At 44.1% G+C, this 117653-nt stretch overlaps 4 protein-coding genes across 14 annotated transcripts; 2 read left to right on the top strand and 2 right to left on the bottom strand.

Moving 5' to 3' along the window:
• Positions 1-15756: 15756 nt before the first annotated feature.
• atp2b1a (ATPase plasma membrane Ca2+ transporting 1a) lies at positions 15757-76601 on the top strand. Of its 7 annotated transcripts, none has more exons than XM_071332163.1 (23): positions 15757-16099; positions 30229-30679; positions 45663-45860; positions 47376-47633; positions 48280-48405; positions 50411-50578; positions 50721-50765; positions 52626-52658; positions 54714-54869; positions 55119-55333; positions 59167-59409; positions 59815-60056; positions 60801-61038; positions 61603-61782; positions 62118-62205; positions 62323-62429; positions 63063-63254; positions 65292-65505; positions 66457-66668; positions 67307-67414; positions 70831-71019; positions 71697-71789; positions 73933-76601. In XM_071332163.1, the coding sequence occupies exons 2-23, from the start codon at positions 30493-30495 to the stop codon at positions 74302-74304; spliced, it is 3864 nt and encodes a 1287-aa protein (XP_071188264.1). In that variant the 5' UTR covers positions 15757-16099; positions 30229-30492; the 3' UTR covers positions 74305-76601. The 7 variants fall into 7 exon arrangements, with proteins under 7 accessions (XP_071188264.1, XP_071188270.1, XP_071188266.1 ...); XM_071332169.1 differs by having other exon boundaries at positions 71697-71871; positions 73933-74117; XM_071332164.1 differs by having other exon boundaries at positions 16047-16185.
• A 979-nt stretch (positions 76602-77580) lies between these two features.
• Positions 77581-93269, top strand: mest (mesoderm specific transcript). Of its 5 annotated transcripts, none has more exons than XM_071332159.1 (12): positions 77581-77713; positions 78047-78252; positions 79767-79846; positions 80120-80197; positions 80496-80632; positions 80896-80954; positions 85203-85243; positions 85352-85422; positions 87172-87273; positions 87847-87923; positions 90327-90390; positions 92529-93269. In XM_071332159.1, exons 1-12 carry the CDS (start codon positions 77688-77690, stop codon positions 92644-92646), a joined length of 1059 nt encoding a protein of 352 aa, XP_071188260.1. In that variant the 5' UTR covers positions 77581-77687; the 3' UTR covers positions 92647-93269. The 5 variants fall into 5 exon arrangements, with proteins under 5 accessions (XP_071188260.1, XP_071188262.1, XP_071188261.1 ...); XM_071332161.1 differs by having other exon boundaries at positions 77585-77713; positions 78060-78252; XM_071332160.1 differs by having other exon boundaries at positions 77697-77935; positions 78060-78252.
• copg2 (COPI coat complex subunit gamma 2) lies at positions 93266-106450 on the bottom strand. The gene is made up of 21 exons (XM_071332156.1): positions 106295-106450; positions 105497-105630; positions 105337-105408; positions 104922-105077; positions 104585-104677; positions 104389-104475; positions 104035-104192; positions 101647-101780; positions 101416-101483; positions 101127-101315; positions 100755-100850; positions 100275-100518; positions 99876-99951; positions 99677-99780; positions 99265-99459; positions 97799-97980; positions 97341-97470; positions 96963-97060; positions 96665-96803; positions 93980-94078; positions 93266-93759 (listed from the first exon to the last, which is right to left on the bottom strand). The coding sequence occupies exons 1-21, from the start codon at positions 106329-106331 to the stop codon at positions 93629-93631; spliced, it is 2622 nt and encodes an 873-aa protein (XP_071188257.1). The 5' UTR covers positions 106332-106450; the 3' UTR covers positions 93266-93628.
• Positions 106451-113642: 7192 nt separating this feature from the next.
• Positions 113643-114101, bottom strand: ucn3l (urocortin 3, like). Its single transcript, XM_071331351.1, has one exon. It carries the CDS (start codon positions 114099-114101, stop codon positions 113643-113645), a length of 459 nt encoding a protein of 152 aa, XP_071187452.1.
• Between the last annotated feature and the right edge of the window lie 3552 nt (positions 114102-117653).

The following is a 117653-nucleotide window of genomic DNA, read 5'->3' as shown; positions in this document are numbered from 1 at the left end:
CTTGCTTGCTTAGTACCACTTCCTCCAGATTCAGCTCATACCGAGACATGAACTCAGGACCTCTGCCTCGCAAACACACGTGACCGCTTTCCTGAAGCGTTCCAACCCATGCGCTATTATAAAAGACCTTCTTCAACGGAGCAAGGGGCGACAATTCTACACTAGTATCCACACATTGTGACGGCCCTCCTAAAATATGTTATGAATAGCAGGAAAGGCACCAATAAACAAGTTCTCATACTATTCACGACACTCCCTCCTCTAAAACCTACTAAACTGAAGTGTCTAACCTGGACAAAGAAACTCTGTAGGCTGAATACGGGAAATAGAGGGTTTATTTGAAAGCTGCGCTAATGAATTATGAGCAGTGGAAAATCATCTTAACTGTCATACCTTTTTATCAATATAAATGTTTTTTTTTAAATCCACTCAGCACCAATGCCAAATGTGTGTATATTCTCTCAGTCTAACTTGGTCCAGGGTATATTATCGCTGTCTAACTTGGTCCAGGGTATATTCTCTCTGTCTAACTTGGTCCAGGGTATATTCTCTCTGTCTATCCTGGTCCAGGGTATATTCTCTTTGCTAACTTGGTCCAGGGTATATTCTCTATGTCTAACTTGGTCCAGGTTATATTCCCTCTGCTATCCTGGTCCAGGGTATATTTTCTCTGCTAACTTGGTCCAGGGTATATACTCTCTGTCTAACTTGGTCAAGGGTGTATTCTCTCTGTCTAACTTGGTCCAGGGTGTATTCTCTCTGTCTAACTTGGTCCAGGGTATATTCTCTCTGTCTAACTTGGTCAAGGGTATATTCTCTCTGTCTAACTTGGTCCAGGGTATATACTCTCTGTCTAACTTGGTCCAGGGTATATACTCTCAGTCTAACTTGGTCCAGGGTATATTCTCTCTGTCTAATTTGGTCCAGGGTATATACTCTCAGTCTAACTTGGTCCAGGGTGTATTCTCTCTGTCTAACTTGGTCCAGGGTGTATTCTCTCTGTCTAACTTGGTCCAGGGTATATTCTCTCTGTCTAACTTGGTCAAGGGTATATTCTCTCAGTCTAACTTGGTCCAGAGTATATTCACTCTAACTCGGTCAAGGGTATATTCTCTCTGTCTATCTTGGTCCTGGGTATATTATCTCTGTCTAACTTGGTCCAGGGTATATTATCTCTGTATAACTTGGTCAAGGGTATATTCTCTCTGTCTAACTTGGTCCAGGGTATATTATCTCTGTCTAACTTGGTCCAGGTCTTTTTTTTATAGCGCTGTATTTCTCATATAATGGGCATGTGGTACCACTGGCAGGACACTTTCCTCCTCTTGTGAAACAAAAACCAGATTGTTTCTTTGGTTTCACACATACTGGAGATCCGGGTGGAATTTTACATGGTCAAGGCTAATGGCTAGCCTGTCTTTATGGACATTTACAAAAACTCTGTACTGGAACTGAAAATCAAGAAAAGTAGCCTGTTCTTCGCAATAGACAATTCAGAGGTATCTGTATATGTCGGTATATATTTTTTTTACACAATTCCTTGTGTGTCATCGTATTTGTCACCACCAAAACAAATAATTGTCTAGATGACAAATCTCTAGTGACACGGAGAAGGACTCTGTACCATCCCAGAATGCCTTTTCTCTTATGCATTACAAGAGAGCCCCTGCAAGGCAGAGAGGTTTAGTTTCCTGGTGGACAACGGTGCAAGGCAGGGGGGTTTAGTTTCCTGGTGGACAACGGTGCAAGGCATGGGGGTTTAGTTTCCTGGTGGACAACGGTGCAAGGCATGGGGGTTTAGTTTCCTGGTGGACAACGGTGCAAGGCATGGGGGTTTAGTTTCCTGGTGGACAACGGTGCAAGGGAGGGGGGTTTAGTTTCCTGGTGGACAACGGTGCACGGCAGGGGGGTTTAGTTTCCTGGTGGACAACGGTGCAAGGCAGGGTGATTTACTTTCCTGGTGGACAACGGTGCAAAGCAGGGGGGTTTAGTTTCCTGGTGGACAACGGTGCAAGGCATGGGGGTTTAGTTTCCTGGTGGACAACGGTGCAAGGCAGGGGGGTTTAGTTTCCTGGTGGACAACGGTGCAAGGGAGGGGGGTTTAGTTTCCTGGTGGACAACGGTGCAAGGCAGGGGGGGTTTAGTTTCCTGGTGGACAACGGTGCAAGGCAGGGGGGTTTAGTTTCCTGGTGGACAACGGTGCAAGGGAGGGGGGTTTAGTTTCCTGGTGGACAACGGTGCAAGGCAGGGGGGTTTAGTTTCCTGGTGGACAACGTTGTAAGGCAGGGGGGGTTTAGTTTCCTGGTGGACAACGGTGCAAGGCATGGGGGTTTAGTTTCCTGGTGGACAACGGTGCAAGGCATGGGGGTTTAGTTTCCTAGTGGACAACGGTGCAAGGCATGGGGGTTTAGTTTCCTGGTGGACAATGGTGCAAGGCAGGGAGGTTTAGTTTCCTGGTAGACAACGGTGCAAGGGAGGGGGGTTTAGTTTCCTGGTGGACAACGGTGCAAGGCAGGGGGGTTTAGTTTCCTGGTGGACAACGGTGCAAGGCAGGGGGGTTTAGTTTCCGGATGGACAACGGTGCAATGCAGGGGGGTTTAGTTTCCTGGTGGACAACGGTGCAAGGCAGGGGGGTTTAGTTTCCTGGTAGACAACGGTGCAAGGCATGGGGGTTTAGTTTCCTGGTGGACAACGGTGCAAGGCAGGGGGGTTTAGTTTCCTGGTGGACAACGGTGCAATGCAGCGGGGTTTAGTTTCCGGATGGACAACGGTGCAATGCAGGGGGGTTTAGTTTCCTGGTGGACAACGGTGCAAGGCAGGGGGGTTTAGTTTCCTGGTGGACAACGGTGCAAGGCATGGGGGTTTAGTTTCCTGGTGGACAACGGTGCAAGGCAGGGGGGTTTAGTTTCCTGGTGGACAACGGTGTAAGGCAGGGGGGTTTAGTTTCCTGGTGGACAACGGTGCAAGGCAGGGGGGTTTAGTTTCCTGGTGGACAACGGTGTAAGGCAGGGGGGTTTAGTTTCCTGGTGGACAACGGTGCAAGGCAGGGGGGTTTAGTTTCCTGGTGGACAACGGTGCAAGGCAGGGGCGTTTAGTTTCCTGGTGGACAACGGTGCAAGGCAGGGGGGTTTAGTTTCCTGGTGGACAACGGTGTAAGGCAGGGGGGTTTAGTTTCCTGGTGGACAACGGTGTAAGGCAGGGTGGTTTTACTGTCGCTGGCGGAATGCTGGAAACACCTACCCTGCCCTTGAAGTGACATGCTGAGGGAGAGGAAAGTTTCCATTAACCGTTAGACACCACAGAGGATGGCAGGCATTAGAGAGAAAGGGGGGAGAGGGACAGAGAGAGAAGAAGAGAGGGAGATATGCCAGTGCTAAAAAGCAAAGAAACTAAATCTGACATGTTGAAAGATATGCCAATGCCCTGTACTTGTCTTGCCCATTGACAATATCCCTAGATTCCTATAACCAGTAACCTGTAAACATCAGGTCTGGATCAATGTGTGGTGATCCTTTTAACCCAACCCATATTATCAAATTAACCTAACCCAGATTATCAGGTTAAACCTAAACCATATTATCAGGTAAACCTAATCCAGATTAGTTAAACCACAACCAGTGAGAAGATCCTCCTTGTCCGTAATCCATGCACCAGTTTAGACCTGGTTGGGAATTAGAAATACATTCACAGTATATATGCTGCAGTAGTTTATGTGTCGGGGGGCTAGGGTCAGTCTGTTATATCTGGAGTATTTCTCTTGTCTTTTCCGGTCCTGTGTGAATTTAAGTATGCTCTCTCTAACTCTCTCTCTTTCTCTCTTTCTCTCTTTCTTTCTTTCTTTCTTTCTTTCTTTCTTTCTTTCTTTCTTTCTTTCTCTCTCTCTCTCTCTCTCTCTCGGAGGACCTGAGCCCTAGGACCATGCCTTAGGACTACCTGGCCTGATGACTCCTTGCTGTCTCCAGTACACCTGGCCATGCTGCTGCTCCAGTTTCAACTGTTCTGCCTGCGACTATGGAACCCTGACCTGTTCACCGGACATGCTACCTGTCCCAGACCTGCTGTTTTCAACTCTCTAGAAACAGCAGGAGCGGAGGAGATACTCTGAATGATCGGCTATGAAAAGCCAACTGACATTTACTCCTGAGGTGCTGACCTGTTGCACCCTCGACAACCACTGTGATTATTATTATTTGACCCTGCTGGTCATCTATGAACATTTGAACATCTTGGCCATGTTCTGTTATAATCTTCACCCGGCACAGCCAGAAGAGGATTGGCCACCCCTCATAGCCTGGTTCTTCTCTAGGTTTCTTCTTAGGTTCTGGCCTTTCTAGAGAGTTTTTCCTCTTAAAAGTCATCTTTTATTTTTTATTCCAGGAATAGTGGAAAGAAAGTGAAAGCATTGGAAAACAGTTCAACATTGGTCATCCTGGAAATTAGGTTTTTCAGTTTTCAGGCCTATTACCCTCCCTTATTTAGTGGCCTTTGGTTCAAGGCTTGGCATTTATCCTCTGAGCAAAAATACACTTGATCTGATTGTGTTCTGACTGTATCAGTGATTCAGTTAGTCGTTTATGGGACCATTTCATGATGTCACTAGTTAATTGCTCAAAGCAAAGCACCTTCGCCACCAATTAAATTGTGTCATTTCCTGTTTTCACCAATCAACTCCATTTATTCCATTTATCCTGACCAATCACTGAGGTCACTGACGGTCAACAGGAAGTGAATTGCATAACAGACATTTGGACTGTCATTTGATAACCTCTGTGTAACGGCAGCCTTCCTTCTCTTCAAGAGAAGAGGAGGTGTAGCAGGGATCGGACCAACACGCAGCGTAGCCAGTGCTCAACATGTTTAATTAAACGATAAACAGAGAACACTTACAAATACAAAATAACAAAAAGTGGCAAACCGATACAGTCCTAGCTGGTGCAGAGAAAACACAGAGACAGGAAACAACCAACCACAAACCCCAACACAAAACAAGCCACCTATATATGATTCCCAATCAGAGACAACACAAAACACCTGCCTCTGATTGGGAACCATATTAGGCCAAACACAGAAACAGACAAACTAGACACACAACATAGAATGCCCACCCAGCTCACGTCCTGACCAACACTAAAACAAGCAAAACGCACAAGAACTATGGTCAGAACGTGACACTCTGACTTGATGGAATTTGCATTTGCAGAGTTTCACAACTGAACAAACAAAGGTGAGGACAAGTCAGTAGCAGGAAAATACTTTCATAAACATTGGGGCGTCTGTGTCTATATTATTGTGTAATATTGGGTGACACTCCATGTCCTTATACACTCTTAGAAAAAAGGGTTCCAAAAGGGTTCTTTGGCTGTCCCCATAGGAGAACCCTTTTTGGTTTCAGGTAGAACTCTTTTGGGTTCCATGTAGAACAATCTGTGTAAAGGGTTCTACATGGAACTCAAAAGGGTTCTACCTGGAATCAAAAAGGGTTCTTTAAAGGGTTTTCCTATGGGGACAGCCAGATAACCATTTTAGGTTCTAGACAGCACTTTCTTTCCTAAGAGTGTATGCCCCTTTCATCTTCCCTAGGATTATTGTAAACAATAAACTAGTAATTGAGAGGAGGTCAACATTGAAACTATATTTGTTATGCTCCATAATCCCAGGAGATATAGCTACTGTATTGTATCAAAGCCAGGATCAGTCTCTATGACCAGGGAGTGGATTGACTCAGTAAGCCCCAACAATGTTGTTATAAAGGGCTACTGTGGGTCATAGCTAGTTTTGATTATTTCATTACAGTGAAGATTCACTGCTTCTTCTTAGCATATTTGATCAATTCCTTCCTCTTGTGATGGCTTGGTAATGGTTCTGTCCGTCCGTCCGTCTATTACGGGTGCATGGCTCTTGCTTATCCCCAGGCGGAGAAGACCAGAGAGAAGACCATAATTGGAGCACTGAGCAAAGGGGGGAGACTCACACAGGGGTCATTACCTCACCACTAAGCATTTGAGTAAGCCTGGCTGGGCATATCTGACATATCCATCTGTTATGGATCATGCAGACCGTATCTGCCTCTCTCGCTCTCGCTTTCTCTCAGCTGAGAATTTAATTTGCTCAACTGAGCAATTACCTGTATTTAGTGTTACCTTGGAGGATAACAAAAGTTGATCTGATGTTGGATGATGATAAGGGTTAGTTAAACCCACATTTTATATCTGGTATAACGTTACAGTCTCATTTGGCCATAGGATTGGTTGAATAGTATATTTGCTTAAGGCCACTGAAATGACAATGTATTATACTTACAGCTAAGGGGTAGATTATATGGACTGTCTACCCGTCACTTTCCCCCAACTAATTATTTTAACCCTTTTCCCTTCCTCTCTCTCTCTTTTTTTTACTGCTACTGTACTTTATTGTAAGGTCTGTGTTCATTGATACAGCGTGGTCAGGGCCATTACCTGTATGAGGGCGAGGTGTGTGTTGTGTGCATCAATGACCTCCCAGCCGGTTAGGAAGCAGGGCCCCAGGGCCTGGCAGTATTAGCCTGTTTCTCTTCCTCTCCATGCCATCCAGCCTCCAGCCCTCTCTCCGGGGGAATGACCCCTGTGTGAAAGGGAAGAGATGGGGGGGAAAGGCCACCTAGTTCCCACTGGATCTTCTCCTCTGTGCCCCATGCTGTGCCCCCCTACGTGTCTCTGTTCTGGGCAATAGAGCCAGGGCCTGTATTCATAAACCATCTGTCTGACTGCTGATCTAGGATCAGGTCCATGTAATCTTATTCATTATGATCCATGAGGCCAAACGGAGCTGAGATCAGCACTCCTACTCTGAGAAACTTTATGAATACAGGTCTAGATCAGACTGCTCTCATAATTAAGTAATTTTTTCTGTGATGTCCGCTCCACTGCTCGCTCACGCTGTGTGTCAAGTAAACATGGGATTTCGGTGGTTTTCGGCATATAATGAATTTGGAAGTCGTTAATTATTTTTCAGGGGCTGTGACGTTGCGCTGCCGAGGGGTTTAGTGGGCGGAGGCAGTGGGGGGCAGGTTTTTATTGGGCCAAGCTCCACGCCTAAATGAACAGCTAAACACATTGAAAATGATCTGTAATTACGCCACTTACTGCCAATGTATCCCAATGTCACCTCTGCCAGGAGCTGCCCAGCCGCCCCGACTCCTCCTTTAAATAATAAGTACACACAGTGATATCTGTGACGTTTGAGCATCTGAATAACTATGTCAGTGTAAACAACTATTTAATTTAATTGACACTGTGCATACTTGAATAGTGTACCTACTGTGTACCAAACCATGTTAGCTCATAGAGTGCAAAGAGGCTGTTCCTGGGTAAAAATAATCAAGTTGAGCTTATGGGAAATCATTTTGTGAAAGTCGGAATTTCGAAATCTCAGGTGGTTTCTTTTCTGCCTCGCTGCCCAGTTGGTAATCAAGTCAAGACTATTTATATGTCCTATATTTTATGGTACGTAAAAATGTTCACTGACCTGAATGAAATACACTTTCCAGACCCATCGCAGACTGGAGCCAGTGCAAATATAAATACGGAAGATATCAATGGAAAACAGATCGCGGAAAAAATGAGAAGTTCAGAGAAAGGCGGAGTCCAGAGTCAAATGTTGTCCCCTTCGGCTGACTAACCCCTCAACCATTGTTGAAGGCTGGGTCCCTAATAGCACCCTACTCCATAGGGAGTCCCCATAGGGCTCTGGTTAAAAAATGGTGCCCTAAGTAGGGAATAGGGTGCCATTTGGGAAGCTGACTTAATGTAACAGGCGGGGCTGTGCCGGTGTCCTTACTTACTCAGCCAGAGTGGGCACTTGAGGTGAATTATTGTTTGTGAGTGGAAACTTGGCCAGATAACCCTAGTGCTGCTGTCTCAGGACTGAGTAAGACCACTGTCCCCTCCCTCCCTCCCTCCCTCCCTCTCCAGTTCACATAGTTTCTTTGTGTGTCTCTTTCTATCTCTCTCTGTACGCCCCTTTCTCTCTCTCTCTCTGCTCTCTCTCTCTCTTTCCCTTTCTTTCTCTCTCCCCTCTCTCCACAGCTCCACTGCAGCTCAGGATCTAGCAGGGCTGTTCACATCTCTGTTGCTGTATTGCCCTGGTCAATGCCTGCTGCTGTAAATTCCAGGAGTAGTTGGAAACATAAACATAACCAGGACAGAAACCTCCCTCCCTTTCCCCCTCTCTATCCCTCTCTTTCTCTCTCTCTACCTCTCGTTTCACTTTTGTCTCCCCTAACCCTGTGCTCATGTAACCGGTGTGAAATGGCTAGCCAGTTAGCGGGGTGCGCGCTAATAGCGTTTCAATCGGTGACGTCAGTCGCTCTGAGACCTTGAAGTAGTTGTTCCCCTTGCTCTGCAAGGGCTGCGGCTTTTGTGGAGCGTTGGGTAATGATGCTTCGAGGGTGGCTGTTGTTGGTGTGTGCAGAGGGTCCCTGGTTCAAGCCCAGGTAGGGGCGAGGAGAGGGATGGAAGCTAAACTGTTACACTCACCCTTCTGTTAACACTACTGCCTCACACCGGCTCGGGTCGTGGTGTGTGTGAGCCTCGCGGGACAAGGTCGCCCTTGTGTGTGTGTACGTACATGTCTCTGTCTGTTTTGGCTACTGCTACTTCTCTTAATGGAAAATATGGGGGCTGTCGTTGCTCGTCTTTTGCCGTGTCAGCAGTGTATGTGTGTTTATTGTGGAGGTAATTGGGAGCTCTAGACCACACCATGTTTGCCCCTTCTCGGATTTTAGGAAAATGTGATTACGGTAATTATGGCAGGCTGATGATATGCTTGATGGAATGAGTGTTTCTCATTAAGATCTGTGGGCCCCAAACAACATGCCTTGACAGCACCCTAAACGGCACCCTATTCCCTACATATTACTCTAACTTATCTGTCAAATGTAGTGCACTATATAGGGAACAGCGTACATAGGGCTCTGGTGAAAAGAACTGCACTATGTAGGGAATAGGGAGCCATTTGGGACACAACCAACGTCTGATAATATAGACACTGTCTTAAGTACTGGCCGGGGCTGAGGCACAGTCAGTCCTACACTAATGACCACTATCCTCTTAATACCAAATCCTCTATGTCCTTTATTAGATAGGGGAGATGTAGGTGTGAAATGTAATTGCACCCACTCTGTTGTTGAACACAAATTTATTCTGCGATGAAATTCAACACATCAACTTGGATCTTATCAGTGCCATCTATGTTTATATCAATGGATGTTTTTACAAAAAACTAAATATCTGCTCCTCTTCTACATCAGATTTGCAACGTTTCTGTTTACACTATCCTTATATTAGCCTTGGGTGTGATGGGGCCAAAGCCACATTCATGCTTTGTGTTAATGCCAGTATATAAACACACAAAAGTAGGGTATCTATTCAAATGTTTGTGTCTATTTCATTTTTCACAAATGTTTCTTCTTTCCTCACACCGGATCCCCTCCCTCTCTCTCCCTCTCTCTCTCTCTCTCTCTCTCCAGCCACTCTAAAAGAAGGAAGTTGCCCTGCCAATGTGCTGAGCGAACGGAAACAAAGGTCTGTTTCAAGAAACAAAAGTCATGGAGAAAGATTGGTGACCACAGGAAGTCATAACACAGCATATCCTGACAGATAGGAACCCTGGCAATTTCCACGTTCACACTTTCCACTTTCTCAACATTGATCAAGGGTCACATGACTGGAGAGCGTTACTGTACATGAGTGGATGGGATAATGAGCCACTGTCATGTGTTTCGGTGAAACATGTTCAGCACAGCAAATGGGAGGTTGATCTAACTTTTATATGCTTCTACACCTGCATTGCTTGCTGTTTGGGGTTTTTGGCTGGGTTTCTGTACAGCACTTTGAGATATCAGCTGATGTATATAAATACATTTGATTTGATTTGATTTGATGGTAGTAGTCAAGCCTACATTTTCTTTCTCTCTCCCCGATTTGCTATCAGACTTTCACATTTCCCTAAGTGTATTGTTACCTGTGTAGTCCTACAGTAGATCCCAGTAGATCTCTGTTTCAGAGGGGTTGGGTTAACCTCTCTAGGGTACGTGGTACGGTAGCATCCCACCTCTTCAACAGCCAGTGAAACTGCAGGGCGCCAAATTCAAAACAACTGAAATCACATAATTTCGACGAAAGCAAACCAAACGATTATGTTAGGTGAGTGACTATTCACAGAATAACACAGCCATTTTTCCAACCAAAGAGAGGATTCACAAAAAGCAGAAATATAGATAGAATGAATCACTAACCTTTGATGATCTTCATCAGATGACACTCATAGGACTTCATGTTACACAATACATGTATGTTTTGTTCGGTAAAGTTCATATTTATATCCAAAAATCTGAGTTTACATTGGTGCGTTACGTTCAGTAGTTCCAAAACATCCGGTGATTTTGCAGAGAGCCACATCAATTTACAGAAATACTCATTATAAATGTTGATGAAAATACAAGTGTTATACATGGAATTTTAGATCCACTTTTCCTTAATGCAACCGCTGTGTCAGATTTCAAAAAAGATTTACGGAAAAAGCAAACCATGCAATAATCTGAGGTCGGCGCTCAGAGCCCAATCAAGACAAAAATATATCCGTCATATTGTGCAGTCAACAGAATTCAGAAATAACATTATAAACATTCACTTACCTTTGATGATCTTCATCAGAATGCACTCCCAGGAATCCCAGTTCCACAATAAATGTTTGTTTTGTTTGATAATGTCCATCATTTATGTCCAAATTCCTCCTTGTTGTTCTAGTGTTCAGTACACTTTCCAAACTCACGACGCGCGGGCAAGTCCAGCTGAAAGTACGGACGAAAAGTTAAAAAAGTTATATTACAGTCAGTAAAAACATGACAAACGAAGTATTGAATCAATCTTTAGGATGTTTTTAACATAATTCTTCAATAATGTTCCAACCGGAGAATTCCTTTGTCTTCAGAAGTGCGATGGAACAGAGCTCGCTCTCACATGAACGCGCATGGTCAGCGCATGTTCAGCTCATGGCAGACCTTACTCAACCCCCTCTCATTCGGCCCCACTTCACAGTAGAAGCATCAGACAAGGTTCTAAAGACTGTTGACATCTAGTGGAAGCCTTAGGAAGTGCAACATTACCAATATCCCACTGTATCTTCAATAGGAGCTGAGTTGAAAATCGACCAACCTCAGATTTCCCACTTCCTGGTTGGATTTTTTCTCAGGTTTTTGCCTGCCATATGAGTTCTGCTATACTCACAGACATCATTCAAACAGTTTTAGAAACTTCAGAGTGTTTTCTATCCAAATCCAAAACTAATAATATGCATATTCTAGCTTTTATGGCTGAGTAGCAGGCCGTTTACTCTGGGCACGCTTTTCATCCGGACGTGAAAATACTGCCCCCTACCCCAAAGAAGTTAAATGCGGAAGACACATTTTGGTTGAATGCATTCAGTTGTGCAACTGACTAGGTATCCCCTTTCCCCTTATCAACCCCCAGTAGTATCACAAAATGTGATAAGACACTAAGAGTTCTGCTACCAAGTTCATGTGCCTGGAACCAAAAACGCACAATGCCACCTGCTACACGTTGTTCTTTTTAACCCATAATTAGGCTATTCATCTGCTTTCTCACTCCAATGTCTGTCTGTGGAGCCCCATAATTACTGGTCTATGTTAGGATAAACCCTAGACGGCGGCCATCTTGGGTATATCTGCTTGGCTTCTCTGAAATATCAACCTTAGAGTAGATGACTCTCATATCTTTTGGTCTTTTGGGGATTATTCTCTCACTGCTAGATCATTTGATTATGTCAAACTTTATACAATGCGGAAATGTATCTTATAAGAATTTCCTCTTTTTATAGATTGGTGTGGTTTGTCACTATCTTTAGCCACAGGGTGTGAACACATTAACATGCACAGTAGTTTATAATGACACTTGACATTTAAAGTGTCATGCAAGGCAGAAAAACGTAAGAACTATTTCCACAGAGGGACTGAATCAACCAAACCGGGTTGATACAGCCTTCAGCTTTTGGGAAACGTTTGGTTTCCCCAAGATAAACCACAAGGATAGAATCACTAGAATGGACATTCTTATTTTTTTAATATATATATTTTATTTATTTCACCTTTATTTAACCAGGTAGGCCAGTTGAGAATAAGTTCTCATTTACAACTGCGACCTGGCCAAGATAAAGCAAAGCAGTGCGACAAAAACAACAACACAGAGTTACACATAAACAAACGTACCGTCAATAACACAAAAGAAAAATAGAAAAATCTATGTACAGTGTGTGCAAATGTAGAAGAGTAGGGAGGTAGGCAATAAATAGGCCCTAGAGGCGTAAATAATTACAATTTAGCATTAATACTGGAGTGATAGATGTGCAGATGATGATGTGCAAGTGGAGATACTGGGGTGCAAAGAGCAAGAGGGTAAGTAATAATATGGGGATGAGGTAGTCGGGTGTGCTATTTACAGATTGGCTGTGTACAGGTACAGTGATCGGTAAGCTGCTCAGACAGCTGATGCTTAAAGTTTGAGAGGGAGATATAAGACTCCAGCTTCAGAGATTTTTGCAATTCGTTCCAGTCATTGGCAGCAGAGAACTGGAAGGAAAGGCTAAAGGAAGTGTTGGCTTTGGGGATGACCAGCGCAATATACCTGCTGGAGCGTGTCCTGCTGGGTGGGTGTTGCTATGGTGACCAGTGAGCTGAGATAAGGCGGGGCCTTACCTAGCAGAAACTTATAGATGACCTGGAGCCAGTGGGTTTGGCAACGGATATGTAGTGTACAGGTCGCAGTGGTGGGTAGGATATATGGGGCTTTGGTGATAAAACGGATGGCACTGTGATAGACTACATCCAGTTTTCTGAGTAGAGTGTTGGGGGCTATTTTGTAAATGACATCGCCGAAGACAAGGATCGGTAGGATAGTCAGTTTTACGAGGGTATGTTTGGCGGGCATGAGTGAAGGAGGCTTTGTTGTGAAATAAGAAGCCGATTCTAGATGTAATTTTGGATTGGAGATGCTTAATGTGAGTCTGGAAGGAGAGTTTACAGTCTAACCAGACACCTTATAATTCAAGTCAATGTTCTGTGATGGTTAGATGGGTAATTGTATTTCTATGACTTGAAGTCCCAAAACCCCTTTGAAAATATCAACCCTGGTTTAAGGTTTTATTATTTTTATTTCAACAATGATTAAATAGTTGATTTAGTAATATATGTTGTATTGTAAGGAAATTCAGCCAAGGTATTTTAAAGTGCCCAAAGCATACACGGGCTGAAAGTGTCCCTTCATAAAGTAAATCATTTGTTGTCTTTATCCATTGCTATAATGACCAGACAATCTGGATTGTCTCAGAAAGCCCTGCTTGAAACAGTTAATGAGCTTCACTGCCTGTTGCGAAATGGGTTTTGTTCATTTCTGCACATTAAGACCATTCCCAAAGTCTTTAAATGGATTTAACCGCTGTTAAAGTGAGCTCAACTGAGCAAACATGCCGAATGTTAGCACAGAGCATAATTCAAATTCATTGGCTGTCATACTTAGATAAACAATAGCGACTACAAACATTGTTTAGCTTGCTAGTAATGGGAGAACAAATCATGTTACGGAAAGACGCTCAGAGAATGGATGGCATCCTCCACTGCAATAAATCATGCTCTTATTTGATTTACCCACCCAACTTTTAATGAACTATTCCTAATGACTTTCTCATAGTCCCAAAACACCTGTGTGTGTGTGTGTGTGTGTGTGTGTGTGAGGGCGGGCGGGCGGGCAAGCATGTGTGTGTGGGCATGCTTAATTTTGTCTCTGCAGTATCTGTGTGTGTGTGTGTGTGTGTGTGTGTGTGCACTCAACCTCATCAAATTTGAAGTGTGGATCTCTTTTTTCCATGGCAGCCAGCGACATCATCACCCATAGCGTGAAACAGCTAGGCCCTGCGGTGGAAAGGGAAGGTCTCTGTCCCAAATGGCACCCTATTCCATACATAGTGCACTGCTTTTGACTAGATCCTTATGGGCCCTGGACAAAAGTAGTGCACTATATAGGGAATAGGGTGCTATTTTGGACGTAACCAAGCAAAATTGCTCTGCTCTCCGTGTTAGAGGGACATCTGCTCGAGGGCCGGGCACAACGCTACAAGCCTCCAATCGGAGAGGCCCGAAATGAGAGCCTCTAAAGCTGAACTGTGTGTGTATGAGAGAGGGGGAGAGAGAACTGGAAACTGGCACACATAAAAATAGGATACGCGTTTTCCCACAGCTCCGCAAGATTTGGAAGGTCTGCAAGGAAACTTGTTTGCTTGCCTCATGTGGCTCATGAGGCCTACATATTACTTTTGAAAAGATATCAGCTGCATAACTCCTGTGGTGAAATGCTTCTGGTTTGAACTTCAAGTCAACAGTGGTCATTGACACCCAGTCCCAGAGACGGCTGAGAGGGACACTGAAAATGGAGGACTGGAGATATTTATGTTGTGTTCATTTCCTTCCCCTCTCTCTGTTCTGTTCCTCCCAAACACTGGTTTGTGATTCAGAGCTACCGATTGAACATTACCACATTTAGGTCCAAATTACACAACGTTTAAAAAACTAATTTCTCCTGTTTATAAATCCAGAGTGGTAAATTGAAGAAGTGCAGCAATGTTTTTTGTGTTAAAAAATTGGACCCGTTAAGTGAAGAGTAGCTAATATATGGCTATGGATCCCGGTCAAATAATATGTGCATTCTTTACACAGTTGAAGGTCTGCATGCATTGCTTTGACGTAATAATCATAGAGCCAGTCTGGCAGAGATTATGCAGCATTATGTATGCTCAGATCAATATGGGTCAGATAATGGGTTCAGAGAATACACAGATCAATGGTAGCCAGACGTCACACGCAGACACACACACACACTCCGAAACACACGCATGCCCACAATGACAAGCGCACACACTTGCACACACACACACATACACACACACACTCGTGCACCTACACACTCCCACACACACACAGAAGTGCATGTACTGTACACACACATTCAAGGGCAACCTTGTCCACCGAGGCTCACACACACAGCTCTCTTGCACCTCTCATGGCATCTCCTGTGTGCCTCTGGAAATGTGACATCAACCAGTTTACAACCTGATATCACACCCTCATTCCAGGAACAACCCCACTTTCTGAAGTTAACAACTATCAATGGATTGACTCAGAGGTAATGTAGAGCTTCATTGTTAAACTCAGATTAATGACACTTAAGCCTGGGGAGCCAGGGTGGGAAAATGTAATATGCTGAAGTTTAGTGCAAGATGTTATGTACTCTGTACTTTGAAATTTTAGCCTTATGTATAATATGAGTAAGTCCTGCAGTGTTGGAAGAGAACAAGGTGTCACTATTTCAGAACAGCTTTTGGTGTACAATGCAATACATGCTGTGTGTGTGTGTGTCAGTAGGCTATTCAGATAGTCAGTACTTGTGATTCAGACTTGATTTGTGCTATATATATATATTTTTTTACTGCAATATAATAGGCAGATTCTGTAGCCCATTTCAAACGAATGTGTCGCTCCTTCACCCTTTTGTGCTGAAGAATCAAACACTAAAGCATTGAATACATAGAAAAATCGCGACGTCATGGAAAGAATGACGTCAGGTTTGATTAGCCGCCGGGAAGGTGGGTGGAGCTACACAACCGACAGGGCCAGGGAGATGCACACACAAATAAACAGATGTCAGTGCTCATTTAATGCTGGTTAAATCATACGATGTAAGAACGGATCTTTGCATGCATCAGATTTTTATAAAGTAAGACCGGGCAAAGAGTGGGTGCGAGAGGATCTCCATCCGTGAACGGAATTGATGACGTAACCGTTTCCACGGGCGACTGATATGTTGGTTAAGCCAATGGGGATCTACATTGGAGTTATTGCCCATCCCCCTGACGTGAATCACATGTCCCTTGCGATGTTGTGACAGTGTAGTGGGCGGGATTTTTACTACAGATCGGGAAAGAGGGGCAGTCTGTAGTGAGATACTGAGGAGAGGGAAAGAGAGGAAGGTCTCAGAGGTAATATTCGGAAAACGGAGTAAGTACTTTGTTAGATTTTTTTTTTGCACACAAATATATATTTCCATAAGTAACAACATGGACACAAGCCAAGCGTTGATTCTGGTAAGCAATAGCGAACCGGTTTGTTTTTATCTCCTTACTACAGTTTTAGCTTAACGGTAAACGTTAGCTAGCTCAGTGCAGCTGCTCGTGAGTTCATGTCTAGCTTGCAAGCTAGCTTCTATTTGGGTAAGAAGATGGAACAACTGACATTGAGCTTCTTGTTCTTTACACCACAATTTGCTTCGTACATTAACCTACCTAACGTTTTCCAGAACAGGATCTTATTGACAAGTTAATGGAATTTCCAACGTATTGTAATGTGCGAAAATACTAACTCGCGGGTGACTTGGTGTTTGAAAAGTTGTGTAGCTAAATAACGTTAGCGGTGTAACGTTATTTTGAAATGGGTTCGACTGCACACACTAGCTTTGGAGGAGCTCGTGGACAGGAGGTGGAGGTTGACGCCTAAGCTCTACTGTACTAAGGAGTGAAGAAGAAGCAAAAGTCGTGGTGAAAACGACTTGAAATATGTGAACGTTATTTGAGTCCAGCCATGCTGCTCGACTCGGACTCATATTTAATTAATTCGGAATCTTAATTGCTGGGTTATTTTTATTCAGCCTAAACTTGTTATTAACGTAACGTTAGTTGGCTAATAGTTGACTTGACACATGCAGCGTGCTCACTCCATAATGAGTCTATAACCTGTAACCGTTAGGTTAGCGTAACTTTGGTTAGCTTTCTTGCCGCAAAAGGACTACTACGTCCGTTGCTTTATGGTACTGTTACATTTTATACATAAGTTACAATTTCTCAATTGAAAATGAACGTTAGTTGCCTTACATTTTGCCGGTTAGCTACCTAACGTTAAGCCTTGACTACGACGGATACTCCACTTGAAATTATTCCATTATTCCATGGTGTTATTTCACTGCACCGGTCGGTTCTAAAGTCAGGTGCCCAGTTGGTTAGCTAACTAACGTTAGCTAGCTAGAGAGTAGTAACCAGTGGTTGACTTGTGACATAGCTAACTTGCTAGCTAGGTAACAGTCCTGACTGACAGCTAACGCTATCCAGTTAAACGAAGGATATACTGTAGCTAGCTAGGTGAAGCGTTAGTGAACCAGCTGCTAACATTGGCCAACCTACCTTTAACGTTACATGTTTTGCAACGGTAGCTACGCCGCAACACATCGTTAAATTAGCCACTAGCACTTCTGTCTGAACTCCGTCTTTGAAACCTGTCATACTGATATGCACTCTGGATGCCAGCTGAGAGGCCGACATTTCAACTTAGTACAGCTAACGTTAACAAGTTACATTACCGCCGTTATATCTATTTAGTTGTAGCAGTGTCCATAGCTGATCCATCTAACTAGCTACGACAGATCCATTATCCTGTCATGCTTTCTTTTCGCTGTGTGCCACCATTAGCTACCAACCTCGAACGTGATTATTTGTTCACGTTATGACAAGGCAACGTAACCAATCATTTGACCTTGACTACAGATAGTGCAAATGCAATTTTCTACATCTTTTTCTATTGCAGAGCTTATGTACTGGTCCCAGTGTGATAGGCAACGAGCTATCACGTTTTAGTGTCTAACAGAAGGGATCAGTCCTTATCCTATTAAATGGCACCCGGCGTGCTGCACTTTGCCAGCAATGCATTCTAGTCTCTGCTGAATGCTGAGCTTCGACTGAACGCTGCTGGTTGACCATGTGGATTACGATCACTTATCGTTTGTGAATCTGTGTCATCAAATTGCAAACATTGGGGATTCCATTGATCTGTGCAACGCTTGTATTGAAGTCTAGTAATGTGCATTAATATGCATCCACAATACACATGGTATAATATTTGAAGAATTTACAATGCTGTAGTCATGTAAGAGAGGTATGGTGATCATTGGACAAGTTGTATAAAATAACGTTTTTAACCCATATCAGTGTAGGATATGATTTTAAGCTTTTTTGGTGTCAGGGTGTTCAGATATGTGAAATATCATTGTTCTCTCTGCTGACTGCTGTCAATTTGATCAAGATTTCGTTGCATTCTGAATGCATTCAATAGGAGTGAGATTTCTATCTTCTAGACATTTGCCTGTTATAGATCCACACATTTTGGCCATAAAAAAAACAACCTTTGACTGTGTCTGAGGCTGTAGTTTTAACCAAAACTGTCTATCACTCAAGAATGAAGCAGTGCAGCAGACTAAAACTGAGCATACATTAATATAAACCTTCTCACTTGCATGGTATTGGTCAGCTTTGGTCCCTGTTCAATTATTAAAACGGGTGTATGTTCTGTGTATTGCATAGGATTTCTATGCCAATGTTTCATGAGGAGTTTCACGATCGGCTGACTAATTATTAGTCTACTAGAACTGAATAGGATTTTAAGTACGTCTCTGGTGTCTCTGGTCTTATGTTGTTTTGGAAAGTAGGCCTTTGAGAGGTTGTGGTTCAGTCAGAGGTTTTAACCTAATTAAATCGGTAGGCCGACACTACCTCAGTACGATAGCTATAGGATTTCAGTCTTCTCGTCGTAACACATTTCTTTGTAAATTAGGATTATTGAGCAGCAGTAGACTTTGTAGTTAATATTGATGGCATTTAGAATAGACAGGTGTCAAAGTATAACACGTGTAAAATGCTTATTTATTAGCGAATAGGTACTATTAGGATTAGGTAGGTACTATGATGTGACATAATTATCCTGTTAAACAAAGTTCGGACAACGTGCTGTCTATTCCAGGTAATGATTTCGCCCTGTCGACACTGCATCCCAGACTCATCGTGGACATGGACCCTGGCGGGGTTGCCTGATGCGTGCTCACTCAACTGGCTAACTGCTAAACCGTATTTTCCACTCATGTTGAACATTGTCTATAATTGTCAGGAAATCTAACATGCTGCATCAAATCTAAGAAATTACCACTATAATCCTCCTTTTGTCTTACTATTGTAAGACCTACTATTGTAAGACCTACTATAGAAACTTACTGACGGAGACTCCTACTGCAAAAGGCACAATTGGTTATGTAAAAGGCAATGGAGCCGTTGTCACATTAATCTATGTAGGCTATCATGGGCAGCTCAATATAGTCTGCTGTACTATTAAGTAGGCCTACATTGTATAATGCTGCTTTTTACTCACTCTGGTGTGATGCGTATCTCCTCAATATTGTAAGTGCAAGGATATTCCACACTGTGGTTTAAAGGCAAGTTGAGTCTGACTCATGCTAGCTCAATTAGGCTCGAATCTAAACAGACACATAAGCTCATATTTCCTTCTCTATCGGCATTCTCAGGTGTTCTCTTTTTAATCAAATTGCCATAGGGCGATATTAAAGATAAACAGCGTTTTCTTAATTTAGGGTTTTACTATTTTTTACATTGTAGAATAATAGTTTTGATGTCTTCACTATGAAATAACACATGGAATCATGTAGTAACCAAAAAAAGTGTTAAACAAATGAAAATATATTAAATATATATTTCTTCAAAGTAGCCACCCTTTGCACACTCTTGCCATTCTCTCAACCAGCTTCATGAGGAATGATTTTCCAACAGTCTTGAAGGAGTTCCCACATATGCTGAGCGCTTGTTGGCTGCTTTTCCTTCACTCTGCGGTCCAACTCATCCCGAACCATCTCAACTGGGTGGAGGTTGGGTGATTGTGGAGGCCAGGTCATCTGGTCAAATAGCCCTTACACAGCCTGGAGGTGTGTTGGGTCATTGTCCTGTTGAAAAACAAATGATTGTCCCACAAAGCGCAAACCAGATGGGATGGCGTATCGCTGCAGAATGCTGTGGTAGCCATGCTGGTTTTGTGTGCTTTGAAAACGTCTATCGTTTCCTATTATCAATTGGACACGTGTGGAAGGAAATTTGCAACACAAACAAACATGGAGGAGAGTGAACGTGGCACAGAGATCGTACCTAAAAGAGGGGCTACTTTGGTCGCATTGTCATGGTTTGGGTATGAAATGTTTGACACGAACCAGAACCAAACCGTCCCCTGCAAAATATGCCGCAGGCCGGTCCCGACAACAGGCTCAAACACCACTAACCTCTCTTACCACCTACGCAAGAAGGTGGTAAGAGTGAAACCGTACGGATGGAGTCTACGGATAAGACCCCAAAAAGTACAGTCGGGTGCTCAAAACAAACCCCTGACTCAGACGTTGCAAGAGGCCTTTGTCCATGGCACACCATATGGCAAAGAATCACGAAGATGGAAGGAGGTAACAGCTGCCGTTACAACTTACATCTACAAAGACATGACCCCAATTTACACGGTCGAGAAACAGGGGTTTCATGAGTGAGTGCAAACACTCAACCCAAGGTTGCAAATAATAAAAATAAAATAAAAAAAGTGATAAAAAAATAGGCCTTTACATGTGGTCATTTTATATACACTATTTATTCATTGAATTTACAGAAAATGTGCTATATCGTGATGTGTCATTATCAGGATAGGAAATTACCTATATGGCCAAAATCTTATATCCTGATATCGCCCAGCCCTACTTTGAATTCTAAATAAATCACTGACAGTGTTACCAGCAAAGCGCCATCACACCTCCTCTATGCTTCACGGTGGGAACCACACGTGCAGAGATCACCTACTCTGCGTCTCACAAAGACATTTACAATTTCCGTCAGTCTAATGTCCATTGCTCGTGTTTCTTGGCCCAAGCAAGTGTCGTGTTTTTAGTAGTGGTTTCTTGCAGCAATCCGACCAGTGCCTTAGACCGCTCCCGAGTGGCGCAGCGGTCTAAGGCATTGCATCTCAGTGCAAGAGGCATCATTACAGTCCCTGGTTCGAATCTAGGCTGTATCACATCCGGCTGTGAGTGGGAGTTCCACAGGGCGGCCCACAATTTGCCCAGTGTCGTCTGGGTTTGGCCGGGGTAGGCCGTCATTGTAAATAAGAATTTGTTCTTAACTGACTTGCCTAGTTAAATAGGTTAATTTTAAAAATAAATAATAATACAATTAAATGAAGGCCTGATTCACACAGTCTCCTCTGAAAAGTTGATGTTGGAAGTCTTTCTTGAACTCTATGAAACACTTATTTGGGCTGCAATTTCTGAGGCTGGTAACTCTAATGAACTTATCCTGTTCAGCAGAGGTAACTCTGGGTCTTCTTTTCCTGTGGCGGTCCTCACGAGAGCCTGTTTCATCATAGCGCTTGATGGTTTTTGCGACTGCACTTTCAAAGTTCTTGAAATTTTCCGGATTGACTGACCTTCATGTCTTAAAGTAATGATGGACTGTCGTTTCCCTTTGCTTATTTGAGCTGTTCTTCACATATGGACATGGTCTTTTACCAAATAGGGCTATCTTCTGTATACCACCCCTACCTTGTCACAACACAACTGATTGGCTCAAATGCATTAAGAAGGAAAGAAATTCCACAAATGAACTTTTAACAACGCACACCTGTTAATTGAAATGCATTCCAGGTGACTACCTCAAGAAGCTAGTTAAAAGGTTGCAAGAGTGTGCAAGGTGAAGGGTGGCTACTTTGAAGAATCTTAAATATAAAATTGTCATTTGTTTAATACTTTTTTGGATACTACTTGATTCCATATGTGTTCATAGTTTTGATGTCTTCACTATTATTCTACAATGTAGAAAATAGTAAAATTAAAAAACCTGAAATGAGTAGGTGTGTCCAAACTTGACTGGTACCCTATGTATTTCTGTCATAGTTAGTAGCCCTGTGTCAGTCTGCATATAAGAAAACAGTCATGTTGGATAGCCGAGAGACACATGCATACAATCTTATTTTGTTTGAAATTAGCCTGGTCAATGCATTTTTAATCTGTAGGCTACAATCTCAATTGACCACCCAGCATATTTGTTTAAACCCATTCAAGGAGCACAACATTTTACCTAAGTAGGAGGAAACCCCATGATGAATCAGAAATAGTGGGGGCAGCAGGTCACACAATGGTAGTACATGTCAAGGCAGCATGACCTTAGTCTAGGGCTGGGCGATATGGCAAAATATGTTTTTTTTCCCCTCACATTTTTGACGGTATTTAATGTTTTAGAATTATACAAGTTCTGAATTTGCTTTATGAGTAGTGCGTGACCCTATGGTGGAAACAAACTTTCTAAGATATTTCAATAGCTCTTTCTCCATTCTGATTATTTTATACAGTTCAATTCAACAAAAATATTTTTGTTGCATTTCTTGCACCCATTTGAGATAATTTCTACACTGCCACGTAGGGCTGCACGACATGGGCAAAACATTTAGGCCTTATTTTTAACCATATGTTACAGTTGCGATTTCACTTGCTATTTAGAGTAAAACACTTCGGTGAACTGTTGGAATCATGGAAATATAATTCTATAGTTAGAATATAATAGTGGGCACTTTGAATACAGTGTTTAGTATGAAAATGCCAGGTAGGAGTTATTTAAATAAGGTTGGAACCAAGTGTTGATAAGTGTTTCCTAGGGGACCCTGTATTCTTTGGCTACATTGAATGATTTCTCTTAGCTTCTTCACGTAGCTAACATTCATGCTTCACGTATACCTCTTTGATTTAGAAGATACTGTTGCACAAACAACATGAGGATTTAGGTCTACACCATCACTTGTATTATCAGGCTGTAAAGCTTGTTACGTTTGCTTTGACCCAGTACATTTATTAGCTAGCCAGCTAACATGATTTAGGCCCAACTTGCTAAGAAAAGACAAACTAGCCGTTTGCAAATGTAAGACACACAAACTAAGTGTAATTATATGTTGCTAGTGTCTCTGGTCAAGCAACAACAAATGCGCTCCTTGAGTGACGGGGTGGTGCTATGTCTGTGTGGAAAGTGGTGCCGGAGAGAGATGACTCAAGTAGCGGAGAAACTATCAAAATGGACATTACACACGGCATATCACATTTACCAAATCAAACATTTAAATCCCGTTTATAGAACGTAAAGTAAAAACCCAAACTGGTCCATGCATCAATACCAGGATATCGTAAAATATGTTATATCCCCCCCCCCACCCCCCTACCTCAGGCCGTAGAGCTGCCCAGCAGAGTCAGTTAAAAAAAGGAGCGCAAAGGCTCTCAACTTCAAAGATGGCTTGCTCTTGAAAATGAAGGACATACAAGTTAAATACAACCATAGCCTCTATAAATCTACCTCAATTTATTCCATTTGCTTGTACAGAAGGGAAAGTGGCGACGCAAAGGACGATTTTTAAATGTCCCCCAAGAGACCATCACAAATCTCGATTAAATGAGCAGAAGAGCACTGGGAAGAGGAAGTGTGTTGTAGAGTTGACGCCGGGCGGGGACACCTCTGCATGGTGTCGTGAATTGGCAGGCTGGTCATGTAGAACACAGAGTAGAGAAGTGCCCAGTCTCTGGTGTGAAGTGGCCCGCTGATAGCACTGAGCCATGCTGCATGACATGAGTAAGGCTGGGTGCCTGCCTCTGCTTTGTACCCTCCACATTTACACGCCCTGACCCACTTCAGCAGGGGCCAGAGTGGGGAATGGGGACAGGGAGGGGTAGCCTGTAGGATGCTAAAAATACCCCCATCTGCACCAGCAAGACCATAGCAGAGGGATCCCTGGAATGGCTGTCCTTGACTCACAACGAGTAAGTTGGCATGTAGAGGGGTTCAAAGTGCCAACCATGACCAAGAGGGTTTCCTTAGTTTGGGGAGAATTGCTTGGAAGTCCATCAACAGATAACATTTGTACTGTTTAGCCATAGAGATCTGTTACATCTAATTTTCTGCTCCCTGGAAAGGAATAACTGCTGGGCTTTTTTATGACAAACATCTTCGTATACGGTTCTAAGTGAAACCCCAATAGATTTCTTTGGTCTTCTCATACTTAGTAAGGGTTTTGCTGGTGTTGTGCACAAAGGGTTAACCTGGCTCCTATCATTGTTCAACCATACCATGCCAGCTGTTAGCTCGGTGATCCAATCACAATGATTTTCCACTGTTGTGACATGTGATCTGTTCCGCAACCTGAAACTGTCACCGCTCAGCAAATGTTGGCACTTCCTTCATCTTGGTGGTGCAGCCGCTCGCAGGGGGACAGGCTCAGAGCATGAGATGTGAGGACAAGGGAAATGGAGCCTGGCCGCCTCCATTACTTTGGGGTTGAACATGTGTGTTCGCTGGGTGCTGAGGGCAACTCAAATATGCCAACCATTTTTAGAGGATCATTTAGGGGGGGGGGACACATTGAGCGAGTCACACACCGCAATAGGCAAGTTAACATGGTAAGTCATCTGGGCCACAGTCGAAATTCACTTGAATTTGTCTAAGTTGTGGAAAGATGCCGTTCCTGTCAGGCAGAATGCAAGTTGCCAGAGTTTCAATAAGGAACTGCAACACTCCTTGTCTAAATGGGCCACACTAAAATTTGAGCACAAATTCTACTTAGGCAATGGTAAAAAGTTTCACTTTGTGTTTTCGCACATCTCACAACTATAAAAAACACTACCACGTGAAATATTTTGGTGGAAACCTCTGTGTACGTTTCAACCTCACCCCAAACTTGTGGCCAGCAAAAGAGATATTTCCCTCTCAAATGAGATTTTATGTCACCTCAGAATTGCAACCAGCCCTGCAATTATGTTGTGTAAAGAATAATAAATCCTGTCCCTTTTCCATGGCAGATGGCTCCAAATAGAATTGACACGTGACCAAATAGTTTCTCAAAAACAAGTCTGAAAGTAGTGGGTTTGTTGGGTTGCTCTCATTTGTCCAGTTACTGAAATTACATTTTTCACTTGTGTGAATGTACCACATTCGCGCCCTCATTAAAGCACTATTTTCTGGGCATCTTAGAATACGCAGGGATTTTGGCCTGATGCAGTTATGAGTATTATGTTCCTGATCTGACTTGAAAAAGGGAAGCGTGCTCACTACTTTTTCTCTCATTCAGTTCATTGTTACACCCAGACACTAATGTAGACCGTGAATAAAACCGACTGCCCAGCTGGTGACCTCTTTGAGAGAGGGAGTAGGAAATGCGTCCCCCGCCTGCCCTAAAGTGGTAAATTCCTCTAGAGCAGGGATTCTAAAATCTCTCCTTTGGGACCCCCAGCCGTTCCATGTATTTGATCTATTCCAGAGCGAGCACACCTGATTCCAACTTGACAACTAATCAAGTCCTTGACTAGGTGAATCAGGTGTGCTAGTCCATGGCTATAACACATTTTTGAAAAGTTATTTTATTTTGCAGAGTAGACGTTTGAGAACCACTGCCCTAGGGGATTCACTGTCCTATTTTAACCTTGAGACAATATAGGTTGGGTCGTTTTCATCATTGCACATTTGAATGGTCTTTCCATACAAGCTGCCTTTTACATGTCATCTTTCCTGATGTTTTTTGACTTCCTAATTCTGCTGCATCCCTCTCCCCGCTTCGATCATGGCACCTTTCCTTGTGGTGATTCTAAGAAAAGTCCAAATGGAATCGTCCTTAAAACAGGCTGACGACTGCTGTACTTTATTCTTCACTTTGGTCAGCAGAGCAGAGACTGGATCTCCCAGATGATGCCAGAGATTGTCTAATTAGATTAAAAAGGAGCTTTTTCTGAGATGATCATTCAGTGAGCGCCAGCCCCATCTCCCAATGAATCGCCACTAGCCGTTGTGGGGACACGCCAGCCCCATCTCCCAATGAATCGCCACTAGCCAAAGTGGGGACACTGAATGTCAAATGTTTTTTAATTGCACAACTGAAATAAGTGTAGCAGGGACATTTTGATGATGGACTCTGGATATGGAGATTCCTCTGGAGGTAGGAAGGGTGTTCGCCTATATAGCTACTTCACATTAAGCACCAAACACTATGTGGGAGGAAGCTGGGCGTTTCATGAGTTATAATTCTTGCAGTAATTCCAGTTAGGCTAAGTGAAATGCTCTTATTTTGACTTGTATACCAGTTGAATGGACTATAGAACTCTACATGTGTGTTGGTACATAAATGATCATACATTAACTACAATACATTTTGTCTGGCTCTGGTTTTACTGTAGTGACTACCTACATCTGTTTGCCTGTGCTTCTCGTGGGGTTTATAGTAGAGGTCGACCGATTATGATTTTTCAACGCCGATACCGATTATTGGAGGACCAAAAAAAGCCGATACCGATTCATCGGACGATTTAAAAAAAAAATTTTTTTAATTTTTTTGTTGATTTAAAAAATAATAAAAATAAATAAATTGTAATGACAATTACAACAATACAGAATGAACACTTATTTTAACTTAATATAATACATCAATAAAATTAATTTACCCTCAAATAATGAAATATGTTCAATTTGGTTTAAATAATGCAAAAACAAAGTGTTGGAGAAGAAAGTAAAAGTGCAATATGTGCCATGTAAAAAAGCTAACGTTTAAGGTCCTTGCTCAGAACATGAGAACATATGAAAGCTGGTGGTTCCTTTTAACATGAGTCTTCAATATTCCCAAGTAAGAAGTTTTAGGTTGTAGTTATTATAGGAATTATAGGACTATTTCGCTCTATACCATTTGTATTTCATATACCTTTGATTATTGGATGTTCTTATAGGCACTTTAAGTATTGCCAGTGTAACAGTATAGCTTCCGCCCCTACCTGGGCTCGAACCAGGAACACATCGACAACAGCCACCCTCGAAGCATCGTTACCCATCGCTCCACAAGAGCCGCGGCCCTTGCAGAGCAAGGGGAACAACTACTCCCAAGTCTCAGAGCGAGTGACGTCACCGATTTGAAACGCTATTAGCGCGCACCCCGCTAACTAGCTAGCCATTTCACATCGGTTACACCAGCCTAATCTCGGGAGTTGATAGGCTTGAAGTCATAAACAGCTCAATGCTTGAAGCATTGCGAAGAGCTGCTGGCAAAACGCACGAAAGTGCTGTTTGAATGAAAGGCTTACGAGCCTGCTGCTCCCCACCGGTCAGTGAGACTGCTCTATCAAATCATAGACTTAATTATAACATAACACACAGAAATACGAGCCTTTGGTCATTATTATGGTCGAATTCGGAAACTATAATTTCGAAAACAAAACGTTTATTCTTTCAGTGAAATACGGAACCGTTCCGTATTTTATCTAACAGGTGGCATCCATAAGTCTAAATATTCATGTTACATTGCACAACCTTCAATGTTATGTCATAATTACGTACAATTCTGGCAAATTAGTTCGCAACGAGCCAGGCGGCCCAAACTGCTGCATATACCCTGAGTCTGCGTGCAATGAACGCAAGAGAAGTGACAATTTCACCTGGTTAATATTGCCTGCTAACCTGGATTTCTTTTAGCTAAATATGCAGGTTTAAAAAAAATATACTTCTGTTTATTGATTTTAAGAAAGGCATTGATGTTTATGGTTAGGTAGTCGTGCAACGATTTGTGCTTTTTTCGCAAATGCGCTTTTGTTAAATCATCCCCCGTTTGGCAAAGTTGGCTGTCTTTGTTAGGAACAAATAGTCTTCACACAGTTCGCAACGAGCCAGGCGGCCCAAACTGCTGCATATACCCTGACTCTGTTGCAAGAGAAGTGGCACAATTACCCTAGTTAAAAGAAATTCATGTTAGCAGGCAATATTAACTAAATATGCAGGTTTAAAAATATATACATGTGTATTGATTTTAAGAAAGGCATTGATGTTTATGGTTAGGTACACGTTGGAGCAAGGACAGTCCTTTTTCGCGAATGCGCACTGCATCGATTATATGCAACGCAGGACACGCTAGATAAACTAGTAATATCGTCAACCATATGTAGTTAACTAGTGATTATGATTGATTGATTGTTTTTTATAAGATAAGTTTAATGCTAGCTAGCAACTTACCTTGGCTTCTTACTGCATTCGTGTAACAGGCAGGCTCCTCGTGGAGTGCAATGTAAGGTAGGTGGTTAGAGCGTTGGACTAGTTAACCGTAAGGTTGCAAGATTGAATCCCCGAGCTGACAAGGTAAAAATCTGTCATTCTGCCCCTGAACAAGGCAGTTAACCCGCCGTCACTGAAAATAAGAATGTGTTCTTAACTGACTTGCTTAGTTAAATAAAGGTGTACAAAAATAAATGGTTTTTTTTTTTTTTTTTTTATCGCCCAAATCGGTGTCCAAAAATACCGATTTCCGACTTGAAATCGGCCCTAATTAATCGGCCATTCCGATTTAATCGGTCGACCTCTAGTTTATAGTATAGAGAGAAATATGCAGGAAGTAGGGATGTTAACTGTTAATCTAGCCCCTGAAAATACATTTGTTCGGTCATGCTTATCGGTCTATAGGTTAATTTGCATAACTGTGTGGAATTAAATTAGCACGTGTGTATTTTTGTTAGTCGTCATGCATCTTATTTATCAAACGTGTACAGCATAGTTTGAGGAGCGGAATATCTTACAACCTGTCAGAGAGCGCCAGAGTAGCTCCTCACTGGAGTGAAACGTGCTTTTGTAAGCCCAGTCAACAAAGCGCAACAAATACATATTCTACATGCAATCGCGTGTTTAAACTTTGATGGCCACGATTTAAAAATAACTTTTTATTTCTCAATTTCAACTCGTAATTAAAGTACGTCTCCCATTTGCCATTTGAGTGCATAGGCTATCGTCAACGGTAGGCAGGCTATCAGTGCGTCACCCACCACTTTGCAATGTGAACTTGAGGCAGTAATTATCTGAAAGTTTTTAACATTTTACTTCAAATAATGAGGCATGTCTTACCTTGCTTCAAAGTAGCCTTGCGAAAATCCATCCATAGAAACGTGGAGGCAATTAGTTTATAAAGACTTCCTGATGCCATTAACCAGCATTTCTCTCCTGTTCTATTGGTTTTCATATCGACTTTCTTTCATTGTCCGCAAGCCGAAGGCAAAATCGTAAAAGCAACTCATCCTTGTCGTTGTTATATATTGTCCCCTTCTTTCTAAGTTTCTGAGATGTTGATTTCTGTCACATATGGAACCTCTTGCATTAGGCGTGCTGTTTAGAACGCTGCTTTCCAGCTAATTGCATTTTGGCAAATGTTTTAAAATGACTTATTAGCTGCTTCATTACAGGAGTTGCATGTTCAAATAAAGGCTATAGCATTTTGACTGTAACACAATAGGCTTGCTATTGTTACATGTTTCCATTAAGCTCTTAATGAAAAATGTCCGGTCCTTGTATGCATGCATAGTATCAGAGAGGAAGAGGCTAAGTGAGAGGTTCAGCTCTCGCCAGAATCTTATCAAAACAAGCCCAATGCATTTCTGTCGCCTGCCTTCCAGCCTTGGGACGACTGCCTTTTTGTTAGGGCGCTGAAATAAGCATCTCGTCATTATATACAGATCTCTGATAGTATTTTCTGTCACATTTTACTATTTGTAAAAAATTTAACCGTTTGTTAACCGGTTAATGAGGGTCAGTTAGTCGGCAGCCAAATTGATCCCTAACAGTAAGGCAATTACTGAATAGCGGAGGTGCATAAAGATGGCGGCCCTCATGCACTTACGACAAATTACTCGTTTTGCTAAGTTTCCACTACATGTACATTGCTCAATAGTGCAAAGTCAGTATTTTTTGTCAGTTTTTTTAATGGATATTAGCAGAGTAGACATAATCCAAATTGTTGCTTCAAGTTGCTGGTAATTTGAAAAAAATTGAAAGGGGGTTTGTTCTGATTTATTAGCACTTTAACTACGGCGGGCGATATGGATCAAACTTAGTGGATAGTGCTAAAACGATGTCATATCTGAATTCTGCCGCCTTTATGCACATTTGTCATAGGGCTCAAAGAAAAGACTCATGTTGAATAACATGTCAACCCTGTCTATCCATGAGTTTAAATGGCTGACTGCTTCCCACGGCGGTGTGCCTCAAATAAGTATAATATTTTCTCTTCAAAAGGATAGCATATCAAGTTGAGTCTTTGCCAGTGACCTGTGGTTCCTACAGTCTATTTTCAGTGGTGCTGTGAACGACTACAAGTGTCTTTACCTGATAGTTTGGATTATATCATCAGTGTGACTTGTGACTTTTTCATAAGTGCTAGTATATTATTGAAATTAAACATGCCATTTGAATTCTGAATGACCAAATGTACATTTTCTCTCCTTTCAGATCCTCGAATGCTGTCTTCTCTCTGAGTCTGTGTGTGTGAACCTCGGTCAACATGAAAGAATAGGGCCACGGTCTGAGGGAAATGGCTTTTGATCTGTCCAAGTCCTTCTACCTGGAGTCTCCTCATTTCACCACCATCATCCTCTGAAGGACTTGTAGCTGTTTATGGGAACTACTGCTGGGCTCGCTCGCTGAGGATTTTAGCTCTCCCTTTGGGTTCGCCATTTTTCACCGTAGCCGACGGAGCGCACGCAGAGGGACATTATGGCAAACAACTCCTACAGCGGAGTGAAGAACTCCACGGCCAACCAACATGGGGACTTTGGCTGCTCGCTAAAGGACCTGCGGTCGCTCATGGAACTGCGGGGGGCAGAGGCAATAGGCAAAATCGGGGAAAGTTATGGGGACGTTCAAGGACTCTGCACCCGATTGAAAACGTCACCTGTAGACGGTAGATACCGCCTCATTCTATTTCTCAACCAATTCACCTTCATCACTCTTCATTTGGATTAGATCTGTTGTTCTTGAATGCTAGTTGTGAATGCTAGTTGTGAATGCTAGTGACACGTGTGGTTATGAAAGTGTTTCATTTTTTATTTTATTTTTTTATTTCACCTTTATTTAACCAGGTAGGCTAGTTGAGAACAAGTTCTCATTTGCAACTGCGACCTGGCCAAGATAAAGCATAGCAGTGTGAACAGACAACACAGAGTTACACATGGAGTAAACAATAAACAAGTCAATAACATGGTAGAAAAAAGAGAGAATCTATATACAATGTGTGCAAAAGGCATGAGGTAGGCAATAAATCGAATAATTACAATTTAGCAGATTAACACTGGAGTGATAAATCATCAGATGATCATGTGCAAGAAGAGATACTGGTGTGCAAAAGAGCAGAAAAGTAAATAAATAAAAGCAGTATGGGGGGTGAGGTAGGTAAATTGGGTGGGTAGTTTACAGATGGACTATGTACAGCTGCAGCGATCGGTTAGCTGCTCGGATAGCAGATTTTTAAAGTTGTTGAGGGAGATAAAAGTCTCCAACTTCAGAGATTTTTGCAATTCGTTCCAGTCGCAGGCAGCAGAGAACTGGAAGGAAAGGCGTCCAAATGAGGTTTTGGCTTTAGGGATGATCAGTGAGATACACCTGCTGGAGCGCGTGCTGCGGGTGGGTGTAGCCATCGTGACCAGTGAACTGAGATAAGGCGGCACTTTACCTAGCATAGCCTTGTAGATGACCTGGAGCCAGTGGGTCTGACGACGAACATGTAGCGAGGGCCAGCCGACTAGGGCATACAGGTCGCAGTGGTGGGTCGTATAAGGTGCTTTAGTAACAAAACGAATGGCACTGTGATAAACTGCATCCAGTTTGCTGAGTAGAGTATTGGAAGCTATTTTGTACATGACATCGCCGAAGTCGAGGATCGGTAGGATAGTCAGTTTTACTAGGGTAAGTTTGGCGGCGTGAGTGAAGGAGCGTTTGTTGCGGAATAGAAAGCCGATTCTTGATTTGATTTTGGATTGGAGATGTTTGATATGAGTCTGGAAGGAGAGTTTGCAGTCTAGCCAGACACCTAGGTACTTATAGATGTCCACATATTCTAGGTCGGAACCGTCCAGGGTGGTGATGCTAGTCGGGCGTGCGGGTGCAGGCAGCGAACGGTTGAAAAGCATGCATTTGGTTTTACTAGCGTTTAAGAGCAGTTGGAGGCCACGGAAGGAGTGTTGTATGGCATTGAAGCTCGTTTGGAGGTTAGATAGCACAGTGTCCAAGGAAGGGCCGGAAGTATATAGAATGGTGTCGTCTGCGTAGAGGTGGATCAGGGAATCGCCCGCAGCAAGAGCAACATCATTGATGTATACAGAGAAAAGAGTCGGCCCGAGAATTGAACCCTGTGGTACCCCCATAGAGACTGCCAGAGGACCGGACAACATGCCCTCCGATTTGACACACTGAACTCTGTCTGCAAAGTAGTTGGTGAACCAGGCAAGGCAGTCATTAGAAAAACCGAGGCTACTGAGTCTGCCGATAAGAATATGGTGATTGACAGAGTCGAAAGCCTTGGCCAGGTCGATGAAGACGGCTGCACAGTAATGTCTTTTATCGATGGCGGTTATGATATCGTTTAGTACCTTGAGCGTGGCTGAGGTGCACCCATGACCGGCTCGGAAACCGGATTGCACAGCGGAGAAGGTACGGTGGGATTCGAGATGGTCAGTGATCTGTTTGTTGACTTGGCTTTCGAAGACCTTAGATAGGCAGGGCAGGATGGATATAGGTCTGTAACAGTTTGGGTCCAGGGTGTCTCCCCCTTTGAAGAGGGGGATGACCGCGGCAGCTTTCCAATCCTTGGGGATCTCAGATGATACGAAGGAGAGGTTGAACAGGCTGGTGATAGGGGGTGCGACAATGGCGGCGGACAGTTTCAGAAATAGGGGGTCCAGATTGTCAAGCCCAGCTGATTTGTATGGGTCCAGGTTTTCCAGCTCTTTCAGAACATCTGCTATCTGGATTTGGGTAAAGGAGAAGCTGGGGAGGCTTGGGCGAGTAGCAGCGGGGGGGGCGGGGCTGTTGGCCAAGGTTGGAGTCGCCAGGAGTAAGGCATGGCCAGCCATTGAGAAATGCTTGTTGAAGTCTTCGATTATCACGGATTTATCGGTGGTGACCGTGTTACCTAGCCTCAGTGCAGTGGGCAGCTGGGAGGAGGTGCTCTTGTTCTCCATGGACTTTACAGTATCCCAGAACTTTTTGGAGTTAGAGCTACAGGATGCAAATTTCTGCTTGAAAAAGCTGGCCTTTGCTTTCCTGACTGACTGCGTGTATTGGTTCCTGACTTCCCTGAACAGTTGCATATCGCGGGGGCTCTTCGATGCTATTGCAGTTCGCCACAGGATGTTTTTGTGCTGGTCGAGGGCAGTCAGGTCTGGAGTGAACCAAGGGCTATATCTGTTCTTGGTTCTGCTTTTTTGAACGGAGCATGCTTGTCTAATATGGTGAGGAAGTAACATTTAAAGAATGACCAGGCATCCTCAACTGACGGGATGAGGTCAATATCCTTCCAGGGTACCCGGGCCAGGTCGATTAGAAAAGCCTGCTCGCAGAAGTGTTTTAGGGAGCGTTTGACAGTGATGAGGGGTGGTCGTTTGACCGCGGACCCGTGGCGGATACAGGCAATGAGGCAGTGATCGCTGAGATCTTGATTGAAGACAGCAGAGGTGTATTTGGAGGGCAGGTTGGTCAGGATAATGTCTATTAGGGTGCCCATGTTTACGGATTTAGGGTTGTACCTGGTGGGTTCCTTGATGATTTGTGTGAGATTGAGGGCATCAAGCTTGGATTGTAGGACTGCTGGGGTGTTAAGCATATCCCAGTTTAGGTCACCTAACAGAACAAACTCTGAAGCTAGATGGGGAGCGATCAATTCACAGATGGTGTCCAGGGCACAGCTGGGAGCTGAGGGGGGTCGGTAGCAGGCGGCAACAGTGAGAGACTTATTTCTGGAGAGATTAATTTTTAAAATTAGAAGTTCGAACTGTTTGGGCATAGACCTGGAAAGTATGACAGAACTTTGCAGGCTATCTCTGCAGTAGATTGCAACTCCTCCCCCTTTGGCAGTTCTATCTTGACGGAAAGTGTTATAGTTGGGTATGGAAATCTCAGAATTTTTGGTGGCCTTCCTAAGCCAGGATTCGGACACGGCAAGGACATCAGGGTTGGCAGAGTGTGCTAAAGCGGTGAGTAAGGCAAACTTAGGGAGGAGGCTTCTGATGTTGACATGCATGAGGCCAAGGCTTTTTCGATCACAGAAGTCAAACAAATGAGGGTGACTGGGGACATGCAGGGCCTGGGTTTACCTCCACATCACCCGAGGAACAGAGGAGTAGTAGGATGAGGGTGCGGCTAAAGGCTATCAAAACTGGTCGCCTAGAGCGTTGGGGACAAAGAATAAAAGGAGCAGATTTATGGGCGTGGTAGAATAGATTCTGGGCATAATGTGCAGACAGGGGTATGGTGGGGCGTGGGTACAGCGGAGGCAAGCCCAGGCACTGGGTGATGATAAGAGAGGTTGTATCTCTGGACATGCTGGTCTCAATAGGTGAGGTCACCGCATGTGTGGGGGGTGGGACCAAGGAGGTATCAGAGGTACGGAGAGTGGAACTACAGGGTCCATTGCAAACCAAAACAATGATAATGATAACTAGCCTGAACAACAGTATGCAAGGCATATTGATATTTGAGAGAGACATACAATAAGGCATAAAGTGATTGCAGGTCTTGATTGGGAGAGCTAGCTAAAACAACAGGTAAGATAACAGCAGCAATAACAGGGTGCTAGTCTAACACAGCAACAACAGGTAAAAATGGCGACGACTAGGCAGAGAGGGTCGGATTAACTACACACAGATCCTGAGTTAAAGCACAGAGCCGACAGATAAAACACAAATAAACAGAATGGAGTACCGTGAATTAATGGACAGTCAAGCATGCATCAGCTATGTAGCCAAGTGATCCTAGTGTCCAGGGGGCAGCCGTAGATGGAGCAGGGAGGCCTCCACTAAGCTAGCACGCGGCGTTTAAAGTTAGTAGCCCGGGGGGTGGTCTGCTCAGACGGAGGGGGTCTGCTCAGACGTGGTCGTGTCGACAGAGAATCCAAGCCAGATGGCGATGGCGAAAGAGAGGTTGTGAATTGTAGAATTGTGTTTGCTAACTGGTGCTAGCTTCGTGGCAGTGGCGCTAGCTGCGCTAGCTGCAAGCTAGCTGTGAGGATCAGAAGTAGTGGCTCAGGGATTACGGCAGGAATCCGGCGTTGTTGTCGAGAGACAGTCCGATGCTGGTAAATTGGTGAGTAATATCCAGGCTAATAACAGGGCTGGTGTCTGTGCAGAAGGTAAAAGCTACTAGCAGCGGCAAAAAAATGGCTAAATTAGCTTGTAGCTGGTATTGTAGCCCAAGAATTCGCTGGTAGACCTCTTCAGCTAGCCGGCAGATGGGCCTAGCTCGAGGCTAGCTCAAGGCTAACTGGTGCTTGCTTCGGGACAGAGGTGTTAGCCAGTAGTAGCCACTCGGTTGCAGCTAGCTAGCTGTGATGATACGGTGTAATTGTCCAGAGCTTGCGTCAGGAATCCGGTGATGTGGTAGAGAAAAAGCAGTCCTATATGCTCTGGGTTGATATCGCGCTTGCAGACTGGCAGGCATTGGCCCGGTATTGAAGCTGGCTGTGTCCGAGTTGAGGGTGAAGACCGCAGCAGTGGCTAACTGACTACTAGCTAGTAGCTAGTTATCTGGCTAGCTTCTGATTGGGGTTACGGTTCTAAAGTATAAAAAAAATAGCAGGTCCGTACCACATTGGGTGAGGCGGAATGTAGGAATGTATATTCAGTTCCTAGATGGAAAGTGAAATTAAAATATATACGAAATGTATACGAAAAATACGAAGACTATTTACACGGGACAGGACAAGGACAAAGACACGTCCGACTGCTACGCCATCTTGGATTCAAAAATGCATTGCTTAGCAAGCATGTCATTGGGCCGTGTCATCCACAGCACCTTGACATCACTTCCTTGGAAAGCTGGTGTCCTAGTAGACAGGTAGCCGGGGGGAGGGTGGCACTGACCCGGTCCAGGCCTTGAGCTATTCCTGGGTTTGTGTATCTCTTTCTCTCTCTTTTTTCACCTCTGGTGCGTGGAGGGAGGCTTCAGACAGACCAGCTGTCTGCCTGGGCACAGTACCAGTCTCTGCAGGTCAATGTTCCACATGTGGGGACAGGACAGGATGGTGTGCGCGGCTAGTAACTGGTTTAACGTTGTGGTGTGGGCAAGACATGAGCTCATCTCCGGAACTGGTCTGCTGGCCTGTTCCGTTCTGCTCTGCCTCTCTCCAGCAGCATGGCATGCTTTTATCCCCCTTTCGCCATGCCCTGGAGACGAGGGTTGAAAACACATTACCAGAGTCTGTCCGAGAGAGTTCCTTCCTGCTGTAGCCGGGGCTCAGGTCTCTCAGGGCTCTCCCCAGCAATGTCTCGCTCCCTGTAGCAGCTAATCTAGAAAAATGCCACTGCTTTTAAAGTGTGTGTGTGTATATTAGTCCCTACCACCAATGCAATATTTATCCTATTTTTAAAAGGTGGGTAAGCAGCACCACTGTTCCGTTCCTCAGGGACGTTCCATGTTGTCTGCTTTATATCCTGCCTGTGTGTGTAGGCGCTGATCCCCTCTGTTCACTCAGCAGATCTGGCCATGCCAAGTGTGTGGAAAAAGTGCAGAGTCACTTTACATCAGGGACTTGCCTGTGTAGAGCCTCTCCTGCATACATTGGTTTACTGCTCTCTCCAGTCTCCACATAGAAGTTGTTGTGCCTAATCGCTGGCATGACCTGGAGTGAACTCTTGGGGGAGGGGATTTTCTGTTTGATCCAAGATTAAAATGGCACTGCATATCCACCACAGTCAGTGCCCTGCACTGTTTCAGTACTCGTAGTGAATGGCCTGTACCACATCTGTTTGTAGGTTCTGCAAACCCCTGTGCCACATTCATTTGTTGGTTTGAACTTCAGATGTGGCACAGGGGTTTGTAGGTTTGAACATCAGATAGGTTTGTATTAGAGTTAACATACCATTATAGTATATACAATATTTAAATGATTTGGACAATGGTTGCCCCATTTTATCCATTTAAAATTTTTTTTTTTATCATATTCATAGCTGACTTTCTTTAAAAAGGAAAAGCCTCACTCGCTCACTATTAAAAACTCATTGTTTTATTCGAGTTAAAATATTACACCTTCCCAGCAGTGCAGTATTCAATATCAAAATAGTTAAACTAAAAAAGAAATGTGAGAAATAAGAAAGTAAGAAAAAAAACAAGAGAATGTGATCTATATTCAGTGCCAGTAGCAAATTTACAATGATCATTGTCTAAACTGAGCATCTGTGTCAACCGGTTGAAATGCCAAACAGAAAGGCTACTCATACTTGAGGCTTGAATGATCCCACATGTCCTAGATCAGTCCGTTATGGTACATGTCCTCTCCTGCCCTTTATTCAGTGAGTATTGAAACAAGACCATTAACAGCCAGAAGTATATAGGCCTAGTCATAGCTGGATTCTGTTCTGCCAGCTCAGTGTCAAAGTGCCAGAGTAAGACTCCAACTGGAGTTTTAATGTACATGTGTCAATTGCAAGGATTTGTTGAGCACTTTGTATTTGGGCATTTTTGGTGAATTGTAAGATTTGTAGAACTTGTAATGACAAAGCAGGGGATCTGTACAGGGCCATGCCTTGTATGATATTGTGGTTGGTCGATTTATTTTGTCTAGATCTACAGTACCAGTCAAAAGTTTGGACACACCTACTCATTGAAGGGTTTTTCTTTATGTTTACTATTTTCTACATTGTAGAATAATAAAGACATCAGCACTATGAAATAACACATATGGAATCATGTAGTAACCAAACCAGTAGGTGTCAACTTTTGACTGGTACTTTATGCCAGCTAGAGACAATTTAGTGTAAGTAGTCATGACAGTTGGTGTTTTATTAAGGATAAGCGAGGGTCAGATAAGGTAGGGTTATCTGTCCATTTGAGTTGGGCCTTGTGCATGTTCAGAAACTATTGTTGTAGTAGTGCCCTTCCCTGTGTCATGTAAAAATGTTCCCAAATCTCCTTTTCACTTTCTGGTTGTTCTGCTTGATTGTGATGTCATTTTGTAAAATTTACTCACATCCTGAAAATTGTCACAGTTCAATAATTGCATGCACGTCTGCTTATGTGGATGGCTGAGCTCGTGCGGCTGTCTCTCCCACCCCCTCGGCCTTAATTAGCTAGCTAAGGGTTTATTTAGCTATACAAACAAGCTATAACTGCACACCTCTGACAACAAACCATCTCGATCAGCTTGACCACGAATTATGCTAGCTAGCTAATTGAGGGTGTGGAGAGACATCTGCACAAGCACAGCCATCCACCTAAGCAGACGCGCGTGCAATTATTGAACTGTGACAATTTTCAGGCTCAGAGAAATGTACATGTCACGATCGATCAGAACAATCAGAACGTGAATATTGGGAGACAATTGAATTGGGCACATTCTGACATGACACCCTGCCCCTGATAAGCTAGAATAGCTCCACATTGTTTCCTCCACAGCGTGTGCAGTGCAGCAGCTCCACTACTTGGCTGGGTGCCCCAGAGTTTTTGACACATGTATTTCAATCAGCTCATTCACTATTGGCCCAGGAAATGAAGCCGTCATTTAAGATTACTGCCAGCTTGACAATCGAAAGAGGATTGCTAATTAGTTATTAGGCCATTTCTCCATTCTAAATCCCAGTACTTAAACTAATCTTTTGTCCACTTCCAACTTTTTATTTGAAAAATATGCTTACTTTGCTGGTTACAGTATTACTAGGGACAGCATTGACATTTTATTTTAAAGGGAGCAGGCCTTCCTATAACCCTTGAATGTCACACTATATTTAGGCCAGAATACTATATGTACTCACCAGACCTCCACAAGGCTATTTTCTACACTGTAACCACAATCTTTCTCCTTTTACTAGAGCCAGTAACATAATTCCCAAGGATGTTTCCCACTATTATTTCAGCACTGAACAGACTTCTTCTGTCCCTTAACCATATTCTTCTGTATAAGCTGAATTTTAAAAAGCTCTGCTCCTGAGCAATAATATTATTGCCAATCTTAGGGGACGCGTTAATGCTGAGTTGTTTTTCACACAGGAAACAAAAGATAAAAAATGTAAGAAATATCTTGTTTTGTGAAACGCAGCTCTGAAATGCTTCTTATTGTCATTTCTGCTCATCTTCATACTCATTTTGTGCTTTCGTTGCGCTTCTCCACTCGGATGAGAAATCTTGGCTCATCGTCAGACCAATCAATTTCCTGCACTCAGGAACGGCCATTCTATCAGCAGACAGTGCTCAGACTGATGTGTAGCTACTTTTTTTGGTGTTCTTTTCTCCGGTAAAATGTAATATTAACTGGCTACTTTCTTTTATTAACATTTGAAATATGATGGCCATGCATAATTTTTTGCAAAAAAGCTAATATACTTGTGCGGCTGCTAGCCAAAATAGCATTGCACTTCAGTTGTCATCTGATCATTTACATTTACATTTCAGTCATTTAGCAGACGCTCTTATCCAGAGCGACTTACAAATTGGTGCATTCACCTTATGATATCCAGTGGAACAGCCACTTTACAATAGTGCATCTAACTCTTTTAAGGGGGAGGGGGGGGTTAGAAGGATTACTTTATCCTATCCTAGGTATTCCTTAAAGAGGTGGGGTTTCAGGTGTCTCCGGAAGGTGGTGATTGACTCCGCTGACCTGGCGTCGTGAGGGAGTTTGTTCCACCATTGGGGTGCCAGAGCAGCGAACAGTTTTGACTGGGCTGAGCGGGAACTGTACTTCCTCAGAGGTAGGAAGGCGAGCAGGCCAGAGGTGGATGAACGCAGTGCCCTTGTTTGGGTGTAGGGCCTGATCAGAGCCTGAAGGTACGGAGGTGCCGTTCCCCTCACAGCTCCGTAGGCAAGCACCATGGTCTTGTAGCGGATGCGAGCTTCAACTGGAAGCCAGTGGAGAGAGCGGAGGATCGGGGTGACGTGAGAGAACTTGGGAAGGTTGAACACCAGACGGGCTGCGGCGTTCTGGATGAGTTGTAGGGGTTTAATAGCACAGGCAGGGAGCCCAGCCAACAGCGAGTTGCAGTAGTCCAGACGGGAGATGACAAGTGCCTGGATTAGGACCTGCGCTGCTTCCTGTGTGAGGCAGGGTCGTACTCTGCGAATGTTGTAGAGCATGAACCTACAGGAACGGGTCACCGCCTTGATGTGAGTTGAGAACGACAGGGTGTTGTCCAGGATCACGCCAAGGTTCTTAGCACTCTGGGAGGAGGACACAATGGAGTTGTCAACCGTGATGGCGAGATCATGGAACGGGCAGTCCTTCCCCGGGAGGAAGAGCAGCTCCGTCTTGCCGAGGTTCAGCTTGAGGTGGTGATCCGTCATCCACACTGATATGTCTGCCAGACATGCAGAGATGCGATTCGCCACCTGGTTATCAGAGGGGGGAAAGGAGAAGATTAATTGTGTGTCGTCTGCATAGCAATGATAGGAGAGACCATGTGAGGATATGACAGAGCCAAGTGACTTGGTGTATAGCGAGAATAGGAGAGGGCCTAGAACAGAGCCCTGGGGGACACCAGTGGTGAGAGCACGTGGTGCGGAGACAGATTCTCGCCACGCCACCTGGTAGGAGCGACCTGTCAGGTAGGACGCAATCCAAGCGTGGGCCGCGCCGGAGATGCCCAGCTCGGAGAGGGTGGAGAGGAGGATCTGATGGTTCACAGTATCAAAGGCAGCCGATAGGTCTAGAAGGATGAGAGCAGAGGAGAGAGAGTTAGCTTTAGCAGTGCGGAGCGCCTCCGTGACACAGAGAAGAGCAGTCTCAGTTGAATGACTAGTCTTGAAACCTGACTGATTTGGATCAAGAAGGTCCTTCTGAGCGAGATAGCAGGAGAGCTGGCCAAGGACGGCACGTTCAAGAGTTTTGGAGAGAAAAGAAAGAAGGGATACTGGTCTGTAGTTGTTGACATCGGAGGGATCGAGTGTAGGTTTTTTCAGAAGGGGTGCAACTCTCGCTCTCTTGAAGACGGAAGGGACGTAGCCGGCGGTCAAGGATGAGTTGATGAGCGAGGTGAGGTAAGGGAGAAGGTCTCCGGAAATGGTCTGGAGAAGAGAGGAGGGGATAGGGTCAAGCGGGCAGGTTGTTGGGCGGCCGGCCGTCACAAGACGCGAGATTTCATCTGGAGAGAGAGGGGAGAAAGAGGTCAAAGCACAGGGTAGGGCAGTGTGAGCAGAACCAGCGGTGTCGTTTGACTTAGCAAACGAGGATCGGATGTCGTCGACCTTCTTTTCAAAATGGTTGACGAAGTCATCCGCAGAGAGGGAGGAGGGGGGAGGAGGGGGAGGAGGATTCAGGAGGGAGGAGAAGGTGGCAAAGAGCTTCCTAGGGTTAGAGGCAGATGCTTGGAATTTAGAGTGGTAGAAAGTGGCTTTAGCAGCAGAGACAGAAGAGGAGAATGTAGAGAGGAGGGAGTGAAAGGATGCCAGGTCCGCAGGGAGGCGAGTTTTCCTCCATTTCCACTCGGCTGCCCGGAGCCCTGTTCTGATCAAATTGTAGCCATTTTCTGCTGAATGCAACTATAGTAGCTCACCCCTAATCACTATCAAAGCAAAAAAACACGGACACTTTCAATCTAAAACGCAGGTGAAACGGTTTAAAACGCAGATTGATGGTCTGCGTTTTGATTTCTGAAAGCTAATGCAATCCCTGAATCTTCTCAGATTGCCCGCTCATTCTTTCACAATTGTTCAAACTCTTCAGAGTAGACATATTTTGGGTGCTACTACATTTATCTGGTGCTAAATCTCGTGGGAGTGCTGCAATACCCATCTGCCTGCAGATTGATTTACCTGTTATCTCTGGCTTTAAAGTCCCTTCAGCAGGGTAGTTGTTTGATCACTTCTGGGTTTGTCTCTGGTTATTGGTGATTTCATGGTGTTTTGTTTTTGAACCTACCTGTACTTTTTAAGCTGTGTCAGTCTTGCTAGTATCGTTCTCTTTCGAAACCAAGGCTATGTCTGACACAGAATCTCTGGTAGGCTTTTCGCAGAATGCTGATGGAACACAAAAGTATGTTTCCTAATTGTTAGGGCAAGATTGTCAAATGAGAACTTTTCTTGCTCCTATCAGCTACTGTCTATAGCGGGGCTTCCCAAACTCGGTCCTGGGCCCCCCGGGTGCATGTTTTGGTTTTTGCCATAGCACTACACAGCTAATTTCAAATAATCAAAGCTGGATGATGAGTTGGTTATTTGAATAAGCTGTGTAGTGCTACGGTCCTGTAGGTTTTCACTCTAACCCTTAATCTAGTGCATGGTGCACTTGATTCTAATAATTAGCTGGTTGATAAGGTTAGTTAGTTACAACTGGGGTTGGAGTGAACCTACAGGAGGGTAGCTCTCCAGGAACAGGGTTGGAGAACCCTGGTCTATAGTCTAATACGACTCCATTCCTCCAGACACCAAACAGAAATCATTTTTATTGTAGCCCTGGACAAGCACACCTGATTCAACTTGTCAAATAATTGTCAAGCGCTAAATGAGTTGAATGAGGTATGTTTGTGCCAGTCTACAACTAAAATGTGTGCTGTTGGGGCTGCTGGAGGACTTTTACTGAACTAGAAATAGCACGTTTGTTATAAAGATGGACGCCTGCTAGGGGAAGCTATTCTAGATGTCTCCTCTCTCTGTCTGCGGAGATCATGTAGCCTCAGCTGTTTTGCCCAAATCATTTGACCACCTGCACCACGAGTGAAGTCCAGAGGGCTAATTTTAAACCACAGTGTCGGCAGAATAGGACAGTACTTGGAGGGGTTAAGCGGGGACAAGTCGATTATTAAAGAGTTAATGAATAGCCGCGCGGGTGACTGGTGATGGACTTTCAAATAGCTAAATGATTCCAACGCTAACATGATTTTAACCTTTTGTTTTGTCATACGTCCTCTTGCCTAAATCATTCTCTTGTCACTAATGTTTATTTCACTAATGTGGGGATGGGGGGGTGGAATGATCAAGCTGTAAACGGTGAGTCATCAGCAGCGGCGGCACCTCATCCATACGGGGGGAGAGACTGCATTGCTGCCCCTCGACCCACTTTAACGCGTAAACACACACAGAAATAGGAATTTATTATGAGATAGTTTGACGCACACATAGACAGCAGCTATAAAACGTAATCTTTTTGAGCTGCAAACAATCACTCAAATGACTAATATCATGGGGTTTACATTATAGGCTAATTGCTGTAAGTAGGCTTTGAGCAGCAGCGTAATATTCTACTCTATTACTCACTACTTGTTGTGAATTCCAGCATGCTCTCCACCAGGGGTTTGATGTAACACTGTGAATAGAATGATCTTGACGTGGCCAAATTGCCCCGTCTCCTGTACTTGAAACATTACACTGGATGTTGCAGTAGCACGTTCAAAAGTTGATTCTGACAGCTCCTTTTGGCAGAGAATCGTATCTCAGCAGGTGTGCATGCACCTTCTCCTCCATTCTATCCTTCACTCTCCTCTCTCCTCTCCTCCCCCCCACTGCTGCTCTGCAATGCTGACTAATAACCCACTGCTACACGTGATGTCATTGCTCAGTGCTTGCCTGCAGACTCTGAGCACTTGCTGACCCTTCTGCTGCTGTTCGATCTCCATTTATTAGACTGGGAGCCTCATCCTCCCAACTGACTCCCTACAGCCTCCCAGTCTAGTCTCCCACTCTTCATTAGTCCATGTCTGTCTGTCTCTAGCTATCTCTAGTCTCTCTGTTGCGCTCTTAGAGCCTGCTTCAAACCTCCAATACATCTCCCAGAACACTTTTGATTAGTCTCTCTTCTCTCTCTGTCTTTCTCTCCATCTGCCTCCACAGTTCAGTATGCTTAAGTAGAGGTCGAAAAGCCACATCAAATGTATAGAAGTGTTTTGAATCTGACTGTGGAGAGCAGTCGTTTGAGTGAGCTGTACGGCAAGCGGAATGCTCTCTGCACACAAATGAATGGGTCTGCAGAGCAGTCGGGCCTTGTCACGTTGAATGTGAGACAATGATCGGGCCTTGCTGTGACTGTCTGAATGTAAAAATTATCACTGCATCTCCAGTTATCAATCTGTATTCAATCAATGACAGGGGAAAGTCACTTTTGTGATTTATCTTAATATCATGACTCCTCGAATTTTTATTTTTGTATCCTGGAATTCTACCCTTGAAAAATCTGAGACCATGGCTCCGGTTGACTTGTTATTTTGCAGAAGTAGAACGTGTATTGTCGCCGGGTGGCATTGTTTATTTGGCACTGCACGACCTGTCAGAAATGCTGATGCCCTGTGGGTGCTTGTTTTCAGGAGCCCTGCCACAGAATACGGCTCTCTGACCATTTGGGTTGGTATTAGAGGTCGACCGATTTATGATTTTTCTACGCCGATACCGATTATTGGAGGACCAAAAAAAGCCGATACCAATTAATCGGGCTTTAATTTTATTTTAAACGTAACCTTAAAAAAAAAAAAGTGTAATAATGACAATTACAACAATACTGAATTAACTTATTTTAACTTAATATAATACATAATTAAAATCAATTTAGCCTCAAATATGTTCAATTTGGTTTAAATAATGCAAAAACAAAGTGTTGGAGAAGAAAGTAAAAGTGAAATATGTGCCATGTAAAAAAAGCTAAAGTTCCTTGCTCAGAACATGAGAACATATGAAAGCTGGTGGTTCCTTTTAACATGCGTCTTCAATATTCCCAGGTAAGAAGTTTTAGGTTGTAGTTATTATACGACTATTTCTCTCTCTACCATTTGTATTTCATATACCTTTTGACTATTGGATGTTCTTATAGGCACTTTTAACTATTGCCAGTGTAACAGTATAGCTTCCGTCCCTCTCCTCGCCCCTACCTGGGCTCGAACCAGGAACACATCGACAACAACCACCCTCGAAGCATCGTTACACATCGCTCCACAAAAGGCGCGGCTTTTGGGGAGGGGAACAACTACTTCAAGGTCTCTGACGTCACCGATTGAAACGCTATTAGCGCGCACCCCGCTAACTAGCTAGCCATTTCACATCGGTTACACCAGCCTAATCTCGGGAGTTGATAGGCTTGAAGTCATAAACAGCTCAATGCTTGAAGCACAGCGAAGAACTGCTGGCAAACGCACGAAAGTGCTGTTTGAATGAAAGGCTTACGAGCCTGCTGCTGCCTACCACCGGTCAGTCAGACTGCTCTATCAAATCATAGACTTAATTATAACATAACACACAGAAATACGAGCCTTAGGTCATTAATATGGTCAATTCCGTCAATTCCAATTGATTCAATGATAAATTGCACCGCATCGATTATATGCAACGCAGGACAAGCTAGATAAACTAGTAATATCATCAACCATGTGTAGTTAACTAGTGATTATGTTAAGATTGATTGTTTTTTTATGAGATACGTTTAATGCTAGCTAGCACCTTACTTTGGCTCCTTGCTGCACTCGCATAACAGGTAGTCAGCCTGCCACGCAGTCTCCTCATGGAGTGCAATGTAATCGGCCATGATCGGTGTCCAAAAATGGCGATTACCGATTGTTATGAAAACTTGAAATCGGCCCAAATTATTGGCCATTCCGATTAATCGGTCGACCTCTAGTTGGTATTCATTCATCATTTTCCTCCAGACTTGTTGTCTGTGGGTATGGTAATGATTGTCAAATATACATCTCAATGGTAAACTAAGAAAATGTAAAAACACAAATGTACTGGCTTAATCTAATCTAATTCTATCTCTCTCTTTCCCCCAGGTTTAAGTGGGCAGCCCGCAGACATCGACAAAAGAAAAGAAGTGTTCGGGCAGAACTTAATACCTCCGAAAAAGCCCAAAACATTTCTTCAATTAGTTTGGGAAGCATTGCAAGATGTAACACTGATTATCCTGGAAGTGGCAGCCATAGTTTCATTAGGCCTTTCTTTCTATAGACCTCCAGATGCCGAAAGAGAACGTAAGCAACACCTCTATTTACGTCTTCTACTTGATGCCTAGGCAGTAGTGGAGTTAACTCTGTGGTTGTCTGACCAGCCTGTGCTGGCTCAGATGTTTTCTTTTTAAATCGGAGCACTTTGGATCGCCCCGATAGTTTGTAAACCACCTACAGTGACTTCAGAAAGTATTCACACCCTTGACTTTTTCCACATTTTGTTACAAGGTGGGATTAAAATTGATTTAATTGTCTTTTTTTTGTCAACGATCTGAACAAAATGTCCCAAACATACTGATTTGTATTCAGGACATAGTTAATTTCTTTGCCACATTTTTTGCAGCTTTACTATAGTGCCTTATTGCAAACAGGATGCATGTTTTGTACTATTTTATTCTGTACAGGCTTCTTTCTTTTCACTCTGTCATTTAGGTTAGTATTGTGGAGTAACTACAATTTTGACCAGTCCTCAGTTTTCTCCTATCACAGCCATTAAACTCTGTAAGTCTCCCAAGGATTTGGGCTCCCGAGTGGTGCAGCGGTCTAAGGCACTGCATCTCAGTGCGAATCCAGGCTGCATCGCATCCGGCCGTGATTGGGAGTCCCATAGGGCGGTGCCAATTGGCCCAGCGTAGTCCAAATAAGAATTTGTTCTCAACTGACTTGCCTAGTTAAATAAAATAAATTAAAATGAAGTCACCATTGGCCTCATGGTGAAAATCCTGAGTGATTTCCTTCCTCTCCGGAAACTGAGTTAGGAGGGACGCCTGTATCTTTGTAGTGACTGGGTGTATTGATACACCATCCAAAGTGTAATTAATAACTTCACCATGCTCAAAGGGATATTCCATGTCTGCTTTTTATTTTATTTGTACCCATCTACCAATAGGTACCCTTTGCGAGGCATTGGAAAACCTCCCTGGTCTTTGTGGTTGAATCTGTGTTTGAAATTCACTGCTTGACTGAGGGACCGTACAATTATCTGTCTGTGTGGGGTACAGAGATGAGGTAGTAATTCAAATATCATATTTAACACTATTGCACACAGTGAGTCCAAGCAACCTTTTATGTGACTTATTAAGCAAATCTTTACTCCTGAACTTATTTAGGCTTGCCATAACAAGGGGTTGAATTATTGACTCAAGACATTTCAGCTTTTCATTTTGAATTAATTTCTAAAAACATATTTCTACTTCGATGTTATGGAGTATTGTGTTTAGACCAGTGACACAATCTCAATTTAAAATCCAGGCTGCAACACAACCAAATGTGGATCAAGTCAAGGGGTGTGAATACTTTCTGAAGGCACTGCAGGTGTCCATTGTACTGCACTGTGTACATTTTATTTGTATTTTGACTTAAACTATCCCTTTGCAGTGAATTTATTTAAAATAAATTCTGAGGACGGCAATTCCGTCTGGGCCTGGTTGTCACCCGTTTACTATTTAATTACCAACATTTAATGATATGTGTTCAGATTTTGTCTGTTAGACACCTGTCAGTGTATCCCTCTAACTGTGTGCTTTGATCCTTATGCAGACTGTGGGAGTGCAGCTGGAGGGGTGGAGGATGATGGTGAGGCAGAGGCGGGCTGGATCGAAGGCGCCGCCATCCTGCTGTCGGTCGTCTGCGTCGTGCTGGTGACAGCGTTCAACGACTGGAGCAAAGAGAAGCAATTCCGCGGCTTGCAGAGCCGCATTGAACAAGAGCAGAAGTTTGCTGTTGTCCGCGGCGGCCAAGTCATCCAAATCCCCGTGGCTGAGATTGTGGTCGGCGACGTTGCACAAATAAAATACGGTAAGAGGCACCTCTTTCTGCGTCCCAAATGGCACCCTATTGCCTATATAAGTGCACTACTTTTGACCCAAGCCCCATGGCCCCTGGTCAAAAGTAGTCCACTATGGCCACCCGGGGTGTCACTAGAGACCCGGGTTCGATCCCAGGCTGTGTCACAACCGGCCGTGATTGGGAGTCCCATAGGGCGGTGCACAATTGGCCCACCGTCGTCCGTGTTGGGGGAGGGTTTGGCTGGGGGTGCTTGCTTTGGCCCATTGCACTCTAGCGACTCCTTGTGGCGGGCAGGGCGCCTGCAGGCTGACTTTCGGTCGTCTGTTGAACGACGTTTCCTCCGACACATTGGTGCGGCTGGCTTCTGGGTTAAGTGGGCAGGTGTTAAGAAGCGTGGTTTGGCGGGTCATGTTTCGGGGAATGTACGACTCGATCTTTGTCTCCCGAGCCTGTTGGGGAGTTGCAGCGATGAGACAAGATCGAAATTGGGGAGAAAAAATAATAAGTAGTCCACTACATAGGAGATGGGAAGACATTTAGGACCCAGTTATCTGTTATTGGCAAGGATGAATTGACCAGAGTGTGTAATGTATTCTGTTTTCAGCCACACGTCTTGTGAATTCATAAAGGAATATTTATTCTGTTTGTCTCCCAGGTGATCTCCTGCCCTCGGATGGTATTCTTATTCAAGGAAATGATCTCAAAATCGATGAGAGCTCCCTCACGGGGGAGTCGGACCACGTCAAGAAAACGCTGGATAGAGACCCCATGCTGTTGTCAGGTAGCTGTTCTATTCTTGTTCTTCTGCCTTGTTTTCTTATACTATGAAGCTCATGTGGTTGTAGATCAGTTGCCCAGCCTAGAATTGACCCCACACCTAATAGTGGAATAAAACATTTTACAACTTAAATATCATGCCAGGTACCCCACCCCTAATAGTGGAATAAAACATTTTTGCAACTGAAATAGAATGCCAGGCCCTTGATATATGATCTGACTTTGTCATGGAATGGGGTATGCAGGCAGTATCAAGCAATATTCTGAGCTAGAGTCCAGAAGTATTGTCAGGGAGTTCAGTGTTTTCCACAAAAATAAAGAGAACTCATAAGAAATATCTTGCTGTGTTTTGTAAAGGCAGATCTCAAATTCTGCTTATTGTAATCTCTGCTCTGCATCAGACTGGTGTGCTTCAGTTGCACTTCTACACTCTGATGAGAATGACATTGGTGAATTCAATCAGCAGAGAGTGCTCTGACTGATGTGTAGCTACTTTTCTTGGTCTAGCCTACGTTTCTCAGGTAAAATGCTATAGTAACTTCAAGAAATACATTAGGAAATGTAGCTGGTAAATATTAGAAATATGATGGACATGTATTGTTTTTGCAACTTTTACATTTTTTTAAATTGTAAACTTATTTACTTATGTGGGTGCTAGCCAAATAGCGTTGCACTTCTGTTATCATCTGATGAAAATGAAGCGATTTTTCTGAGTGTGTTACACTAATGTATTTTCTGTGACTATTGAAGCAAAACAACACTGACTTTCAATATAAAACGCAGGTGAAATGGTTTAAAACTCATATCTTGTTGATGGTCTGTGTTTTGAAAATGCATATTTCTGAACTCCAATAGGACCCCTGATTGTGGACCTGATGATGTAGGTCCAGGACTACTTGAGCGCTGTGAAATATATATATATATATATATCTAAACCCGGTTTTATTTTGCCGTCCGAGGGTATTGCTCGTCTTGTCCCTAATCCCATTTTATGAAGGCACGTTGATCCTGTAATAAATGGGCTTTTTATGGTCAGATCCCCAAGGAGGAGATTTTAAAAGTGCTTGTTTGCCTCTCCCAGCCCCCTTTGGTCTCACCTCCAAGAGAGCCTGTCTGCCTTTAGTCTGTATCATCATCCCACCCAGTTCAGACCAGCCCCTGCCCAATTAATTCATTAACACCGGCATGGGGAGCTCTTAATGCACTTGTCTCTCTGTCTCAGTTGTGGGCATTAAACTCTGGAGAAAGCTACTGTTGTGTTGTGGGACTCATGTTTCCATTAATTCACTGAGGCTCACAATTGGCTTTTGATTAAAGGCTGGGAGTGTGCGAATGTGTTTGTGTGCTATCATCCAAGACGAGTATTTGAGGCTTGACTCTGCTTTTGAAATGTCATTCCAAAATGTGATATTATTACGTTTGTATGCTCTCATATTTAGCTGTCAAAATAGGCCTACAGTTTTTCCGCTCAGATTTACTCAATGACCACAGGCTCCCGAATCCAGACCCAGGACTGGAAATATCCAAAAATATTCCTTACTATCAGTACCAATTTAAAGCAGATACATGAAGCTGGGAGCAACAGAGCTAGGCAGGGCACACTGCACTGTCCATGTAAGGGGGAATGTTGGTGCCTGTAGCATTAGCTAAGTAATAGTCTGGGAAACACCTGGCATTTACACTGTAGCATTAGATCAGTGATAGTCAGGGGAACACCTAGCATTTACACTGTAGCATTAGCTAGGCGCCTGACTTTTTGGCCCTACCTCTCCTCTCTATCTGCAGGCAGGCACAAACATCATGCTTATCAGTATCCCCCAGGTTTACTCACTTTACCACAGGAATCAGCATCTAGGACTGCAAATGCCCACATTCCCCTATCCCCATAGAATTGTACTGTAATGGAAAATGTTAGCATAGTCCTAGTCTACATGGCTTTAGCTAAGTAATAGAAAGGAAAAGCCCTGGCAGTCTACCTCACCCCCCCCTTATCTGTTTTCCCTCTGCAGGCACTCACGTCATGGAGGGCTCCGGCAAAATGCTGGTCACAGCCGTGGGTGAGAACTCTCAAACTGGAATAATCTTCGCTTTACTGGGCGCCTCGGAGGAAGACGACGATGACGAGGAGGAGAAGGAGGCTAAGAAGAAGGAGAAGAAGGAGAAGAAAGAGAAGAAAAGTACGTTGACATTTCAGAGCGCGGCGGAATCGATTCATGATTCAGTTTTCTCTACCCATGCTTTTTCATCATTTTATTATGCCTTTGCCCGTCACACAAAGAATGAAGTTTTCCTCAACAGTCTTTTGTTGAATTTCTATAGATGCAGTTGATGTGCAGAGAAGTGTGAGGAAGCAGAGTCAGACAGGTAGAGAATCAGTGGCTTCTGTCTGGGCTGTATACTGCAGCAACATGGCAGCACCACTAATCACTTACTCACACAGCAGAGCAGACGGCACTGAGCTGACAGAGGAGAGAGGTTTGAACTAGAGCTAAGCTGAGCACAGGTCAGGTCTCAGCTGTGGTGGGACTTATTTTGGGAGAGCTGCTGCTTCAATGGGAATAGTTGGCAAGGCTTTACTTTAGCACTTGTTGCCGTGTTCAATGCTGCTATGCCTGTGCAGTCGACAGCCTTGTATTGAGTGCTTTCAGCTCACGATGGGATATATGCTGTTAGTGTGTGTTCTACATATAGCCAAGTGCCTTCTGCCATTCTTTGTTCAGCAATTGTAGTTCTATTCAATCAAGGCCGTGTGTGTGTACACTACATGACCAAAAGTATGTGGGCACCTGCTGGTCGAACATCTCATTCCAAAATCATTAATATGGAGTTGGTCCCCCCTTTGCTGTCATAACAGGCTCCACTCTTCTGGGAAGGCATTCCACTAGATGGTGGAACATTGCTGCGGGGCCTGGCACGTAGTCGGCGTTCTAATTCATCCAAAAGATGTTTAATGGGGTTTGAGGTCAGGGTTCTGACAAACCATTTCTGTATGGACCTCGCTTTGTGCATGGGGGCATTGTCCTGCTGAAACAGCAAAGTGCCTTCCCCAAACTGTTGCTACAAAGTTGGAAACAGAATCGTCTCGAATGTCATTGTATGCTGTAGCGTTAAGATTTTCCTTCACAGGAACTAAGGGGCCCAGCCCGAACTATGAAAAACAGCCCCAGATCATTATTCCTCTTCCACCAAACTTTACAGTTGGTACAACGCATTGGAGCAGGTAGTGTTCTTCTAGAATCCACCAAACCCAGATTCATCTGTCGGACTACCAGATGATGAAGTGTGACTCGTCACTCCAGAGAATGTGTTTCCATTGCTCCGGAGTCCAATGGCGGCGAGAGCTTTACACCTCTCCAGCCGACGCTTGGCATTACGCATGGTGATCTTAGGCTTGTGTGCGGCTGCTCGGCCATGGAAACCAGTTATTGTGTTGACGTTGCTTTGAGGCAGTTTGGAACTTGGTAGTGAGTGTTGAGGACAGATGATTTTTACTCGCTTCAGCGGTCCCATTCTGTGAACTTGTGTGGCCTACCACTTCGCGGCTGAGCCGCTGTTGCTCCTAGACGTTTCCACTTCACAATAACAGCACTTACAGTTGACCGGGGTAGCTCTAGCAGGGCAGAAATTTGAACTGACTTGTTGGAACGGTGGCATCCTATGACGCTGCCACGTTGAAAGTCAATGAGATCTTCAGTAAGGCCATTCTACTGCCAATGTTTGTCTATGGAGATTGAATGGCTGTGTGCTCGATTTTATACACCTGTCAGCAATGGGTGTGGCTGAAATATCCAAATCCATTTATTTGAAGGGGTTTCCACATACTTTTGTATGTATAGTGTACATGTGTGCATACGTTTCAGGGTTTTGAAACAAGTTAATATACTTTAGTAGGATGTGGATCAATTTATGTAGTTTAAGGCTTTCGGTGTGTTTGTGTATGATAAAAGTGGCTGGCTGTAGTTCTATTGTGTGTGTGTATGTGTGTGTGTGTGTGTGGACTTGTTTGGTATGAGGCGAGGGTGTAAGAATGGCCTATTGGCTGGAGGAGCTGATTTAGAATGTGCGTGTCATAATGCAATCCCAGCATTCATCTGTTTGGCTTCTCATAAAAATTATTGGCGTCTCTCACGGTATCAAATCAAAATGGGAGATTTACATAATTGGAAATTTGCTCCCCAATAAGTGACTGACTCTCTTCCTCTGGATTTTACTTTCCATCCACAGAACAAGATGGAGCAGCCGAAAACCGCAAGAAAGGTGAGTGTAACAGGCCGGAGTGCGTTTTAATTTCCTTTTGACTTGGTTGCACGCTGCTACAGTACCTTGATCTGGTTCGCTCTACATTATTGCCTTCTCCTCAGCCCATTTAACAGCATTGGATTTTAGTTCAAACTTCACCTGTCGTTTAGCCTGGTGTCAGTAGGAGTAGCTTAATCCGTGTCGGGTCAGGTTGTTTCCCCATGCTACTCTGTGGCCTTGTGGGTCAGAGTGTGCGCGCCCGTTACTGGTCCATTCATTGTCTAGTCTGGGCCAGCATGTTACCTTCTCTCTCTCGCCCTCTCTGCCTTGCCTCTCCAAGAATTTAGCTGCAGGTGCTGTTGAATTCAGCTATGGCGATTTAGCGAGGAGATTACAGCCCTGTAACAATCCTGGGGAAGAGCATCTTCTTTTTGGCCTTCTCGCTCCCTCTTTCTCTCTCTTATTGATTGAGGACGTAGCTGTCCAATCTGAACCCTTCATTCTATAGTACTCATAGACCTTGTCAGCTGTTCAGCGTCATGCTATTGTACGACCGTGAGACCCAGCTCTCTAAAGTCCATTGAGTCAGCCAGTGTCTACAGAGCGGCAGCTGTGCTGTTAGCTAGCAGAGCCTGTTCATTGAGGTCCTGGCGCTGCTCCTTTGTGCACAGATTCTGTCTTTGCCAGGAGTGAGCAGAATAATCCTTCAGTCTGGGATTACAGGCTGTGTAAATGCAGAACACACCACCTGGGAATATCGTGGCACCCATTCTGCAGATGCTGGCTGTGTGGCTCCTGGCATCAGCAAGGGAGGAGCTTGGGGATAGAATCGACTGGTGATATATAATGACTGTTCAGTCAGTCCAGGGCTGGGAGAGAGACAGACAGTATATAATGACTGTTCAGTCAGTCCAGGGCTGGGAGAGAGGCAGACAGTATATAATGACTGTTCAGTCAGTCCAGGGCTGGGAGAGAGGCAGACAGTATATAATGACTGTTCAGTCAGTCCAGGGCTGGGAGAGAGACAGACAGTATATAATGACTGGTCAGTCAGTCCAGGGCTGGTAGAGAGACTGGTGAAGCCGACACATTGATCCTCCCCTGCAGTGCTAGCCCTGGCAGGGCCAGAGATAATGATTTTATCATTTGGAGAGTTGGGTTAGAGATCAGCCCTGCTGGCCTGGCTAGCCCGCCTGCCCACCGTCAGACCAGGGGCTCAGCGTCTTCTATGTTACTTGGTCAGATGAGTCAAGGTGTCTGTTGGCGTTTTCAAACCTTGGAGGGAAGGGGGCTTTAGAGGAATTGAAATGGTGTCAGTCTGGCCACTGTCCCAGCGGATTCCACAGATCCCAGGGCTGCTGCTCTCTGAGTGGGAATATGGTAATTAGATTCCTACCAAATTACATTTTGGACCGGATTCAAAATTGCAATGACTTTTACCCCAAGTTCCCTTCCAAAAGCACTCCTCTGTGAATCGAAGCCAAAAGAAAAGGTTTGCAAAAAATATGGCACCCTGTCAATTCTCTTTTGAAAATGACTCCTTATTGAATCACACTAAAGGACTGGAGAGATGGAACTACTTGTCATTGATTTTCCAACTTGCTTATCTCAACCCCGCCCCCCTCAACTTCTATGTCCAAAGTTTGTTTGCTTTAACAGTTGTGCAGTGACTTGCTTTTTTAAATTAATGTGCAAGAATGAACAGTAATCAGGTTATGGTCAGTAGGCATGAAACAAGGAATGTTTTGAAATAGAAAAATTACAATGGGCCATTTGATTGTAAGTTGTACCTGTAAATCCTGTTTCAAAATCTTAGTTTGCGCTTGTTGTCTGCTGAACATGAGCCAGGTAGGCAGAAAGGCAAGGCTACTAGTGCTGGTTTTCCTTCCTTAACTGGTAGTTCATTCATCAGCTAATTGGTTGGCAAAACAGTCCAATTGATTAGAACTAAAACATGAAAACCAGAAGCGTTCTCACCCTTGAGGGCTGGTAATTGAAACTGCAGTAGGAGTACCTCCATTCTGAGTCAGTCCAACCTTTAAGTCAACGTCCCCTCTCTTCTCTCCCCCTCAGCTAAAGCCGCGGACGGAGCCGCCATGGAGATGCAGCCGCTCAACAGCGACGAAGTCGACATCGACGAGAAGAGGAAATCCAACTTGAAGGAGAAGAAGGAGAAGTCCGTTCTCCAGGGGAAGCTAACCAAATTGGCAGTACAAATTGGCAAAGCCGGTCAGTGAACTTCTCTTTTCTCTCTCTCGCTGTCGCTCTCTCTCGCCGTCGCTCTCTCTCGCCGTTTCGCGAGAGACAAAACCGGGAGGGACGTACCTTAATTTGTCTAATAGAAACTTTAGTTTAGTTTGCAAAACATTTTCTGTTGACAGTAAACGTTTTGGCAACCGAATGGGTGTAATGATTACACTCCTGTTGATTTATATTGTGGATGAAGAGTGATGAGTCTCACTACTGTGTTCTCTCTAGGCCTGGTGATGTCTGCCATCACGGTCATCATCCTGGTTGTGCTGTTCGTGGTGGACACCTTCTGGGTGCAGGGCCTGCCCTGGCACAAGGACTGCACACCCATCTACATCCAGTTCTTCGTCAAGTTCTTCATCATCGGCGTCACCGTGCTGGTGGTGGCCGTCCCCGAGGGTCTTCCCCTGGCCGTCACCATCTCCCTGGCCTACTCTGTCAAAGTAGGTTCCCCTTCCGCCTCAGGATCTGCAGCAAAAACACTACCAGACAATAAGCCATTTTATTAGTTGTAGTTGTCCGAATATGGAGTGTCTGTTAGGGCTGGATGATATATGGAGTAAATATAAAGATTAGCTGGCTACTCACTAGCACGTAGGCTTGTGCTTGAGAGGTTGTTTATGAGATCTGTGTTGGGTTTCTATAATGCCTGTTGTAAGAAGTTAGTCATTATTAGTGGATGTGCATTATGCATGGTTCTTTTTGCCATTTTTTTTTCTCATTTAAACTTTATTTAACTAGGCAAGTCGGTTAAGAACAAATTCTTATTTTCAATGACGGCCTAGGAACAGTGGGTTAACTGCCTTGTTCAGGGGCAGAACGACAGATTTGTACCTTGTCAGCTCGGGGATTCAATCTTGAAACCTTTCGGTTACTAGTCCAACGCTCTAACCACTAGGCTCCCCTGCCATTCTTGTTACATTTGTTTACAAAATGGCATTTTCATAGACTTGAGAGCCAGATCAGTGATTATTGCAAAAAAGCAAGTTAAACTATTTGTATTAAATAATTAGTAGTTATGGTTGTGGAAGGCTTATATTTAGCTTAGGTATCATTCAATTATTCCTGACTGTTTGAAATGCAGTGTATTGAAGACACAGCTTATTTAGAGAAAAAGAAAAAAAACATTCATCAAACATCTCATTCCAAAATCCTGGGCATTAATATGGAGTTGGTCCCCCCTTTGCTGCTATAACAGCCTCCACTCTTCTGGGAAGGCATTCCACCAGATGTTGGAACATTGCTAAGGGGACTTGCTTCCATTCAGCCACGAGCATTAGTGAGGTAGGGCACTGATGTTGGGCTATTAGGCCTGTCTCCCAGTTGGCATTCCAATTTATCCCAAATGTGTTCGATCAGGGCTTTGTGCAGGCCAGTTAACCTTTCTTGCCCAGGGGTCACAACATTCCGCTGAAAAGGCAGCGAGCGAAATTCAAAAATATTTTTTGAAAATATGTAACTTTCACACATTAACAAGTCCAATACAGCAAATGAAAGATAAACATCTTGTTAATCTATCCATCGTGTCCGATTTTAAAAATGTTTTACAGCGAAAACACAACATATATTTATGTTAGATCACCACCAAATCCAAAAAACACACAGCCATTTTTCCCAGCCAAAGATAGTCACAAAAGCAGAAATAGAGATAAAATGTATCACTAACCTTTGATAATCTTTATCAGATGACACTCATAGGACATCATGTTACACAATACATTTATGTTTTGTTCGATAATGTGCATATTTATATCCACAAATCTCAGTTTACATTGGTGCCATGTTCAGAAATGCCTCCAAAATATCCAGAGTAATTACAGAGAGCCACGTCAAATAACAGAAGTACTCATGTATCTTTCATCAAAGTTTATGATGTTTTACATATCATTAAAGATACACGTGTTCTTAATGCAACCGCTGTGTCAGATTTTAAAACTTTAGGAAAAAGCATACCATGCAATAATCTGAGACGGCGCTCAGAAATACACAACATTTCTCCGCCATGTTGGAGTCAACAGAAATACGAAATTACATCATAAATATTCCATTTGATGATCTTTCATCAGAATGCAGTGCCAGGAATCCTAGTTCCACAATAAATCGCTGTTTTGTTCGATAATGTCCATTACTAGTGTCCAATTAGCTACTTTTGCGAGCACGTTTAGTTCACATGTCCAAACGCAGGCGCTGGTCCAGGCGAACTCGGATGAAAACTTCAAAAAGTTATATTCCAGGTCGAATAAACTGGTCAAATTAAGTAGAGAATCAATCTTCAGGATGTTGTTGTCATATATATCCAATAACGTTCCAACCGGAGCATTCGTTTTTGTCTACAGGGTAATGGAACACATGGCCATATCATGACTAGCGCGCGTGACCAGGAACTAGCATTCTGCCAGACCACTGACTCAAATAGCTGCCATCCGGTCCCGCATCACACTAGAGGCTTCATTCCACGTTCTACTGACTGTTGACATCTAGTGGAAGGCGTAGGAAGTGCGAACAGATCCATATCTTACTGGGATGTGAATACACAATGAGTTTAACATCAACCAGCCCCAGAATTTCCACTTCCTGTTTGGAAGTTTGCCTGCCATATGAGTTCTGTTATACTCACAGACATAATTCAAACAGTTTTAGAAACTTCAGAGTGTTTTCTATCCAATAGTAATAATAATATGCATATATTAGCATCTGGGACAGAGTAGGAGGCAGTTCACTATGGGCACGTGATTCATCCAAAGTGAAAATGCTGCCCCCTATCCCTAAAAAGTTAAGTTCTTCCACACCGATCTCAACAAACCATTTCTGTATGGACTCCGCTTTGCACAGGGGTTTTGTAATGCTGAAACTGGAAAGGGCCTTCCCCAAACTGTTGGAAGCACAGAATCATATTGAATGTCATTGTATGCTGTCACATTAAGATTTCCCTTTTCTAGAACTAAGTGGCCTAGCCTGAACCATGAAAAACAGCCCCAGACCATTATTCTTCATCCACCAAACTTTACAGTTGGCACTATGTATTTGGGCAGGTAGTGTTCTCCTGGCATCCGCCAAACCCAGATTCATCCGTCGGACTGCTAGATGGTGTGAAGCGTGATACATCACTACCGAGAACGTGTTTACACTGCTCCGTAGTCCAATGGCGGCGAGCTTTACACCACTCCAGCCAACGCTTGGCATTGCGCATGGTGATCTTAGTCATGTGTGCGGCTGCTCGGCCATGGAAACCCATTTCATGAAGCTCCCGACTAACCGTTATTATACTGACGTTGCTTCCAGAGGTAGTTTGGAACTTGGTAGTGAGTGTTGCAACCGAGGACAGATTTTTACGCGCTTCAGCACTCGGCGGTCCCGTTTTGTAAGCTTGTGTGGCCTACCACTTTGCGGCTGAGCCGTTGTTGCTCCTAGACGTTTCCACTTCACAATAACAGCACTTAAAGTTGACCGGGGCAGCTCTAGCAGGGCAGAAATTTGACAAACTGACTTGTTGGAAAGGTGTTGAAAGTCAATGAGCTCTTCAGTAAGGCCATTTTACTGTCAATGTTTGTCAATGGAGATTGCATGGCTGTGTTCTTGATTTTATACACCTGTCAGCAACATGTGTGGCTGAAATGGCAGAATACACAAATTTGAAGGGGTGTCCACATACTTTGTATATATAGTGTATATCATGACTCATCAATAAGTTTGAAAACATTTATTTTTAGGCCATATCGCCAAGCCATTGTGGCTGTGCAAGGTTACAATTCAACTTCCTGGTGTAGTTTTTACCGCAAGCAGTTTGAACAGACCCGCACTGCCACTCTCAAGCTTTATTCGCTTACAAAGTAGGTTAGCCCTTAGCCAGTTAGCCCTTCACTTAGCCAAGACTATAGCTTTAAGAGGCTAGCCTTACATGATACATTAAAGCCAGTTGGCTGTGTCATGATCCTTCTAACTGGAGTTGTTGGGCCAACAGGTTGATTAGTAATATCAGTAGTAGACCCTAGCCCTGGAAGACCAGTATCTAAGGCGTTATCCAGCCCACTCACACCACTGTAGACTTAGAAGCTACAGCAGCTTTTGATGCAGAGAGGAGAGGATGCCACTGCAGTACTGTTGAATGGAAAAGCTTAGTTAAACTGTCCCTTTCTATTTTTAGGCTTTTGACCTCCTTCAGCAGCTCATATTTACCTTCTGCAGCTCATATTTAATTCAATGACCTTTTTCATGTCTCCCCTACGCCCTCCTCCTCAACACACCCCCCCCCCCCCCTCCGTCTTCTTCCTAACAGAAAATGATGAAAGACAACAACCTGGTGCGTCACCTGGACGCCTGTGAGACCATGGGCAACGCTACGGCCATCTGCTCGGACAAGACGGGCACGCTGACCATGAACCGCATGACGGTGGTGCAGGCCTATGTGGCCGACAAGCACTACCGCAACGTGCCTGATGCCCAGCTCATCTCCGCCACCATCATGGACATCCTTGTCCTGGGCATCAGCGTCAACAGCGCCTACACCACCAACATTATGGTAAGGGAGGTTGCCTCGAAAAATGGTTGTCTGTCCAGGAGTACTGCACAGGCGTGTGTGTGTGTGTGCACTATCGATGTGTAGTCACTGATGGGTTTAGAATAGATATTGTTGACGATTTAATTGATTAAATGTGGGATAGGAGTTTTGCTGGTAAATGTCATGTCAGTAACAAATCACTAGAATGAGATGACTGAATGTTAATAGCCTCCAACGTGACCTGGGTCCTAATCATTAGGTCATGCCGTAGCAAAACATTTGACAACGGAAGACAAGCTTTTTTCTTATTGGGCAAGTACAGACGGTACCTCCTCATTGCACTCCCTTTGGTAGCGGTTTCTTCTGTTTTGTGCCAATTGAACACAACCCTTACGTGACACTTGGTGTGTCTCTCTCTGTAACCAGTCTCCGGAGAAGGAAGGAGGTCTGCCGCGCCAGGTGGGCAACAAAACCGAATGTGCCTTGCTGGGCTTCGCTAATGACCTGAAGCGTGACTACCAGGCCATCCGCAACGAGATTCCTGAGGAGAAGCTCTACAAGGTCTACACCTTCAACTCCTGCAGGAAGTCCATGAGCACCGTGCTGAAGAACGCCGACGGGAGCTTCCGCATGTTCAGCAAGGGAGCCTCCGAGATCCTCCTCAAGAAGTAGGTTTGGGTTTCAAGCTAAATCAAGCTGCTCTCAGTATTCAGTGTGGGGTGAATCTTAACTAGTCAGACATTGATATTAATGGTAAACTAAGTGTAAATTGGTGTACATCTAAGTCCATGTATGGATTCTATGGTCCTGTGGGGCTCAGTTGGAAAGAGCGTTGTGCTAGCAATGCCAAGGTTGTTGTTTCAATTTCCACATGGATCACACACATACTAAAATGTATGCATTCAGTAAGTTAGTTTGGACAACCGGGTCTGCTAAGTGGCATATATAGCCAATGATATTATATACTGATAGTGTACAAGTTATCACCTCATACAAACATGGAACAACTTTGGTTTTGTAGTGGATGGCACACAATTAGCAAAGCACTAAGCACCTCTCATTCAAAGAGCTTAACATGGGTTCTAGGTGGCCAGGCAGGCTTGCAAAGGAATTGTTTTCGGCTTAGCCGCTAAGTAGTTCAAGTGCATCCCACCAAACCCCTTAACATAGCTTCTTAAAAACAGGCCTGGAGAAATGAGTCTAAGCCTTCCCAAATGGCTCTAAACATGCCTCCTTTTTACCCACCTATAGGGTCTGGTCAAATTTAATGCACTATGTAGGGATTAGGGTGCCGTTTGGGACGAAGTCAGAGAAACAGGCTTCCTGCTGTGTGTTATCACATTGCTGGGTCTAACCACATCACACCCGTCTCTCTCGTTCTTTCTTTCTCTCGCTCTTTCCCCCACCACCAGGTGTTCTAAGCTTCTGACAGCGAGCGGCGAGACCAAGGTGTTTCGTCCCCGGGACAGAGAGGACATGGTGAAGAAGGTGATTGAGCCCATGGCCTCAGAGGGCCTGCGCACCATCTGCCTGGCCTACCGCGACTTCCCTGTCTCGGAGGGCGAGCCTGACTGGGACCAGGAGAACGACATCCTCACCAGCCTGACCTGTGTATGTGTGGTGGGCATCGAGGACCCAGTCAGACCCGAGGTCAGTTTATGGACCACAGTCAAACAAAACAAGCAGACTGACATTAGCAAAGATACAGTGGAGTAATCTGATATACTTTACCTACCACACACCCGACATGGCTTCTAGGGCATGAGACTATTGAAAAGGAAGCAAGCCTCTGCACACAGTTGTATGCAAATGTCAGAGTTATTGTGTTATTGACATTTCCATTGACCCCGAAGTGTGTTCTTATCAGTATAGATATGTGACATTCAGAGAGGCCACTGACTAGGAACAACTCTGGGTCCTAGTTAATGGGTAATCTCTGTCAGCCTCACACATGGTCTATCAACAGCTCCTGTGATGGTGAAAGTCAAAGACCCATTGCAACCAGATGGGATATTGAGGATGACTTGTTCCCTATGGAACAGAAGTGGTTTGCTCGTACAGTGATCTTGCCTGAAACCTGAAGACTTGTGTACACTCCCTGAGCTGATGCCTAGGCTTGAGCTCTGCAAGCTAGGACAGTCCTGCAGCTGTCAGGAAACCCGGATTTCGCAGCCAGTCAGTCATACTAACACCTCTCTCTCTCTGCCCCTCCAGGTCCCGGACGCCATCAAGAAATGTCAGCGTGCCGGGATCACGGTACGCATGGTAACCGGGGACAACATCAACACGGCCCGCGCCATCGCCTCCAAGTGTGGCATCCTGCAGCCCGGAGACGAGTTCCTGTGCATGGAAGGCAAGGAGTTCAACCGACGGATCCGCAACGAGAAGGGAGAGGTGGGTTAAATATATTGTCGTGCCTTTACACCAAAACACAATCATCTAGGTCATGTTCATTATCACCAAACGGAAGAAAATGGATTGAAACAGGGAGAGACTACCTGGGCTCGTCCAATAAGAAAGACTTATTTTCATTTCCCATTGCAAAAGGTTTGAGACCTTTTTCCATTGCGTGCCCTAATGAACACGACCCTGTTTGACATTGTACTTCAGTGTTAATAAACCTAGTAGGGTTAGTTGGCCCTGATGGACTAATGGAACGAGCTAACAACATGGTTGATAGATGAAGAATGGGGATTGTAGGCTAATTAGTCTCATTTTTCCCCTTCTAGATTGAACAAGAGCGCATTGATAAGATCTGGCCAAAACTCAGAGTACTTGCACGATCCTCACCCACCGACAAGCACACATTAGTCAAAGGTACTTCGCTTTGCTCTTTCAGGATGAAAATGAAAAATGTCATTTTCACAAGTCACAGTGTCCTGAAATCTGTCATTTCAGATGTCTTATTTGGTAAGTTGTTCTCTCTCCCCCCAGGTATCATCGACAGTACGGTCTTAGAACAGAGGCAGGTAGTAGCAGTCACAGGAGACGGCACCAACGACGGGCCCGCCTTGAAGAAAGCTGATGTCGGCTTCGCCATGGTGAGTCTCATTTCTCTGCCAGTCCTATCAGAAAGTAACATGTTGCTACTGGTTGGCTGTAAATGATTGCCCGTACTGTATGGAATCTCATACTGTCCAGATAACCGTGAGTCATATCGTCACAAGTCCAGATAACGATCATGATGGAACTTTAATCTGCACTTTTATATGGGGAGTCAAAAACGATGTTGGGTTTTAAAGATGTCACTGTAAACTTTATGGATGTAATTTACTGCATGTTTACATGAGCGAAAGATGTGAAACTGAAGTTCAACGAAGTTGACTGACTGATAACATCGCACTCTGTAGTGACCAATGGCCGTCACATATCGGCACATATCAACAGTAACAACAAACGTACTGCACCGCAATTACATGTGTATAGGGCTACGACTACTTGAATATCGAACTCTTGTTTCTCTTACGCATTTTGACTTAATGAGACCGTTAATGAGAGTTGCCCGAGTTGCCCGAGGGGTAGACAGGGATATGAAGAATGGTATGAAGGTTTGGAGTGGGGATTGAACCCTTGTCTCCTGGGAGAGAAATATGTGTGTCCAGAGCGGAGGGCTTTAACACTAGACCACGGCTCTGCACAACTTCAGTATAGAACTTAATGTGTGTCACCTGCAGGGTATCGCCGGCACAGACGTGGCCAAGGAGGCGTCTGACATCATCCTGACGGACGACAATTTCAGCAGCATCGTCAAGGCGGTGATGTGGGGCCGCAACGTCTACGACAGCATCTCCAAGTTCCTCCAGTTCCAGCTCACCGTTAACGTAGTGGCCGTCATCGTGGCCTTCACCGGCGCCTGCATCACGCAGGTAACACACACACAAACTAGGGATGGGCACGGTTATGCAGATATCACACCGGATGATGGTTTTCCATTACTTGGGAGTATATTAATTTGTAAGAAGAATATAGGCCTATTTTAATAATGAAAAAGATTTGTCTGAAATTAAATAAAATTGTCTGTGACATTGCTACATAGACCATTGGGGCGGCAGGTAGCCTAGTGGTTAGAGCGTTGGGCCAGTAACCGAAAGGTTGCTAGATCAAATCCCCGAGCTGAAAAGGTAAAAATCTGTCGTTCTGCCCCTGAACAAGGCAGTTAACCCACTGTTCCTAGGCCGTCATTGAAAATAAGAATTTGTTCTTAACTGACTTGCCTAGTTAAATAAAGTTTAAATGAGAAAAAATAATTGCATTATTTATTTTTTAATAAACAGTTTTATGACAGTTATGAGTGCTCCCTGTAAAAACGACTCATGTAGCCTACACATCCGTTTCACGTGTAGCTTCTAGTCAATCAAAGCGCAAGTGAAGTGGGACATTTCTAATCAATGCCAAATGGAATTAAAATGACTGAATGAAGATGGCCAAATGAGAAGGAGTAGGCTACAATGATCAACCAACAGGTAGGCTGTTGTTTAATAGGAATGGTGTTGTAGACCAGTACGGGGAGCGCAGCAAAACAGCCTCAATCAGCCTTACTATGTTAGCTATCTAGCTTCTTTACAACAATTTGATGCATTCAAGTCGGGCACTATCAGATGGTATGATAGACAAACTATGGCAGCAACAAGTTTGTCTAACTAGTGTGTGTCGGCTTGGCTACTTTCTCTTCCTCCATGCCTCACACAGACTGACACACATACCTGCTCCTCTCCTCTCTTGCCCCTCCCCCACCTTCTGCTGAAACAAGCAGAGCACAGCACACCAGCTCTGTTGCGCGTTATGACTCATTGTATGTGATATGGAGAAAAACTAAGTGCTGTGCTCTTGGATTTGATTTGCATTCAGAGGGGACATTGTAGAGGGAATAGAGGGTTTGGTTCTTAGGAGCAGCACCAGGATCTATCCTCCCTTAGCTTGAATGGAAAGATTTGTCACCTATGACTGAAGTCTATGATCTGTGTGTGTGTGTGTATCCACAATGACTGAGGCAGTACAAAATGGAGCAACCAATTTATTCTAATGTATTCCCTTGGATCAGAGCTGCTTTTCAGGTTCTCTCTGACTAGAGGTAGCAATCATCTGCCCCTATTTGACCTGTCGGTCACAGCAGCCGCCAAATTAGTGCTCACCCAGGGGTAAAACAATGGTAAATGGGCCCGCAATAGAAACGGAACAAACAGCTATTTAAAGCTCCGGGCCTGAGCTGTGTGCATTATCCAACAGTGCTGTAATTTTGAGATAATGAGTGATGAGTGGCTGAGCATTTACTAGAGGGCCACACGGGTCAAGAGACGTGCGCACACACACACACACACACACTGAATGCTAGTGTAGATGCTAATGTGTTTACCTGTGTGTATCTAGCCATTCTGCTAGCATGCTAAGCTGCACAATGTATGTAGGTAGTGCCTCTGCTAGCATGCTAAGCAGCTAATGTGTATGAAGCTAGCTGCTCTGCTAGAATGCTAAGCCGGCAATGTGTATATAGACGTATGTAGCTCGCTAGCTCCTCTGCTGGTGTGAAGTGGTTTGCCTCTCTACTGGAGCCTGAATAGCTCTGGTGACTCAGCAAGTGGACACCTGTATAGCTGCTTGTGTCATTTCTGAGCAGTGTGTGGGCTACTGAAGTCTTTTAGCTTTCAATGATCACTACTCAGGCAGCATTTGCTCTTCGTGTTATGGCCTGCACTTCTTTGAATGTGTTGGTTGGATTTGTGCAGTGTGTCTACAGTCTGACGTTGGGATAGTGTGGAGGATGTTATGTAAGTAGTACTGACTGCATGAGTAATCTTTCTCACTCTGTCCTGCTCTCCCCCCACCCCTTTCTGTATCTCTCCTCCTCTTTCTACTCCTTTCCCTGTCTCCCCCTATCCTTTTCCTACCTCCCTCTCTCCCGCCAGGACTCTCCTCTGAAAGCTGTCCAGATGCTGTGGGTGAACCTGATCATGGACACTTTTGCCTCCCTGGCCCTGGCCACTGAGCCCCCCACTGAGTCTCTACTGCTGAGGAAGCCGTACGGCCGCAACAAGCCCCTCATCTCCCGCACCATGATGAAGAACATCCTTGGCCACGGAGTCTACCAGCTCATCCTCATCTTCACTCTGCTCTTCGTAGGTAAAGTACTAGTGTGTCTGTGTAGAAGCGTGTGTGTGTTTTCCATTCTCTGCATCTCACTCTAATTGCGCACTGAGCTGAAACGGCTTACCATATGCCATGGAATTTCACATGGGTATGAGGCGGTCTTGATCGACTGGCTCTCTGATGGTGTCACCTTTACTACCACCTTAACTAGGGTGGCAGGTACGCTAGTGGTTAGAGCGTTGTGCCAGTAACCGAAAGGTCGCTGGTTCAAATACCCAAACCGACAAGGTGAAGAACCTGACGCTGTGCCCTTGAGCAAGGCACGTAACCTTAATTTGCTCCAGGGGCGTGTACAACGGCTGCAAAACAACACATTTCACTGTCCAATGTCAGATTAACCTCAGTCGGCAGAAGGCTGAGAACATTTGAACGTTTAATTGTAATTTGCTGATCTTTTGATGTGAAAGAGGTGTTCTGATCTCAATGGGACTGCCACGAGCAGCGGCGCAGATATTTTGATGAGCAAGATGCAGCACTTCGCTCACACACAGTATCTGCACATGTGCAAGGGTTCGTTTTAACGCTGTTAGTGCGTGGTAGCCACCGGACCAAAACAGCGGTGAAGTTGAGCCTTATGCTTCAACGTTCTTAGTAGTTGTGGAAATTGACCCACTATACTGTTTCCTTTCTGCATCATAACGCTGCCTCTACCTTTAAATCATTCCACAGAGGGCCTAGTGTCTGCAGGTTTGAGTTTTTTCCTTTCAATTAAGACCTAAACAACCAGGTGAGGGGAGTTACTTACTAATTAGTGACCTTAATTCATTAGTCAAGTACAATGGAGGAGCAAAAACCCACAGACACCCTCTGTGAAATGAGTTTGACACGTGATCTAGATAAAATAAAGATATTTTTAAAAGGTAGTGGGTCAACACTTCACCTCCCCCGTCTCTCTCGCTCTCTCTCTCTCTCTCGCTCTCTCAGGTGAGCAGATCTTTGACATCGACAGCGGGCGGTACGCACCCCTCCACTCGCCTCCCTCAGAGCACTACACCATTATTTTCAACACCTTCGTCCTCCTGCAGCTCTTCAACGAGATCAACGCCAGAAAGATCCACGGCGAGCGAAACGTCTTCGACGGCATCTTCAACAACCTCATCTTCTGCTCCATCGTCTTTGGCACCTTTATCATCCAGGTAACACTTAGTGTCTAGTGTCTTCAGACTGTAGCATGTCTGCTTCCTGGAGTTGCTCACTGCTTTAAACAGACATCATTTTTTAAAAATGTTTTGGTCAGTTAGCAGATGCTCTTGTCTAGAGCGACTTACAATTAGTGGATTTGTCTTCAGATAGCTAGGTGAGACAACCACATCACAGTCGTAGTGAGTACATTTTCCCTCATTTAAAGTAGTGATCAGCAAAGCCAGCGCTAGGGGTTAATTTAAGATGCTCTTAGAAGAGGGTTTCAGATGTTTAGGGAAGATGGGTCTGTCTGAAATGACACCCTATTCCTTTAATAGGTCACTACATTTGGCCTGACTGCAGGCTACAAAAGTAGTACCCTTGTATAGGAAAGGGGGTCAATTTCTGGAAGAATATAGATTCTTCCCCATATATAAGAAGGCCAGGGCTCCCTTAAATGAGTCATCTCAATGGCGCTCACCTGGATAAATAAAGAATGAAGAAAAACGAAACCCAAACCATATTCATACATGGTTCACATGAAACCTGTTGTAACACGCATATCTGTCAAATGGAATTACCAGCAAACCAAGAAACCGTGAATGAAAATGAGCTTGACCTCTAAATGTTTCTTTCCTCTCCGGCCTCTCAGATAGTCATAGTGCAGTGGGGAGGCAAACCTTTCAGCTGCGTGGGCCTGAGCATCGACCAGTGGCTATGGTGCACCTTTCTGGGCTTTAGCAGTCTCCTCTGGGGTCAGGTAAGAAGACCCACACACACACAGTGAGTTGCAAGTGCGTCACCTGTAACTTTCCAACACTGCCCCATCCGTCAGGGATACACTACTGCCCCAATGTGGCTGTGTTGGGTAGCTGAATTGCCACACTGTATTGAAATGGCTAGTTGGATGATGAGGATCTAGAATTCCTGATTTGAGCGCTGGAATGTTATTTCTGAAATATATCTATTGTATTACAATTTCCTGTTGACCTCCTGTTTTTTTTTTTATGTTGTTGATTGTGATGTCATTAGTTGTGCATTTTGTGATGCTGACCTAGCAAGTAAATGGCTGGACATGACCACAGACCAAACATTGCTTTGTCACCAGTAGGGTTTGCACATTTTGGGGAATATTCAGAGGTGGAAACTTTCAGTGGGAATTAACGGGAATATAGGAAAATTAATATTAATACCATTTAAATGTAGATATTTTTGCATTGGATATATTTACCTTATCATATGGAGACAGAAACATAAACATTTTTCCTTATAAGTAGGCATAATTGCAAATGATTAAATCCTTCCAATATAAATAAATAAATAAATAAATAAATATTTAGTTACGAATTTAACTTTAAATGAGTGGACTCTTCACATGGGATGATTTCACTGAACAACAAAATAAAGGGAATATTGAATGATCCTCAATGATCCATCACATCTCCCAAAAATGTTTTCAACATACATCTGTAAAATTATAGTCTAGAAACTAAAGCTTTGGTTGTCTTCCTCTCAGGCTTCCATGTCTTCTTCCTGGACCTCCTCAATGTCCACCTCTTGAACCTCAGACTCTGAGGCCTCATCTTCACTGTCACTTTCCAACCTTGTTGAGGATGGCTCGTCGTCAGGCTCAAAAAGCCTCAAATTTGCCCGGATGGCCACCAATTTTTCAACCCTTGTATTGGTCAGCCTGTTGTGTGCTTTGTGTGTTCACAAACAAGTACCAGTTGCGCTCTGAGGCGGCTGATGTTGGTGGGATTTGGAGGATGATTGAGGCAACAGGGGAAAGAGTCTCAGATCCACAAAGTCCCTTCCACCAGGTGGCTGATGAGATATGTTGGCACGACTGCCATATTGCATCTCCATCCCAAAGCCCTTGCTTGGAAGTGTGCTTCGCCAGACTGCCAAGAACCTTGCCCTCATCCAGGCCAAGGTGGCGAGACACGGTAGTGATGACACCATAGGAGTTGTTGATCTCTGCACCAGACAGGATGCTCTTGCCAGCATACTTGGGGTCCAACATGTACGCTGCGGTGTGTATGGGCTTCAGGCAGAAGTCTTCACGCTTTTTGATGTATTTCAGAACTGCACTTTCCTCTGCTTGGAGCAACAGTGAAGTGGGCAGGGCAGTATGGATTTCTTCTCTTACATCTGCGAGCAGAGTCTGAACATCAGGCATGGTCTCCCTCAATCCGTGCAATGGCTACTGCTATCGGTTTCAGGCTGCTTACCACTCTCTCCCAATATGCATCATCCAGGAGGATCCTCTTGATGGGGCTGTCCATATCAGCAGACTTCCCCTCCAGGAGACTGTCAAACATGATGACTGACAACACCACCCCAACGAGTGTTGCTGGGCAGCTTCAATGTGGTGCTCTTATTCTTCTCACTTTGCTTGGTGAGGTAGATTGCTGCTATAACTTGATGACCATTCACATACCTAACCATTTCCTTGGCTCTCTTGTAGAGTGTATCCGTTGTTTTCAGTGCCATGATGTCCTTGAGGAGCAGATTCAATGCATGAGCAGCACAGCCAATGGGTGTGATGTGAGGGTAGGACCCCTCCACTTTAGACCAAGCAGCCTTCATGTTCGCAGCATTGTCTGTCACCAGTGCAAATACCTTCTGTGGTCCAAGGTCATTGATGACTGCCTTCAGCTCATCTGCAATGTAGAGACCGGTGTGTCTGTGCTCTTGTAGAATACTGGTTTGAGGGGTGGAGATGATGTAGTTAATTATTCCTTTCCCAAGAACATTCGACCACCCATCAGAGATGATTGCAATACAGTCTGCTTTCTCTATGATTTGCTTGACCTTCACTTGAAATCTGTTGAACTCTGCACCCAGCAAATGAGTAGAAGCATGTAGTCTGGTTGGAGGGGTGTATGCTGGGCGAAGAACATTCAGCAATCTCTTCCAATACACATTTGCCTGTGAGCATCCGAGGTGAACCAGCTGCATACACAGCTCGAGCAAGACATTCATCAGCATTTCTCTGACTACGTTCCTCCATTGAGTCAAAAAAAACTCCTGATTCCAGGAGGACCATGAGCTGTTGCTATCGATAAGGTGTCTGATTTGTCATTTTTACTTGTTTACTTGTCAGAGCTTGTTTGTTGTGAACGCTGAGGGAACTTTATGCACTTGAATTCTTCACATATGATTTGGCACAGTATTTGCAAATGTACTCAGCTTTTCCTTCAACATTAGCTGCAGTGAAATGTCTCCACACATCAGATGGTGCCTGTGGCATTTTCCTGTAAAGATTAGGGGGGAAATTAGTTTTAAAAAACAATAAATAGTTAAGCAGTTAGATTAAACAACTCCTTTGTAAGATAAATGTTTTAAAATGAAACATGTATGAAAACGGGTGAAATAACACTGTTAGCAGACTCAAGCAAGCTAAAATCCACATGGTAGTAAAAACTAACTAGCAGAAATTGTTAACAGGTTAGAAATTATATAAACACACTTTGCTGTAGGCTACTATTTTACTCGTTAACAAAAATGTAATATAAAATATATTCACCCCACCTAGTATTGTAATCAGAACTTACCAGAAAGCATGTAGTCCTTGGCTCAGACAGTGTAGTAGTAGTGTGGGCTCAATAGCATCTCATTAGTGTGCAAGATCTTGAGAATCAGCTGCACATGTGATGGAAGAGTGCACTGTTAATGCAGAGGGCTGCAATTCCATTTAATTGGTGCTAGTTTAACCAAAATATGCCACAAGACCAAGAATTGCCTTGTGTATCCCTCAAAAAAGGTTTGCTGTTATAAAGCTAACTTTAAAAAATATATATATATTTTAAGCAAAATTCCCCAAATTCCCGGGCTTAACTTCCCATGGAAAATTTCGGGAAAAAGTTTCTGACCCTTTGCAACCCTAGTCACCAGACAACAACCCATTACTTTTGCGTCAGTCACATTTATTTTCCGAGCTGACTTCCTGTGGAAACTGGTCGTTTGGTTAACAGATGCACATTGTGTGAGGGTCCCTGTTGTGCACCTGTTGCAGTCCAGCCTGTCATTCCATATATACCAGTAACCTGGGTCTTTGCTGTCTGTATGTTAGTAGTCAGTCCTCTGTGGTAGAGATGGGATTTGTGGTCCAATATTGCCGACATGGTTTGGACTGTGATAAGCCCTTAACCCCTCTGCCCCTCCTCCCTCCAGCTGATCTCATCCATCCCCACCAAAAGTCTGAGGTTCCTGAAGTCTGCCGGCCACGGCACCCAGAGGCAGGAGATCCCTGACGAGGAGCTGGAGGACATGGAAGAAATGGAGGAGATCGACCATGCCGAGCGCGAGCTGCGCCGTGGACAGATCCTCTGGTTCAGGGGCCTCAACCGCATCCAGACTCAGGTAATGTCCTCCTTGACCGCTTCTCCACCGATGTCGACCAAAGAGGAATCACAAGCCATAAGGTTAACTCTACGCATTTCTCATCCCCTTTCCCTTTCTCTCAGCACTTTGAGAGAACAGCTGGCATGTTCCCCTCAAAATCCTTCTTTTGACTTTGATTTTCTGTTTGCTTTGGAAAGCTCAAGCAAGGTCATTTTTGCCTATTCTATTTCTGGCTTTCTAACAAGTTAAGTTGAACATGATAATGTGATGGTCAATGAAGAAAATCCCATTTTGTGTGATACTGAGAAGAATACAGGTATCTTAAAGGGCCAGGTGTGAAAGGTATTTGAATATGGGATGATTTTTTTAATGAGGAAATGTAAAGCATCAGATCAGGCTCGGGGAGAAACCTTCAGATCAGTGCCTTTCACCCCCTTTCTCTCTCAACTGCTATATCTCTCTGAGTGGGGGGAAATATACCTTTCTATTATATTTTGGTGCCTTTTCTCTCACCTTTCTCTGGTTTCTTCCACTCTTGGTCTCCTCTTGTTCTCTCGCCCTTTTCTCGCTCTGCCTCTCGCCCTTTCTCTCTCGCCCTTTCTCTCTCGTCTCTCTCGCCCTTTCTCTCTCGCCTCTCCTCTTGCTGTGGTTTCTGGGCTCTATCCTCTCCTGTCACCCTCTCTGATTCCTTGCAGATGGATGTAGTGAGTGCCTTCCAGAGCGGAAGCTCCTTTCAGGAGCGCCAGCTAAGGCGGCAGCCCTCCACCTCCAGCCAACAACAGCACGATGTAACCAATGTTTCTAGCCCTACACATGTAGCCTTTTCTACTACTGCCACTGACGCCAACACCGCTTCTTCCACTGTGGGGTGTGAGTGTGTGTTTCCTTAGTGCATGAAAATCTAACATCTTCCTCTTCTACTCTCTTGCTTAACATTGAATTCATTCACTCTTACTTGTCCCTCCTTTTCTTCAAAAAATCCAAAAACCAACCACATCTTCCATGTTGCTTGGTAACATAACTGCTGTATATGGATGTAGTGTAACACCCACAAGGTCACCACGAGTTCTAAGGGCTTTTTCTGTCACATCTTGTTTTCTGTTCCTGCTTCTGCTTCATTCTCTGAAGATAGAGGTTGAGGGAGGAGCTAGAGGAACGTTGGATTGACGTTGTTGTCTGATCACGTCTGCTGCTGTGCCCCCCCCCCCTCTGGCTGGCTGGCCCCCCTGGCTACTAGCGCTCTTGTGGGCCTTGTTGTCGCAGCTCTGGCCCCTCTATAGTAGCTGTGTAAATGTTTTGAGTATAAGCCCATGGTCACTGTAGATGGTAGTGCTTAAAATCCCCCCAAAAAACAGAGGTTGTCTCTGACTGAGCATAAACAAGTTATTTCTCTCTCCAAATGTAAACATATTGTCAATGTTTTGGTTACGTTGGTCAACGTTCGCCGCCTAACCAATAATAAATGACCTTTCCCATTTTAGACCGGACTGGTTCTTTCTCAGGGTCTTTCCAGGGTGAAGTCCAGTCCAGAGTGTTAAGTCGGTCTGGGTATTCTAGCCACCTTGTCGCTCCACTAATAGACAATCAGTGGAACATTGCGGGGGCTGCTGTACTGTGTGCAGGAGGATCCTGTAATGTCTGTGTCCTCACCTCTGCAGAATGGAATTTCGGCATCCCGCAAATAACCAAGGCTGTCCTTTCCCACATGAACCTTCTTTCCTTGGACCCAGATGAAGGGCTTTGATGTGTTCTGAGTGTATTAACTGTTCTCTACCAGGGAGTGTGTCTGTGTGACCAACTGGTCTCTTTCAGACTGGCTGACCTGCAGTTGCAGACATTGATTGTATTATAACTGATGTGATGTCTCTTCAGAGGCTTTGAGACTAGGGAGCAGTGTTTTGACCATGTTTCAATTTCTCTCTTTTGTTATAAGCCACATCTACCTAGTAAATGATGAAGCCTCTCTTTCCAGGTGCTTTGCTGATGAGAACGCTTAACATTTTAGGATTGATATAATTTGGTGTACTTTTTATTTCAATATTCCTCTTTCATAGCCAGTGTGTATTGTCCACTGTTTCCCCCCCCAAAAAATAAGCCAAGAAGCACCTGAATCTTACTGACTCCAACCATATTCCTCCTTAGATTCTGTGAAATGTGTCATGGGCTATACTCAAAGGTTTACTACTGTTGAACCCAAGGTAGCACCGCTCTGCATGGGTTCTGTCTCTCTAGTCTGAGTGTTTCTTGTGCTGTTGCGTATCTAGCTATATATCAGCTTTAGACCTGCTTGGCTGCTGCAGTTTTTGTTTTCTCCACAACAAAATCAGTGACTGACCCTCCTCACCTCCCTCACCCTGAGCATGACCAAAAATAACTAACCTATCTGTGTCCAAGCTTCTGTCCGCTATGAATGTGTTCTCATCCAGAACATGTCTCCATTTTTCTTGCATTTTGAATAACTTGGACTGGAGCTGGACTTTTTTTGTGTGATATTTTTTACTACTTTCACTACTACCACCCCCCCCTCAATGGTTTGTTGAATCCCGAGATGAGTTTTGAGGTGTGAAAGCCGACGGTAAGAGACATGTCCCACGACCCATTAACTTTTGACTGGTTTCTTCCACCACTGAGTGCTCAGTCTCAGTCCGAGGAAAGATGGTAACAAAAGTGATCAGGGTTTGACGACACACCGATTGACTCTAGCCTCCAGGACTAGTCCTCACTGCATACTTGCACGTCTTGTTGAGAATTTCACAACAAAATCACTGGTGTTTTTTCATGTACCCCGTCCCAAACTCACCGCAATTGACCCATTTATTTATTTTGTCCATGGTTTGAACTGCAACTGCAATTGAAAATGCAAAATGTATATGTGTGCATGATTCTATGTTGAGACTGACTGTGTCCCCCTTACCCTCCCTCACCCAACAGATTCGGGTGGTGAATGCATTCCGCAGCTCCCTGTCCCCCTATGAGGGGCTGGAGAAGCCAGAGTCACGCAGCTCCATCCACAACTTCATGACCCACCCAGAGTTCAGGATAGAGGACTCGGAGCCCTCCATCCCCCTCATCGACGACACCGACGCCGAGGACGATGCCCCCACCAAGCGCAACTCCGCCTCCCCCCGCAACGTCACGCCTACCCCTCCTTCCCCGTCACTCTCGCCGACGCCCTCGCCCAACCAGAACAATAATGCAGTGGAGAGCGGCGGCAACAACCACCTCTATGTGGAGGGCAACAAGGCAGCAGGGACCCCCTCGGCCCCAGGGAGCCCCTTACACAGCCTGGAGACCTCCCTCTGATTCTGAGCCAACCCTCAGCCACTACTATTACCACCACAGCCACTTTTCTACCCACGACGAGGAGCTCGCCTCGGAGGAGGAGCGATGGCAGAGGAGAAGAGGAAAGAAGGGGTAGAAGGGAGAGTCTTCTGTAAGCTTCGAGCTTGTGCTGGACTGAAACGAGCAAACATTCTCGAATGTAGGGTTTGGTTTTGATTTTTTTATTTAATTAGAATTTATTTTTGTTCTTAAAAATACCCCTCTGGCAACGCGAGGGCTTCTTTTGTCTCCACCCCTCCCTCATTGATAACTTTTAAGTTGTTCTCGGTGCAAGAGGGGTGAATATAGACTCAGATTGAAAGTGACCTGTTTTTTTAATTGATATTATTTTAATGGGGGGGGGTCCTCCTCCTGGCTTGAAGATCAGCTGTAAGAAATGAAAGACGACCTTTAGCTTCTCTTTATCTGAATGGTGGTGTATATTTATGTCTTTGGCCCTTGCTCATTCAGAAACTTTTTTTCTGCTCCATTGGCTGTTAATATTTTAAATTATTTATGTTTTTGGAAAAAGCAGGTCTGTTTACAAAGTTTGTAGATACTTTTTTTCTGTTTGTAGACGAAAAAGCTTCCTGACGTACGATGCAGAAAATCGACAGAGTAAAACATTGAATAAGAGGACTATTTCAGATACTGCTGTATTTTCAGGAAAAAAAAGGGTGTTTCTATTGAAACTGAACTATTTTTGCCTGCAATTTTTATTTGTTCTATATTTGTAGATAAATAGAAATCTTCTAGCCAAACAGATAAACACTAAGGCTTGTATAGCGAAGAGGTCCATTGGGGGGTGGAGAGTTTCAACTGGAGAAGGAAGGAGTAAGAACGCCCAGGGACTCTCCATTCACATTTCTATAAATATTTACTACGTTCATTGCTTTAGCAGTTTCAATGTTCCGTTTTTCTCGTTCACAGGGAAGCTCAAAAGTCCTGTTTCTCATTTAATTGTGGGTTAAGGGGAGGGGTATTAAAACCCTAGTTTTTTTTTTCACGTTTAAGAGTTCATAAAGGGAGTTTGTCAGTTGGTCATCACATTGAGAATCAGTTCTGTTTTTTCTTGTCTTTTTTTTCACTCAGTGAAACTTCAGTCCCTGCCAATGTACAATATTGACATTTGTTTACTCAGGCATAGAAAAGGGTTGAATTGAAAACGGATTCTATAAATTAAGAAAACATTTTAACTTCACATTTTTGGTCTTTAGGTAGTCAAATGTTGTATTGGTAAAAAATAAAAGCAAGTGGATTATTTTCATATTTCATTCAATTATTTTCATTTATTTTTATGAAAACTTACATTTCCCCCAATGTATGGTTTGTTCACATTTGAAAAATCAACCCCCCCCCCCCCCCCCCATAAGACTCCTTTTACAGTCATAAATGTTGCTGCATTTGATTTGTTTGTAGAATATTTTTGACACCTGATATACTGGAAAAAGTAAAGAATTGACACACATTTTTTTAAGACTAAAAAGACTAGGCATACACTGGTAACTGCACAGGGGTACTTTGTTTCATAACACCTCCCTTGGGAACATTTTTATACAGACAACCATACAAATTGTACCTTTGTATTTTTATGGAAACGCAGACGATAACTTTCAACCTACTGAACCAGAGTTTTGGGGTTTGACACAAATTACACATTGGAACATTTGGGGCGGGGTGGGGCACTCACTAAAAAGGGTTGTGATTGGTTCTGGTAGGAATATTTTTCTCAGGGTGGCAAATGGTATGAAATAAGAGACTAGGCTTTTATATAGGCATGTGGTCAAAATACTAACACATTTGTTAATGTTGTGAAGTAGCTTATCAGCTATGTTGGGTTGTTTTTGTTTTGGCAGCAGGGTGCAGATTCTGACTGTTAAATCCCTCACCTGTTTAGACCTCTCACCCAATCTTAGCTGGGTGTAGGGGGCCAAGAGAGAGGGGGGAAAGGGATATGTTCAGTAGTTGCTCAATGACAATTATATTTTGGGAAGAAGTTTCTTGTTTTTACCAAAAAAAAGCAGCTTGAAATTGCAAAAATGGGAAGAAAAAAGAATCCATACGTTTTTGTTCAGTAGATTCTTCCTATAACGGGAATGAATGTTTATCCATCTGTTTTATGGATTATTATTTTTTTATCTTAACATTTGGAAATAAAAACTACTTCATGTCTGTTTTTCTTGAGTAATTTAAATGATTATCGTGATTGGATTTACATTTGAAACTTGTCGAGTAATGTGTATGGTTTTTAAAAATAAAAAATTGATATTTAGCCTAAATATAGCCATGTTTTTCATTTATCATGCGTAACAGGCCACCTTAAAGGACTTAAAAAAAAAAAATCCTAATCTGTATTTTGGATGAAAATGGCTCATAAATAGCCTGTGCATGCGCACATGGAAAAGTATTGCTCAAATCCAACAAAATGGAATAGAAGGTTGCTGATGAAGGTTGCAATGACACACTTTCACGTGTGATGTGTAAGACGTGGATCACAGAGCTTTGCCGTTTCCAAAATTACTTATTTGGGTTTTGGATCCTTCATGTTTTATCTGTGCGCCTGCGTCTGAATGAGGTCTATCGCTGGTGGGATATGTTTCTCAAAATGAAGTGAAATTGCAACAAAAAAAAGTTATTGGGAACTTCGATAACATGTCGTTTACATCTAAAATGCAGATTTGGTAAAAATAAATAAATATACTTGTCCTTTTAATAATAGTATGATTCTGCTTATAGTGCAACACCCATTCTGTCAGATGTCTGCTTAGTGCTTCAGTTGTGTTACACTGCCATCTAGTGGTGAGTCTGGGTGGGGTTTGAAAGATACGCGGAAACAAGTAACCCGCCACTAACAATTCGTCCTCTGGATGGCTGCAGATAGGTTATTTCCTCATGCATGGAGAAGAAAAATATAGGATAATTTAATCATCATATATACCACATTCGCCTTGTCTCATTTTAATAATCAGCCCGTGATATTGATTATGGCACTGATAATCAGTAAGGTAACTTACGTTCCCTCTGGACTACTGTTCCATTGATTCATGCTATGAGTAGCCTTCCCTAGTGTAATTGTTGTTGTAATAGTCATATTCAAATCAGTATATAGTTTGTTACATGAAAGTGGACATTTGGAACGGGGCGCACGAATACAAAAACCTCAAACACAGGTGGCATGTATCATTGGCATGCTTATTGGACATCCACACCGACAGATGGCTCCTGAAGATTTAGCGCTCAGCACCCTGGCAATTCTCCATGCGACACTACAAAATAATACAATTCCCCGACCCTGCATTAATGCAGTGCACTGGGCCAAGGTTCGAAACCTACCCAGGTGACCCGGACGCACTGAGCACATAGGAATGACAGAACCGCGTCTCGGCTGTAGGTAGGTACAGCACTGACAGTGCTCCGGGCGGAAGTGTTATTTTAGTGTTAAGAATTAAAAAAATTCCAAGAGGTAGGCTAATGATTTATTTTTTTAAACATAATGATAGTATAGCCTATTGTTGCAAGGAGACCGTGACGTTTACATGTAGCCCACTAGTTTGACGATATTCCAAAGTCTAGTTTTGCCGACTATGTTGCTTCAAGAATGTATGAATAGACAGTAAGTAGCGGGGTGTCACATAAAATGATCACACAATAGGTCTGGTACTTGTAGACCATTCATGTTAAAGGGTGATAGTAGCCTAAATGAAATGTCGTGACGTGACCCCAGTGTTGTCTGCCAGAGTGCGGAATGCGAGACCGGCCCTCCTACCAAAGGAAAGATGAGGGAATGGTGGCTTCTTGTGGGCTTGCTGTGCATTCCTCTGCTGGCAGTCTACCTGCACATCCCCCCTCCCCAACTGTCTCCAGCCCTCCTGACCTGGCGCTCTGCCGGAGCATTCTTCACTTTCAGGAGCAACAATATATTCTACAGAGGTAAGATTTGGCATCAGTAAGAGTAGAATGGAGGGATAGGGTGTGTTCTCATTTGATTCAGGTTAAATACGTCCAAACATCATACATTTCAAATTGAACTTGCTTATGAATCCATCTCCCTAGCCCCTGCACATACCTGATAGTGGTGCACTGTACTGATTTTTAAAGACTAATTGAATGTGTCATTGAACCAATTGCACTTTATGGCAGCGAGGTGTGGGGTCCACTTGCAAAACAAGATTTCCCCCAATGGGACAAACACCCCATTGAAACCTGAATGCAGAGTTCTGTAAGATTCACCAACATGTCCAGAGGAAAACTACAAACAATGCACGCAGGGCAGAATTAGGCCAATATCCACTAATAATACAAACTAAAAACAAGAGCAATTAAGTTTTGGAAACATCTAAAATACAGTGACCCCCTCTCATATTATTACCAAGCCCTGCAATGCCAAGAGTCCCCTCATCCAGCTGGTCCTGGGGCTGAGGACCAGAACATCCAATCAGAATAAACCAAATTACAACAGTCAAAACTACATTACTTATTGGGAAACACAAAGCACAAAACGCAGTGCTATCTGGCCCTAAATTGACAGTACACCGCAGCAAACTATTTGACCATGGTTTCTGATCAAAACCTTAGAAAAACCTTGACAAAGTACAGGCTCAGTGAGCACAGCCTTGCCATTGAGAAGGGTAGACACAGGAAAACCTGGCTCCCTGTAGAGGAAAGGCTGTGCAACCACTGCACCACAGCAAAACCCGAGACAGAGCTGCATTTCCTGACAAAATGTCAAAAATATATAACAATTTGAGTGGAATTACCCCAAATTTGAAACCCTTCTTCAAGGTTTCAAAGACCTCTCTGATGAGAGTAGGCTACCCGTCCTGTTGGGGGAGGACGCAGAGAGCTGTGGGTTGGCAGCGCACTACATTGCTGCCTGCCATAAGTTGAGGGACAGTGTCTGATAGACCAACCAACCTGCACATGTCCTCTATGCCATTGTTATTGTTCAATGTATGGTTATTTTGACACTTTATTATTGTTGTTACTGTTGTCACGTTGACAATATTATTTTAATTATGTTAATATTGTAAATCTCTAAAGTAAGCGTTTGGCAATATGTACTTTGTTAAGTCATGCCAATAAAGCACATTGATTTGACAGGAGCGGAGTAAGCATTTATTTCACCTGTCCAGTTGTCACACATGAATGTGGGCGAAATAAAGAAACAGAGCTTTAATTAGCGTCTCATTACATTATTGAGATGCATGCAGTGATGCAGACTACTGTAGCCATCTAGTGGCTCCTTCATCAGTACAGTGAACAGTCTGGACTGCTAGAAGTTGGAGCCCATGTTCAGATCAGTAATCATTTGCACTTTACAATGGCAAGTTCCAAGCACCAGTTTTAGCCCTTTACTTTGACCTATGTAACATATTTTCGTGGTGCGTGTAGCAGGTCATGGTACGTGATGAACAATGTGTATGCTGTACTTTTTCCTCTACCAGAGACCTATGGTGCTGTAGGCAGCTCTGATGTGGTCATTCTCCTCCATGGCTTCCCTACCTCCAGCCTGGACTGGTACAAGGTACGCTGATGAGAGAAAGGGGCTTATCTATAAAATGTTATGCACAGATCAATTGGTTTGCTGGGATAATTCTTATTCCACACTCTCAGATGGTATATTGTCAACAGAGCCATGTTCAATAGGGCACACCGTAGCAAATTGTTTTGCAACCGGACATGAAAACAAGCATCCCTTTTTGGACAAGTTCAGGTAGTACCCAGGTTCATGTCATTTTTTTGTGCCTTATGAACATGACCCAGGTGTCTGAATGCCAGGTGTGTTTCTGTATTACAGATATGGGAGCCCCTGAATCGGCGCTTTAACCGGGTCATTGCTCTGGACTTTCTTGGTTTTGGCTTCAGTGACAAACCGGTGAGTCGCAGGCTATGACAGACTTGAATTGTGGGCGAAACGGCCTTTGAGGCATCGGTTAGAATGCCAGGGAAATGTACCAGGGAGAGAGACGTACATATTAACCCACAAACAGTGCCAACTGTAATGACAAAGCAAGCAAACAATTGCCAATAACTGAGGAATGGCAAGTAATGCTAACCTATACACTACAGGAAAGTAGACCAGTAGGAAAATTGCATGAACAAAAACATGATTGAAATATGCACATTTTGTTCTAGCTAAGGTGCTCACCTATACTGACATTTCTCCCTGACAGAGGCCCCACCGCTACTCCATATTTGAGCAGGCTAGTGTTGTGGAGGCGTTGGTGTCCTACCTGGGTCTGACGGAGCAGAGGCTCAACCTGCTCTCCCATGACTATGGAGACACTGTGGCCCTGGAACTGCTCTACAGGTGAGCTCAGCACTGCTGCACGAAGTACAATGAAGTTGCCCCTAAACACTGAGCGTGTGTCAGTTTGCATTTCCAATACTAATGGTCAAGGTTGGGCTTGGAAGCCAATCCTGGAGGAACCATCATCACTGAAAGCACTCTGACATAATAGGGCTGCATCTCAATAGTCTAGTGTTTTCCCTTCCATTACCCAACACAGGAAGGTGAAATATGGTGGATGCTATAGAGCTGTTCCCAACTGACCCCATCTTTGTATCTCACAGGAGTGACCACAACAGGACTGGACACTTGACCATCAACAGCCTCTGTTTGTCCAATGGAGGTAGAGTACAGTTTCAGGCCTTTTCCTGATTGGCTACAGGTAACATAAACCATACTTAAGTAAAATGTACAAAGCAAGCCAGACAAAAACATTTTAAAGTCATTTATTCAAGGTTGTAGAGCATCATAGCCAAATTATATCAGGATCCAGGTTAATACAGAGCTGCTAGCCAGGAATAGAAAAATAAGTGTTAAAGCTGCAACACATCAGAAAGATGTAACAACCTTACCTAGTAGCCATGTAGTGACCATACCGATGGTACCCAGACAAATACACCCTGGGAAGACTCCAACCAGACACCACCCTTAGCCTGGGAAGAACCATGGTTGTAGCCAACAAGAAAACTGATTATTCATGAAGTTGCGTCAATACTAAGAAATCATGAACATAAACCAGAAGATATCAGAACCTGACTGCTGGTTCCTGGTTGTTCTGCTCATGCCAAGGAATCTTGATAGAGCCGGGGCACCAATGGTGCAGTAAAGGGTCTTCTCCACCCTGGAAAGACACCTCCCCAGGCTCTGGAACTGGAAAGACACCTCACCGGGCTCTGGAACTGGAAAGACACCTCACCGGGCTCTGGAACTGGAAAGACACCTCACCGGGCTCTGGAACTGGAAAGACACCTCACCGGGCTCTGGAACTGGAAAGACACCTCACCGGGCTCTGGAACTGGAAAGACACCTCACCGGGCTCTGGAACTGGAAAGACACCTCACCGGGCTCTGGAACTGGAAAGACACCTCACCGGGCTCTGGAACTGGAAAGACACCTCACCGGGCTCTGGAACTGGAAAGACACCTCACCGGGCTCTGGAACTGGAAAGACACCTCACCGGGCTCTGGAACTGGAAAGACACCTCACCGGGCTCTGGAACTGGAAAGACACCTCACCGGGCTCTGGAACTGGAAAGACACCTCACCGGGCTCTGGAACTGGAAAGACACCTCACCGGGCTCTGGAACTGGAAAGACACCTCACCGGGCTCTGGAACTGGAAAGACACCTCACCGGGCTCTGGAATTGGAAAGACACCTCACCGGGCTCTGGAATTGGAAAGACACCTCACCGGGCTCTGGAATTGGAAAGACACCTCACCGGGCTCTGGAATTGGAAAGACACCTCACCGGGCTCTGGAACTGGAAAGGCACCTCACCGGGCTCTGGAACTGGAAAGGCACCTCACCGGGCTCTGGAACTGGAAAGGCACCTCAACGGGCTCTGGAACTGGAAAGGCACCTCACCGGGCTCTGGAACTGGAAAGGCACCTCACCGGGCTCTGGAACTGGAAAGGCACCTCACCGGGCTCTGGAATTGGAAAGGCACCTCACCGGGCTCTGGAATTGGAAAGGCACCTCACCGGGCTCTGGAATTGGAAAGGCACCTCACCGGGCTCTGGAATTGGAAAGGCACCTCACCGGGCTCTGGAATTGGAAAGGCACCTCACCGGGCTCTGGAATTGGAAAGGCACCTCACCGGGCTCTGGAATTGGAAAGGCACCTCAACGGGCTCTGGAATTGGAAAGGCACCTCAACGGGCTCTGGAATTGGAAAGGCACCTCAACGGGCTCTGGAATTGGAAAGGCACCTCACCGGGCTCTGGAATTGGAAAGGCACCTCACCGGGCTCTGGAATTGGAAAGGCACCTCACCGGGCTCTGGAATTGGAAAGGCACCTCACCGGGCTCTGGAATTGGAAAGGCACCTCACCGGGCTCTGGAATTGGAAAGGCACCTCACCGGGCTCTGGAATTGGAAAGGCACCTCACCGGGCTCTGGAATTGGAAAGGCACCTCACCGGGCTCTGGAATTGGAAAGGCACCTCACCGGGCTCTGGAATTGGAAAGGCACCTCACCGGGCTCTGGAATTGGAAAGGCACCTCACCGGGCTCTGGAATTGGAAAGGCACCTCACCGGGCTCTGGAATTGGAAAGGCACCTCACCGGGCTCTGGAATTGGAAAGGCACCTCACCGGGCTCTGGAACTGGAAAGGCACCTCAACGGGCTCTGGAACTGGAAAGGCACCTCAACGGGCTCTGGAATTGGAAAGGCACCTCACCGGGCTCTGGAACTGGAAAGGCACCTCACCGGGCTCTGGAATTGGAAAGACACCTCACCGGGCTCTGGAATTGGAAAGACACCTCACCGGGCTCTGGAATTGGAAAGACACCTCACCGGGCTCTGGAATTGGAAAGGCACCTCACCGGGCTCTGGAATTGGAAAGGCACCTCACCGGGCTCTGGAATTGGAAAGGCACCTCACCGGGCTCTGGAATTGGAAAGGCACCTCACCGGGCTCTGGAATTGGAAAGGCACCTCACCGGGCTCTGGAATTGGAAAGGCACCTCACCGGGCTCTGGAATTGGAAAGGCACCTCAACGGGCTCTGGAATTGGAAAGGCACCTCAACGGGCTCTGGAATTGGAAAGGCACCTCAACGGGCTCTGGAATTGGAAAGGCACCTCACCGGGCTCTGGAATTGGAAAGGCACCTCACCGGGCTCTGGAATTGGAAAGGCACCTCACCGGGCTCTGGAATTGGAAAGGCACCTCACCGGGCTCTGGAATTGGAAAGGCACCTCACCGGGCTCTGGAATTGGAAAGGCACCTCACCGGGCTCTGGAATTGGAAAGGCAACTCACCGGGCTCTGGAATTGGAAAGGCACCTCACCGGGCTCTGGAATTGGAAAGACACCTCACCGGGCTCTGGAATTGGAAAGGCACCTCACCGGGCTCTGGAATTGGAAAGGCACCTCACCGGGCTCTGGAATTGGAAAGGCACCTCACCGGGCTCTGGAATTGGAAAGGCACCTCACCGGGCTCTGGAATTGGAAAGACACCTCACCGGGCTCTGGAATTGGAAAGACACCTCACCGGGCGACCAGTGTCGCGCTCATAGACGACCAGTGTCGCGCTCATAGACGACCAGTGTCGCGCTCATAGACGACCAGTGTCGCGCTCATAGACGACCAGTGTCGCGCTCATAGACGACCAGTGTCGCGCTCATAGACGACCAGTGTCGCGCTCATAGACGGCCAGTGTCGCGCTCATAGACGGCCAGTGTCGCGCTCATAGACGGCCAGTGTCGCGCTCATAGACGGCCAGTGTCGCGCTCATAGACGGCCAGTGTCGCGCTCATAGACGGCCAGTGTCGCGCTCATAGACGGCCAGTGTCGCGCTCATAGACGGCCAGTGTCGCGCTCATAGACGACCAGTGTCGCGCTCATAGACGACCAGTGTCGCGCTCATAGACGACCAGTGTCGCACTCAGACGACCAGTGTCGCGCTCATAGACGACCAGTGTCGCGCTCATAGACGACCAGTGTCGCGCTCATAGACGACCAGTGTCGCACTCAGACGACCAGTGTCGCGCTCAAAGAGGGTGGAGAAAGATGGTCCTATCAACTGGGGAAGGAACAAACTAAATGTTAACTTCAGATAAGACTTCCAAAAACAATTCAAGCAAACAGTACTTTAATGTTGCTCTTACCTTGTTGATAAGGATAGCAATGAACAGCAAAGCAAGGAGGCACCTACAGACAGAGGTTGACCGTTAAACAACATACTCAATGTGATGAAAGTAACATTGCTCTTGCCACCATCTTACCCTGAGCCAGTACTAGCAGCCATGATACCCAATGAACAGTGCTGGTGAAGTGAGGAGAAAAGACTTGTGTATTTTTATGTTTTGTAGCGGACAACCTGTAACCAATCAGAGCCTGATTAGACAACGATGGGCAGCTGGTGTAAACTCACCTGTCTTGTCCGATTATTATAATTAATTTTTTTACTAAGACTGCATTTACACAGGCAGCCCAATTCGATATTTTTTTCCACTAAATCCTGCACAGAGTTGCTCACCATTGGTTTAACCCCTCATTCAAATCAGTGATTTTCTGTTCTTACAAATTCCTCTACTCCGAGTCATACACACTATACCACAATAGTTTCCTATGGGTTAGTGCTATCCGGAATCCTTGGGATGTCCCTACCCTAAACTCTTACCCCCTCAAACTCAACTCTGGACCTCGAAGCCAGTTCCACTGCATTTTTTCATTGTTCCCCTAAACCCCTACACTAACCATTTTAAACGTCCCAAGGATCATAGCAAGGACCACTTCATGTGTACAAAGTAGATTACTGGTCAACAACTTCATGACAAAGTGACACATTGCTTTGATAGCCTTTGTCTTACTGTTAACTTGCCATGTTTGGTTATGAAATATTTAATGTAAGTAAACAACTTTTTCTTGAACAGGCATATTCCCAGAAACACACCATCCCAGATTCCTTCAGAAGGTTAGTCAACATTTACTGTGGATATTCTGGATTATCTGACTGTTCTCTGAGCATTATGACTGCTTATTGTTGTTCTGTTGGATCATCGCCATGCTGTCTCCCACACAGCTCCTCAAGGACTCCAGCTTCCTCTCTCCGGTGCTGACCCGTCTCACCAACTACATGGTGTTCTCTAAAGGGTACATGCCTGTGTTCTCACATACTGTATACGTTTCCTCCTACTGTACACATCTCTTGAATCTTTAATATGGACACAGAAGAGACACATGAGCTCAAGCTATAACAGTGTTAGAACAAGGGGCTCAGTCATTGATATCTTTTTTCATTGTGTAATTTGAATTATCTGCAGTCAAATACATTACCTTTACATGCACAGTCATACCTCAGTATTAAAGTTACAAGTTATGTTTGTTTATTATAATCTGACAACACCCTGTGTTTATGAATGCACTCTGCCACTCCAGATGGAATTTACGAACACACCCAAAGTGTCTATTTACGGTGTGTTCGTAAATTCACTCAGTGCGCTCTGGGCGTTCGTAAATTCAGAGCACACTGGACGCTCTGGCCGAGGAGTAGGGTTGATCCGAGCGTTCTGACCTCACAACGGCAGTCAAGCACCCAAGCCGTTGGCTAGCTACTTCCAGACAAAAATGAGAACCTCACTCTGACCATTTTACTCGCCCTTGCAGAGCTGGTTTGGCTGTTTTCATGTTATCCAGAGCATTGGTGACTGTGATGCTGGCAACAATTTAATTACGCATTTTTTGCCGAGATTTACTGGCACCGGCCATATTCAATAGGTGTTGAGGGTTTGTAAATGCATCAATTATTCTGCGCTCTGGTACACTCAGACGAGAGCGCTCTGAAATCGAAGTAGATAGCCAGAGTGAATTTATGAACACACCCATAGTGTTACATTTAACTGCCCGTGTCAAATAATGCATATTTGAAAACTAACGTTATGCCTACCTGTGTTGATTTCCATCACAGGAATATAACTTAGCTTAGGCAGGCTAGGGCTGGGAAACTCGAGGAACTCTGATTTCAAGAGAGAATACTGTTGTGTAGAACGAATGAGACAAGATAAATTCTTTAAAATCTGCTCGGGTGTATGAGCAACAACTCCTCACATTCGTGAGCTAACATAACTGTTTAGATTAGGCATGTACGGTGGCTCCTGTAGGACATAAGGTTAATCAAAAGGAACACATTAATTCACAAGGGCACATAGCGAACATAACAAATACAACTGTTTGTTATGTAATGACCATTAAATTGGCATATGCGATGCTGTGTATGTGAATTGACGCACTCTACTCTCGCACGCAAATTCTGACGGCGTGTCTCTGTGGTTTCGGCTTCATACGTAGTTTTCACATACAAGCTTTATATGTCAAATATGCTTCCCAAAAAATAACGCGGTCGCGGTGGTAGAACGTTTATTTTGATTGGCGATTTTCGGCATTTGTCAGAGTGCCATCGGGTAATCTGATTTCCGACGTGTCCATGTATACATGATTATTAGAGAGATCGTTATTCTTGCAAAGCATGTAAACGTTTGAATCGAACTATTATATTAATGACTATGCACAATAACCACATTAATGTGTGCATGTAACCGTAATGACATTTACAGTAAGAACATTGTTGTCAAGTTAACTAGGCACAAGTAGTACAGCTTTAGTTATGTCCATTCAGCTAAATTATAAACCCCTCAACCATTTTTACTGTTTCATAGATGAACACATTTTATTTAAATGTTATGAAGGTATTTATATTCGCTGCAAAGCATAGCTGGCGAAACAAACAGTAAAAACATGGAGGATTAACGTTACCTAACCAGCACTCAACTGAGTTTGAGTGAACATATTTCATGTACTGTAAAGATGTAGCATTTACCCTGTTTACTCTTGGTTTCGTGTCAGGCTTGGGGACGTGTTTGGTCCTTACACCCAGCCCACAGACGCTGAGTTCTTGGACATGTGGACAGGGGTCCGCTTCAATGATGGGAACCTGGTCATGGACAGGTACTGTACCATACACTGTTTTCAGACCTCACTAGTCAAATACCTATACATACGGAATAGAGTACATTTACATTTAAGTCATTTAGCAGACGCTCTTATCCAGAGCGACTTACAAATTGGAAAGTTCATACATATTCATCCTGGTCCCCCCGTGGGGAATGAACCCACAACCCTGGCATTGCAAGTGCCATGCTCTACCAACTGAGCCACACGGGACCAGTAGTCACTAGACAGATCTCTGACTCATTTCAAACTAACATGGCTAGTCAAATTTGGTGTTATTTGATACATTGTTATAGGTGAAAGAAATTGATTTCAAAAAATTATTTTAACCCAATCAAACCAAATTGCACTGAAAAAATTTGCACATTTTCCATCTAAATTCTAACATACTGTATATAAACAGAGAATTGTTTCCACCTGCATAGATTATGCTGTCAACCCTTGTACTTTTGTTTTGATTGAATTTATTAACATAAAGCTAGTTCCCCATTTCTCCCTATACAGTGATGGACTGATTGATCTGTGATTAATAGTGATGGTAATAAGAATGCATATCCCTTCTCCTCCTAGTATCCTGCAGTTTATTAACCAGAGGGACGAGCACCGAGACAGATGGGTTGGTGCTCTCACCTCTACTTTCATCCCTGGTGAGTACTGTCTGTCTAGTTGCTGAGCAATGATTGAAACATCAATGCTCGGTTTATGTGAAGTCTGCTACACAAGAGTGTCTCAAGTTATGATTGAACCTTTGATAACTGAATGAAAACAAAACATATATATAATCTCATATAGATGAGTGATATACTGTGCCTTCAGAAAGTATTCACACCCCTGGACTTTTCCCACATTTTGTTGTTACAGCCTAAATTTAAAATGGATTAAATGTAGATTTTGTGTCACTGATCTACACGCATTACCCCAATCCCTTTGTTATGACAAGCCTAAATAACGTATAGGATAACAATGTGCTTAACAAGTCAGATAATAAGTTGCATGGAATCACTCTGTGTGCAATAATGGTGGTAACATGATTTTTGAGTGACTACCCCGTCTCTGTACACCACACATACAATTATCTGTAAGGTTCTTCAGTCGAACAGTGAATTTCAAGCACAAATTCAACGACAACGGCCAGGGAGGTTTTCCAATGCCTTGCAAAGAAGGCATTGGAAAACCTATTGGTAGATGAAGGCATTTTTAAAAAGCAGACTGATTGCCCCTTTTGAGCATGGTGAAGTTATTAATCACACTTTGGATGGTGTATCAGTACACCCAGCAACTACAAAGATACAGGTGTCCTTCCTAATTCGGTTGATGGACAGGAAGGAAACCGCTCAGGGATTTCAACATGAGGCCAATGGGGATTTTTAAACCAGTTAGAGTTAAATGGCTGTGATAGGTGAAAACTGAGTATGGATCAAAAACACTGTAGTTACTCCACCATGCTAACCTAAATTACAGCGTGAAAACAAGGAAGCCTGTTAAGAATAAAAATATTTCAAAATGCATCCTGTTTGCACCGGCCATATTCAATAGGTGTTGAGGGTTTGTAAATGCATCAATTATTCTGCGCTCTGGCACACGCAGACGAGAGCGCTCTGAAATCGAAGTAGATAGCCAGAGTGAATTTATGAACACACCCTTAGTGTTACATTTAATTTACATTTGTTACATTTAACTAACTACTACATTTAACACTAAAGTAATAATGCAAAAGATGTGGCAAAGAAATTAACTTTTTGTCCAGAATACAAAGCATTACTTTTGTGCTAAATCCAACACATCACTGAGTACCACTCTTTATATTTTCAAGCATGGTGGTGTCTGCATCATGTTATGGGTATGCTTGTCATCGGCAAGGACAAGGGAGTTTTTTAGGATATGAAAAAAATGGAATAGAGCTATGCACAGGCAAAATCCTAGAGGAAAACCTGATTCAGTCTGCTTTCTAACAGACACTGGGAGATAAATCCACCTTTCAGCAGGACAATAACCTAAAACACAAGGCCAGATCTACACTAGAGTTACTTACCAAGATGACATTGAATGTTCCTGAGTGGCCTAGTTACAGTTTTGACTTAAATCGACTTGAAAAGCTATGGCAAGACTTGAAAATGGCTGTCTAGCAATGATCAACATCGAACTTGACAGAGCTTGAAGAATTTTTAAAAGAATAATGGGCAAATATTGTACAATCCAGGCTTGCAAAACTCTTGGACATACCCAGCAAGACTCACAGCTGTAATCACTGCCAAAGGTGATCATAGCATATATTGACTCAGGGGGTTGAATACCTTTCTTATCCAAATATATTACTGTTTACTTACCATTACCACACATTAACATGAGTATTTTGGATAGTTCGTTGACAAAAAATGACAAACCTATTTTAATCAACATTATGAAACACAAGAAAATGTGTAAATAGTCAAGGACTGTGAATCCTTTCTGAAGGTACTGTAATGACAGAAGGGCAATGGCAGGAAGTTTTAAGATCATGATGTACTGTCTGTCATTCATTCAACTCCATCACTGCTGTTCTATCTGTTGATGTTGATTTCCTGCAATAGGTAGGTGTGTGCCTACTATGAAACTGCACAAAAACAAGCTACAGTGCCATGTCAGTTAGTACACTGAAGTTCTGAATGCCGTTGTACAGTGACTGTAAGCGGTAAAACTCCCCTCTGGTTTAGACTATGAGGTGACCAGCGAGTCAGTCAGTGAGGCTAAGCTACTTAGTGCAGACTAATACCTCCCAGGAGTTTATTAGCCCATCTGTGCCCCATTAAGGTTAGCTGGTAGTGGCGTGATCGGTGTGATCCACACCTCCCTCCCTACTACACATGGGCCCCATCCCCATAGAATCCTGTTCAACATCTCACCGCAAAGCGTTTCGGTGTGTCATCACTAGATGCATTGTAACATTTGATTGTTATGAGAAGGCATGTGGATTTAGTTAGATGCTAATTGACTAACCTGTCATTGGAAGGCAAACAAAAAGAAGAAAATCCCACTCCTCCACGTCATCTCTCTCCCTCCTTGTCTTTCAGTTCATATGATCTATGGACCCCTGGATCCAGTCAACCCTCACCCCCAATTCATCTTCCTTTACCAGTAAGTGCACCTCTTCCATACTCTTATCCAATTGACATGCATTGAGTTATTTAAGGTGTTAGTGAGAGTTTCATTCACATGCACTGGATAATTGCCATTCACTTGCATTGGGTAGTTACATTTGTGAGTGTAGGAATATTCAATGAGTTTTGCTAGGGTTGAGCTTGCATGGTAAATGCTGTCTTTCCATATGAAGAGCTGTAGTATCATGTACAACCACATGATGGGGGTGTTTACGGTGAGTGTCTAAGGCACAATGTCCTCCTGTTTTTTCCTGTCTCAAATAAGGGAAAAGGGGATCCCTAGTCAGTTGTACTACTGAATGCATTCAACTGAAATAGGATCTAATGTTTCATCGACGTCTAAAACGTGATATTAATTTAATACAAATACACTTTCTATGGCGTGTCGAGCATTTATTTTGTCCTAAGGTACATAAGGTAGTACCTCTTCTCTTGTTGTTGGCGCACAAGCCTGTGCATTCCTTCTACTGTCTGCAAAAATACCAGAAAGGGTATTCAAGTCCCACACACAGACAAAGTATATTGTAGAAGTATTTTTGGGCTCAAAGCTCAGTCCATAGGTTGTGTAGAATGTTAAATGCATCTTTGTCAGAGCAGTTTATCGTACTAACAGTAATTGTCACTGCCTTGCATCACCAAGGTCATGGATTCAAATCCCATCCAATGTCGTTTTTAACATGAACCTACTCTCTTCAGATGTCTACCTTTTTAATAAGTGTTTCCTAGTTAGTGTGAAGGGGTCTGTGGTGCTGGTGGATGCTCCCTGCCTCACACAGATGAGGTTGCTGGTTGGAATCCCAGTCCCGGCTCTGGATTGAAGAGGACCACCCTTCATCTCTGAGATGGGGAGCGAAGAGGACGCATGGTCCCTGTATTCAGAGATATAAATGCAGATGGTTATGCAATAATTCACCAGAAACACCATGGTTAAATCTTGAAAAAATATATTGTTTAGTCTTTGCTTCTGCTTGCCTTGAACTCTACTCAATTCTCCCCTCTCGGTTGCTACCTTCCTCCACCACCATACTTGAACTGGTCCGTGTCAAGTTTCAGCTGGTCCGGTTTGATCATTTCTTTTGGACCCATCTGGATAGATCCTTCTTTTGACTCTCTCACCATTTGTCCAACCAACGCTTCGCACTGATAATTACCACCCCAGAATATCTTACGGTCCCTGCCAAGTCTTTCCCCATGGACTCTGCTTGGATTGGAGCCCACAACCTCTCCACTGAGAGGCAGACGTCTTTCTCTTATGCCACCATCTTTCATGACGTCTTTGTCTCCTTCAACATAAGGTTGTAGTCCGAAAAAGCAGAAAACAAGTATGTTCTTTGTACCTGTCGGTCTGTAGCCTCTGTGCCACAGGAGGATATATTGAGGCTATAACCTTAGCTACAGAACCACTCGGGCTTTCAACCATTATCTTGCTCTGCAAGCCAGTGACAATTCCACTCAGCCACTGTAGGATTTCGCAAAAATATATATTTTTAACTTTAAAGTTACTCAACATTCAATCCAAAGCATCAGAGGGAAAAGAGACGAACCTTACTTGTGAATCAAGACACAATGCACCACCATTGGCCGTGAGTTGTGTGGGATTTGTAGAGACTGATGTAATGCACCACATAAGGGAAGATTTGAACCCACGTCTGACTCGATTGAAGATGACTGACCAGAACGAGAAAGTGTTGGCTATATAGAAATGTCGCTAAAATTGAAAATCATTACAGAAAAGGATTTCTATCAGCCTAATGGCTCTGTAGCTAGATTTCACATTCCAGTGTTCGGAATTGTAAACAAGGCTGCATGGAATTTCTCTAAATGGAACTCCGTGCAGCCAATGGCAATGTGCGCTTTAGGTATAATGCTAGGAGCTGTTTGTGTTTGACAGCTCTAATGCAATTCCACCACTATGCGGATGTCGGCTAAACAGGAACTGATTGATTAGAGCCCAGAGACAAATGCTTAAATTCTGTATATACAGTAGTAGACAAAGTATTTGGTTTTCTGTATATATCCCCCATTATTCATTTGGGTGTTACAGAACGCATGTATTCCTTTTGTATGAATAAGTCCTCTTGTCCGTCCCAACCCAATGTTGTCATTGTCCTTCAGGAAACTGGTGCAGAGGTCTACTGTGTCGGTTCTAGATGAACACATCAGCCATTATCCCCAGCTGGAGGACCCTACTGGCTTCCTCAATGCCTACTTCAGCTTCATCAACGCCTTCTGAGCCAACTCACCAGCATTAGACAATCTGAACTTGACATCTGCGAGCATAACCTGGGTCATGTTCATTCGGGCTCACAACGGGAAGGTTAAAACATTTTGCAATAGGAAAACAAAAACATGCATTACTTATTGGAGTTCAGCCCTGTTTCAGTGTTTTCTTCCATTTGGTGCCTAATGAACACAAATTTTCACATCTCCCATTGTGGAAAAAATTGTGAAGATTCAGCTCTGACTGGGTGGGTCGTGAACAAACACCCATAATTGAAAAACCTCAAACCTGGATGAGAACTGTGCACATTGAATCATAGCTGATATGACACAGAGTAATCTTGAATCCATTCCTGGTATGTCATAAAAGCGCCAAGCCACGTTCGACAGATACTGTCTCCTGCTACTCGCTATGAACAAAATGACAGCACTAAATGGATCAACTACTGCTGTAGGGACATGGGTGATCTTTCATGCTTCCAGTAAGATTTCCTAAGGTAATCTCATCTTTGGGGTCCAATCTATGTGTTGTTTATGACAAATTGATGTAATTCATAACAGGTTGCAACCCAAGGAAAATAATTATGGATGGAGGAAATAAAAGGAGTTTTAAATAAAGCTTGTAACAATAATTCAGTACGTCCATGGTCAACATTTAATAGATATAATAAAATGTGGGCCATTAATGACACTAGCCTGGTCCCAGATCTGTTTGTGCTGCCTTGCCAACACCTATGAATGACCATTGGAGTTGGTTATACAGCACAAACAGATCTGGGGCCAGTCTACAGAGATGAGTTGTGTTGAAGGGTGCCAGTAGTACACACACCTCACCATAATGTATTCCATCTCAGACTACCCAAAAACACAAGACACATTCCAACGACATAAAGCAGGGGAGGACATTGCGTAGAGAATATTGTGAATGGGAAAAAGTGGAGAAAACGCCCTTGTATTCCCACGGCCTGTTGGTGAACATGTCCCGCTGGCGCCCTCTAGCCCACGGAGGCTAGGATGATGTCAACAACAGTCTCATCCGAGCTGCGGACCGTCACCTGCATAGTCACACCGTCTGCCATGGCCAGGCGCGAGCGAACCAGCACGTCATGACCCCCCCGGAACACACCTGGAGGAAGGGGAGGGACAGAAACTGTCATTCATACCATGGGGGGCTTGCTTCCATCACACTAGTGACAGGAAGTTGAACAAGCTGCCGTGTCAAGGTTAGAAACTGAACTTAACATATTTACGGCAATAAAGGGTACAGAATGAGCCTACAATACAATTCACAAAGCAAAACAATAATTAATTAAAATCAAGATACAATAAATAAATAAAACACCCACCGGCAAGGAAGAGGATGTGTGAGTTCTTGTTTTCTGGGACCTTGTCTGAACGCTCGCAGGGCTGCATGCCCAGGAAACTGATGATGTTACCAACAGCCTCTACAGAGACGACAGGGAACAGGGAGATGTGACCAACAGTCTCAACAGGAGGCTTCCCCCATCTGGCGGACCGCGGGCTGAATTTGGCCCGCAGGTGGTGGTACTTGGCTCCAAGTATACACACTCCAGGAAATCAGCTCCAAGTGATTTTAATTCAGGAAATATTCCCCACATAACACATAAGTGATTGTATACAAATAATAATGATTGATTGGATTTACACAGCGCTTTTCTACCAACTGAGGTAGTCTAAGGACTTTATATAGTAAAGGGAAACTTTTCTACCAACTGAGGTAGTCTAAGGACTTTATATAGTAAAGGGAAACTTTTCTACCAACTGAGGTAGTCTAAGGACTTTATATAGTAAAGGGAAACTTTTCTACCAACTGAGGTAGTCTAAGGACTTTATATAGTAAAGGGAAACTTTTCTACCAACTGAGGTAGTCTAAGGACTTTATATAGTAAAGGGAAACTTTTCTACCAACTGAGGTAGTCTAAGGACTTTATATAGTAAAGGGAAACTTTTCTACCAACTGAGGTAGTCTAAGGACTTTATATAGTAAAGGGAAACTCATCCAGCGTCAGTGTTGCAGCTCTACCTGGGTGATGCACAGCAACCGTTGTTGTGCCAGAACGTTCACCACACAACAGCTAACAGGCGGAGAGGTGAGGAGTGATGTACGAGGAGAGGTGAGGAGTGATGTACGAGGAGAGGTGAGGAGTGATGTACGAGGAGAGGTGAGGAGTGATGTACGAGGAGAGGTGAGGAGTGATGTACGAGGAGAGGTGAGGAGTGATGTACGAGGAGAGGTGAGGAGTGATGTACGAGGAGAGGTGAGGAGTGATGTACGAGGAGAGGTGAGGAGTGATGTACGAGGAGAGGTGTGATATATGCCAACTAGGAATGAGGGGGATGATTAGGTGGCCATGATGGAAGGAGTCCAGGTTAGGAATTTAGCGTTGACACCGGGGTGAACACCCCTACTCTTACAATAAGTACCATGGGATTTTGAATGGCCAGAGACGTTACCACCAGCCCCGACAGAAACGTTACCACCAGCCCCGACAGAAACGTTACCACCAGCCCCGACAGAAACGTTACCACCAGCCCCGACAGAAACGTTACCACCAGCCCCTACAGAAACGTTACCACCAGCCCCGACAGAAACGTTACCACCAGCCCCGACAGAAACGTTACCACCAGCCCCTACAGAAACGTTACCACCAGCCCCTACAGAAACGTTACCACCAGCCCCTACAGAAACGTTACCACCAGCCCCGACAGAAACGTTACCACCAGCCCCGACAGAAACGTTACCACCAGCCCCGACAGAAACGTTACCACCAGCCCCGACAGAAACGTTACCACCAGCCCCGACAGAAACGTTACCACCAGCCCCGACAGAAACGTTACCACCAGCCCCGACAGAGACAACTTGCAGATTTTACTTGACACACTGTAGCACCCTAGATACAACCTGCCTTCAGTGTGCCTGTGTCCAAATACACATATTACTCACTCTGCTTTAAGTATGTAGCAGTGTCATAAGATGATGATAATTAACCAGATCATTTAACGTTAAGTCAGTTCCAACTCCAGACCTGGGTTAAATACATAGTTCAAACACTTTGACGAGGCCAGTTCCAACTCCAGACCTGGGTTAAATACATAGTTCAAACACTTTGACGAGGCCAGTTCCAACTCCAGACCTGGGTTAAATACATAGTTCAAACACTTTCACGAGGCCAGTTCCAACTCCAGACCTGGGTTAAATACATAGTTCAAACACTTTGACGAGGCCAGTTCCAACTCCAGACCTGGGTTAAATACATAGTTCAAACACTTTGACGAGGCCAGTTCCAACTCCAGACCTGGGTTAAATACATAGTTCAAACACTTTGACGAGGCCAGTTCCAACTCCAGACCTGGGTTAAATACATAGTTCAAACACTTTGACGAGGCCAGTTCCAACTCCAGACCTGGGTTAAATACATAGTTCAAACACTTTCACGAGGCCAGTTCCAACTCCAGACCTGGGTTAAATACATAGTTCAAACACTTTCACGAGGCCAGTTCCAACTCCAGACCTGGGTTAAATACATAGTTCAAACACTTTGACGAGGCCAGTTCCAACTCCAGACCTGGGTTAAATACATAGTTCAAACACTTTCACGAGGCCAGTTCCAACTCCAGACCTGGGTTAAATACATAGTTCAAATACTTTGACGAGGCCAGTTCCAACTCCAGACCTGGGTTAAATACATAGTTCAAACACTTTGACGAGGCCAGTTCCAACTCCAGACCTGGGTTAAATACATAGTTCAAACACTTTCACGAGGCCAGTTCCATTGGGTTCTATTTAAAGACTGAATTATGGTCAGAAATAGCCCATTTGATGCCTCACAAACAAGCTCAAAAGGCTTTAAGTGAGTCACAATGGAGAGAGAAAAGTATGGAGAAAATCAATACAACTGTTAATGATGATATTTCTATGTATGGGAACCACTGCTCTAAAACAGCTCACAGAATGTACACTGTTTCAATGTTGTGGTGATAAATCCAAAGATCCCGATTGAAATAATTACCGTCTAACGTTCTGACAGAGGCCAGGGCGAACGTCTCCTCCTTCTCAAAGTCGTCTCCCACCTCGTCCCAGGCTGCGGCAAAGTTAGGCTTCAACACCTTCTGGATGTGGTCTGCTACGGTCACCTCCAAGTCTTCCAGCTGACACACACACGGGGGGGGGGGGGGGGGGGGAGGAGAGCAGAGAAGGTAGAAAAAGGGGAGAATAGAGAATTTAGGCAAATGACGGTAAACAAGATATAATTATTTTTGGGATAAATGAGTTAAATTTTTAAAATAGGTTTTATATTGAGCTCATACCACATATTCGTCATCGTAGCCGTCGTCATCGGGCTCTCCTGTGTTGGGGTCGCAGTCTTTCACCAGGTACTTCAGAGTACAGCTGAACGTACAGGACACTGGAGAGCAGACAACACATTTAATATGACATCGACAGTGCAGACATTACATGACTAGGCTACGTGATGTAAGTAAGTGTCCTTAGTGTTTGAAGAAGGCCAGCAGATAAGTGCTTTTCTCTCTCAATGGAAAACCATTCAGATTCTTTAGTTCTGAGAAGGGTATTAACAGAGTTACAACACTGACGTCACACTAAGCACTTCTGAGTTGCCCTCATGAAAACGGCTTATTTCTCTCTCTCCCTCACACACAGTCACACACAGGTTTAATAAAAGTAACCTGCGGTGGGGTCATCTTCAGGCAGTCTGACCAGGCTGTAGCAGGAGCCAGGCTGGCTGTAGGGCAGGTTAGCAGCAGGGACGTAGTGGAGAACCTCGTAGGCCTCCGACGGCTCCATCTGAACCATAACCTGAAGGACAACAAGTGGACTTCCACTTAATACATTTCTATACATGTAGTCCTGTGTCTTAATGTCAGTGTTGTAGATTTTAAATGTGAGGCACCAAAGCCACGTTTCTGTCTACTGTCAGTTGAATGGACAATAAAGCTTTATAAAATTAATTGAATAGGATTATGCTTTTCAAACTGCTCAAAGATATCTACAGTGTAAGGAGGGATTTGGGGTGATGCCACTGCAGCCATTTTGCACCCAACTAAACCTCCACACATTGACAATCGCTGTGCATTCTAGGAGCCGTGAACTTCCTACAGCGCACCAGTCACCAGTGTAGCCCTACCTTCTGCAGGAGCTGGTCGTTGAGCGTGTTGGTGCAGTCGAACTGGAACACCATGTGTCTGGCGAAGGTGTGCTTGACGCAGCGCACCACATACTCAGTCTCCGCCTCGGTCAGCTGCACCGCCTCCGACGTCTTGAAGAGAGAACCCAGGCCCTGGAATTCTGGAATGGCTGCCAGTTGTTCTGTTGACAGGAGGAGGAGAGATTAGAGGAGAGGCCCAGTTCCAAATCCACCACTAGTCCTAAATACTTCAATATTATAGCTGAATCCACACCTAGTCCTAACTACTACAATATTATAGCTGAATCCACACCTAGTCCTAACTACCACAATATTATAGCTGAATCCACCCCTAGTCCTAACTACTACAATATTATAGCTGAATCCACACCTAGTCCTAACTACTACAATATTATAGCTGAATCCACACCTAGTCCTAACTACTACAATATTATAGCTGAATCCACCCCTAGTCCTAACTACTACAATATTATAGCTGAATCCACCCCTAGTCCTAACTACCACAATATTATAGCTGAATCCACCCCTAGTCCTAACTACTACAATATTATAGCTGAATCCACCCCTAGTCCTAACTACTACAATATTATAGCTGAATCCACCCCTAGTCCTAACTACTACAATATTATAGCTGAATCCACCCCTAGTCCTAACTACCACAATATTATAGCTGAATCCACCCCTAGTCCTAACTACTACAATATTATAGCTGAATCCACCCCTAGTCCTAACTACTACAATATTATAGCTGAATCCACACCTAGTCCTAACTACCACAATATTATAGCTGAATCCACCCCTAGTCCTAACTACCACAATATTATAGCTGAATCCACCCCTAGTCCTAACTACTACAATATTATAGCTGAATCCACCCCTAGTCCTAAATACTTCAATATTATAGCTGAATCCACACCTAGTCCTAACTACCACAATATTATAGCTGAATCCACCCCTAGTCCTAACTACTACAATATTATAGCTGAATCCACCCCTAGTCCTAACTACTACAATATTATAGGCTGAATCCACCCCTAGTCCTAGATACTTCAATATTATAGCTGAATCCACCCCTAGTCCTAACTACTACAATATTATAGCTGAATCCACCCCTAGTCCTAACTACTACAATATTATAGCTGAATCCACCCCTAGTCCTAACTACCACAATATTATAGCTGCCCTCAAGTTTTTGCTGCTCTGAAGTTGTTGATGCCACAATACTAGTATCACAACTACTGCTACTATGATATTTGGTTTTCCATGGCTAATAACTCTTAGCAGACTGAATTCTATGGTTCATTAAGAACGTGTTTCCATGCAAAATACTATGTGCTATAGCTTGGAAAATAAATGTGAGTGGGTCCTTTTACTTCAGAAATTCTTTTTTTTCCTTGTGATAACGCCATGTCTTGCCATGATAGTTTCAAGTAAGGTGACTGTACCCTGGTAGATGTCTTGGCGCGTCGGGCCTGGTTTCTCTGGAAGCTTGCTAGTGGCCACAGGAGCGAATTCGGTCTTCTGCTCTGTGATGGGTGTGTTGGCCAGGGGAACCGACTTCATATCGAAGGGCTTCTCTGTGGGCTCCAGGGTGTACTGGTGGAGGGACTTCTCGAGACCCGGGACAGACACCGACAGACCTGACAGGAGGAGACAGACGGTTCAATAAAGGAAATACCTCAAAATGAATAAATGTTCGATGGAGAAAAATTAATTCTCTGCACATGTCGATTCACTGAGAGAGTTTGAGGGACCACAATCAAAGAACACAACCTTACTTCCTGAATTGGACCAGATATGTCCACACACTCTAGTGTTCTCAAGTTAGGAGACTAGGAGCGCAGTGTGTGTTCTCACCGTTGAAAATGTAGGCAGCGTTGAGGGCTTTCTGCTTCTGCTGCAGCACGTTCATGTAGAAGGTGGCTCTGTCCCTCACCTCGTCGTCACTGTCCATCATACACCTAGTAACACACACCATACGTCAACACACTTTAGAGTGGTAACCACACAGGGAATGGATCATTATGACCGGGAGCCAGTGAAAGGCTGTCTCTACCTCTGCATCAGGACTAACACACTGGGGAGAAGGTCATCATTCTGGGCTCCAAACTTAGCCAGAGCACTGACCGCAGCTACAGGGGCGAGAAAGGAGCTTAGTTAATACACAATGTGTATAAACTACAACAACGTGGTAACTCACATTAGTTTAAACCCTTTATGATTAACAGTGAGTTTCTGTTGAAAAGCCAGGCGCAAATACCATTTGTCTTCATATTAATGAATTGATCCTTTCATGGTTGGTGATGTCACCAGTTAGTGGAGCCAATCCCAACAGACTTATCAGAACTACCATTCATGTTGCACCCAGACACACACAACTCTGTCTCTCAAACACACATGCTATTGACAACTCCAGGCCAGCAGGGGTTAAAACACACACTCCCCCATTTCTCACCGGCTCTGACGGCCTCGCTCTCCAGCACCACGCGGTTGAAGATGAAGCGGATGTACTTGGATGGCGAGGGCGTGCGCGGGCCCTCCTTGCCCAGCAGGTGGAGGATCTTGGTGGCCAGCACCGTGTGCTCACAGTCCTCGATGAACTCACACAGGTGGGCCAGCCCCGTCTCCTTGCTCTCTGGGTTCTCCTCGATGATGCTGATGATGCAGTCCACGATGGCCCGCTTGTACTCAAAGCCACCCTGAGAGGAGAGGCATCATTGAAAGAATTTATGTTTCAGGGACAGTGGTACATAAAATCAGAAAACTGAGTGGTCATATCAATGTAAATGTGCCAGAGTTGGCCAAAGAGCTCCTGTTTGTCTGTAGTCCAGATGGTTTCATGTCAGTGAAACATAAATGTCCTTCAATAGGTTCTCTTGTCCTACACATCAGTGACAAAAGACATTAGGCTGCTCAGTCAGGGTGTTCCACTCACGTCGTCTCGGAGCATGTTGGACAGGAAGTTCATCATGACGCTGTGCTTTCTGGGATACTTCTGACACAGGGCACTGATGGCCTGCACAACCACCACCTGAAACACACTCAGCAGTCAGAGGATAGGACTTCACTTTGGTGAAATAATATCCCATTTGGAAATAGATTAAAGTAGTTGTGGTTTGTTTAAAATATAGTTTAACTTCCGACAAATATATTTTTTGGGGGGGATTACATATTGAGTGTATTCTAATAGATTATCCAACTATTTAAATGCCTAAATTATTAAACTAGAGTATTGTAGAGGGGAAAAACAAGAGCATATCATTGAGGAGAAACTACACATTAAACTAAAACTCATCCTCCTCCTCACCTTGAACTCGTCAGAGATCTCAGAGACGAAGGAGGAGATCTGTTTCATGAGGCGGTCCACACTGCTCTCGCTGCCTGTCTTCAGCAGTGTGGTGATGGCCAGCGTGGCGATGCTGCGGTTCGAGTCAGTGATCAGGTTCTCCAGGTCCAGGTTGCACGCAGTCACGGCCGACGGGTGCTTCATCGCCACCTGGTGGACAAACAGCGGAATGCGGTTGTAAATACAGTATACTCAATGTAAAACACAGGTAACTCAGAGTAATGAAGAGCATGGAGAAGTGGAGACCCACCTTGTTGAGGGTCCTGACAGCTGCGTATCTCAGGGCTGCTTTGGGAGAGCTGCAGAACAGCTGCAGGACTGGAGAGAAACACAATAACAGACAGTCAAGTGGTAAAACCAGAGGTACTAGGTTCATAGGATACTACAACCTCTAATATCAATTTTTTCAGGTAGGTACCCACATGTGGACACTAGAAAGTAAGGTGTATTTACCAAAATGGCTGTAATTACAGAGACTCACCAGAGACAGCGGGGGCCAGCTCTCTGGCAGTACAGTTGGGCATGTGGACTATGGCCGAGGCTGCCTCATACACCACCATCTCATGCTTGTTCCTCAGACAGCTCTCAATGAAGTCAAACAGGGGGCTGTCATGTCTGCAAACAGAAAATAGCCAACCATCTGTATTACAATGCCACACACACACAAGACGACAAAAATATACCAAATATGTTTATAAAGTAAAATTTGACACTGTGCATTCTGTGTCCTCCGCTGCCATGTGTATGGACTTTGACAGTTATGGCTGCTTTGTGTGATATATTGTTGTCTCTACCTTCTTGCCCTTTGGGCTGTTGTCTGAGCCCAATAATGTTTGTACCATGTTTTGTGCTGCTACCATGTTGTTATGTTGCTTCTGTACCATGCTGTGTTGTCATGTGTTGCTGCCTTGCTATGTTGCTGTCTTAGGTCTCTCTTTATGTAGTGTTGTCTCTTGTCTTGATGTGTGTTTTGTCCTATATTTATATTGTATTTATTTTATTTGTTTTAATCCCAGGCCCTCGTCCCCGCAGGAGGCATTTTGCCTTTTGGTAGGCTGTCATTGTAAATAAGAAATTTGTTCTTAACTGACTTTCCTAGTTAAATAAAAGGTTAAATCATTAAAATTAAAAAATGCATGAGGTCACTACACAGATCACTTCCCCCTGATGTTGAATAAAAACTATACATATCAATGAAAGGGAATACTAGACACCAACCCACTGTAGACAGACTAGAAAACACATTCAAGTAAACAGTCCATGACAGTGTTTATCTACCCTGCCTGAGTCTACGTGACAGTGCTTCCATGGTGCCACCTACCCTGCCTCGGTCCGCGTGACAGTGCTTCCATGGTGCCACCTACCCTGCCTCGGTCCGCGTGACAGTGCTTCCACGGTGCCACCTACCCTGCCTCGGTCTGCGTGACAGTGCTTCCATGGTGCCACCTACCCTGCCTCGGTCCGCGTGACAGTGCTTCCATGGTGCCACCTACCCTGCCTCGGTCCGCGTGACAGTGCTTCCATGGTGCCACCTACCCTGCCTCGGTCTGCGTGACAGTGTTTCCATGGTGCCACCTACCCTGCCTCGGTCTACGTGACAGTGCTTCCATGGTGCCACCTACCCTGCCTCGGTCTACGTGACAGTGCTTCCACGGTGCCACCTACCCTGCCTCGGTCCGCGTGACAGTGCTTCCACGGTGCCACCTACCCTGCCTCGGTCCGCGTGACAGTGCTTCCACGGTGCCACCGACCCTGCCTCGGTCCACGTGACAGTGCTTCCACGGTGCCACCTACCCTGCCTCGGTCCGCGTGACAGTGCTTCCACGGTGCCACCTACCCTGCCTCGGTCCGCGTGACAGTGCTTCCACGGTGCCACCTACCCTGCCTCGGTCCGCGTGACAGTGCTTCCACGGTGCCACCGACCCTGCCTCGGTCCACGTGACAGTGCTTCCACGGTGCCACCGACCCTGCCTCGGTCCGCGTGACAGTGCTTCCACGGTGCCACCTACCCTGCCTCGGTCCGCGTGACAGTGCTTCCACGGTGCCACCGACCCTGCCTCGGTCCGCGTGACAGTGCTTCCATGGTGCCACCTACCCTGCCTCGGTCTGCGTGACAGTGTTTCCATGGTGCCACCTACCCTGCCTCGGTCTACGTGACAGTGCTTCCACGGTGCCACCTACCCTGCCTCGGTCTACGTGACAGTGCTTCCACGGTGCCACCTACCCTGCCTCGGTCCGCGTGACAGTGCTTCCACGGTGCCACCTACCCTGCCTCGGTCCGCGTGACAGTGCTTCCACGGTGCCACCGACCCTGCCTCGGTCCACGTGACAGTGCTTCCACGGTGCCACCTACCCTGCCTCGGTCTACGTGACAGTGCTTCCACGGTGCCACCTACCCTGCCTCGGTCCGCGTGACAGTGCTTCCACGGTGCCACCTACCCTGCCTCGGTCCGCATGACAGTGCTTCCATGGTGCCCCCTACCCTGCCTCGGTCTGCGTGGCAGTGCTTCCACGGTGCCACCTACCCTGCCTCGGTCTACATGACAGTGCTTCCACGGTGCCACCTACCCTGCCTCGGTCTGCGTGACAGTGCTTCCATGGTGCCATCTACCCTGCCTCGGTCTGCGTGGCAGTGCTTCCACAGTGCCATCTACCCTGCCTCGGTCTGCGTGGCAGTGCTTCCACAGTGCCATCTACCCTGCCTCGGTCTGCGTGGCAGTGCTTCCACAGTGCCATCTACCCTGCCTCGGTCTGCGTGGCAGTGCTTCCACAGTGCCATCTACCCTGCCTCGTTCTGCGTGGCAGTGCTTCCACGGTGCCATCTACCCTGCCTCGGTCTACGTGGCAGTGCTTCCATGGTGCTACCTACCCTGCCTCGGTCTCCTCCAACAGCTTGCTGGCGATGCGGATGAGCATGCAGTAGGCAAAGGGGGACTTGAGGCCAGACTTGGTGAACTTGTTGAGCATCTTGGATACGGCCAGTCGGTCATTCTTCCTCAGGTGGTACAGCAGGCCCAGGGCGTGGTACTGGGGGGGAATCACAGAGAGGTCACAGTGGAAGTGATTCTCTTTCAACTTACCCGGGTTGTGTTCATTAGGGAACAACATATCAAAACCTTTTTCAGTGTATTTCATATTGAATGAGTGAAGATAACAGTAAAACATAGGTTCTTTCTTCTGCTTGGTGCCTAATGAACAGGTTATCAGAGTGTGTGTAACCCACCTGGACCATGATGTTGTCACTGGAAGCTGCCTCCTGTGCCTCGTTCACCCAGCGCTTCACCACGTCGTAGCTCATCTTAACCATGTGCTACAGACACACAGAAACCACAAAATACATTACCCACAAAGCAATGGGAGTACTTGCAAATGACACAGTCACCTTGAGACATCCAGGCGCAGTGTGGCTAATTTCTTACCAGAGAGGAGACCAGGGCAGAGCTGGACACACTGGGCACTTTGTCAACGATGGCCTGTTTCATGTATCTCTCAATGGCCTGCAGCATGGTGGTCTGTGGGACAGAGTTACAAAGTAGGGCTTGAGTTTATTGACCAAAAAGCATAGGTTTAGTCCAATTACAATAACACAATGTAAGCTGGATGTAAAAAATTAAATAATACTGTTCAGCTATCAGAATGGAAACAAAAAGAAAACACAGACTAATAAAAATCAGGGAGAGAAACAGACAGACCGAGAGGGAAAGACACAAAGACAGGGAGGGAGAGAGAGTGAGAGAGACAGAGAGACAGACTGACATCCGTGATCCTGCAGAGAGCTCTGATGGCAGGTCCTCTGTACACATCCTCCTTGCCAGTCATGTCCTTGGTCAGGCTGCTGGTGACAATGATGACATCCTCAGAGATGTTGGCCATCTCCTTGATGGTAAGGTAGCACATCCTTCTCAGGGTTTGCTGAAGGAATACAGAGAGACATTTTCAAAAACAGATAATGCTATACATAAACACTACGGTCCACATCTCTACAATACGTCAATTACAACACTACTCATTGAATACTCATTTAATGGCACTAGTTGGACTTGTTTGAGGTTAGTTTGTGAGTTTATGTCATCATGTATTGTTTATGTTGCGGTATGTTCTGTCGATAATGTTGTTTACTTGTATGATCAGCAATAATTTAATTAAACCCAAAGCAATAACTTATTCTCACATCATTGGACTGGAAGAGCCTGGTCATTGCGAAGAAGGCCTCGGTCGCCTCCATAGTTCCAAAGTGCTCCCCCTAGACAGAACATAGAAACATCTTCTGTTAATATCAAAGGGTTTACATGCAAAACAATTGGTTTGCATGTTATGGGTTTGTTTCTCACCTGGTTGAGTAGGTAAATGATCTTGGTGAGGATGTGGAGACATCTTCTGGGGTTGATCGGAGTCTCGTTGAAAATACGAGCCTCTTGCAACACTGCACTCTTTTCAAGATGCTGGAAAGGGTTAGAGCCACTTCCTAATTGTTGCAGCGAAGAGAAAATAGCCACATTAAGACAAAATTGGATTATATTGGAACTATAAAGACTAACTAGGTAGTTCGCTTACTATGCGTCATTACTATATCGTGTTGAATGTGGATTTCGTAACTAGATAACTTAAGTAGTAGCTTAAACCTCGTCTAGTTATGGTCAACAAACTTGAGTGAGCAAGACGACATTGACAGTTTTTAAATGAACTAAATTAGGTAGCTAACTACCAGTATACGGTACATCGATAGACACATGTAGCCAACTAGATATTGAATCTCTTATCAAATTTTACACGGCACAGCCAAAGAAGTGTATTTTTTACTAGGCACAGTTAACTTAGTCTTCATAACCAACTAACGTTAGCTAGTTTGCAAGCTAATTTGACAGATAGCTAGCTTAAAGCGTCTCTAGCAGGCAATTTACATATCTGCTCAACAAATAGACACATATAGCTAGTGTGATCAACAAAGACAGACATCTATTTGACAACAAAAAAATATCCACCAAACGAATACAAACTTAGTGTAGTTAACGTTACCTAGCTAGAATGCTAGCTACTAGCTAGCTAACGTCAGCGGTAACTAGTTGGCAAAAAAACGTTACCTATTTCCAAGTAGCTATATTGATTTCTTTACACTTAATTTATCTTACCAGACTCTTCGTCCTTCTTGTCAAATTTCTTTATCATTGTTACGGAATGTTTGTGGATCAGTGTGGTTGGTGTACAGCCTCACAACAGACGACTAGTCACTTCCACGTCGCCAACTGCAACTTTCCTGTCTGTGTCCATGTCGACGGAAATGACGTCAAATTTAATGATTTGCAGCAGGGGGAGTAGTAAGCTGAGCATAGATCAGTGGTCAAGAACCTTTCCTGAGTTAAGATCACTTTCTGAGTCAAAATGCATGCCGAGATCTACCGCTCTGATGTTTTTATTAACATGACCTAAAAAATGTAAGCATATGCAACATTAACCAATTAAAAACAGTACTGTAGCAATGAGGTTTGTGCAGTAAGCTATAGGCCCAATACATTATCACGGCATACTGGCTTTGCTTGAATTGACCTGCCAATGCATTGTTGTTCGGGGAAATTATATTTCAAAATTTGAGGTAGGCTATATGATCCCACCGGTAATAGATCCATTGTTGTATTACTTGTGAGGCACAGCTGAGTGAGCATACATTTAAATAATTTGCTTTTTATTTTACTGAGCTGATGGTGCCTGCATCTGAGTGAGAGAGCAGCAGACTGAGGGTCCGTCTCTCAACATCCCTCCGCTCTCCCTTTCCTCCACTGACACTGACCAAAAAGGGACACCGTCTTCCAGATGATGGCGAAACTCGAGTTGCACTGCATTACTTCTGTCTCATGCACAAATTCATGTTGTTACTCCTATGAACAGAGAAAGTGAAATATTCCTCGATATTAAAAAAAGACCCAAGCCGCTAATAATAACAACAACGCCAGCCTATCAATACACTTTCCTACTCATTCATTACTGCTGCACTGATTGTTGTAGCGTTGAGTGGAAATAGGAAGAACGCACATTTTATGGGTTATAAAAGTGCTGAATACAAAGTGTTGACAGTGCTGAGAAAGAACTTAAACATGAACTCACTCATAAAAACAGCAGCTCTTTGCTGTATTCGTTGTTAGTTTCACTCTAGTCATGGTTTTAAATGTTTTGAAATCTCACAGTATCAATTTTGCCATAGCTTTCTTTTATGCCTGCTACCTTACTACAGACTCGGTCATCTGAGCAATCTGATTGGCCAGCGTTAGCATAGTGCACTTGATTTCCTCTCTAGGCCCACGGGAAGTGATGGGAGTTTGTACCTTCAGACACATGAAATGGCAACAGTTTGCCTACCTGGCGCCAGGGCAGCTGAAATGGCTGCACCTACCACCAACAGCCCGAGACTAATAAAAAAAAAGGAACACAATGCCTTGGAGATCGACAAGTCGATCGCGATCGACTGGTTGGTGACCACTGGCATAGATGATGGTTTGCCCCATCCTGTGACCTAAAGTATGTATCAGATACTCAACATGATCTGCTCACACCTACTGTAGTGGTCTGAGCATAAATCACACGAAAACAAGACTGGACACTATGGAATACAACGCTATTACTATCTCATCCTGGAATATACAAGGTCTGAGGTCATCTCCCTTTGGCCTAAAGAGCAGGAGCACAGACTTAATCAAAGAAATTGGAAATACAGAAATACAGAAAGTGCCATCACAGATAGAACAATGAGACAAATGTTTCACCGGACATATAAATGTGAAGCATCTGCTTGGCGTTTCCACACACTACCACATATGGTAGTGAGAGGAAGCCCACTGGCCGGCAGTGGGAGATAAAAAATAAATATAACTTACCCAGGCAAGTCAGTTTAGAACAAATTCTTATTTACAATGACAGCCTACACCAGCCAAACTCAGACAACGCAGGGACAATTGTGCGCCGCACTATGGGACTCACAATCACAGTCAGTTGTGATACAGCCTGGATTCGAACCTGGGAGTCTGTAGTGACCCCTCTAGGGTCTGAGATGCAGTGCCTTAGACCACTGTGCCACTCAGGAGCCTGGGAGAAGATGGAAAGAGATGGATTTTGGCTGCCATTCTGCAAATTCTCTCATCGATGAAAAATGTAATCAATACTGTTCCCAAAACTAAAATCTGTAATGAACAGAGTGGACTAGGTATTGTAGACTTTACCCTTTGCAAAAGTTTGTAAAAATTGCGTTGTTTAGGAGTGCAAAGGCGAATTTAGCTATGTTACATGTGTACTTCACAGAGGAGGGGTTCCCTAACGGAAATATGCAGATGTCTGCAAGAACGCGTCAATAGGATCTCGCTAGCTCGTGCTTGGCTCTGCCCACCTCCTTATTTGTTCTACCCACTATGACTCATTTGTTTCCATTTGAAATTTCAGGCTATGGTCTATATGTGTTTAGTTATAAAAAATATGTGTTATCATCCTAAAAGAAACATGGTATAGAGGAGAAGACCCATTGGTTGACCTCTAGGTTACAGAGAGCTGGTATTCCCAACCACTGAACTACCAGGTGTGAAACAGGGAAGAGACTCAGGTGGTATGCTCATTTGATATAGAGCAGACATAACCCACTCTATTAAATGAGTAAAAACAGGAACATTTTACATCTGGCTAGAAATGAATAAGGACATTTTCTAAATAGAGAATAATGTCCTCATGTGTGCTACCTATATCCCCCCAATAGAATCCCCATACTTTAACGATGACAGCTTCTCCATCCTAGAGTGGGAGATCAACCATTTTCAGGCCCAGGAACATGTACTAGTTTGTGGCAACCTAAATGCCAGAACTGGACAAGAACCTGACACTCTCAGCACACAGGGGGACAAACACCTACCTGGAGGTGAAAATATTCCCTCACAAATATGGTGTAAACTTGGCAGTAGAAAGCATAACATTATGACCAGACCGGACACGTCGCGTGCGCGAGCGTCGCAAAATATATTTAGAAATCCATGTTATTCAATTATTGCACCCACACTGCTTGCGCGCGCTAACGAGCGTCTGCGACGCCAAGGGCTAAAATAGAACTCATTCCTATTTTTGACGCAGATCGCGCTGCATGTCCTGCCTCTCCCATCTCCTCATTGGTTTATAGAAGCAGGTACCCACGTGCCATCTCCTCATTGGTTATACCCACGTGGGTGACTGAAAGACAAACTGTTTTGCCGGTAGTCGTGGTAATACAATGAAAGTTTAGATGCGATCACCATATAAGTTCAAAGATGAAAAAGCCTGGAAAGAGGAAAGATGACTAGAAACGATTCGATTGTCCATTTTATGTGTGGATTAATTGGTGGAGTAGAGGTCCTTGTGCATTTCAGTTAAAATAACAACTCAATGTTTATATCCAAGGTCAAATTAGCTAGCAACAGCAAGCTAGCTAAATAGGACAAATTAACGTTAGATAGCAAGGGCAAGCTAACTAGCTAAATTGCCACACATGTTGAATGCTTTTCGACTTGTCCCCAAATTAATGTCATTGGTTCAGAGTTTGTTTTGATATTTTAACCTGCGTGTCGTGATCGCGTTTGGTGTGGGAGGGCAAAATAAATGTATGCACAATGGCGCACGCGCGCAGCCGGTTTGGGTTCCGTGTAAACAGTATATTTGACCTTTTAGCTTCCCTATCAAATCTTAAAATGTCAAGCAGACATCCTAAGAAAATTAACAACAAGACAAATGGTTAGATGAAACCTATCTAACCAAAAACATAGAGACCCAGAAAACCTGAGCCTACGCCTTAACTATGTTAAATCACTAAAACAACACAGAAATACACTAGGGAAAAGAAGGAACAGCACGTCAGAAATCAGCTCAATGTAATTGAAGAATCCATAGAATCTAACCACTTATGGGAAAATTGAAACACACTAAACAAACAACAACACAAGGAGTTATCTATCCAAAACAGTGATGTATGGATAAACCACCTCCAATCTTTTTGGCCCTATAACAAAGAACAAACAGTAAAAACATATACATTATCAATTACAAATCTTAGAATCAACTATTAAAGACTACCAGAAACCACTGGATTATCCAATTACATTGAATGAACTACAGGACAATATACAACCCAAAAAGGCCTATGGGGTTGATGGTATCCTAAATGAAATGATAAAATATACAGACCACAAATTCCAATTGGTAATAAATAAACTCTTTAACATCATCCTCAGCTCTGGCATCTTCCCCAATATTTGTAACCAAGGACTGATCACCCCAATCCACAAAAGTGGAGACAAAGTTGACCCCAATAACTACCGTGGGATATGCGTCAACAGCAACCTTGGGAAAATCCTCTGCATTATCATTAACAGCAAACTCATACATTTCCTCAGTGATAACAATGTACTGAGAAAATGTCAAATTGGCTTTTACCAAATTACTGTACGACAGACCATGTATTCACCCTGCACACCCTAATTGGAAAACAAACAAACCAAAACAAAGGCAAAGTCTTCTCATGCTTTTGACTCAGGGTCTGCTATATAAATTGATCGAAAGTGGTGTTGGGGGAAAAACATACGACATTATAAAATCCATGTTCACAAACAACAAGTGTGCAGTTAAAATTGGCAAACACACACATTTCTTTCCACAGGGCCGTGGGGTGAAACAGGGATGCAGCTTAAGCCCCACCCTTTTCAACATATATATCAACAAATTGGCGAGGGCACTAGAACAGTCTGCAGCACCCGGTCTCACCCTACTAGAATCTGAAGTCAAATGTCTACTGTTTGCTGACGATCTGGTGCTTCTGTTCCCAACCAAGGAGGGTCTACAGCAGCACCTAGATCTTCTGCACAGTAAATTTCAGTAAGACAAAAATAATGCTGTTCCAAAAGAAGGTCCAGTTGCAAGGACCACAAATACCATCTAGACACTATTGCCGTAGAGCACACAAAAAATTATACATAACTCATCCTAAACATCAGCACCACAAGGTAACTCCCACAAAGCTGTGAACAATCTGAGAGACAAGGCAAGAAGGGCCTCTACACCCTCCCAATTAGGATCTGGCTAAAAATACTTGAATCAGTTATTTCCCTTTGTGGTTGTGAGGTCTGAGGTCCACTCACCAACCAAGAATTCACAAAAGCATCCTCCGTGTACAATGTAAAACACCAATACCTGACCACTGTGACTGACCCAAAATTAAGGAAAGCTTAGACTATGTACAGGCTCAGTGAGCATAGCCTTGCTATTGCGAGAGGCCGTCATAGGCTATGGGCACACTGCCCACAAAATGAGGTGGAAACTGAGCTGCACTTCCTAACCTCCTGCCAAATGTCTGACCATATTCGAGACACATATTTCCCTCAGATTACACAGACCCACAAATTTTGATAAACGTTCATATCTATTGGGTGAAATACCACAGTGTGCCATCACAGCAGCCATCAATTGAAATGTAATTTAATTGTAGCAAAGATTATGGATATACTGACAAGATACATGTCTCTCTGCCCCAACAATGGGAGTCATTGTCCACAAAGAGGCACAGCGGGCTGTCTAGCTCCTGCCTATCCTTTGTTTGGATTGGTGTATTAATGCATGTCATTATTGTAATCTTATTTTGAATATTCGACGAGGGTTGTTGACTTCACCCTCCTGTATTCAATCGAGAGAGATGCTATGCTACTAGCCTCATGTCATGAATATGCATAGCCATTTTGAGACAACTCTGATATAAAGTGTGTTTTCTCAAAGTTACTGGGATGTCCCCATGAGTGACAGAACACTGAGCCAATCACGACGCAACAGTCCGTATTTCCTGCTGGCTTGCCCCACCACAGAAAGCACTGAGCTAGCCTGAAACACCTGCATTTTGTAGCTGCCTTACTCTAGAAAACAAAAAATAGACCATGTTTGTATGCAGCTTTATTAACTCAATGATATACATATTTTTTTACATTGTTTGAAAACTGCTATCGGATAAGTATTAATGCCAAAATAACATGCAAAACAGGCATGTGGGGCTCAAAACAAGTGGGGCTCTGCCCCACCTGCCCTGAATGAGGGGTCGCCACTGGGGTTAGGTATAAAATCAGATCTTTCGACTTTGTGGCTGTGCCAGCTAGTGACCACTCTGCAGAGCTGCCTCAAGAACAAGATTCATGACAGAAAATCCTAACCTGAAGCTGGTTCACACATTCAAGTTTGCATATAGGCTCACTTGTCATAATAAATGCAATTTTTAATATAATACAATGTCATAATAAAACACATATTTAAATGCCTCTAAAATATTTAGAGACGAGGAAATGTAATGGACTCCCAACTGTGTGTGTGTGTGTGTGTGTGTGTGTGTGTGTGTGTGTGTGTGTGTGTGTGTGTGTGTGTGTGTGTGTGTGTGTGTGTGTGTGTGTGTGTGTGTGTGTTTAACACACCTGAAAGCTATAGCATATATAGGGCCGATAATATATTCATAGTTCATATAGACAAAGCTGTTGTTTTCCATTGGCTGGCTGACTGACTGACTTGATTATGCCTAACACCTAAATTACAACACCTTCTAAATGTGAAAATGGCCGTTATTGAAGACAACGTTTAATTCATCTGCTTTTATTTGAGGAAAAATAATCCCTTTGTGTATAAAAAATAACAGACATTTGATGATCAAACATTGAGGCTACCATGCATTTACCTTGAAATAACTCATAAACATTTCACATTCTAGCGTCTATTCACAAAGGTATATAGTCTAACTCGCTTCTCTTTACACTAATTATGCCGCAAAATGCGTGCGAATTTCAATGAATGCAATTTGTTCACATAATTTGTATTGTACCGTTCTGTCCTGTATTTCAAGCATATGCATGTCTTGCTTTTCCTATAAAACGCGGGCACAAATGAGAGGAAATGCAAACCATTTCAGGCTAATTACAGGTTACCCACTGATTTTATGCATGTACAATTTACATATTTCCTCATTTGCCTTATCTAATTTCAAAGACCCCTCTCATTATACCACATTTCCTGGTTCGATCTTTAACACTCCAGTGGAAGACTAGAAGTTGTATAGCTTTATAGGGCCTAACCTTATCTTGAAAGTACTTTCATTTTAACTAATTGAAATGTATATTCTGAACAGAAATGAAAATCATTCAGTGAGTAGACTTGTTCAAAATAATCTCGAATTGTCTTTTGATTTTCTTCAATTTCAGGGATTTTAAAATAGAATAGGCCTGTACAGTAAACACTCCAATTGTACTTCAGAAAAGTCCATCTCAATAATCCCTATGTTTCGTATTTAAATTTGCTAGATTATAACCACAGGAGAAAAAAAAATTCTCACAAATACTGCATCTGAAAGTTCAATTTGAGGACAAATAAAACTTCCAGCAATACGTATTTGTCAGAGTGAAAATCTAATATGTAATGGATAATCAGGGTAGCGGCTTCAACCGTCGGAGAGATAGTCTACTGTCTCTTCCTTCGTCCAATCTGCGCCATCAGACGCGCGTTGTCGGCCGCTTTTGCGCGCAGGTTCTTGGACTTTTGGATGTCAAAGAGAATGTTCATGATGTTGGTGGGCACATCTAGAGAGAGGGTAAACTTGCTTAGCCGGTCATTATTTATGCTGTTCTGAAACATCTTACTCCTTAGCTGCGTCTGACTGAGAAACCTGTAGTTGGCGGGGTAAGTCGACGTCCTTTTCTCCCGCGACTCTACGGAGGAGAGAGTGTCTCCGGATTTGAAGAGGGAGCCCCAGCTTTCCGACACTGGGAACTCTTCACTGGGAACGTCGTTCGTCTGGACCTCAGCTAGTATGTCATCGTCACAGAGGAGGTTGGAGTCGCTCTGGTACAGTCTGAGACAGAGGCTGGAGGTTGGCGCGCAGAGGACAGCCAGCACAACCAGGGTTCTTAGGAACGGCATCATGATGTCCTAAGCGATTGGAGAGAGAGAGAGTACTAGTACTAGAGAGAGAGAGAAAACCGTTCGTTTATTGGTCACTAAACTTTAAAAGTTCCCATATATCTGACAAATAGAACCCTCTCCATGTTCACCATGCGTAAAGACAATAGTCCAAAAGAGTAGATCAGTTTTACGCGTTATTGCCTTCCCTATTGTAAATTATATAAAGCAACACTTTATGGTTTAAAAATGTCTGATCCGATCAAAACATTAAGTGAATAATATTGAAATATTTAACTACATTCATGATTTGAGCACACGGAAATATGCCAGATCAAAAAATAACTTACCAAGTTCCGTGCACTGTAATTCTAGAAGACAGTTTCCGCCAGAAAGTCACATGTGACTAGTACAAACAAAGAAAAACACCCTAGATAACAATTGAATAGGCTATAAAATATTGGTAATCCCAGCGTTTTAAAATTCGGGCTTCCCTGATCTCCCAACCTCGTTCTCGCCTTGTTCTTTCCGCGTCTTCTGATCACGAATTTGGCTCGCACGTCCATTCGTTCGGAATTCATTCGTGCGCCAGAACTAACGTCATAGGGTTGACATTTTTGGTCTCTTCTCTCTCAAAGATCACACACTGACTCTGATGCGTTGACACCCCCTTGCAAGGATCCATTTCGTCACCCCTTCTGACACTTTTGTAACACATCCGATTTATCCTACAAAGCTATTTGCAGTTTCAAACGTTTTAACCAGATTGTGTCAGCCAATGTCATGTTTTTCCAATAGTTTCAACATAGCGCTCGTGAGTAGCCTAGAAAATGAAACGCTCACTACTTGTTGATGCTATGGCATTCAGCACCATGGACAGCTCCACGCGCACCATGCTTCTATGCGCAGTGCACAACCTTCCGAACAATATTTTCAGATGTTTACCTCTGGGCCTTGATTGTCTTGATTAAAAAATATCTGCCAATCAATACAAATAAATACTTGTATTAAAAATAACTTTTTAGGAGGTTATCTTGTTTTTACAGGCTAAAGGGTAGGCTATAGGGTAGGCGTTGCACAGATCAGAGTAGGCATGAGGAAGGATAGAGGAAACTAAGAGATGTCTTGGAATATTCCATGAGGTAAACAACAGGTCCACTTCATGAGCTTTCAATTAAAGTTCCTTGAGTTTATCTCCTATCCTTAGGAGTATCTAATTAACATAATCCGTCAGTTTAAGGTAAAGATGTCATTTTTTCCGCCACTTTCAACCGCAGAGCTACAGCGCTGTGTATCAGACCAGGAGACATCCCAAAAATCGGTCTTCTCACTAAAACGTCTGTAGCGTCCGAACCGAGTCGTGACTTGGGTGAATGTATAGGCACGGACAGCGTTCATCTCAGCAGGCAGGCTCATCCACACTGTGTGCCCATATGGTTGGTGCCCATTATGCTGGATAAACCCTCGTCCGTCTTTGGTTTTGAGGTGATTGTATCAAAAGGCTTAATTCAGGAAAGATGTCATCATGCATGCTTTATAGAAGGGTTGACCTCTGCTGCTGTTAATTCACTCGGTTCTGTGTGACCCCTTGGTAAGAGCATGGTGCTAAAGCAATGACTTCAATTAACACGAGTCACAAACTGTAAGGCGCTTTCGATAAAAGGGTCTGCTCAGTGACAGATGCAGAGCCTTCAGAAAGTGTTCACACCCCTTGTCTTTTTCCACATTCTGTTGTTACAGGATTACATTTAGATTGTTTTGTCACTGGCCTACACACAATACCCCATAAATCAAAGTGGAATTATGTTTGTCAAAATGTTTACAAATTAATACATAAATAAGTATTCAACCCCTTTGTTATGGCAAGACTAAACCAGTTCATGAGTAAAAATGTGCTTAATCAGTCACATAATAAATTGCATGGACCCATTAAAACACTATTTCAAACAGATGCAACCACAAAGACCAGGGGGTTTTCCAATAGAAGAAGAAGGGCACCAATTGGTAGATTGGTATAAAAAAACAGACATTGAATATCCCTTTGAGCATCGTGACGTTTGTATTATTATTATTATTATTTTTTAATCAACCCATCCATCAACCCCCATCTTCGGATGACAAAAATATATTTTTGGTTGTTTTTACAGCTTTTTGGTTACGTTTACATACATTTTACATATTACATTTGACCTACATGGTACATGGTGAAGTTAATAATTAAACTTTGGATGGTGTGTCAATACACCAAGTCACTACAAAGATACAGACTCCTTCCTAACTCAGAAAGGAAGCCGCTCCGGGATTTCACCATGACGCCAAAGGTAACTTTAAAACAGTTACAGAGTTTAACGGCTGTGATAGGAGAAAACTGAGGATGGTTCAACAACATTGTAGTTACTCGACAATACTAACCAAATTGACAGAGTGAAAAGGAGGAAGCTTGTACAAAATACAAATATTCCAAAACATGCGTCCTGTTTGCAACAAGGCTAACTGAAGTAGTACTGGTAAAAATGTGGAAAACCAATAAACCTTTGGTCCTGAATACGTTTTTTAATTTTTAATTTAACCTTTATTTAACCAGGTAAGACCCATTGAGGTTAAGAACCTCTTTTGCGAGGGTGACCTGGCAAGAAGGCAAAACAGGGAAATAGCAGCGTGTACATGAAAAAATACTTCCAAAATACAAAGTGTCACAAGTTACGGATACAATTGAATATTAGAAACAACTGCAGCTATCACAAACAGTGTTATCGATCAGAGTCTTAAAAACAGGCAAGGACACTAACTCCCCTAACTTGAATATCTTTTGAAGCATGTTCCAGGATGAAGGGGCATTATGGGAAAAATATTGTTTCCCCATCTCAGTTCTAGCCTTAGGAACAGACAAGGACAGCAGCGACTGTGAACGAAGTGACAGATCTAGTCAGTGTGATATGTTTCGGGCAAATCCAATACAGCAAATTACTGAGTACCACTCTCCATATTCATATTTTCAAGCATAGTGGTAGCTGCATCATGTTATGGGTATGCTTGTAATAATTAAGGACTGGGGAGTTGTTCAGGTTAAAAAATAAATGGAATGGAGCTAAGCACAGGCAGAATCCTAGAGGAAAACCTGGTTCAGTCTTCTTTCCACCATACACTGGGAGATTTAATTCACCTTTCAGCAGGACAATAACCTAAAACACAAGGCCAAATATACACTGGAGGAGTTGCTTACCAAGAAGACAGTGAATGTTCCTGAGTGGCAGTTACAGTTTGGACTTTAATCTACTTATAGGTATATGGCAAGACCTGAAGATTGTTGTCTAGCAATGATCAAGAACCAATTTGACAGAGCTTGAAGAATTTTGAAAAGAATAATAGACAAATATTGCACAATCCAGGTGTGGAAAGCTCTTAGAGACTTACCCAGAAAGACTCACAGCTGTAAACGCTGCCAAAGACGCTTCTACAAAGTATTGACTCAGGGGTGTGAATACTTATGCAAATTAGATCTTTAAAAAAAATATTTCATTTAAAAAAATTGACAAAAATGTAAAAAACGAAATAAAGGTTTTCACTTTGTCA

This window comes from Salvelinus alpinus, chromosome 11 (genome assembly GCF_045679555.1).
Source record: "Salvelinus alpinus chromosome 11, SLU_Salpinus.1, whole genome shotgun sequence".
NCBI lineage: Eukaryota > Metazoa > Chordata > Actinopteri > Salmoniformes > Salmonidae > Salvelinus > Salvelinus alpinus.
This window is presented reverse-complemented; position numbering and strand designations above follow the sequence as displayed.

Coding starts and splice junctions, on each gene's coding strand:
- mest (XM_071332158.1), top strand. CDS start 77,907: ATGTTGCTTCAAGAATGTATGAATAGACA. Junction 87,274..87,846: donor GGGAACCTGGTCATGGACAG/GTACTGTACCAT, acceptor TTCTCCTCCTAG/TATCCTGCAGTTTATTAACC. Junction 90,391..92,528: donor CAATTCATCTTCCTTTACCA/GTAAGTGCACCT, acceptor ATTGTCCTTCAG/GAAACTGGTGCAGAGGTCTA.
- atp2b1a (XM_071332163.1), top strand. CDS start 30,493: ATGGCAAACAACTCCTACAGCGGAGTGAAGAACTCCACGGCCAACCAA. Junction 59,410..59,814: donor CCTACACCACCAACATTATG/GTAAGGGAGGTT, acceptor CTCTGTAACCAG/TCTCCGGAGAAGGAAGGAGG. Junction 66,669..67,306: donor TTGGCACCTTTATCATCCAG/GTAACACTTAGT, acceptor CCGGCCTCTCAG/ATAGTCATAGTGCAGTGGGG.
- ucn3l (XM_071331351.1), bottom strand. CDS start 114,101: ATGCCGTTCCTAAGAACCCTGGTTGTGCTGGCTGTCCTCTGCGCGCCA.
- copg2 (XM_071332156.1), bottom strand. CDS start 106,331: ATGATAAAGAAATTTGACAAGAAGGACGAAGAGTCTG. Junction 104,193..104,388: donor GTGACAACATCATGGTCCAG/GTGGGTTACACA, acceptor ATTCCCCCCCAG/TACCACGCCCTGGGCCTGCT. Junction 99,952..100,274: donor GAGCGAGGCCGTCAGAGCCG/GTGAGAAATGGG, acceptor TCGCCCCTGTAG/CTGCGGTCAGTGCTCTGGCT.